General features: G+C 39.0%; 10 protein-coding genes across 15 annotated transcripts; 4 read left to right on the forward strand and 6 right to left on the reverse strand.

Moving 5' to 3' along the window:
- Positions 1–12,450: 12,450 nt before the first annotated feature.
- Positions 12,451–13,386, reverse strand: LOC117469005 (putative gustatory receptor clone PTE01). The gene has a single exon (XM_034113399.1). It carries the CDS (start codon positions 13,384–13,386, stop codon positions 12,451–12,453), a length of 936 nt encoding a protein of 311 aa, XP_033969290.1.
- Positions 13,387–17,873: 4,487 nt separating this feature from the next.
- Positions 17,874–18,809, reverse strand: LOC117468733 (putative gustatory receptor clone PTE01). Its single transcript, XM_034112976.1, has one exon. The coding sequence runs from the start codon at positions 18,807–18,809 to the stop codon at positions 17,874–17,876; it is 936 nt and encodes a 311-aa protein (XP_033968867.1).
- A 3,164-nt stretch (positions 18,810–21,973) lies between these two features.
- On the reverse strand, positions 21,974–24,398 carry LOC117469006 (putative gustatory receptor clone PTE01). Its single transcript, XM_034113400.1, has 2 exons — positions 23,678–24,398; positions 21,974–22,023 (listed from the first exon to the last, which is right to left on the reverse strand). The coding sequence occupies exons 1-2, from the start codon at positions 24,396–24,398 to the stop codon at positions 21,974–21,976; spliced, it is 771 nt and encodes a 256-aa protein (XP_033969291.1).
- A 2,792-nt stretch (positions 24,399–27,190) lies between these two features.
- On the reverse strand, positions 27,191–28,135 carry LOC117469007 (olfactory receptor 52B2-like). The gene has a single exon (XM_034113401.1). It carries the CDS (start codon positions 28,133–28,135, stop codon positions 27,191–27,193), a length of 945 nt encoding a protein of 314 aa, XP_033969292.1.
- A 7,596-nt stretch (positions 28,136–35,731) lies between these two features.
- On the reverse strand, positions 35,732–36,673 carry or116-2 (odorant receptor, family F, subfamily 116, member 2). The gene has a single exon (XM_034113402.1). The coding sequence runs from the start codon at positions 36,671–36,673 to the stop codon at positions 35,732–35,734; it is 942 nt and encodes a 313-aa protein (XP_033969293.1).
- Positions 36,674–40,413: 3,740 nt separating this feature from the next.
- On the forward strand, positions 40,414–41,343 carry LOC117468698 (olfactory receptor 52N5-like). The gene has a single exon (XM_034112922.1). It carries the CDS (start codon positions 40,414–40,416, stop codon positions 41,341–41,343), a length of 930 nt encoding a protein of 309 aa, XP_033968813.1.
- Positions 41,344–43,065: 1,722 nt separating this feature from the next.
- Positions 43,066–47,014, reverse strand: chrna10a (cholinergic receptor, nicotinic, alpha 10a). The gene is made up of 5 exons (XM_034112921.1): positions 46,954–47,014; positions 45,791–45,936; positions 44,969–45,123; positions 43,877–44,409; positions 43,066–43,797 (listed from the first exon to the last, which is right to left on the reverse strand). The coding sequence occupies exons 1-5, from the start codon at positions 47,012–47,014 to the stop codon at positions 43,097–43,099; spliced, it is 1,596 nt and encodes a 531-aa protein (XP_033968812.1). The 3' UTR covers positions 43,066–43,096.
- Positions 47,015–47,576: 562 nt separating this feature from the next.
- LOC117468700 (post-GPI attachment to proteins factor 2-like) lies at positions 47,577–50,147 on the forward strand. Its single transcript, XM_034112923.1, has 6 exons — positions 47,577–47,828; positions 48,065–48,240; positions 48,325–48,574; positions 49,177–49,283; positions 49,373–49,481; positions 49,670–50,147. Exons 2-6 carry the CDS (start codon positions 48,073–48,075, stop codon positions 49,798–49,800), a joined length of 765 nt encoding a protein of 254 aa, XP_033968814.1. The 5' UTR covers positions 47,577–47,828; positions 48,065–48,072; the 3' UTR covers positions 49,801–50,147.
- Positions 50,148–51,482: 1,335 nt separating this feature from the next.
- stim1a (stromal interaction molecule 1a) lies at positions 51,483–79,735 on the forward strand. 2 transcript variants are annotated; one of them, XM_034112925.1, is made up of 13 exons: positions 51,483–51,692; positions 54,173–54,296; positions 58,772–58,902; positions 61,292–61,406; positions 62,784–62,895; positions 63,314–63,429; positions 66,446–66,623; positions 71,187–71,364; positions 72,623–72,790; positions 72,988–73,088; positions 74,467–74,696; positions 76,268–76,331; positions 77,043–79,735. In XM_034112925.1, exons 2-13 carry the CDS (start codon positions 54,185–54,187, stop codon positions 77,551–77,553), a joined length of 2,016 nt encoding a protein of 671 aa, XP_033968816.1. In that variant the 5' UTR covers positions 51,483–51,692; positions 54,173–54,184; the 3' UTR covers positions 77,554–79,735. The 2 variants fall into 2 exon arrangements, with proteins under 2 accessions (XP_033968816.1, XP_033968815.1); XM_034112924.1 differs by lacking the exon at positions 51,483–51,692 and adding an exon at positions 53,257–53,566 and having other exon boundaries at positions 77,043–77,553.
- A 347-nt stretch (positions 79,736–80,082) lies between these two features.
- Positions 80,083–88,424, forward strand: LOC117468974 (protein sel-1 homolog 3). 5 transcript variants are annotated; one of them, XM_034113363.1, is made up of 23 exons: positions 80,083–80,201; positions 80,295–80,769; positions 81,200–81,326; positions 81,423–81,544; positions 81,646–81,761; positions 81,869–81,930; positions 82,035–82,167; positions 82,253–82,391; positions 82,495–82,632; positions 83,255–83,457; positions 83,547–83,726; positions 84,102–84,221; positions 84,436–84,576; positions 84,661–84,723; positions 86,325–86,498; positions 86,601–86,728; positions 86,817–86,900; positions 86,986–87,076; positions 87,161–87,248; positions 87,338–87,435; positions 87,549–87,676; positions 87,786–87,888; positions 88,115–88,424. In XM_034113363.1, exons 1-23 carry the CDS (start codon positions 80,151–80,153, stop codon positions 88,202–88,204), a joined length of 3,054 nt encoding a protein of 1,017 aa, XP_033969254.1. In that variant the 5' UTR covers positions 80,083–80,150; the 3' UTR covers positions 88,205–88,424. The 5 variants fall into 5 exon arrangements, 2 of the variants coding, with proteins under 2 accessions (XP_033969254.1, XP_033969255.1); XM_034113364.1 differs by having other exon boundaries at positions 82,253–82,388; XR_004554527.1 differs by lacking the exon at positions 88,115–88,424 and having other exon boundaries at positions 87,165–87,248.
- The last annotated feature ends 55,755 nt before the right edge of the window (positions 88,425–144,179 follow it).

Below are 144,179 nucleotides of genomic sequence, written 5' to 3' on the forward strand. Positions count from 1 at the left end.
ACTAGCATCAGTGGGGGAAAGGTGCTACGAAAATGAACTTTGAGGAGGGGGAACTTGTAAGAATTTCCAAGGCGAGAGGGGTCTTTGATAAAAAGATATGAACAGAGTTATACCGACGAATTATTTACGGCGTCCGAACGCATACCTCGTCAACCATCTGTTTACAAACTCAAAGATTATGATGGAGAAGAGATCAAGGGGACTTTTTTATGAGAAAGAGTTTAAAAAAGTGAAGGTAGTACTTTTTTCTGAACAGATTTTCTTTAAGACTGTGACTCTTAAAGGCATTTTCTAGTAAGACAATCCAGTTTTCTGGAAATAACTTGAATGATTTTTGTTTTTTCTCCTACAAAGATACTTATAGTTACACTTTAATGGATGCAAAACTTTATAACTTGGTAAAATATTCATTAATTTGTAATGAAATGAGTTTCTTAAAGAATCAAACTCTAAATGGAGAGTTTGTGATTTTAACACTGTTTCGATGAAACAATGCGGTTTTGATAACTTGACTTGACTAACATAACTTTTTTAAATATATGTTTTTAGATGCTTTACTTTGATTTCTTTCATGTTATTTTAACACAACATTACTTTTTTCATATTTTTCAACATACTGTGATATTTTGTTTTTCTCTCCTTTTTTCCATTATATTTTTGAAAAACTACACAGTGATTTTTATCAAAATACAACATGCAACTAATACATTATACAATATTACGACTTTTTGCGATATTTTCAACACAATATACTTGTACCTTTTTCTGTAGGGCTTCAGGATATTTGGCATGTCATGCATAAAACCGGTGTCATCTTTCCTGAAACTGACATGCTGTCCGTTTTACAAACAAGTTATCTTTCTGCTTCTTCACCCTCTGAATTTTCCTCCCCCGTCCCTCTTCCTTCAGCCATCACAACAACAATCAAGTCAGATCTGTGAAATTAAACACCTCTTCCCAAAGCGTGACTTCCCTATTGAGGGAGTGGGGCAGTAGGGCCTAACCCGATTGGCCTAATATACTAACATGCAGAACGTATGGTATGTTTGAAAAAAGACTAACCATCTATCCAGTTCAAGCTGTCTTTAAGATGCGACATCGCGCTCTGACTTTTTCCCCGTAAAATCGTGCCAAACTATTACTTTTTCTTAAATTTGACCTCTTGCTGCTTGGTTGAAAATGATAGATGAAAAAGCTACAACGCTTAAAGAACTTTCTAAAAACTATCAATTCTACAGATGAATCCCCCCACTCAACGCAATAAGTCCACCCCCCACTCAGCAAATCATCTAAAACGAAGGACCCCACTAAGACGACCGTTGAAAACTAGCCAGGGATCTGAGAAAAACCAAGTCTCCCCCCCGCGAGTTGCAGCCAGGAACAAACTCCTGTCTCCTATCATCACCACCATTGTGGACACCCACATCTTGCAGTACTACTGCTGCTGATGTTACTCCTGAGGCCAAGACGTCTCTGTTTATGAACATAGTGAAATCGGAGTTGGTTGATATTCTGGAGAGGGTGCTGCATCGGTACAGAGAAAAAATCTGCAATGGATGCCGAGTCAGTCACCCCGGCCAGAGGCAACACGAATGTCTGAATGACATTCCAGAATATTTCTTCAGAAACAATTACAACGCGTTAATGAAAAGTCTTTGGCTCGCCGACTTCATTACAGTGAATGACCAGAGTCTTAATGATAAAAAAAAAAAAACATTTACACGGCTGAATGGAGGACCCAAGGCGCTTCGGAGGCTTTTCTGTACAATCTCAAAAACTGCAGACGCCTCAAGGAGAGACTTGAAAAGATCCATGCCGAGCTGGATGGATAGGAAGAAGACTAATAACCAGCGGTTGATTGAAGCCGGGGATTTTTTTTTTTTCGATATTTTGACTTTTCTTTAAAGTAAAATAAAAATGGGTAACTACTATGGAAAACAATCTGTATATATCTATCAGAATGCAGTCAATACCTGTTTAATAAGTGTGTTGTTGATGACGATTGAAAACAGAATGAATAGTGATCCCCGTGTAAACAGAACAGCTGAAGTTTGTAAACTAGAAGACATTTTGGATATCGTTCATTCTGGCAGTACTATTCCGGGTCATTGGGAAACAATTGTAAACGAAACTTTTAAAGTGGTACTGGAATCTTCATTTTCCGAAACATTCTGTAACATTACCGAAGAAATGAAACAAACACCAAAAGTGTATCATGTGCTCGCATTGTATGCTCTGTTTGTAGATGTAATGCATCTTTGTGTCAAAAACAGCATACACACGAATACTTTGGCCGAAGTGCAAAAACTCCATTATAATATTCCCCTTCATCTGGGGGATTCTGTGTTGGAGAAGATCATGGGGATGTTGCAATCAGTATAAATGTACTACTGCTTCCTATGGGGTGAAAACAATAAATTGTAAATATGAAATTCTGCAAATAATAAAAAGTGTTTTTACATTTAAAAAAACTGTTGTCTTCAAATCATAGTATAGTATTTCCTACATATCATTTTTAAAAAAGAGTCACAGTATAGAATGTCTGAACATTTATTTTTAAAAGTACTAGTATAGTATGTTAAAAGTATCGTGAAAAAGTCCAAGTATAGTCTGTAGATAAGAATTATATTATATAGTTTGTCTGCAATGTCAGTATAGGATCTCTAAAAAAAAAAAAATGAGAGAAAGTCATAGTATAGTTTGACAAAAAGATCTTGAAAAAGTCATGACATTGTGTGTTGAAATGGTTTTGAATAAACACATCAGTATTTTTCAAAAGTAAAATTGTATCAAGTGCATCAGACAACTCAAATTACTCAATTTGAACCATATTATAAATAAGTAAAGAATGGTCATAGTATATAGCAGGGCTGTTTAATAGTTTTCTGTGTTTCAATGTTTCAATGTTTCAGTGTTTCAGTGTTTCAGTGTTCTGTGTTTCTGTGTTTCAGTGTTTCAGTGTTTGTGTGTCAGTGTGTCAGTGTGTCAGTGTTTCAGTGTGTCAGTGTTTCTGTGTTTCAGTGTTTTAGTGTTTTCAGTGTTTCAGTATTTCAGTGTTTCAGTGTTTCAGTGTTTTCAGTGTTTCAGTATTTCAGTGTTTCAGTGTTTTCAGTGTTTCAGTATTTCAGTGTTTTGTGTTTCAGTGTTTCAGGATGCTGGAAACATTTGTTTCTTCAGCACCCGTTTGTAACTTTTTAGGAATCTGACTATCTTTTAGAATTGCATCAAATGCTATAGCCACGCTATAGATACGGTTTTTTAAATGTTTTTTCTCTCATCCTGCTATATTCCTTCCAGGGGAGGATCCCTGGGGATTGATCAGAGCAAAGAAAGGCTGTAAATACTGACACACTGACACACAAAACACTGAAACACTTAAACACTGACACACAAAACACTGAAACACTGAAACACTGAAACACAAAACACTGAAATACTGAAACACTGAAAACACTGACATACAAAAACACAGAAACACAGAAACACAAAAACACTGAAACACTGAAACACAAAACACTGAAATACTGAAACACTGAAAACACTGAAACACTGACACACAAAACACTGACACACAGAAACACTGACACACAAAACACTGAAACACTGAAACACTGAAACACTGAAACACTAGCACACTGACACGCGAAACACTGAAACACTGAAACACTGAAACACTGAAACACTGACACACTGACACGCTGACACACAAACACTGAAACACTGAAACACTGAAACACTGAAATACTGCCACACTGACACACTGACACACTGACACACAAAACACTGAAACACTGAAACACAGAAACACTGAAACACTGAAATACTGAAACACTGAAAACACTGAAACACTGAAACACAGAAACACTGACACACTGAAACACTGACATACAAAACACTGAAATACTGAAACACTGACACACTGACACACAAACACTGAAACACTGAAACACTGACACACTGACACACAAACACTGAAACACTGAAACACAGAAACACAGAACACTGAAACACTGAAACACTGAAACATTGAAACATTGAAACACAGAAAACTATTAAACAGCCCTGCTATATACTATGACCATTCTTTACTTATTTATAATATGGTTCAAATTGAGTAATTTGAGTTGTCTGATGCACTTGATACAATTTTACTTTTGAAAAATACTGATGTGTTTATTCAAAACCATTTCAACACACAATGTCATGACTTTTTCAAGATCTTTTTGTCAAACTATACTATGACTTTCTCTCATTTTTTTTTTTTTAGAGATCCTATACTGACATTGCAGACAAACTATATAATATAATTCTTATCTACATACTATACTTGGACTTTTTCACGATACTTTTAACATACTATACTAGTACTTTTAAAAATAAATGTTCAGACATTCTATACTGTGACTCTTTTTTAAAAATGATATGTAGGAAATACTATACTATGATTTGAAGACAACAGTTTTTTTAAATGTAAAAACACTTTTTATTATTTGCAGAATTTCATATTTACAATTTATTGTTTTCACCCCATAGGAAGCAGTAGTACATTTATACTGATTGCAACATCCCCATGATCTTCTCCAACACAGAATCCCCCAGATGAAGGGGAATATTATAATGGAGTTTTTGCACTTCGGCCAAAGTATTCGTGTGTATGCTGTTTTTGACACAAAGATGCATTACATCTACAAACAGAGCATACAATGCGAGCACATGATACACTTTTGGTGTTTGTTTCATTTCTTCGGTAATGTTACAGAATGTTTCGGAAAATGAAGATTCCAGTACCACTTTAAAAGTTTCGTTTACAATTGTTTCCCAATGACCCGGAATAGTACTGCCAGAATGAACGATATCCAAAATGTCTTCTAGTTTACAAACTTCAGCTGTTCTGTTTACACGGGGATCACTATTCATTCTGTTTTCAATCGTCATCAACAACACACTTATTAAACAGGTATTGACTGCATTCTGATAGATATATACAGATTGTTTTCCATAGTAGTTACCCATTTTTATTTTACTTTAAAGAAAAGTCAAAATATCGGAAAAAAAAAAATCCCCGGCTTCAATCAACCGCTGGTTATTAGTCTTCTTCCTATCCATCCAGCTCGGCATGGATCTTTTCAAGTCTCTCCTTGAGGCGTCTGCAGTTTTTGAGATTGTACAGAAAAGCCTCCGAAGCGCCTTGGGTCCTCCATTCAGCCGTGTAAATGTTTTTTTTTTTTATCATTAAGACTCTGGTCATTCACTGTAATGAAGTCGGCGAGCCAAAGACTTTTCATTAACGCGTTGTAATTGTTTCTGAAGAAATATTCTGGAATGTCATTCAGACATTCGTGTTGCCTCTGGCCGGGGTGACTGACTCGGCATCCATTGCAGATTTTTTCTCTGTACCGATGCAGCACCCTCTCCAGAATATCAACCAACTCCGATTTCACTATGTTCATAAACAGAGACGTCTTGGCCTCAGGAGTAACATCAGCAGCAGTAGTACTGCAAGATGTGGGTGTCCACAATGGTGGTGATGATAGGAGACAGGAGTTTGTTCCTGGCTGCAACTCGCGGGGGGGAGACTTGGTTTTTCTCAGATCCCTGGCTAGTTTTCAACGGTCGTCTTAGTGGGGTCCTTCGTTTTAGATGATTTGCTGAGTGGGGGGTGGACTTATTGCGTTGAGTGGGGGGATTCATCTGTAGAATTGATAGTTTTTAGAAAGTTCTTTAAGCGTTGTAGCTTTTTCATCTATCATTTTCAACCAAGCAGCAAGAGGTCAAATTTAAGAAAAAGTAATAGTTTGGCACGATTTTACGGGGAAAAAGTCAGAGCGCGATGTCGCATCTTAAAGACAGCTTGAACTGGATAGATGGTTAGTCTTTTTTCAAACATACCATACGTTCTGCATGTTAGTATATTAGGCCAATCGGGTTAGGCCCTACTGCCCCACTCCCTCAATAGGGAAGTCACGCTTTGGGAAGAGGTGTTTAATTTCACAGATCTGACTTGATTGTTGTTGTGATGGCTGAAGGAAGAGGGACGGGGGAGGAAAATTCAGAGGGTGAAGAAGCAGAAAGATAACTTGTTTGTAAAACGGACAGCACGTCAGTTTCAGGAATGATGACACCGGTTTTATGCATGACATGCCAAATATCCTGAAGCCCTACAGAAAAAGGTACAAGTATATTGTGTTGAAAATATCGCAAAAAGTCGTAATATTGTATAATGTATTAGTTGCATGTTGTATTTTGATAAAAATCACTGTGTAGTTTTTCAAAAGTATAATGGAAAAAAGGAGAGAAAAACAAAATATCACAGTATGTTGAAAAATATGAAAAAAGTAATGTTGTGTTAAAATAACATGAAAGAAATCAAAGTAAAGCATCTAAAAACATATATTTAAAAAAGTTATGTTAGTCAAGTCAAGTTATCAAAACCGCATTGTTTCATCGAAACAGTGTTAAAATCACAAACTCTCCATTTAGAGTTTGATTCTTTAAGAAACTCATTTCATTACAAATTAATGAATATTTTACCAAGTTATAAAGTTTTGCATCCATTAAAGTGTAACTATAAGTATCTTTGTAGGAGAAAAAACAAAAATCATTCAAGTTATTTCCAGAAAACTGGATTGTCTTACTAGAAAATGCCTTTAAGAGTCACAGTCTTAAAGAAAATCTGTTCAGAAAAAAGTACTACCTTCACTTTTTTAAACTCTTTCTCATAAAAAAGTCCCCTTGATCTCTTCTCCATCATAATCTTTGAGTTTGTAAACAGATGGTTGACGAGGTATGCGTTCGGACGCCGTAAATAATTCGTCGGTATAACTCTGTTCATATCTTTTTATCAAAGACCCCTCTCGCCTTGGAAATTCTTACAAGTTCCCCCTCCTCAAAGTTCATTTTCGTAGCACCTTTCCCCCACTGATGCTAGTGACCCCCCTTTGTATGCTAATTACCCCTTTGTTCGAGGTGTTATCACATGTAGGTGTGTTCAGTTAAACACTGAGATTTTCAACATACTACTCTACAGAAGGATTTTTTCATATTCTTTTGACAAACTATACTTGACTTTTTTACGGAAAATCATGACAAACTTTAATGTGACTTATTCTTAAATTTGCCATACTAAAGTAAGACTTGAAAATACTATATCGTTGTTTTTTAAATTATATTTCAACATATAAAACAGAACTTTTGTTTGTGTTAACATAACATTGACTGGCTTTTCCTTGATTATTTCAACATGAAATACTATGAGTTTTTATTTAAAAAAATGTAATGATATTTTAATATAGCATATTGGCGGAGATAATATTTACGGGCCCTTTGAGTAGAATGTTAAAAGTAAGCTAGTCCCAGACTGTAGGGCCCACTCCTTAGGTTGGCTCCACTTAGGTTAAATTACTTTAGTTAAAATGAGGACATTCTAAATATGGTTAAAGTGGAGTAATTTGAGTTGTCTGATGCACACAAGCCTGTTTTTTTGTTTGTTTGCACTGCTGTGTGCACTTAAATTGATGTTGATGGTTAAATTAGTTATTGGTCCATATGTACTGAGTTCTGAACATGTCATCTAAATGTAGAAATGCCATGGGGATATGGTTCTTGTTTCAAAAACAATGCAGCATTTTATTTATTTGTTTGTCCTGCTTTTACAACATACAGTATAAGCACTCCTATGTTGTTGTTGTTGTTGTTGTTGTTGTAGTACTTTACCGTATCTGTAGCTATTAACATGATTGCTCATATTTCAAGCCATATTATTCCTGACCCCTTATTTTGGATCAGTTTTCCTCAACCAGCCACCATTCAAAACTGCATACATACATCTGTTTTTCCCCCTCACAACACGCCTTTTCAGAATTTTAAAAACCCTAAATCTAATTTAGAGAGGACAAATAAAAGTAGTAGGTGACTTTTTTATAGATCAAGGCTAGTTAGATTGACAACAAAAGGGTCTGAGAGTCTCACAGTCTTGTCCTCACAACAGTGTAAAATAAATTTGATGCAGCAGTGAGCCATTGCAGTTCATTATGTGTTTGAATATATCAAAATGTTCTAAGAAATGTTTTAAAGCACCCAGGACTCTCATTTTTGCCAAGACATGACTTAATACATGATGCAAGTTTTAAAGCTTTTGCCTGGAAGTAGCAGATTAAGTGATTTAATGGTGGAGCAGGATTGTTAAGAAACCCAATTCCTTACAAAAGTACTTTATATTCTACCAAGAAAATGAATTCCTTACAAAGTACTATTCTATCAGTTGTAAAGTGTTGCACACTTCAAAGTGTATCTAAAAGTATCCTAGTAACACAAACAAAAGCAAGGAAGAAAAAAGCAAAAATCAGTAAAGTCATCTAACAAAACATATATTTAAAAAAGTAATGTTAGTCAAGTCAAGTTATCAAAACGGCATTGTTTCATCGAAACAGTGTTAAAATCACAAACTCTCCATTTAGAGTTTGATTCTTTAAGAATCTCAATTCATTACAAATTAGTGAATATTTGACCAAGTTATAAAGTTTTGCATCCGTTAAAGTATAACTATAAGTATCTTTGTAGGAGAAAAAACGAAAATCATTTAAGTTATTTCCAGAAAACTAGATTGTCTTACTAAAATCCCAAAGTGCCTTTAAGAGTCACAGTCTTAAAGAAAAATCTGTTCGTCTTAGTGGGGGTCCTTAGTTTTGGATGATTTGCTAATTGGGGTGGGACTTATTGCGTTGAATGTCTGTATATTCAAAAATGTAATGGAAAAAGGAGAGCAAAAAACAAATATCACAGTATGTTGAAAAATATGAAAAAAGTAATGTGTTAAAATAACATGAAAGAAATCAAAAGTAAAGCATCTAAAAACATATATTTAAAAAAAGTAATGTTAGTCAAGTCAAGTTATCAAAACTGCATTGTTTCATCGAAACAGTGTTAAAATCACAAACTCTCCATTTAGAGTTTGATTCTTGAAGAAAACTCAATTCATTACAAATGAATGAATATTTGACCAAGTTATAAAGTTTTCCATACATAAACGTGTATCTTACAGTTCCTTTGTGAGAGAATTACGCACAAATCTGTCATATCAAAACATTCTATTGCAGTATTTTATCTGTTTTATGTGCACTGTTGGAGGAGCCTGTGACCTATGTTTTTCATTGACATATCTACACTGTAGCTAATGGGCATATGCCATAAAGCCTTGAAACTTGAAACTTAAAATGATCAGAAACTGCATTGTCTCACTGAAAACAGCTCTAAAGAAAACCCAATTCCATACAAAGTACTTAACTTTCTACCAGTTGTAAAGTGTTGCTCACTTCAAAAGTGTATCTAAAAAAGTATCTTAGTAACAAAAACAAAAGCATTAATGTTAACAACGCCTCAAAGGGCGGACTCCTGAGCTCCGTAATGCCCCCCTACCATGGCGCTTGGACAGGAGGGGACAGTCTCACACATCCAGACTCCATTTTTCATGAAGAGCCTCAGACGGAGGGTCTGAACCCGGCATAGATACTGCACCCGTTTCTTGACTGGCGCTCCCGATGGATGGCGGTAAGTTGTCACAGGCGTCTCGCTGATTAAACCCATATCGATGCGTCTCTTTGCCATTTTCGTTTTTGAAAGTTTAGGTGACTTTTTATCTAGTTTGCACGGATTTCTTTTTCATCTAACTCCACCCTCCACCTCTATCTTCTGACATCACAGCAAAAGGAAGGGGGGAAGAGGTGAGAGGAGGATGGGGTGCGAGACAGTCTCACACAACTTCAAAGAGACTACCTTGACAATAGTTACAAACACTGATCAAAGGACATACATCAAAGGGCTAATTCGATTGACATCAAAGGCTTATAACACACCTGTGCACACACACACACCTACATGTTATAACACCTCCCACCTTACATCAAAGGACAGACATCAAAGGGTCTAATTAGATTAGACAACAGAGGGTCAGACATCAAAGGCTAATTAGATTACACAACAAAGGATCTACTACAATGGGGAATATCACACCTACATTTGATAACACCTCGAACAAAGGGTCTCATTAGCATATCAAATGGGCTCATTAGCATAAGTAGTAGCATCGTAGTAGCAGGTGTGACCTGTCACTTTTTATGCATACTAATGTGATTGAAACAGTATTTGTATAACTACTAGTTAGCAGCTCGGTTTCTCTGCAGTTAGCTTTTTACTCTCAGCAATAGTTGTTTATACTCAAATTTGCAAAACATGGACAGAAGAGTGAAAACCAAAAATGGTGGGCAAATATTTGCATCAGATAATCTTAGTGTTTCTAATGTTCAAAGATGCATTGATGTATACAATAATTCACTCCATTATATCCTTTCATATGTGATTTAGTACATGTGCACAAAGTATATCGTTTTGTCCTTTCCTCCACATTTTAGTAAGTACAGTGTGGACCTTAGAATGACAAAAGACCTGTTGATTTGTACTTGTGCTAATAAAGACAAGTTTACACATACAGTATAGAGAAATATGCAGGGTATTCATTAAACACAAAGATGTGTGTGGCTTCAGCCTCCATTTCAGCTCCTTTTTTCTGTTCAGCTTTCATTCATATCTTCTTAGTTATATCTGTCTTTCTGTTCATTATCTTGCATTTGCACTCTTCCCGCTTTGGACTGGAAACTGATGCACAGCAAAGTCCCTCAGAATACAAAAATGGTTATCTTACAAATCTTATCTTACAATGTTTTGTAACGCCTATTGTTAACTTGCATTCCCTTCCCCAGAAACAGTCATCAATCATTCTCCATTCAGCCCACTTTTCCTATCCATACAAACAGTAGCAGCCTACGTAAAGCCCAATATAATGGTAATAAAACAAAAGTAATTATTTTATTTTATTAACAGATTTTGGAGCGCTTCAAAACTCTATAACAGATAACTTTGGACAACGTAGATTTGTTTTCAATGTGCAATTACCTTTTACAAGTTGAATGTGCTATCTAACCTATTAGGTATGTCTTTATGATGTATAATATTAATACATCATATAAAGGATGCTGTAGTTTTGTTTAGGGCGAGGGTTAACATTGTAGTTAAGGCTGTATGTCTAAAATCTACAGCCTTAGTCTAAAATATCACCAGAAACAAGAATGTTTTACAATTGTCAAGCTGTAATATAAATGTATATTATTTGGACATATTTGATCATTTAATTTACAGCCTCGTGCAGGCATTATTTTAATGGACAATATATTCAGTTTCTGCTTAGTTGTCCAATTATGTAGAAAAATTGACTTTAGTTGTTTGTGACGTACAAATATTGTCAAGACAAAGACAAATGTACATGAAGACACACTGCATACATAGCCACGAAAAGGGCAGCATGGGTGACAAAAGATAAGCTAACAAAAACAATTTATAAAGACAACAATACAAACAAGTTTATAAAGTAAGCAGCAATCTTTATTAAAATAATGGTTGATGTAATTGATAGTTGATCCAAACCTATATATATATATTTGATCAATGTGCTAGAATATAAAATATAAAGATTTCGATCTATGTATTTCAAATTATATCTGGAGTCACAAAGTACATCATTTCTGGAATACATTATCTTCCAATTCTTATAAGTAATTGCTATTTTAAGTTAACTCATAATATAGTCTTCAATGAAATACCTGGCTCCTTAAAAGCTCTACTGTATGTATATGTTGAGTGCTGCAGTAAATGCTGACCTTTAAATAGACAAGAGGGCAGCAAAATCACACAAAATGTAAAAGATCCACACAGGGCTGAACCAATACACAGTAGCTATGGCTAGGGTTTTGTGTACTTATGGCACCCTCTGCTGTATTTGTATTGTGAATACACACAGTAACATGAATACATGTGTTCCAAGAAACTGAGAAGGCTTGATTGGGATAATTAGACATTTCTTAACATTTTAATAAAATCTAAAGAATCTTGTCTTCAGTTTACCTCCTTAATATTTACAGTTTAACAAATCAAACAAATTAGTATTAACATTTATTTACATTGTCAAAGCAAACTCGGAGACACTTAATTTACAAATTTGCCTTTTACAATTACGTTTATATGCAAAAACAGTAGTGGTGTGTCACAGTATTCCTCAAGTAACAAATCCTGGTGACTTTACAAAAATTGTATTGGGGGAGAATTTCCTGGAGCAGAAAACATGACAAGGCCATAAAGGTTATTTACATTTTGTTAACAGTCAAATATGTTTCAAATGGGAAATATATTGTTTCACATTACCATGTACAATAATTAGCCAAAAGTTAAACAATTATTATTATTAAGAAAAATATCTTTAGTCAGAAACTTAAACCTTACATGAACATACAGTAAAGCCAAATTAGGTTTTGCAGTCACAAAAAGGAATTAGTAGCAAATAACGTATTTATAAGGTTGCAAGACATAAAAAACATTGTCAAGAAGTTGAACCTTGCTGCCTGCCTAAAATGGAAAGATTTTATTCCTAAAAAAGTACACTACTTTTTCTCTAATTTCTTTGGTTTTCAGTCCATAGATGATTGGATTTAATGTTGGAGGGAAAATTAAAGTTGACATTCCAATGAATCTCCTTAAATGTGGTGACATATCTTTGATCCTGTATGATATGATAGTAAAAAGACCAAGACACTCCAAAAGGAGGAAAACGGTCAAATGTGTAGCACAGGTCTGCAGAGCTCTGGCTTTTGTGTCGATTCTCTTGGATCTGAAGCATGCAACAAGGATCTGGAGATATGTGTACAAAATTGTCCCATTAGCCAACAGTTGTGTAAGAGCGAGTATAAAGAGCCCATAAATATTATTGATGGTTGTGTCGGCACAGACCAGAGTAAGCAGAGAGGGGTTATCACAGTAGGGGTTGTGCAATACAGATCGACAGTGGGGTAAACGCAAAAGCAGACCAAAAAGGACAGTTATCAAAACTAGTGAACTCATCCACACAAATGTGATTATTCTCATAATGTGAGCATTCGTCATAACTGTGTTGTATTTCAAAGGGCAACATATGGCAATATATCTATCATATGCCATTGCAGTCAGACTGAAAATTGTACCTATTGCATAGATGTGGATAAAGAAAGCTTGGACAACACAAGCCGAGTATTGCATTGTCCTGTTGTTTGTGAGTATGTCCTTAATGACCAGAGGGAAGAAAGCTGTGGATCCTATGAGATCGCTGATGTTGAGGTTCAGCAATATTAGATACATGGGCTGATGCAGAGATTTGCTCAGTACAATGGTTAGGATTAGAAGAAGGTTGCAGAAAAGTATGATCATGTAGCTCAGAGTTGCAAAAAGAAATGCAGGAAAGATGTATTCAGAGGAGATATTTAAGCGTTCTCGCACCAAAACATCGGATGTATTGTAGTGGATGTTCATTTTGATGCTCTTCCTGCCTAGAAAATGAAAAACCCTTCATTGTTAATAATGTCATTATTGTTAGTAGCATAACAACTATGTACACATTAACGATTTAGCCCGAACATGTGAGAATGAATAACACAAGAAATTCATACAGAGATAATGTTGTAAAAGTCATATTTTAGCAAATTCAATAACTTACCAAATGATATGTCCACGCAACTTCACTCCTCTATGGGCTCAGATACATTTAGTTAATCATGACACATTACCAAATACTGTGCATAAATAACAAATTATAGTGATTTGGATTTACAGCTTTGCACCAACACTTTAGAACCAAAATAGACAGAGAGGAGACAAACCAAACATTCATTCAGTCTCTGAACAAATGAGAAACATGTAGTGAGCACTATACTAGCAGTGACCAACTGGTAAGATCTTCAGAAGGATTAGCATCTTTATAGGAGTGATTTGCTTCTGAACAGAAGACAGTTCCCTGGAGTATGATTCACCATCAATTTATTGTTGCATTGTTATGGCAATGACTTAAGGACTGGCTCACATGGGGCTTTGGAAGAATAATACATGTATTTGTTGATGAACCACACATTTACATAAACTAAATAAAAAAGTGTTTACAGAAGAACTTTCTGTAAAAAAAAAAACATAATTTAATTGGATTGTAGAATATAAGTTCTTTCAATACTTTAAGTTACACAGTTTCCAACCTAGTGTGGTAAAGGCATCATCCTTACAGTCATGTTAAAGAAAAGCTGACCTTGCAGAACAACACAGTGTGGCTTTTTTGATTGGCCAGACAGCTGGACAAAGAGGCCTATAAGGGGCAAGGTTGCACAAATATATAGGGACTTTGACCACTCTTCCATTGTAAGACATAGCTGAACATGAGATTAAAATGTTTTCTGTAACAATGAAAAATATGTTGCCACATGTTATATAGGTTGCCACGAAGACAAACGTTTTAAGGAGGAGTTTTAAACTCCAGATGTAACATTCAGATTAGGGAAAGGCGATCGGACGACTATATTGGACATATCAAGTAGGTTGTCTGCAGATATTCTCCGAGTTATTTTGCTAATGGATGGATGGCTCCGAACAGCCAGTGAAAGCTGCTGCTCAGCAGGCAGATAGAGAGACTGCCGGGAGAGACAGCATGTAAACCTGGCCCATTTTTTTATCCACCTCTGTACAATAAGCATTTATTTTGATATTAGGTTGGATATTCGACAAACATCAACTCCAAATCAAGTGGCCTTTTCTTCCTTAGTTTCATAGACTGCTAGCTGTCCGAGGATGGTGAGCTACAAGGTTTCACATAGGGACCACCAATACCTTGTTCAAATGACACAAATGTTATTTATAGTACCTACTTGCTAACTTGCACATATAAGTGAAAATTAAGTGAACAAAAATATAATTATTTCTTAGTGGCACAAGTGGCACTCTGGACTTATCAGACACACCTATTTGTATTGGATTTGAGTGCTTTGTCTACTTTATATGAATGTTGTCATAAAAGGGTATATAGGATTTACACAACCATATTGCATTGTTTCAATTGTTTCTAGTTTCATCTGTTTGCTTTGTTGTTTTAACAATTACTTTTTGTTAAATCAATTCATCAAAGTCATCAAAAATGTGTGCCACATTTATAAAAATGTATAATCATTTTATTTTGCGTCATTTTCACAAATATGGGAAGGTTAGCGCAGAGATATTGAATATCCAACCTCAAAAAACTTCACTGTGGTTTTGTTCAAACAGATAGACCTTCTCAAGGCAGCTATGAGGTCTTTTGTTTGGGTCAACTTTGAATAAAGTGTGTTTTATGATGCTGATATACAGGCCATCTCCAGTTTTATTTTTTTCTTTTTTTCTTTCATTGATCCAAACCTATTTAAAACAAACATATAATCTTTTTCTTTTTTTTATCAAAAAACCTTTGTATTTTTGCATACATTACATTATTTTTCATATATTTATGTGTCTTGAATCTGCCAAAATGAGGATAGATTTAAAATGTCTAAAGAAATGTATATATTAAAAAAGGCATTAACTCTTTTGGATATCTAGTCCTGGATGACTGATGATAACAATGCACCATCAATATCATAATATTCAGTGATGTGATTTGTGTTCTCTTTCCTGAAGAATGAATGTGAGAAACACCACTGATTTTCTACAAAAAAAGACTCTAAGACTGCAGAACACAAAAGAGGATTTCAAATAACAGAGTAGCTCATTGAGGTACATCGTATTTATTCATTACATTAACTTGTGATTAATTTGCTATGAGTGCTAACATTTGCAGATCTGAATCTATTTAAAAAAACTATCATCATATTTAACACAATGACATTTGGCAGGACATTATTTTTATATTGCAAAAACACAGGGGTTTCATATAGAAAAAAATATTGTTTTATTCTTCTTATTAGTAGTTCATCTCACAGTCTAAATCACACACGTGTTATTGAGTCAGTCTTGAGATAGCACATGATGAACACATTTAGTACTAAATAAATGTCACACAAAACGTTCACAAATAGAGGAACATATTTATTTATGCATTTCAATATATTTTCACTCCATGTATATAGTCAGTTGCAAGTGCATCCCAGCAATGAGAAACTTCTGTCTTTGTAACTGTAACTTTTATTTTAATATATTTCATTGTCAATAATATGTGATTCAGTACATTGTGCACAGTCTATGTTGCTATCATTTGTATGTGCAGTGTCAACCTTAGGATGACAACAAATACATTGATAAAACTTGCCAAGATTTGTGTGCTCGTCAAAACATTTGAAATGTATTATATCTAAAATCATTATAACACAATTACATTTAAAATAATCTTTGTAAATAAAACAATTTGGAAACATGGCATAAGGTACAGTAGTCAAAGGTGAGAGAGTTCCAGTAGCAGCTCGGTTTCTCTGCAGTTAGCTTTTTACTCTCAGCAATAGTTGTTTATACTCACATTTGCAAAACATGGACAGAAGAGTGAAAACCAAAAATGGTGGGCAAATATTTGCATCAGATAATCTTAGTGTTTCTAATGTTCAAAGATGCATTGATGTATACAATAATTCACTCCATTGTATCCTTTCATATGTGATTTAGTACATGTGCACAAAGTATATCGTTTTGTCCTTTCCTCCACATTTTAGTAAGTATACAGTGTGGACCTTAGAATGACAAAAGACCTGTTGATTTGTACTTGTGCTAATAAAGACAAGCTTACACATATACAGTATAGAGAAATATACAGGGTATTCATTAAACACAAAGATGTGTGTGGCTTCAGCCTCCATTTCAGCTCCTTTTTTCTGTTCAGCTTTGATTCATATCTATCTCTTAGTTATATCTGTCTTTCTGTTCATTATCTTGCATTTGCACTCTTCCCGCTTTGGACTGGAAACTGATGCACAGCAAAGTCCCTCAGAATACAAAAAGGGTTATCTTACAAATCTTATCTTACAATGTTTTGTAACGCCTATTGTTAACTTTCATTCCCTTCCCCAGAAACAGTCATCAATCATTCTCCATTCAGCCCACTTTTCCTATCCATACAAACAGTAGCAGCCTACGTAAAGCCCAATATAATGGTAATAAAACAAAAGTAATTATTTTATTTTATTAACAGATTTCGGAGCCCTTCAAAACTCTATAACAGATAACTTTGGACAACGTAGATTTGTTTTCAATGTGCAATTACCTTTTACAAGTTGAATGTGCTATCTAACCTATTAGGTATGTCTTTATGATGTATAATATTAATACATCTTATAAACTTTAAAGGATGCTCACAATGTAGTTTTGTTTAGGGTGAGGGTTAACATTGTAGTTAAGGCTGTATGTCTAAAATCTACAGCCTTAGTCTAAAATATCACCAGAAACAAGAATGTTTTACAATTGTCAAGCTGTAATATAAATGTATATTATTTGGACATATTTGATCATTTAATTTACAGCCTCGTGCAGGCATTATTTTAATGGACAATATATTCAGTTTCTGCTTAGTTGTCCAATTATGTAGAAAAATTGACTTTGGTTGTTTGTGATGTACAAATATTGCCAAGACAAAGACACATGTACACGAAGACACACTGCATACATAGCCACGAAAAGGGCAGCATGCGTGACAAAAGATAAGCTTATGACAACAATACAAACAAGTTTATAAAGTAAGCAGCAATCTTTATTAAAATAATGGTTAATGTAATTGATAGTTGATCCAAACCTATATATATATATTTGATCAATGTGCTAGAATATAAAATATAAAGATTTCGATCTACAGTATGTAGTTTAAATTATATCTGGAGTCACAAAGTACATCATTTCTGGAACACATTATCTTCCAATTCTTATAAGTAATTGCTATTTTAAGTTAACTCATAATATAGTCTTCAATGAAATACCTGGCTTTGCAAGACATAAAAAACATTGTCAAGAAGTTGAACCTTGCTGCCTGCCTAAGATGGAAAGATTTTTTTCCTAAAAAAGTACACTACTTTTTCTCTAATTTCTTTGGTTTTCAGTCCATAGATGATTGGATTTAATGTTGGAGGGAAAATTAAAGTTGACATTCCAATGAATCTCCTTAAATGTGGTGACATATCTTTGATCCTGTATGATATGATAGTAAAAAGACCAAGACACTCCAAAAGGAGGAAAACGGTCAAATGTGTAGCACAGGTCTGCAGAGCTCTGGCTTTTGTGTCGATTCTCTTGGATCTGAAGCATGCAACAAGGATCTGGAGATATGTGTACAAAATTGTCCCATTAGCCAACAGTTGTGTAAGAGCGACTGTAAAGAGCCCATAAATATTATTGATGGTTGTGTCGGCACAGACCAGAGTAAGCAGAGAGGGGTTATCACAGTAGGGGTTGTGCAATACAGATCGACAGTGGGGTAAACGCAAAAGCAGACCAAAAAGGACAGTTATCAAAACTAGTGAACTCATCCACACAAATGTGATTATTCCCATAATGTGAGCATTCGTCATAACTGTGTTGTATTTCAAAGGGCAACATATGGCAATATATCTATCATATGCCATTGCAGTCAGACTGAAAATTGTACCTGCTGCATAGATGTGGATAAAGAAAGCTTGGACAACACAAGCCGAGTATTGCATTGTCCTGTTGTTTGTGAGTATGTCCTTAATGACCAGAGGGAAGAAAGCTGTGGATCCTATGAGATCGCTGATGTTGAGGTTCAGCAATATTAGATACATGGGCTGATGCAGAGATTTGCTCAGTACAATGGTTAGGATTAGAAGAAGGTTGCAGAAAAGTATGATCATGTAGCTCAGAGATGCAAAAAGAAATGCAGGAAAGACGTATTCAGAGGAGATATTTAAGCGTTCTAGCACCAAAACATCGGATGTATTGTAGTGGATGTTCATTTTGATGCTCTTCCTGCCTAGAAAATGAAAAAGCCTTCATTGTTAATAATATCATTATTGTTAGTAGCATAACAACTATGTACACATTAACGATTTAGCCCGAACATGTGAGAATGAATAACACAAGAAATTCATACAGAGATAATGTTGTAAAAGTCATATTTTAGCAAATTCAATAACTTACCAAATGATATGTCCACGCAACTTCACTCCTCTATGGGCTCAGATACATTTAGTTAATCATGACACATTACCAAATACTGTGCATAAATAACAAGTTATAGTGATTTGGATTTACAGCTTTGCACCAACACTTTAGAACCAAAATAGACAGAGAGGAGACAAACCAAACATTCATTCAGTCTCTGAACAAATGAGAAACATGTAGTGAGCACTATACTAGCAGTGACCAACTGGTAAGATCTTCAGAAGGATTAGCATCTTTATAGGAGTGATTTGCTTCTGAACAGAAGACAGTTCCCTGGAGTATGATTCACCATCAATTTATTGTTGCATTGTTATGGCAATGACTTAAGGACTGGCTCACATGGGGCTTTGGAAGAATAATACATGTATTTGTTGATGAACCACCATCCACACATTAACATAAACTAAATAAAAAAGTGTTTACAGAAGAACTTTCTGTTAAAAAAAAAAAACATAATTTAATTGGATTGTAGAATATAAATTATTTGAATACTTTAAGTTACACAGTTTCCAACCTAGTGTGGTAAAGGCATCATCCTTACAGTCATGTTAAAAAAAAGCTGACCTTGCAGAACAACACAGTGTGGCTTTTTTGATTGGCCAGACAGCTGGACAAAGAGGCCTATAAGGGGCAAGGTAGCACAAATATATAGGGACTTAGACCACTCTTCCATTGTAAGACATAGCTGAACATGAGATTAAAATGTTTTCTGTAACAATGAAAAATATGTTGCCACATGTTATATAGGTTGCCACGAAGACAAACGTTTTAAGGAGGAGTTTTAAACTCCAGATGTAACATTCAGATTAGGGCAAGGCGATCGGACGACTATATTGGACATATCAAGTAGGTTGTCTGCAGATATTCTCCGATTTATTTTGCTAATAGATGGATGGCTCCGAACAGCCAGTGAAAGCTGCTGCTCAGCAGGCAGATAGAGAGACTGCCGGGAGAGACAGCATGTAAACCTGGCCCATTTGTATATCCACCTCTGTACAATAAGCATTTATTTAATCAATTCATCAAAGTCATCAAAAATGTGTGCCACATTTATAAAAATGTATAATCGTTTTATTTTGCGTCATTTTCACAAATATGGGAAGGTTAGCGCAGCGATATTGAATATCCAACCTCAAAAAACTTCACTGTGGTTTTGTTCAAACAGATAGACCTTCTCAAGGCAGCTATGAGGTCTTTTGTTTGGGTCAACTTTGAATAAAGTGTGTTTTATGATGCTGATATACAGGCCATCTCCCGTTTTATTTTTTTATTTTTTTATTCCATTGATCCAAACCTATTTAAAACAAATATATAATCTTTTTCTTTTTTTTATCAAAAAACCTTTGTATTTTTGCATACATTACATTATTTTTCATATATTTATGTGTCTTGAATCTGCCAAAATGAGGATAGATTTAAAATGTCTAAAGAAATGTATATATTAAAAAAGGCATTAACTCTTTTGGATATCTAGTTCTGGATGACTGATGATAACAATGCACCATCAATATCATAATATTCAGTGATGTGATTTGTGTTCTCTTTCCTGAAGAATGAATGTGAGAAACACCACTGATTTTCTACAAAAAAAGACTCTAAGACTGCAGAACACAAAAGAGGATTTCAAATAACAGAGTAGCTCATTGAGGTACATCGTATTTATTCATTACATTAACTTGTGATTAATTTGCTATGAGTGCTAACATTTGCAGATCTGAATCTATTTAAAAAAACTATCATCATATTTAACACAATGACATTTGGCAGGACATTATTTTTATATTGCAAAAACACAGGGGTTTCATATAGAAAAAAATATTGTTTTATTCTTCTTATTAGTAGTTCATCTCACAGTCTAAATTGCACACGTGTTATTGAGTCAGTCTTGAGATAGCACATGATGAACACATTTAGTACTAAATAAATGTCACACAAAACGTTCACAAATAGAGGAACATATTTATTTATGCATTTCAATATATTTTCACTCCATGTATATAGTCAGTTGCAAGTGCATCCCAGCAATGAGAAACTTCTGTCTTTGTAACTGTAACTTTTATTTTAATATATTTCATTGTCAAGATCTCAAGAATATGTGATTCAGTACATTGTGCACAGTCTATGTTGCTGTCATTTGTATGTGCAGTGTCAACCTTAGGATGACAAAAAATACATTGATAAAACTGCAAATTGCCAAGATTTGTGTGCTCGTCAAAAAATGTGAAATGTATTATATCTAAAATCCTTATAACACAATTACATTTAAAATAATCTTTGTAAATAAAACAATTTGGAAACATGGCATAAGGTACAGTAGTCAAAGGTGAGAGAGTTAGCAGCTCGGTTTCTCTGCAGTTAGCTTTTTACTCTCAGCAATAGTTGTTTATACTCAAATTTGCAAAACATGGACAGAAGAGTGAAAACCAAAAATGGTGGGCAAATATTTGCATCAGATAATCTTAGTGTTTCTAATGTTCAAAGATGCATTGATGTATACAATAATTCACTCCATTGTATCCTTTCATATGTGATTTAGTACATGTGCACAAAGTATATCGTTTTGTCCTTTCCTTCACATTTTAGTAAGTACAGTGTGGACCTTAGAATGACAAAAGACCTGTTGATTTGTACTTGTGCTAATAAAGACAAGCTTACATATATATAGTATAGAGAAATATACAGGGTATTCATTAAACACAAAGATGTGTGTGGCTTCAGCCTCCATTTCAGCTCCTTTTTTCTGTTCAGCTTTGATATCTATCTCTTAGTTATATCTGTCTTTCTGTTCATTATCTTGCATTTGCACTCTTCCCGCTTTGGACTGGAAACTGATGCACAGCAAAGTCCCTCAGAATACAAAAAGGGTTATCTTACAAATCTTATCTTACAATGTTTTGTAACGCCTATTGTTAACTTTCATTCCCTTCCCCAGAAACAGTCATCAATCATTCTCCATTCAGCCCACTTTTCCTATCCATACAAACAGTAGCAGCCTACGTAAAGCCCAATATAATGGTAATAAAACAAAAGTAATTATTTTATTTTATTAACAGATTTCGGAGCGCTTCAAAACTCGATAACAGATAACTTTGGACAACGTAGATTTGTTTTCAATGTGCAATTACCTTTTACAAGTTGAATGTGCTATCTAACCTATTAGGTATGTCTTTATGATGTATAATATTAATACATCTTATAAACTTTAAAGGATGCTCACAATGTAGTTTTGTTTAGGGCGAGGGTTAACATTGTAGTTAAGGCTGTATGTCTAAAATCTACAGCCTTAGTCTAAAATATCACCAGAAACAAGAATGTTTTACAATTGTCAAGCTGTAATATAAATGTATATTATTTGGACATATTTGATCATTTAATTTACAGCCTCGTGCAGGCATTATTTTAATGGACAATATATTCAGTTTCTGCTTAGTTGTCCAATTATGTAGAAAAATTGACTTTAGTTGTTTGTGATGTACAAATATTGCCAAGACAAAGACACATGTACACAAAGACACACTGCATATATAGCCACGAAAAGGGCAGCATGCGTGACAAAAGATAAGCTTATGACAACAATACAAACAAGTTTATAAAGTAAGCAGCAATCTTTATTAAAATAATGGTTGATGTAATTGATAGTTGATCCAAACCTATATATATATATTTGATCAATGTGCTAAAATATAAAATATAAAGATTTCGATCTATGTAGTTCAAATTATATCTGGAGTCACAAAGTACATCATTTCTGGAACACATTATCTTCCAATTCTTATAAGTAATTGCTATTTTAAGTTAACTCATAATATAGTCTTCAATGAAATACCTGGCTCCTTAAAAGCTCTACTGTATGTATATGTTGAGTGCTGCAGTAAATGCTGACCTTTAAATAGACAAGAGGGCAGCAAAATCTCACAAAATGTAAAAGATCCATACGGGGCTGAACCAATACACAGTAGCTATGGCTAGGGTTTTGTGTACTTATGGCGCCCTCTGCTGTATTTGTATTGTGAATACACACAGTAACATGAATACATGTGTTCCAAGAAACTGAGAAGGCTTGATTGGGATAATTAGACATTTCTTAACATTTTAATAAAATCTAAAGAATCTTGTCTTCAGTTTACCTCCTTAATATTTACAGTTTAACAAATTAGTACATTTATTTACATTGTCAAAGCAAACTCGGAGACACTTAATTTACAAATTTGCCTTTTACAATTACGTTTATATGCAAAAACAGCAGTGGTGTGTCACAGTATTCCTCAAGTAACAAATCCTGGTGACTTTACAAAAATTGTATTGGGGGAGAATGTCCTGGAGCAGAAAACATGACAAGGTCATAAAGGTTATTTACATTTTATTAACAGTAAAATAATAATGCAATAATTAATTATACGTTCCAAATGGGACATGTATTGTATCACATTACCATGTACAATAATTAGGCCACGGTTAAACTATTTAAATTATCTTTTGTCAGAAACTTAAACCTTAGAGGAACATAAAGCCAAATTAGGTTTTGCAGTCACAAAAAGGAATTAGTAGCAAATAACGTATTTATAAGTTTGCAAGACATAAAAAACATTGTCAAGAAGTTGAACCTTGCTGCCTGCCTAAGATGGAAAGATTTTTTTCCTAAAAAAGTACACTACTTTTTCTCTAATTTCTTTGGTTTTCAGTCCATAGATGATTGGATTTAATGTTGGAGGGAAAATTAAAGTTGACATTCCAATGAATCTCCTTAAATGTGGTGACATATCTTTGATCCTGTATGATATGATAGTAAAAAGACCAAGACACTCCAAAAGGAGGAAAACTGTCAAATGTGTAGCACAGGTCTGCAGAGCTCTGGCTTTTGTGTCGGTTCTCTTGGATCTGAAGCATGCAACAAGGATCTGGAGATATGTGTACAAAATTGTCCCATTAGCCAACAGTTGTGTAAGAGCGACTGTAAAGAGCCCATAAATATTATTGATGGTTGTGTCGGCACAGACCAGAGTAAGCAGAGAGGGGTTATCACAGTAGGGGTTGTGCAATACAGATCGACAGTGGGGTAAACGCAAAAGCAGACCAAAAAGGACAGTTATCAAAACTAGTGAACTCATCCACACAAATGTGATTATTCTCATAATGTGAGCATTCGTCATAACTGTGTTGTATTTCAAAGGGCAACATATGGCAATATATCTATCATATGCCATTGCAGTCAGACTGAAAATTGTACCTATTGCATAGATGTGGATAAAGAAAGCTTGGACAACACAAGCCGAGTATTGCATTGTCCTGTTGTTTGTGAGTATGTCCTTAATGACCAGAGGGAAGAAAGCTGTGGATCCTATGAGATCGCTGATGTTGAGGTTCAGCAATATTAGATACATGGGCTGATGCAGAGATTTGCTCAGTACAATGGTTAGGATTAGAAGAAGGTTGCAGAAAAGTATGATCATGTAGCTCAGAGTTGCAAAAAGAAATGCAGGAAAGACGTATTCAGAGGAGATATTTAAGCGTTCTAGCACCAAAATATCGGATGTATTGTAGTGGATGTTCATTTTGATGCTCTTCCTGCCTAGAAAATGAAAAAGCCTTCATTATTAATAATGTCATTATTGTTAGTAGCATAACAACTATGTACACATTAACGATTTAGCCCGAACATGTGAGAATGAATAACACAAGAAATGCATACAGAGATAATGTTGTAAAAGTCATATTTTAGCAAATTCAATAACTTACCAAATGATATGTCCACGCAACTTCACTCCTCTATGGGCTCAGATACATTTAGTTAATCATGACACATTACCAAATACTGTGCATAAATAACAAGTTATAGTGATTTGGATTTACAGCTTTGCACCAACACTTTAGAACCAAAATAAACAGAGAGGAGACAAACCGAACATTCCTTCAGTCTCTGAACAAATAAGAAACATGTAGTGAGCACTATACTAGCAGTGACCAACTGGTAAGATCTTCAGAAGGATTAGCATCTTTATAGGAGTGATTTGCTTCTGAACAGAAGACAGTTCCCTGGAGTATGATTCACCATCAATTTATTGTTGCATTGTTATGGCAATGACTTAAGGACTGGCTCACATGGGGCTTTGGAAGAATAATAAATGTATTTGTTGATGAACCACCATCCACACATTAACATAAACTAAATAAAAAAGTGTTTACAGAAAAACTTTCTGTTAAAAAAAAAAAAACATAATTTAATTGGATTGTAGAATATAAGTTATTTGAATACTTTAAGTTACACAGTTTCCAACCTAGTGTGGTAAAGGCATCATCCTTACTGTTATGTTAAAAAAAGCTGACCTTGCAGAACAACACAGTGTGGCTTTTTTGATTGGCCAGACAGCTGGACAAAGAGGGGCAATGTAGCACAAATATATAGGGACTTAGACCACTCTTCCATTGTAAGACATAGCTGAACATGAGATTAAAATGTTTGCTAGACCTTATCAAGGCAGCTATGAGGTATTTTGTTTGGGTCAACTTTGAATAAAGTGTGTTTTATGATGCTGATATACAGGCCATCTCCCGTTTTCTTTTTTTCTTTTTTTCTTCCATTGATCCAAACCTATATTTAAAACAAACATATAATCTTTTTCTTTTTTTTTATCAAAAAACGTTTGTATTTTTGCATACATTACATTATTTTTCATATATTTATGTGTCTTGAATCTGCCAAAAGGAGGATAGATTTAAAATGTCTAAAGAAATGTATATATTAAAAAAGGCATTAACTCTTTTGGATATCTAGTTCTGGATGACTGATGATAACAATGCACCATCAATATCATAATATTCAGTGATGTGATTTGTGTTCTCTTTCCTGAAGAATGAATGTGAGAAACACCACTGATTTTCTACAAAAAAAGACTCTAAGACTGCAGAACACAAAAGAGGATTTCACATAACTGAGTAGCTCATTGGGGTACATCGTATTTATTCATTACATTAACTTGTGATTAATTTGCTATGAGGGCTAACATTTGCAGATCTGAATCTATTTAAAAAAACTATCATCATATTTAACACAATGACATTTGACAGGACATTATTTTTATATTGCAAAAACACAGGGGTTTCATATAGAAAAAAATATTCTTTTATTCTTCTTATTAGTAGTTCATCTCACAGTCTAAATCGCACATGTGTTATTGAGTCAGTCTTGAGATAGCACATGAAGAACACATTTAGTACTAAATAAATGTCACACAAAACGTTCACAAATAGAGGAACATATTTATTTATGCATTTCAATATATTTTCACTCCATGTATATAGTCAGGTGCAAGTGCATCACAGCAATGAGAAACTTCTGTCTTTGTAACTGTAACTTTTATTTTAATATATTTCATTGTCAAGATCTCAATATGTGATTCAGTACATTGTGCACAGTCTATGTTGCTGTCATTTGTATGTGCAGTGTCAACCTTAGGATGACAAAAAATACATTGATAAAACTGCAAATTGCCAAGATTTGTGTGCTCGTCAAAAAATGTGAAATGTATTATATCTGAAATCCTTATAACACAATTACATTTAAAATAATCTTTGTAAATAAAACAATTTGGAAACATGGCATAAGGTACAGTAGTCAAAGGTGAGAGAGTTAGCAGCTCGGTTTCTCTGCAGTTAGCTTTTTACTCTCAGCAATAGTTGTTTATACTCACATTTGCAAAACATGGACAGAAGAGTGAAAACCAAAAATGGTGGGCAAATATTTGCATCAGATAATCTTAGTGTTTCTAATGTTCAAAGATGCATTGATGTATACAATAATTCACTCCATTATATCCTTTCATATGTGATTTAGTACATGTGCACAAAGTATATCGTTTTGTCCTTTCCTTCACATTTTTAGTAAGTACAGTGTGGACCTTAGAATGACAAAAGACCTGTTGATTTGTACTTGTGCTAATAAAGACAAGCTTACACATATATAGTATAGAGAAATATACAGGGTATTCATTAAACACAAAGATGTGTGTGGCGTATGCACAGTACAGTAAAACATGGCATATTGTTGTTAAGTGAAACTCTCTGAGGCTTCATTTGAAGTGGATTCTGAAATCAGTATTCATTTAGGCGGTGTATAGAAAACTATGCGACTGTTCAATGAGAATAATTCCTCTTATGCAGAATATACACAATCTGGTTAAAACTTGGTTGAAAAAATATTTCTTCTCAGGAACATTAGTATGTTCTCCTTGAGTTCTGTTATTTTCAGTCCATATATAATTGGGTCCAATAAAGGGGGAAATATTAAAACGGACATACCAAGAAGTCTTCTAATACTTGGGGATGCACCTTCAATGCGATGAGCAATGAGTGTAAAGGCAGTATTAATCTGTAAGATTAGGAAAACAACTAAATGTGTACCACATGTTTGAATGGCTTTTCTCCTAGCATCCATGTTATTATTATTCATGACACATGTGCGCAAGATCTGTGCGTATGTGTATGCTATCACTAACAGTGGTCCGCCCATAAGCACAACTATAGTTGCCAATCCATAGTAATTGTTCAGCATGGTGTCCTCACAGACCAGTTTAGTTAATGATGGATTATTACAGTACAAATCCACTATGTCCGTCCTGCAAACTTGCATCCGAGCAACCAGAATAATCAACGTGACTATGAGCGAAATATTAAGGAACCATATAAAAATAATTATTCTAACTAAGTTTTGTGGGGTCATTATTGCATTATACCTCAAAGGACAACATATAGCAATATATCTGTCATATGCCATGGCACTCAAGATCAACAAGTTTCCTGTGCCATAAATATGAATCAGCAATGCCTGAATAACACATGCAGGGTGCGAGATCTGTCTGTTCTGTGTCACCATGCTGAAAAGAAGGTGAGGAAACAAAGCTGTGGCACCCACAATGTCACTAATAGGCAAGTTAATCAGCAGGATGAACATGGGCTTGTGCAGCTTTTTACTCACAGCAATAGTTGTTAATAACAACAAGTTACAAAAGACAATAATAAGATAGGTAAGAGTGCCAAATACAAACGCTGGATAGATGTGTGTAGTAGATAACCCTAATGGTACTAGCATTAGTAATTCCCTAGAAGATGTATTCGTATACATAATTATACTGTCTTTGTTATGTCCTCGCCTCACACATGGAACAAAATGTCTCTCTCAATAACCAAGCCAGCCGATGAAGGATCTTCCCCTGAAATAAATGTTTTATCAACAAACAATTTAGAATTTAGTGCTTTGCATGGTTAAAAATGTACATCTGGTGTCATACCTGTTACAGCTTGTTATCTTGCCCTCGACTGCACTGTGTTGGGGAGAGAAAGGAATAAGATTCTTTCTTTTATTGACTTGTATGCTACACCCATGAGGTTAGAAAGGATAATATGACGTGTTTGTAATTGAAGTGACCAAACTGACATCATGAGAAAAACATTTATCAGTTATTCACTAGCAAGAACCACGCCACAACAGTGTGATGTTTGTACGTTTATTGAAGTAACATGTGAAGGATATGAGGGGGGTGAAGAGGTGATCTGGGAGGACGAGCTATGGTCCGTGCAGTGGGAGACTCAGAGTGGGGGTTCCGTCTCCGGCATGAACTGCGTGGGCTGATTACGGTCCCCCAGACGATACCTGGAGTTTAATGTTAGTATACGCAGTATATAGATATGCACCGTTTAGATATAAATGGTGATGGGCGGAGGATGTTTATGGGTAGAAGGGTGAGGGAGGGTGGGTTGAAAGATGAGACAAGCGGTTGCCGGAAGCTTTTGCCGGATATAAATAGGGGTGGCCGTGGTTTGAGGCGGAGTTTTAGGCGTGGCCATGCTCCTGAACCTATGTTAACATTTTAACCTCATTTCACTAGCAAGAACCACGCCACAACAGTGTGATGTTTGTACGTTTATTGAAGTAACATGTGAAGGATATGAGGGGGGTGAAGAGGTGATATGGGAGGACGAGCTATGGTCCGTGCAGTGGGAGACTCAGAGTGGGGGTTCCGTCTCCGGCATGAACTGCGTGGGCTGATTACGGTCCCTCAAAAGAGTCGGATTAAAAGCAGCTGACTTAAGCGTGTGCATGTCAGACGTCGTTTAGATTGTTGCGGATGTAAGCGTGGTACGCTTGGGATGACGAGCGGCCGAGGGCCTAGGTGGTTGGATAAGAGATGCCTGGTCTAGCTGCTGTGGACGCTGCGCCGATGCGGGAGAAATGGCTCTAATTCTGAGAGTGCCCCCCAAAATGTGCGGGATGTTCTGAAAGTGTTTCTGGACCAGAAACATGTGGCTTGAAGATAACGTGTCTGGAACGAGTGACTACATCTTCACTTCTAAATCTGGCTAAACATTGAGAGAGAGAGACCGGAGCGTCTGCTCGCTGCGAGGGTCGGAGAGAGAGAGACCGGAGCGTCTGCTCGCTGCGAGGGTCGGAGAGAGAGAGACTGGAGCGTCTGCTCGCTGCGAGGGTCAGAGAGGGAGGGACCGGAGCGTCTGCTCACGGCGAGGGTCGGAGAGAGAGGGACCGGAGCGTCTGCTCGCTGCGAGGGTCAGAGGGCTTGCTGTGCCTGTTAACTGTTCTGGACTATGAGGAGATCTCTAGTCATCCTGAGAAGTCTACTGGATTCAGGTCTGTTCTGGACTATGTGGAGATCTCTAGTCATCCTGAGAAGTCTACTGGATTCAGTTCTGTTCTGGACTATGTGGAGATCTCTAGTCATCCTGAGAAGTCTACTGGATTCAGGTCTGTTCTGGACTATGTGGAGATCTCTAGTCATCCTGAGAAGTCTACTGGATTCAGGTCTGTTCTGGACTATGTGGAGATCTCTAGTCATCCTGAGAAGTCTACTGGATTCAGGTCTGTTCTGGACTATGTGGAGATCTCTAGTCATCCTGAGAAGTCTACTGGATTCAGGTCTGTTCTGGACTATGTGGAGATCTCTAGTCTGTTCTGGACTATGTGGAGATCTCTAGTCATCCTGAGAAGTATACTGGATTCAGGTCTGTTCTGGACTATGTGGAGATCTCTAGTCTGTTCTGGACTATGTGGAGATCTCTAGTCATCCTGAGAAGTCTACTGGATTCAGGTCTGTTCTGGACTATGTGGAGATCTCTAGTCTGTTCTGGACTATGTGGAGATCTCTAGTCACCCTGAGAAGTCTACTGGATTCAGGTCTGTTCTGGACTATGTGGAGATCTCTAGTCTGTTCTGGACTATGTGGAGATCTCTAGTCATCCTGAGAAGTCTACTGGATTCAGGTCTGTTCTGGACTATGTGGAGATCTCTAGTCATCCTGAGAAGTCTACTGGATTCAGGTCTGTTCTGGACTATGTGGAGATCTCTAGTCATCCTGAGAAGTCTACTGGATTCAGGTCTGTTCTGGACTATGTGGAGATCTCTAGTCATCCTGCGTCTGCTCACTGCCGCTGTTGCAGCTGTTGCAGCTGTTGCTGCTGTTGCCGCTGTTGCAGCTGTTGCAGCTGTTGCCGCTGTTGCAGCTGTTGCAGCTGTTGCCGCTGTTGCAGCTGTGGCAGCAAAAATCAATGCAGGTGTTGCCGCTGTTGCCGCTGTTGCTGCTGCTGCTGCTGTTGCCGCTGTGGCAGCAAAACACAATGCAGGTGTTGGGGAAGGGATGGGGAAGGGATGGGGAAGGGATGGGGTAGGGATGGGGTAGGGATGGGGGAAAAGATAGACCAGTTGGAAAGGAAGGTACTGGGTAAGAGTCGGCTGATAGGTTAGCATGTGGCATGGCCCCTGCCCCTTGGTTTACTGGGTGGGACGCTGTTGCTACGGGGTTAGCTGCTAACCTTGTTTGAACCGTGACGACGCGCAGCGTCTTTCTTTATCTTAACTGAGCATGCTAACGTCCGTGTACCTGGTTGCTACCAGGAGACACGTTTAACTGAACATGCTAACGTCCGTGTACCTGGTTGCTACCAGGAGACACGTTTAACTGAACATGCTAACGTCCGTGTACCTGGTTGCTACCAGGAGACACGTTTAACTGAACATGCTAACGTCCGTGTACCTGGTTGTTACCTGGAGACACGTTGAACTGAACATGCTAACGTCCGTGTACCTGGTTGCTACCAGGAGACACGTTTAACTGAACATGCTAACGTCCGTGTACCTGGTTGTTACCAGGAGACACGTTTAACTGAACATGCTAACGTCCGTGTACCTGGTTGTTACCTGGAGACACGTTTAACTGAACATGCTAACGTCCGTGTACCTGGTTGTTACCTGGAGACACGTTGAACTGAACATGCTAACGTCCGTGTACCTGGTTGCTACCAGGAGACACGTTTAACTGAACATGCTAACGTCCGTGTACCTGGTTGCTACCAGGAGACACGTTTAACTGAACATGCTAACGTCCGTGTACCTGGTTGCTACCAGGAGACACGTTTAACTGAACATGCTAACGTCCGTGTACCTGGTTGTTACCTGGAGACACGTTGAACTGAACATGCTAACGTCCGTGTACCTGGTTGCTACCAGGAGACACGTTTAACTGAACATGCTAACGTCCGTGTACCTGGTTGTTACCAGGAGACACGTTTAACTGAACATGCTAATGTCCGTGTACCTGGTTGTTACCTGGAGACACGTTTAACTGAACATGCTAACGTCCGTGTACCTGGTTGTTACCTGGAGACACGTTTAACTGAACATGCTAACGTCCGTGTACCTGGTTGTTACCTGGAGACACGTTGAACTGAACATGCTAACATCCGTGTACCTGGTTGCTACCAGGAGACACGTTTAACTGAACATGCTAATGTCTGTGTACCTGGTTGTTACCTGGAGACACGTTTAACTGAACATGCTAACGTCCGTGTACCTGGTTGTTACCTGGAGACACGTTTAACTGAACATGCTAACGTCCGTGTACCTGGTTGCTACCAGGAGACACGTTTAACTGAACATGCTAGCGTCCGTGTACCTGGTTGTTACCTGGAGACACGTTGAACTGAACATGCTAACATCCGTGTACCTGGTTGCTACCAGGAGACACGTTTAACTGAACATGCTAATGTCTGTGTACCTGGTTGTTACCTGGAGACACGTTTAACTGAACATGCTAACGTCCGTGTACCTGGTTGTTACCTGGAGACACGTTTAACTGAACATGCTAACGTCCGTGTACCTGGTTGCTACCAGGAGACACGTTTAACTGAACATGCTAGCGTCCGTGTACCTGGTTGTTACCAGGAGACACGTTTAACTGAACATGCTAATGTCCGTGTACCTGGTTGTTACCTGGAGACACGTTTAACTGAACATGCTAACGTCCGTGTACCTGGTTGTTACCTGGAGACACGTTGAACGGGATGGAGGGATGAAGGGATGTGTGTGCAGGGGGATTTTTGTGAAGCCTGTGAGCAGGCACAGAGGGCAATACAACCTGGCCCCCACCAGGGGGTGCTGGTGAGTCGGGCTGTGTCCGTGGAGGAGGACGGAGGCCTGTGACGTCACGACCCGTGGTGCGCGCGCGCGGTGGTTGACTCTGGAGCGGGAAGAGCTGTGCGTGTTGTTGTTCTTGCCGTTGTGCTGCTGTAGGCTTTATAGATGTTGAACAGTCTAGCCTTGTTGTCATTTCGGTGAAAGTGGATGCCGTTTTCCTTCAGGAAACGTTGGAGTTGCATGACTGTCCACCTCCGTAGTTCGGACTCCGTTTCGGAGCACGGCTCCGTCCGAGAGGCGTGTCGAGTGCGCCGCTGCGAGTGGCCGGGGGCTGCGAGTGAGGCAGGCTGCCGGTGGTGGGGAGATTGGAGCTGGCTGTACCTGTTGCGGCCCTGGCTGTTTGCCCTCGCTAGCGAAGTAGACGAAGCCTGGGACCTGTCTGGAGTTGGAGGTATCTCGTTGGGGGAGCTTGAGTGGGAGCGGTGGCGGCTGGTGTGTGGGACACTGATTGCCGAGCGCACGCAGCTCCGTTCGGATGCTTGGCTTAGATCCGTCTGCTGACCTGAGGATGGCGGGTAGCCGATGTCGAAGAGATCTTCATCTGACTCCGGCGAGTTGATCAGGATTTCGGGATCCATGGTGAGTAGCAATGTTCTTGTGGTAGCGTTTAGCTTGTATTGAACTGTGACGACGCGCAGCGTGAATCACAGTCTGCCTGTCAGTCTTTGAAAGATGAGACAAGCGGTTGCCGGAAGCTTTTGCCGGATATAAATAGGGGTGGCCGTGGTTTGAGGCGGAGTTTTAGGCGTGGCCATGCTCCTGAACCTATGTTAACATTTTAACCTCATTTGTAGTTATAAAATAGCCTTAAAAAGAACAACAACTTTAAATAGAATACTTATCTCTGTAACATTATTTATTGTGTCACTTCTTTAACCTCCTCTCCCATTGCGCTTATTTAAAAATAAATGTAGCCATAATATTACACTTATATTTTAATGCGTTTTTGCACAAAAATATAAAAATAAAAGATATGGTTTCAGGTCAGATAGGTGGCAGCTTGCATCAGATGTTTATAATGTTGTAAAAAACAGCATAAGAGATCACTTGTGAAAGTAATAGTAGAGTACAATACACTTGATGGATGCTGAATCTAACACAATTAAATGTTTAAACCGCTACCTTACTATATATTTTCCAGTTGGTTTGTTTTGTCACTTTTTGAGCCCACACACAATCAGATATGACATAATCACACTAGTTTTTTTTTTCTTTATTATTTCATTTCATGTAGCCCGCTTTTTATTAGATCAGGTTTAACCTATTGAGACCTGAGAACCAGAAACACTCAAGGCCTGCCAGACAAGCACAATGACATGTGTGTCGTATTAGAGGTGTGTCTCAGCTGATGGACATGTCTTATCTGTGTCCCCTGCAGCTGCCATCATGTCCTCAGTACAATACGGGAACAATTAATTTTGTAACTTTTTTTGTGGGTTATTTGGTACATACACAATGTTCACATCAATATAAAGTTTTTCTGAGATGATCCGGGGTCCTCACTTGAGTCCTTTAAACACAGTGAAAGCATATTGTGTTAGGTGATTTTGCCTTTCCAAACAATTCTTTGGTCTATTATATCTTTATAAACGTATTACCACTGGTACGTACTGTATTCTTTTTTTAACATTTTAATTTATATATCTGCTTTGGTTTAATGGCACTGAATTTCCCCAGTTCAAAATATTTAGCTGATTCTTAGTTTTGTAATAATCTGCTTTACTTAAAGGTGGGGTAGGTGATTTTGGAGAAAGTGCGCTAGAATTTGAAAATACACAGCTGGAAAAAATCTGCCACTTCCTTACAGAGCCCCTCCTCCAACACACACGAACGCGCACATGACCAATGAGGGCACGAGATAAGTTTGTGCACAGATGGAAGGCTGACAGGCAGGTAGGCCATCCAGTTATTTTAGCCGGGCCGGCTAAAATGATTGGTCGTGCTTTTTACAGTACTACGGCTTCCACAGATGAATTTTTTTTATGGATTTTTTGTCAAAGCACTTAAGATATTCATTGCTATCGGGATGTTAAGAGCATTCCATGGAATATAACAAAAAGTGTATCTCGAGCCGGTTTCTCAAACTTACCTACCCCACCTTTAACTTGAAGGGAAACAAAAAGGTTGATGCTATGATTTATGATTTAAGACAGTCATACAGTAATGAGGGACTTCTTTGATACTCAGTATGATGTTGTCTTTTTTTGAGGGGACAATATTCTAATGTTTTGGAGCACTTAGAATAAGGAGTTAAGAATTCAGATATGAAAAACATTACAAAATGATTTATAATATAGAATCCTTTAGATGTTTCTCGATTCAGGGTTACAATAGACACATTTCTTGAATTACCTGTAGCAGAGCCTTACTTTACTGTAAGATGTATTACACAACAGAATGATAAATCATGCAACAATTGTGATTCTTCCAGATGCAAAAAGTAGTTTGGACTGGCATAGTGAGTAAAACATTATATATACGGTACTACTTCTATTGAATAAACATTTTTACAAAATACTTTAAATAAAATGTATGCCGAATTATGTATTGAGTGTCAGACTGTGTGTAGTTTAAGACTAGTATCCCTTTTTTTAACCACACAACGTTGTAATTATACAGAACAAAGTTCTGTTCACACCAATAGAAACACATCGGGAAAGATCACAATAAAAAGTATTTTTTCCAAACCTTTAACAAGTGACATATTTATATGATTGCAGTAGGAAAAGGTACATCAGTTTCATCTTGTCTTTTTAATGCGAGGCCCCATCACAGATTGATTAAACTAAATATCTTCCCCTCCTGCACAAAACAGTTGTTGTTGTGTATTGAGGAACAATTTGACAAGTTAATACACATCCAATCCAGATTTAAACTTCTTGTACTACAAAACATCAGCATTTCTATGTCCACAACCAACAAAACTGTTGAAAGTGATTTCAGTTTGTGTTCAAGTTCATCCACTGATGAATGTTGTTTACCACAACTGAGAGACTACCAGAAAAACACAGTATTGTGAATGTCAAATGAAATGAAAGACAAATATCCTCATTACCATCACTCAGGTGCCTGTGAGCATGGCCCTTAACCCAAGCTACTCAGTGAGCAGCAGATCAGAGTGGATACACTGAGCAGCTTCCTTGTGTGGATGTGTATCTGTGTGGTTCTCTCAGTGTAGCTCCTCTGAAAATAAAAAGGTTTGAAAAAACAAAACAAAAAAGCACCTTGTGTAAAGATTCAGGTAAATAGTCTATTTTTCTTTTTCATAACTTGCAGAAGAGTGTTTCGTATTTCACTTGTATACAGCCCATAAACAATTGGATTCAAAAGTGGAGGTACAAGAAATATTAGCATGCCCATTATCTTTTGCAAGTCGGCTGAGACATTTTTGAACCTATGAGATAAAATGGTGAATGTCCCTACAATCTCAAATATAATCAATATAAGCAACTGTGCAACACAAGTGTTGACAGCTTTGGTCTTTTCCTCAGACCTCCTCGTAAACACACATGCAATCAGAATCTTCACATAGGAAAAGGCTTGAATAGACACAGATACAGCTTGCATGACAGCTGTGTTAAACAATCCTATGATATTATTGAGTGTCGTGTTTCCACATGTGAGCTTCAGTAGAGATGGGTTATCACAGAACACATTCATAATCACAGATTTGCACCTGGGAAGCCTTGTCTGTAAAGAGAACAATGATACAATCAAGACAAAGTCAAGACCCCAAACTAGAGAGATAATACATGTCACCACTCTGGGGGTCATAATAGAACTGTAGCGTAACGGCATGCAGATGGCAGCATAACGATCAAAAGACATTGCTGCAAGAATAAACAGAATTCCACCACCATACATGTGGAGTAAGAATGCTTGTAAAACACAGAGAGGGTAGTAAACCTTATTTGTCTCAGTAACAATGTCTGAAAGTACTTTTGGAAGCATGGCAGTTATGCCTATCAGATCATTGAGAGGAAGACTAAACAGGATAAAATACATGGGCTTGTGAAGATTCTTCTTGAAAATGATCAGTGTCATCAAGGTCAGGTTGCAAAAAATTACAAACAAATAAATTGCAATACCGAGAAACAATATGGGATATCTTCCTCCAGGTGGAATAACAAATGGGTCGAGGGTTAATGCAGAGCTGAACAAAAAAGAAGTGTTCTCCATTTAATCTTCACTAGTATTATTAAAACAAAAACTGTTATGAAATGAAACTAAAGCACTCAGACAACATGTCACTCTCTTAAAAGAGTTGCATGAAGGGATGACAACTGCCCTGCCCATCCTTTTTTAAGTCATGCTACTGCACCATAACTTGTTGACGTCACATTTTGCTTTTGGGATTGTCATTGGCTTTGCATAGATGAATAATATGTGGATTACTGTTAGTGAAGCAACCCTGCAAACTCCAGGTGAACAGTGAAGGCTATTAGGAAGTTCCTAAAACATTCAAATGTACTAAGATATTCTTAATAATAATAATATAAAAAAACCTCTTATAGCTCCACTGATTGCAAATAAGTCTGATTGTGTTGATGCCTATGACCCCACTTCTTACTTAATGTATTACCTCAGTAAAAGTGATCCTGATTAGTTTATGGTCTCAACAAACAATTTCAAGTGTTATTTTAAACAGCATGATGTTCATTTTGTAATGGTGCTATTTATAATAAAATCAAACAAACAAACTACACGATGTTGTGTCCTAGAGCTTTAACCCTGTTGTTTCAATTCCAGCAGTTGTTTCTGATATGAGATGTTTTCGAAAAGTTAATCTCATGACCAAATGCATTCAAACAGAGAGAGAATCAATTTAATAGAGTTCCTAAAAAGAGAAACACTTTTGCTGTTCAAGAAAGAGATTTAAAGTGACGTCAATCACGCTAGGTGCTTAGCTTTTTTCATGAGCATCTTTCACCCTTAACAGTCACAGCAACTAATATTCTGTCTGTGGGGGAAACTTCTGAAGCAATTGGAAGCAGGACTCAGAGAGAGCTGGAGCTTTGATGGCAAACACTGACTGTTTATTTGGAGCTTCGGCCGGAGAATTCACAAGACATGTCACGGGCCACGATCTGACCACACGGTTGAGATGCCAAATCAATTCTGAAGAACCCTTCTGTAGTTCGACGTTTTAACTAGTTCAGAGTGTAATAATCAACATTCTTCAATAGATAGACTAATATAAACAGCTGAGGGACACTGAATCAAATTTGTTGTCGCTTATGGCTCGGCGTCATCTACACCCCGAGAAGGATGTGTTCCAGGTGTCCCATAACAATAACTATCTCTGACCGAAGTTGCCTTGTTGTCATAAACTGGTAACAACAACAAAATGCTTGGGCAGCCCCTCCTTAAGGGAGATAGCGGCTGCCCAAGGCTGGGCATCTGCGTCAGAGGGCGAAAGATGACATGCAGGGGAAATTATTCTCTGACACTGTCCTTATAGGGAGGTTAGGGATCATCGTACCAAAATGTTAGTCTATTATTGGCCCAAAATGTTATTTGTCTTTTAAATGATATAACAACTGGACCTACTTTTCTCAATTACAAAAATGACTCATAGTATCACCGTCTCTTTGCTGCAGGACGGTAAAGCAAATGATTTTCACTGTCACTTTACCCTGTTAAATCTACAGTGTGTATGTGCCCAGTTTTGTTATCTAGATTTTGGGTTGGCAGACCCTGGTTCAGCCGAATAAAAAAACTGCATTAGTTAAAAAAACCTGCTCCTAATATATCTGAAGTCTTTTTTTAGTTTCTATTGATTTAAAAATGTTTATAGAGTATTGATACCAACACAAATAAAACATATTTATTCCAACTTTGATTTTATTAAGCTTTTCAGGCAAAGCGCTACTGTAGCATATAATGTATCTATGATACAATACAAATATCCAGAGTTACATCAGCTGGATGCCCCATTACTTTAGGCAAAACAAATGTATTAATGAGCCCCTTTGAGATATAATAAAATGATGTGTTATTAACTGTCTCACATTGTAATTAACCCCTGGATAATTAGTAAACCTCTTGTTGATAATAAGATTCCTTGTTGTTTGCTAATGAAGCATGTTGTCTAATAACACCCAAGGGAAGCTGTCACATGGGAGGCTGCATGTCACAATACATCTTGTAAACATTGTATTCCTTATCTTTAATGGCTACGAGTGTTAATATGTAAAACATTTCAAAAGAATAAGTTTAAAGTTGAGTTGAAGCATCACATGAAAAAGTATTTGCTTTGTGTGTTTGTTTTCTCCATTCAACTGCCATGTTTTATAAGCAAGTCCACACTTTTCATTAATATGTCAAATGGCTCAATTAATTAAACATGTCAACCATATTCTAAAGCATTTTCTTGTTCGTTTATGTGTCCCAGGAGAAAGATTCTCATTGAAACACAGCGTCGAAGTGGTCACATCAGGCCTTTGGGAATATGGACCTTGTGGATGCGGACAAAAGAGCTGTAAGGACATTAGGACCTCAGTAAAGACAAACCATCTCACCCAAGAGGAATGGTCATGATGGACCCTTGATAATAATTGATTTGACCCACTAATTATTTTCTCTGGTTTTTCTCCGGTTTGGCAGTTCAACAATTACGTGAATCATAATCATGATTATTGGGTTCAGAGATAATTTCGGCTTACAGCAAAGTGATTGGGCCTTTCTTTTCAAAGTTAACACTCTTTTGATTCTTCAATTTCCCTACAACACACACATCGGTTATGTGAACTTTAAACTATGTTGTCCCTGAACGTATTAATACATTGTAACATGTTAACAATTGTAGTTTACAATGTTTGTAACTGTTTTCTTCTTCTTTTATAATGTCTTATGTGAATAATAATATAAAATGTTATTGATGTAACCTTTTTTTTCAAAATAAGTTTGAAATTGCTTCAAATTTTTTATGTATAATAAAAAAGCAGGAATTCACACATCCAATATATAAAACAGGTGGAGGTTTTAAAGTGCTTTATAAATAAAGCTGTATTGTATTATTGTATTGTATTGGGGAAAGGCCTCAGGGCCCAGTGTTAAAGTTAAGTTAAAGCCTTTTATTGTCATTATCAAAAACTTGACATACATAACATTAAAAACACGGCAGTAGGACAGACAACATACGGGGGGAATAAATAGTTACAAATATTGATATAAAAATAGTTTTTAATTTTTAAAGTGCATTCAAAGTGTGTATATGTGTGAAGATGGTTACGGTTATTGCATTAAGTGTGGTGGTTAAGCAGCCTGACGGCCCAGGGGTGTGTTAGTGTGTATGTTGCTTTAGACTCAAATACAATTTAAACGTAATAGTTCCATCCGTACAAGGTGCCTACGAGTCTCTAACAATGAGGTCATGTTACTCAAGTTGAATATATAAGAGATCCAGTTTGAAGCTGCTGCTCTGATTCCCACCTCCACAGAGAAGGTACTATCATCTGTGAGAACAGATGCTGATACAACACTGGGCCTGCTTGGCTTTGCTTAGCATCATTGTGGTGTAACATTTAATGTCAATTTAATGTAATTTAATTTACATTTTATGTACTTTATTTATTAGTTTCCATTACCACAAAACACATTTTGCTAAAATGGTTAAAGTATTTTTTGCAGGAAATGGACACTGAAATCAACTCTTGAAAAAGTAAGTATTGTCTTTTAAATGCATAATGTTTTTAACTTTTCTATTGAATTAACCAACGTTATGTTTGATTTGTATTAGTGATTGTTAGTATTTAATGTTGTACTCACATTGCACCTCTTGTTTCTTTTTTCTTTGTGTGTTTAGTAACAGAATTATGCCTAATATATAACAATGCACATTATTTCGACCTATCACTATTAAAGCTTCTAACATGTTTTTTTCTCTCTCATTTAGGTCTTTCATCAATTTAAACAGAATGGAAAGCAACAAGACAAGTGATATCATAGAGATCCAAGGCTTTGACATATCTCCAGGGTTCATCTACCCTCTATTTTTCTTACTGCTGTTTGTGTACCTAAGCTTGCTTTTCTCTAACATTGGAGTCCTAGTGCTTATCATCACTGAGAAGAGTTTGCACCAGCCCATGTACATTCTCTTTTGTAACCTGTCTGTCAATGATCTAATAGGGAACACAGTGCTACTGCCTCAGCTGATGGCTCACATCATCTCAACAGAACGCTTCATCACCTACAACCAGTGTGTGGTCCAAGCCTTCTACAGCCACACGTTTGGATCAGCCTCACATATGATCCTGATTATTATGGCAATTGACAGATATGTGGCGATATGTCATCCTTTGAGGTACAGCTCAATCATGACTACCAAAACTTTGATTGCACTATCAGCCAGTGCTTGGGGGGTGTCCTTGGTGCTGGTGTCGGTTTTGATAGGTCTGACAGTGAGGCTCTCCCGTTGTAGATCCTTTATTCAAAATGCTTACTGTGACAACGCATCACTCTTCAAGCTTTCTTGTGAGGATGTGTCCATCAACAATATTTATGGACTCTTCTTCACTGTGCTGCTTTTTGGTTGCTCAATGGGAGGTATTGCTGTCACATACTTCAGAATAGCTGTCATTTGCTGGGTCAAGAAAAACAAAGAGATGAGAAGCAGAGCACTTCAGACCTGTACCAGCCACCTTGTTCTATATCTCATCATGCTCTGGTCAGGGTTTTTAACTATCATATTGCATCGTTTCCCAAATTACCCAGATTTAAGGAAAATTGCTTACATTTTATTCCATGTGGTCCCTGCTAATTTAAATCCGATTATTTATGGGATGCAAACAAGGTCATTGCGTGAAAAGATTATTCAAATTCTGCAAAGAAAAGTGACTCCAACCTAATCTGTCTTCTGTTCTGTTCATACTTGTATCTGGAACATAATAATATTTATACATGTATATGCTTGTCTATCCTTCTGCATAAACTTATTTTGTATATCTCAGCAATCATAAACAAGGAAACATCTGTTACCAAAGTTAATGGTAACATATTTGCCCCTTTTGTTTTGTTTGTTTGTTTGTTTGTTCACCATGTAAAGCGGCCTTGGGTCCCTTGAAAGGCACTATACAAATGTAATCTATTATTCATGTGGTTTATGGATGAATATTAATAACAATTGGCTTTTTTTTACAACATGGGAAATTACTTTATCCCTCATAAAGTGTGCCGACAGTAAAATGAGCGTCTACACTTGCCCAGTGACAAGCTCTTTACCAACCTCTTCTGTCTTTATGCTTGTATAGCATGCAAATACTAAAACCACAATGTCCATTCTTGTCCCTAAACTGTTCATATAATAGGGATAATTAATGAGCATAACATTTGTGTATATTCATGTTTTTGTTTTCATTGAGTTTCAGGTATAATAGCAATGTTTCATGTAATGTAGATATTGAAAGACATACATTGAAAATAAGATGTGAATACTGTGTGTTGGTGTTACAATACCTAATACTAAATACCTGTACTTATACTGGTATTTGGTATCGGGCCTTCCAAATTACAAAAAATGTTTCTTGGCCTGTTAATGCTGTATAGACAAATTATATTGATCAACTTTTTATAAACGGAATTTTACTCTTTCCATTATAACAGAAAAGGCCCAAAAGAGGTCATACCAGTTGTTCTGCTGTCCAGTGCATCTGAGTTAAATCGTGAACTTTTTTTCCAAATCCAAAATTGTTTAAAACACAGTTCTGATGATTAAGCATTTTATCTCCCTTTGGTTTGAGATTATAGAGTGTTGCCCGATCAGATTAAAACGTATCAGTTTGAAGTGCATGGTGCTGATAGGGGATTAAACAGATAATCCATATAAGCTTTATTGAGACATTGTTTTCTCCTGCTTTAATTTTATGTACAGAAGCTTTCCTGGTGATATCTCTGAACACATGTACTATTCTGTAAAGTTGGGTAATTCTCTCCGATTCATGTCATGAGAGTAAAGTCACATTTTCCCCAATGAGGGCTTAATACAATACTTATTATTTTCGACCTCCTAAAGTCTTTTACAAATGTCAATTATTCTAACCTCATACTATTTCATGTCTGGTGTGTTGTTTCGTTTCATCATTGTCATTTTGTACTGTATCAGTAAAAATATATAAATTGGTTTCAAAATTACTTTGTATCTTTTACCCTGCTTATGAGACACACTTTTCATTACCCATAATGTAAATAAATAGAACAAATATATTTTAATATCAGATGTATTTATCAGTTCATGTTGCTTTGTAAATCCCTTGGCCTATTGTTTCAGAAACAAATAAATAAATGTATGGACACAAATCAATATTTTTTAAAATCACAACATTGTGTAAATAGCGTCAGTAGAAAATGTGATTGATTTGCTACAATGGGACCTGGATTTGGGATTGCAAGTTGTCAACAACAAAACTTATTTACAAAAATGTATTTAAGATATAATTCTACTTTTTATTAATTAGGACTGCAGTAGGATGGATCACATGGTCTGAGGAAAAAGTGCAATCTGAATGTAAATTAAACTACTGCTAAGTACATTACTTAATGACTTATTATTGTGTTGGGTACACCATAAACACTTTCATTAAGTCTAGCTTCTCCAGTCTTCAGTTAGATGGCTTTGCCCATGATGAGAAGGCTCATTAAAAACACCATAATGAAAAATATCCACATGAAAAAGCGATCTAAAACTTTGGCTACTTTCTTCCACTCCCCAGTCCTTTTCTGTGTCGCCCTCTGATCCCTGTAACAGTTGGCTATGTACTCGATGTTACGCATTAGTTGCCTCTCGTTGCTTTGACTGTCGCAGGAAACCTCTCTGTCTTTTCTCTCTCCATCACTCACACCCCCCTTCCGGCATCTCCTCTGACCCTGAGAATCTCCACAGTCCATGCTCATGAAAATACCATTCTTCCAAGTGCAGTAGTTGTTGGTTGGGTTTTTCCCGATGGAGCCACCTGGGCTCATCATCTGATCCATGTCCTCCCTCTCCTCTGTGGTCATGGAGCCCACTGTCTCTTGTCCTCTGTCCAGTTTGCAGACACACTCCTCTCTGCCTGGTCCTGCCTGACCATTCATGGTGCAGTTGGTGTTCTTTACATGTGGAGGCTCCTGCTTCTCGGGCTGTGGTGACAAGCAGTTCTCCCCAACCTCATAAACAAAGCACATTCTGGCCAAGTACTGCAGAATGACCTTCTTGGCCCACTTGGGAACAGGCTTGGCATCCGGGCCACAATGGTGTATGTTCATGATGAAGATGGTCAGGGCAGTGGAGGCAGTGATCATGGTCATCGTTGCAATGTAGTACTTTCCTGTGGATGAAAAGGAGGACATCAACATAGAGTTCTAATGCATCTTAATCACACATGTTTGGATTTGTATTACCCTCACCAATAAGTGGCACATTCTCAGAGGGTGGCATGATCTCTGCCACCAACAGCTGAAAGACAGTGAGTGCCAGCATAACAGTGACACCCAAAGACACCTTCTCTCCAGAATCAGCAGGCAGGTAAAAGCCCAGTGGAGCCAGAAAAGAGATCATTACACATGGTATAAGGAGGTTAAAGACATAAAATGAAGCTCTTCTCTGTAGTTTCAGTGTGTAGGTCACATCAGGGTAAGGATCAGCACAGCAGCCATACTGAATAATGTTCTTCTTGGCCGGCATACCCAACACCTCCCATTCCACATTATCCACCAGGTCGGCCAGGTCAGCGCTCTCCATGGCGTTCAGGATGTCCACCTGGTTGCCGTTGTATGTCCAGGAGCCATATGTGAACCTGCACTGCTGAGAATCGAAGGGGAAGTAGGACACGTCCACTTTGCAGGAGCTCTTTGTGATAGCAGGGGAATCCCACATGATCTGGCCATCATGCCGGATCACTACATTGGTGTCCATGGAGCCTTTGAAATGGTCATCCGCACTGGAAAAACAAAGAAAACATTGAGTATCATACCAAGAGAAAATGTATTTGTCCATACCATGAAAACTAAATAAAAAAGGAGCAGTTGTGATGTCCTCAGTAGGTCGAGACAACTTGAAAGGTTGATCAGAATACAAAGGCACAAGTACACCAACTGAGGGAAGAGTCAACACATTTATGAGAGTTGAACTCATTGCTCAGTGTTTGTGTCTGCTTTTCATATCTTTTGATTAATGCTAAGTGTTTGTGTTTATGTGTGTCAGCATTTGATAAGTGTTCATAGTGTGAGCTGTTATCCTGAAATGTCATCAGAGGCATAGGAGTTCTTGCGCACTGGCCTCACAAATACTCAGGTGATTATTCCTTCCTCCTTCCTCTTCCTCTTTGTCAAACATGTGGTACCTCTGTCTTAATTGTAAAGTTGACATTGCCTTTGTATAAAAAGCAGACAAAGGCCTGGACACTCCTGTCAATAATGGCTTCAAGGAGTGTTCAGCTTGTGCCTTTTATACCAACCAAAACGAGCCATTCTGATTAACCCAATACCAATCCGACCTACTTGTTATATAGGACAATATCAGGTCTCCATACATAACTACCAGGTATGCGGATGGTATCGAGTCCATCGTAATCATCTTTATTCCATTGAACGTGTGAATCAACCCACACTTGCCGTATCCATAAATACGCAGTCAAAATTTGGTTTCGCTCATCCTGTAAAACATTGAAATTAATAGAAAACAATTGACAACAACAGGGGAAAGAGTGCAGGTTGAACAGAAATATGTTTTTTTTTTAAATATTTAATCATTTTGTGGGTATCTGTATAACACATTAGGGCTGCACGATATTGGAACAAACTGACATTGCGATATTTTCTTCCCCTGCGATATATATTGCGATATGAAAAAATACAGGAATTGAAGAAAAGACCGTTATTTTTGTCCGCAAACCATCCTTTCTTGAACTTTAATGCTATACAATTGGTATTCTTTTAACAATATTTAACCGGATGAAGGATTTTAGTCACAGACTTCTGGATCTTAAGTTATCAGAGCAACAAGCTGAGCTAGCTCGGTTATCCTGCTATGATCTGATCAAGAATGGTTGTGATTGGTGGTTTGCTGTGCATGCAGAGCCTGCATGTCACTCACTCAAGTACCCCTGACATGAGAGCCGCGTGAGTTTTCCTTTTGTAGCAAGCAGCAAAATAATTGTAACATGACGTGTTTGAGTTCATTTGCCTACTTAATATCGCACGTCCTGCGATGTCAATATTGCGCATGCGCATAACGCAATTATCATCACAACACGATATATCGTGCAGCCCTATATATAACACATACAATCTGGTGGAGACTTGTGCACTGTGGTGTGTTACCATGTCGATAATTTGTGACAGTGTGATCTGCAGGGTCACATTCAGTATGGTGTTAGTGTCATTCACAGGCCTCAGCGCACTAGTGTAGTTTGTGAATAAATCATTCAGGAGCTTCTGGGCGTATTTTCCCTGAGCACACCAACAGGCTAAAACAAAAAGAGAAACAATTGATGATTAGATGTATATCGCCACAAAGCACCTGTTGTATTTAATATTATTCTTCAGGTAAAAATGTGTTCTCTGACACAACATTCGGATGTGATCATTTTTTCATCATTCAATTTTATGGCCAGTGATAATCTGAATAAATGAAACGATATGGATGCTGAAGAGGGTACATGTGGAGAGAAAATGTGAATCCATGACAGATGGTGAAGGGGACAAAGAGCGATGTCAAGCTAGATCGCCCTCTCTATTAAGCTCTACAGCTCTACAGAGAGATCAGGCAAATCTGCCATTAAGCAGCAGTAAGTTGTTGTCAGTTCGAATTGTGTATATTTTGCATGTATTGATTGAACAGTAATATCTTAAACAACATATGAGTATCAAAATGAGCCTTAACAGGGAGATAAATCAAGACAAGCATGTGAAAGAGAAGCATGGTATAAGCCATCTTTAAATATATTTGTACATGTCTTATAAGAAGGTTTTCATGCCTTTTACATGAATGAAAGTCAATTTTGGAATAAGATGTTTAGTTTTAAATGAAAAAACTTGTTGACTGTATATTGTGACTGGAGCTTGTTTTGAGTGTCAACAACAGATTTGGGCAGGCCAGTTGTTAACCCTGGAACGCTGTTTTGATAAAACCTCTGAACTGGATACAAGGAGAGGAAAGGATTATGATTACAGCAAATCCCTGAACTACTGGCATCATGTTTGCAGAGTCTGGGCAACAGATTGTAAAGAGGAATGGAAATCAGAGAGGGAATATTTGATTCATAAAATATCAAAACACTGACATTAATAAAAGAGAAAAAATCATCCAAAACTAATCAAAGTTGTTACTCAATTATGTATCTGCTCATTTTCTAGCATCTCATCGCCATTTTTGCTAGAAGAGCATTGGAGGTTTTCTCTAGAATGTACTTGAGAATGCAACAATCTTAAATAATACTGTTTTAAAAAAAAAATCCTAATAGAATGAATGAGTGGGAACTTACTTGGTAAAATACTGACACACAGAAGCAAGCAGAATAACGTTTGGATTCTCCATCGTTTCATATTGCTGAAACAAACTATCCTGATCCAAAGACCATTTGAGCTGATGTGTGCCTTTCAGTTTTTCAAAGTTTCTTCACTAAAAATAATCCAAACAGAAATTAAATCAGACTGAGAGCGACTGCAGCTGTTTGTGAACTGCACTCCACCAACTGCTGCTGAGAGACAGTAGGAGAGAGGCGGGGCAGCAGCACCACATGTTAACCACAAACACCAGGACCATCGGACTCACAAACAACTCTTCACACACACGATCTGAAGCCTATGTCTCTGATATCATGTATATTAAAAAATGCATTAAAAAATATCCTTTGTTCTGCAGCACAACATAGAGCTCTCAGCCTCGCCACCTAACAACGGTCTTGCACTATTATTTTCGTATGTATGTCTATAGTCATAAGAAACACAATGTATTATTTATAACATGGTCTCTGGTCTGTGTTGTGTGCATCATTTTTTGATAGGCTGCGCCGCCCATACGTAGCCTCATCACTCTCCTCCGCTTGCTTTCTCTTCCGGGTGCGGATGTTTTTCACGCCCCTTTTTCCCCCTTCAACAAGGAGGATGTTGCATCCGTGTGACTATTATCGTCTTCTTGGGCAATGGAAATTAATCTTAGTAGATGCAAAAAATGTCACCGGGGTTTTACATGTCAGGATCATCCCCAGCTTTGATTAAGGAATTGCACCCTATTGTTGGTACCGAAAATGCAGGTCCATCCTGCAACCTGATATCATGAATGTGATGATTTGGTAATAGCGTAGTTATTTACAAGGCAATTGCTTGCAGTTATTGGTGAACAGCAAATCTGGTTGAGGTAGGTTGATTATGTTTTTTTTCAGACTGAGATGGTCAGTAAATGCATGCCGGCTTAAAACAATGCCCCCAAATAATTGAGTGATAATTCCTATAACTGTGCATACATTTTTACTTACCATCATAAATACCTAAAATGTATCTATTGTATTAATATTTGAAGAAAGTTATTATTGCCACATGTACATTCTGTGTGATTGCCTTTGCACATTTTTTTTTAAATACACTTTTTCACAGTTTCAGAAATGCTACAAGGATCCGGTATCTTGGGTCATGACAGGCCCCTGGTCATCAGGGTTTCATTCAGCACCTGCGTTGTTGGCACTGTGGGCCTACCACTGCTTGGGCTAATAACTTGTGTTTTCATATCCTCTGTTTTTCATTATGAGGACTCTACTGGTACACATTGCCAGGTAATATTCATATTTTGCAATCTGAGCCAACCATGTTTTCCTTTGATGCTACTGATATACTAAAGCATTTTTGTCTGTTTCCAGGTTCCTAATTACCTGCCATCCATCAGTGCCTCAATAAGCCTGAGTCCTGAATGCCACATATGGCGGTTCTGTATTGGACTGCACTCAGCACCAAGGCTGCTGGTGGCATTTACCTACTTCAAATTCTACAAGACACGTTTTGCCTCTAAGTTCCCTGAGAGTTTGCTCAGTTGCCTCAATCTGGCCTTTTCCCTTCTCGAAAATCTCGGCCTCTTGCTCCTCACATACGTGTCATCTAGTGAAACATACTGTGAGTACTATATTATTTGAGAGGTTTAATACAAACATATGTTTCCCCTTGAAGCATGGATCATAATGAAGCTTGAATTTGGCCAAGTAACCAAACATTTTGACTTGATTTTAGATGTATTTAAATGTTCTGAAATGTTGTTCCTTTTAGAAACAAAGTATTCTAAACTTTTCATCATCTTATCAGCAACATTAGTAAACTTTTCAGGCATACATTACATTACATTTCATTTAATTTAGCTCACGCTTTTATCCAAAGCGACTTACAATTACCAATTACAGGGACATTCTCCCTGGAGTAACTAAGGGCTAAGTGCCTTACTCAAGGGCACACTAGTGGTGGTGTTCCAGGCGGGATTTGAACTCACAACCTTCTGAACTTCAGCCCACCTCACTATCCATTAGACCACCACTACCCCACAATAAATGTAGTTTTAAAAAAGGAAGGTGGAAATGAACATAAGAGGAAGGGAACACATTTTAAAGTTGTTTACAGTACGTTATAGAGTTTTTATCCGGCTGGTTGATGCTCTTTTTATTTATTACAATGACTGTGCTTTTCTGACTAAACTTCTTCTTCTCTTTGTACATTTTGTTTCTTAGTTGTACATAAAGAAGGTTTTGTCCTCTTCCTTGTCAGTTCCACTATCCACATGTTGATAACCTGCCGTTTATGGAAGACCATTAAGAAGTATTCATTAAGTCCTGAGGTAAGGAATGCAAGATCACGCACCGCAGACTAAAATCAATCATGTCATTTGAGGCATTCCAATCAAATACATGTTTTTCTCCCTTATAGGATGCAAAGTCTCACTATTGGAAAGTGCGCTTCTTACTTCTCAACTTATCCTTCTGTGCTTTTGCCGGATTCTTTTTTTGGAAACACAACGTGTTCTGTGAATCAGGGAGTAAGTACTACTTCAGTTTGATAATTTCCATCTAATTGGGGAGGGTCGAGAACAGTGATCCATGGAGAATACACACAATTCCAAAACATATCAGTTATATGAACAGTAATGTAAAATGAAGCTAGAAAGTGCTTACTTAAAAAATGTCTATATCTACGTTCTTTTTGTTTTCCTTTTCTTTTTTACAGGTTACACATTATTCGCCCTGTTTGAGTATCTAGTGGTCTTCTCCAATATGGCCTTCCATCTCACAGCAGTTTGGGACTTTAAGAGCCGGGAGGTCATGGTCATATCATCCTCAGAAGATAAAGACTTCTGAAGAAACTCAAGGACTGAGTGCAACCACACAACCACCTGATGTGAACAGCCTTAATCCTGCCCCAGGGGAAGAGTGGGATGAAGGCCTTTTCCATATATTTCCATTATGTACTTTTGTCAATTGAGTGAACTATAAGTGAATTTTCTGCCTCAGTCTCTCATCATTCGATGCCTTGACTCACATGCAGTGACAAATACAGTACACTATTCCATGTTATGTGACATTTGAATATTTGTACACTGCAAATACAAAGTTGTCATACTGTACATGTGTTGAAATTAAGTGACAGTCCTTCAAGTACGTTTGGCCTTCTATTTGAAATACAAAAAAGGGGTAAATATCTATTAATTATGAAGTAAAGAGTGACATGGTGGAAAGCAAAGTCTCCTTGTGGTCTTTCCTTTAAGTCTCAAATAGGGTCAACACACAAAAACAATGGTTTCTGACACTATTTCCATACACCAAAAAAATCGAGTGCCACTTCATATACAGTTGTACAATTTCTGCACTTGCAACAACAATATAATTGTTAGCACTTGAACTTTATGCAACGTTTCACAAGTGTGACATTTTCTGTACTACATGTGACCTTCATGGCCTAAATCTGTGCAAGATATTATGATCACACATCAGTTACCTAACTGACACCCAAAAGTTCATGCAGCTGGATAGGCCCAGCAGCCAACTCGCCATACAAGCACACATTTCTGCAATGTTTTTAGATAGTTCTAAAAGCGCTTACATACACTTGTGTTATTTTATGTAACACTTTGCCATGTAAGAAGTTAGAGGTAAGTGTAATTTAAATATGTTGTTTGGATATAAGGGGATGATATACACCATAACAACATTTGAATGCTCCGAAGTGTTGGCCTCCTCCCTAAACCCAGAACCTGATGATGTACTGGCCAAGCACTAAAAAGACATTTCATTGTGTTAACAATACGTTGTATCATAATATTTACTGTACAGCAAAACCTGGAAAGCTGTAATGTTACTTTCTTAAGGTTGCAACCCATAGTGTACATCATGTAGGCTGTTTTTCCAAATAAAAGGTACATACGAATGTAAAGGCTAAGATGGCCGGCATAGTTCCATTATTAATAGCAATAGTTTTCTGATATCAATATGTAACAATATGTAAAATATGCAAATAATGAAGCAATCACATGTAAAGCATACGATTAAAATCAATGTCATTGCCTTTAGACAAAGACTCTTCAAATCATTCTATCAAAACCTTCAATAACTAAGTTATTTTTTCTTTGTAATGTACTTATCAAAGCAGTTCAATTTATAAAATAATATGAACACAGCAACAACACAGAAAAACCTTTGATTCAATTTAAAAATCAGGTGTTACCAATAACATTAACGATGGTTATGTTTTATTCAAGGGTAAGCGATAGGAGTGCTGTCACACTGTCATCCAACTTCTGACATGTTCAAATGTCTTCTGTGAACTAGCTATTAATCCACAGTCCTAATGACAGGTATACATGCTACATACTGTAGAAGGAAGGTTGAAAGTTTGAGTGTAAACATTTTCTTTAACATATAGGCCAAGGGTGTTGGCTCAAACAATCCACGAGATGGCACACTTAGCAATTTGTTTAAGTCAATTCGACGTGATATCCAGTAGGCCTACACCCTCCAGCCGTTAGGGGGGCAACACGTGCTGTTAATAACCACGCACCCTGTGGCGTAGAGTAAGAGTAGCCCGCTGCCTTGCCACATTCTGCGGCTTTTTCGGTCCAGTACGGTCGGGGGAAAGACCAGACCGAAATCTCTCCTACGTTGGGAGTTCGCAGTGCTTCAAGGGTGACCAGGCGTCTGCTGCGATGTTAACACAGAGCTGAAGCTACAGATCTGCTGGCTCTGATAGATGACAGGTAACTTTGTGTTTATGTTATTCAGCATTACGGTGTGTCCGTAGTTATCATATAGCCTAGCTAAAACTAACATTACAGATGCTCTCTATTAAAGACCCTGTTCTGACTTGTGTCTGCTCGTTAGCTTAACGCCGACGGCGGCTAATGTTCGTCCATTGAAAATGCAGAGTCGACACCTACCAGAAGTGAAAAACACGGAAGCGTTTTGAGAGGGCTGTGTAGTGCTACTCCTTCTTTGTTGGATATTACACATGTCCTACTTAACCGAGATGTTAAGCTAGCTAGTTATGGAATGCCATTTGGCAAACACATAGTAATTTTTTTTGCTATGAAATGAATTATTATGGCTTTTTAATAAATCATGAACAAATGGTTGTATTTAATGAAGAACACACATTTTAGGGAGTATTATTGAACAATGACATGTATTTAACATTATGTCACTGGACTTTAATTGTATAATGCCACATTTATTTATGTTCTGGGACCTTTATTTGATATTTCCCCCTTTTTTTTTTTAAAGGGACTTTTATTGCACAATGCCGTATTAATTAGATTCAGTTCACATTTGTTTTATAATTACACATGTATTTATTTCATGGGACTTCATTTCAGAATTCCAAATATATTTTGTTGTGTACAATCCTACATTTCGTTTTTTTCAGGGGTCTTGTGTTTCATAATAACACAGGTATTTATTTAAGGTAACTTTATTTTAGAACTACACTTTTAATGTGTTTATTACAAGAGACTTGTATTTGATGTCACATTGATTTATGTAAGGGGCACTTTTATTTCAGTGTAATATTAACTTAGTTATATATTTTAGGGGACCTTTTATTTGTTATCATTCCACATTTATTGACATAGCAACCTGGCAGGCAGGGTGCTATGTTGGGATTAGTTGCTGCTTCTTTAGTTTAGCCAAGTTGCTGTCCAACCCTATGACTTAGACATGCTTGTTTGTTCAAGTGTTCCTGTACGCCTTAGGTAGAATACCAGATCTAGATTTCTCTCAATCGTACGCTGCCAAAAACCAGTCACGCTCAGAACCTGCTGGGATGTGGCTGGAGATCTCAATGCCCAAACACCAAACCAACATCAAAGAACTAGTAGTTTAAGAAGCCAAATTGTATGTTCTGCTTCTTTATGTAGAAAAAATACAATGTAACGTTTGCCAATCACTTTCACTTGACTCTCGCTTACCACTACACTTTATTTCAGAGGGCCGTGCCTAGCGAAAATATCCAAGCCTTGGAATGATAAGATGAGAGGAAGTAAACAAATATAAGCTAGTCTTTGTATGCCCTCTTGACTTTTCCTTGTTTTCTTCCCTTCTGTTTCTCTTGTGCTCTCAATTGCTTATCGGAGTCATTTTCATTAAATCGCAAAAACTAAGGCGCCAGGCTCTTACCAACAGCCCGGCTGACAGTTGACTTGATGTATCAGGGCCAGTCTTGTAGACAAGATGCTATGATATTCCTGTTGGGGGATGGTTTTATCTAAAGTTACAGTTTGGAACATGTAACTCGTAATGGAAGACAAGTAACATTTGTTATGCTTCTGATGCTTGTCTTCGGTGCCACTGGGTCCGTTTTCGGGAAGTCTGTCGGCAGTGACCAGCAGAACAGGGAGGACTGTCCCCGCAGTTGTGTCTACAAAGCCAGTTTCTTTAGAGAGATCCCTACCCTGCTGTAACCTACGGGAACAAGACTCGAGCTGCGGTTTCCTACTGGCTCTGCTCCCTGCAAGTCTGGTTCATAATAGATGGCAACCGAGCTTTGGCATGGAGTTGATACGCTCCTTTGATTGGTTGTTGTGCTGTGGGACAACTGATGACTTGACAACAAATTACCAAACAACCATTGATCTGAGTATGTGGATAACTGGGAAATAAATGTGGAATTATGAAATAAAAGTTCACTGAAATGTGGCATCAGGCTTTTCTATAAGCTTGTTTATTTATAATTGAATAAAATGGCATTTCATAGCTTGTTGAAGCTTGTCAGACATCTGCACACCAGACTCACACAGACCAGGCTGCAGTTACTTCTGATAATCTTATTATTATTCTCCTTGAGGCAACATGTGTTTAAAACATGATGCCAAGAACCCTGAAGCACAGCTAAACTGTCAAAATAAGGCTTAACAAGCTGACTTCGCAAAAGCCAGGTATTAGATAACTTACAAACGACTGTGTACCTTAATTTATTTAGCAAGAACACTTTTACACTGAGAAGTGATGGCATGTTTCCGCTTTTGCTGCATGGGATATTTTTGTAATGTTAACTAACAATATTTCACGGTGTCCTCTAAACAAGCCAACGTAATGCGTTTTTCTCTCCTTTTCATACGTTCTCAGAGTCAAAGCAGTTTCTGTTCTAGGCAATGTTTAATTGATGTACCTGGATAGAAACCCTGCAAAATTGTGTTGCAAGAATGATCTGAATTGTGAATAGACTCTGTTGTCTACTTTCCAGCACACACCAGTCATGGAGTTCAACAAATTGAAGACATTGTGGATATTTTGCTTGTGTCTCGTTGGAAAAAGTTGGACTGAAAGATCTACATCAGACAATCATATTGTTGAAAATGGCGTGTCGGGTAAGTAATCAATCATTACTTGTAGCTTTTTATTTGTCTATTTTTTCCACCTGTTGATGACACACAATCGGGTGTATAAGTGTTAATGCCACGTCTTTGTGATTGTGCGGGCCCTAAAAGTAGACATGTTGAGAATAGTCTGGCATTAAATCCTCCTATTAGATCAAGACACCGTAAGCCAAAACCTTAGCCTAACTGGTCTAATGGTTAGTTGACATTTGAGCAGGGTTTTAGGTTGTTTCAGAATCAGATGGTAATAATCCATTATTATTTCCAATACATTACAATCAAAATATTGTTTGTGCCACCCTTACACTTTCTCATTTCCTTTGCTTGTATTGCAACTTAGTTTTCAACATCAAAAATGACCTCCGGTATTTAGGTGTAGAGTATGTTATGGACAAGGATTCCTTTTACAGTGTGTTAGCTGACATGGATATATGTAAGAGATTAGTGTAATCCTCTCACAGCATCCTCCCACAGTGAAATACTGCATTCCATTATAAAGCATTCATTTTTTTATATAATAAATTGATCAACATGTTTGGTGAATTTAACAACCTCCTCTCGTAAAAGAAAAATGATCCATGGTCTCCTATCACTGACAATCTCTTGCCTCAAACCATGAAGTGATTCTAAATCAATGGTAACAGTGATTGCATCTGTCGACCATATCTTGAGTCTGAGTCTGCTAGAAATAAGTATTAGCCGCTAAAGACACACCGTGACTCAGGGTTTTTGCAAATGTGCTAGTGTAATTATCATTGTCTACTCCCAAAAGGCATGACAGTTGTTCAGGATTACGTCTTTTCCCCACTCATTTTAAGCAGGAGTGAGGCAAAGATCCACACATGCAAACCTAGCTCTGTTAAGACATTATATTAGTACTTCTAAACAATTAAACCGCAACTATTGAGACATTGTTAAAGTTACATTGTTCTTACTTATGTGTGTCACATGTCCCATGAGGCCCCTCTGAGGATAAACTGTATTATTGACTGATTTTCAAAGCATGACAGTGTTTCTGAATGGCGTAGAGCCTATTACCTGCGGCACTTTTGAAGTAGCAAAGTTTGGAGTGTGCTATTCCGGCACATGCAGGCACACAGAATGAGTTGCGTAACTTGAGCTCTTAAAAAAGGCCGGCTGACTGGTATGTAAATATCTTATCTTGCGTCTCCAGAGGTTTGCAAGCCAAATGAGAAAGAAGGCCAGGTTCGGTGTATGAGAGTGTTGCAGGTGGTAGGTTTTCACTAAGCTAACTGTCACTCTTTGTTTAACATGGTGAGTGTGAATGAGGGAGAATGCAGAAGAGTAATTTCCTTTTTGGTATGTGGCTAACCTTTTGCTACGCTGAGGTGCAGCATGTGCGTCAAGCCGTCCTTGTTCATCTAGCAGAAATATAAGTCTCTATTTGCCAATTAAAAACCCTTAAATAGACGCTTTTATGGACACTGTACCGTTGCAGGGATTAATCTGACAATGTTTAGCCTACTTTCTGTTTTATCTCTAACTGCAGAGCCAGCCTGTCATAACAGATGGTTCTGGGAATTAAAAAAACATGGGTGGGTAATGATAAGGTGATTCTTGGGAGGGGGGCATTACGCTGTAAATGCCAGCCTGGTGCAAACCAAACGCCTGCATTGGATACACTATTGTGTTGGTGACATTAATTAATGATAAAGCAGTATCAATTAATATATGGACTTGAGCTCGGCCATGTATAAAAGGGGAAGTGAATTTGGTTATGCAAACTGTTACACCCTATTGTTGTGAGAATGATGCAGACGATTCTATAAATGACTTTTATCCAAGTGTTTATCCAATTAATGCCCCTACCCTGCAAACCAGAATAAACTACAAGAATCAAGCATTTTATTCATAGGTCTGTATGATATTATTAGAAAAGTTCATAGAGGTACATTGTTGTTGGTACAAAACCAAGCCCAGGAAATGCAAGCCACTTATTCATGTTGGTGAACAAGGCAGCTTCCCCCTTAACCCTCATGGCCTCTTCCTCTTTTTGTGGTTGTAATGCAATGAAATACTAAATAAAGCATATTGTTTGGACATATGCTTCTCCCTTAACTTAATTTAACCAGGAAAAGACCTCTCTGAGATTGGTAGTCACAAATTAACTGGAATGTCCAGGATCAGATAGCTGCAGAAGCAGCACATTGAGGTTATATAAGACCGTCTCAAATTGAATTCCATAATATATATATATATATATATATATACATGTCTGAAGGTTTCAGGGGCAGGATTCTTCTGAATTCACTTAAACCATGGATAACATTGAAATGAAATGTACTGTTACTACAGGCACTTTCCCACAGCTCCTGCATCTCTGCAGAACAGGCCAAACAAGGTTTCCTCTCAGGGAGTGGTGGCGTTATCTTTGATCTAGCGCAGAGGATCTCTAATCCCTCAGGAAGCAGAGGGCTGATGAGCTTCACTAGATGCTTTTCAGATGGCTAAATATCATGATATGTAGCCATTGATATATGCATTTCTAATTTATTTACAAATGATTGTGGAGCCCTTCACACTGAAAACCTAACAAGTTACAGAGGCCTGACCGTCAAAAAGACAATTGAAAGTAAACAAATGTTAACCAAAACATAATTTTGATCAAACTTTAAAGTCTAAACTGTGAAAAATGTAGAGCACACAATTATGAAAAGCTGCTTTGCCTTAGGACGAGGCCAGTTTTTGGTCTGACAGTCATGCTGTCTTAGGCCTAGGCTCCACGGGAACGAAAACGGGTTGAATCCGCATATTTCTCATGCGTATAGCCCTTTAAGCTCGACGACGCCGTAACGGAAACTTAGAAACAGACCCTGCAAACGACAACGGGTCCAAAGGTGGATAGATCTGGGAACGGAGCGCTCTGGGGGGTCCAACGGGGCCGTGTGGTCGCCTATACGGTCATCCGTTTCTGATAATGACGACGCAATAGCCCCGCCTCTCCCCGCCTCTGCTGCTCACCCCCGCAAAAGTACACTGCACACTGAATTCAGATTATTTATCTTTATCTCGATATGGACATAAACGCGAGTGAAGTCTAATCTGACAGGACGGAGACACGCAGCTCCTCCCGCTGTGATGCAGCGGGAGCAAAACACACACTTCAAGTCAGATCATCACCCTTAGCTATTTTAATTACCTCTCAAACTACCTAAACTAGTTATAAATATGTTCATTTTTACTGTCGGGTCACTCATTACAGGATCAGCTGCTGCATGAGACAGACACTGACGCTGTGAGAAGAGAGGAAAAAGAGACAGGCTCTGTGTATTTTATGATTATATATCATTATATCGTCGTTATTCATTTGTTTTAAAGCTCAATAAATAACAATGAAGACCTTTGACCGGCACTTTTATAATTTTGTCCGAAAGATTTAAACTTTAACACACGTTGACCGGCGAAAAACTCTGCCCGGTTCCGTCGGCCCCCACCGCGGAGAATACACAGAAGTGCAGCCATGACAACCATTCTTCTTCGCTGCTTTTGTGGAGGAAGTTGCTGCTTTTGTGGAGGAAGTTACAGCGCCACGTACAGGTTCGGCATATGTACTGCTGCTTTTCCAGCGGTTGGATGTAAACGGAGCCGTCTCGTGTAGCTTGACACAATCCGGTGTATATTGCGTGTGGGCGGAAGGTTTTTTGCGGTTGCGTTTGCGTTACTCCGATGCGTTTTGCCGTATGCGTTCCCGTGGAGCCGGGGCCTTAGCGTCTTGGTTACATCCCCTCATTGAGTTTTAGGCTTTACATAAATAAGTCTTTGTCTTGAAGAAATTTTAAAGTTGGTTATATTTGCGAGAAAGAAAGGAGGAGTGAGGTCTTCTGAAAAACACAAAAGGTTAAAAGTCATGAACTTTTTTTTCGCCGTCACAGGATTATTTGAATTCAAAAGAGCTATCGTAGGTATGATGTTGAATCAGTACTTGAGTAAATTATTATTTAACTATTCAAATTGTATCTTTTTGTATTGGTCTGTCTTGATCTGCCTGGTTGTTTCTATTTATTGTTTAAAAAACGTGTTATTGTATAATCTTGACATTGCTAATATAGCAGTTTTCTGAAATATCACAGCTGGAAGGATGAAGGATAATGTCTGGGATGTAATCCCTACCTACTTTGAAAAGTATTCTTTTACACTTTGGGGACTGTTCTGTGTGTAACTATATTGGTTGTTTTGGAGACTCCTTATGATGGAGCAAGAACAACAGAGAAATTGCCTACAAAAAATCTCACGGATTTAGGATTATGTCAAATATTAGCTGTTTCTCAAAAATGAAGGTAACAAAAATAAACCAAAATGATCTGTTAATACCTATTGTAAAAAGAGATGTTTAATTATCTTGAGCAGACAATAAAGACATTTGATTAATGTTTTCTAATCTTCATTTTGTTGTTGTAGTAGTACCCAGTTAACACTATCTTCATATGACTTTGATTCTCCAATAGATTTTTGTCGCATCGATGAGAAGCTTTGCAACGATGAGAATGAAGTTCTCAGCTACGAGGCGATCCGTAGTATTCACAAGCAGATGGATGATGACGCAAACGGCAATGTAGACGTGTCCGAGACAGACGGCGTAAGTATCAACCTCAGAATTCATCTTCAACAGGAGCTGATGCTCTGTTGAAGGGGGCACTCTGGTTTGTAAAGTCACAGAGGTGGTCTTCCTTCAGGTTAAAGAGGGTTACAGGTATCATTACTGTAATCCTCTGTAAACTGATCATCGGATTGGCTGCTAACATGGTCAGTTAATCATACCCCTGTAATGTTCTTAACTTACACTGAGTAACAAGAGGATTTGTTCTGTTTCTGCTCCAGTGCCCTTTTTACTGAAGTGTTTGTCAATAATTAACCTAATTCACTGGCGTACATGCTGCCACATTAGTACATACACATGGTAACACGGAAGGTTAGTGAACCTTTCATCAGACTGTAGTTTGTAGGTAGAAATGCATGACAAATAGTGTTAGCTACTTTTCTCTTAAGTACAGTGAAGCATAATGAAAGCACAGTATAGAGGGTAGCAGGCGCTCACAGCTGGATAATGATCATTGGAAGTCAAGTCTGTTGCTTATCAGGCAACACTGCGCCGTAAAGACACTGCCTGTCATCCATTAAGCTTACATCCTGGGCTCTTGTCTAAACTACATGTTGCGTGTGATTTTCAGGAGGCCTCTTCTGGAGCCTCATTTAATTTTTGTTCAGTCTGTTGCTGTAGAGGCCACACCAATGGCCTCTCTGCTTTAAGAAGAGGCACTGAGCATCAAAAACAAGCAATAAATCAAGTACTACTCAGGGCTCGACATTATAAATGGCCCGCTGGCCCAGAAGCACTATTTAGACACCCCGGGCCAGCATAACGTACTTTCCACTTGCCCGCTCGGGCCACTAAAAATATTGCTTTAAAAAAGGAATTGTCCTTTGGTATAGGTATTTTGACAAGCAATTTTGTTAAATTTTTTCGTTTATTAACGCTACAACATAGCGTTTCATGAAGTGGTTGTCGTTGTTGGGTGAAAAGCAGACAGCTGTTTGCTGCGGAGTAGAGTACAGCGCGAGCAGGCTCCAGTGCGCGGGAGTGCGCTCCTTCCCTACAGACTTTAGCGCCACCTAACCATTTGCCAAAATGTTTTTAATACCAGCGGTAACCGGCCAAGCGCCGGGCAAAAAACAATCTTAAAATAAAAGAATGTCAGCGGAGGAGTTAAAGGAGAGTGACAGGGAGTATGAGAAGAAGAGGGAGAGAACGTTTCAGCCATACTGGCTTGATCGATGGAGTTTGCTTCAAAATGATGCCAATATAAACAAGGTCTTTTGTCGGCTCTGTACATCAATGCCGACCTAGTGACAAGTAAGTGAAGAGTAGAACAAATATAAAGGTATTCGCTATAGGGAAATGTCCCAGCAGTTTAGGAGAATGAAGGCTCTAATCTAGGCTATTACATAGCAGTCTAACTCCTAATGACAGGAAGGCAGAAAGCGCATTATACTAATAATATACTCATAATAGCAGAATTCTTTTAACAATGACCACAATATAATTATTTTAATAAACCAAATTTGAACAATTGAGGAAAACGAGGAAGAACTGATTCAAATGTTGTAGTAATGTAGTTTGTGCATAAATGACTATTGCAACAAATGTGTTCATTTTCTTCATTATTAGTCTATTTTTTGGACGAATGCTCTTGGGCCAGTGGAATTTTACCCTTAATGTCTACCCCTGTCTGTACAGTGAGCACGCACATCTGTAGTGGCTCAGAGCCAGGAAATAGAAAGCTTAAAACGATTAAGAGCACTTAAAGACAATAATCCGACTTCCTGTTATCATACAGTAAATAAATAGAGGATAGCTGAATTCTTCATGACACAGTTCAAAGTCTGCATCTGGCTTTAAAGAATAAGCAATAGGCCTTAGCCACAATGATGCACATTTTCCAAAGACAATACTTTGAGGAGCGTGATACTTCACCTGCAGTACAGACTATCTCTGTAGTGAAATCCTCCCACACAGATATAGCAAGAAAGAAAGGCATCATGACTTATTACTGGTTTCCACCGATGTTGCATGAGTTGGCTTTTGTAGGAGTGCAAGATGTTATGTTTGTGACTAAGTAAGCCTACGATATAGTGGGCAACCACCTGTGTGGTTCCATTTCTTGTAGTGGACCACTACCACTCGTGCCCTAAATGTGGGTTTTGGTGCCATGGTGTCAACATGCCATTTTAAAACAGAGATACAAAAAGAAATCCAGAGACCTCTGTTGTTCAGGTTTAGGGGATTACAATTATGTTCATGTAGATTATCACCAGTTCTAAATGGTTCAAGATCAATACATAATAATTGTGTGCTTTAAAAAAAAATGATACATTTAGACATGATTGCAGAATTGCTCAAACTTCAGAGACTCGATACTTTCACTGTATTCTCTGTAACCATTACAAACATCCTTGTCATTCTGCAGTTCCTGAGAGAAGATCTTAACTACCATGACCCCAAGGCCAAGCACAACACCTTCCATGGTGACGACCAGTTCATCAGTGTGGAGGACCTGTGGAAGGCCTGGAAGGGCTCTGAAGGTATTGCTTTGATACATGTTCCTACTAAAACCAGCAGTGACTGCAAACAAAGGCCAATCTCTCCGTTTGTGTTGTGCTTGTTTGAGTTTAAAGACTGTAAACTTTGTTTCTGCAAACTGTGTACCGCATTGACACGCTCTGCTAATATTTACTGTTTGATATTTGACTGTTTATTGAAACACTCCTTGTGACTTTGAGTGTCTGTTAGTAGCTTGTAAATTAGAGTTAGTTTTTTCTTCTGACTGAAAGGGTGGGTCTCACATTCCCCTGCTTGACACTCACTTGCGCAACAGTCAATCAGATGTCATGTCAAGCAAAGTGCAGTCTAGTTATCAGCACCAGCAAGTGTGTCACTCTTATTGACTCTTGTCAGCACGAAAAATTCACATGTTCACTATCACCTCCTTCTGCCTATCTGTTTGACTGGGCTATCGTATACTCTTTGAGAGCACTTTTCATGTGCCGTATCTGGCACTTATGTCTATTCACACCCTTTGCTCTGGCTGCCTTTCCCCCCTTTTTTGCTCATAGCACTGACTTATCCTGCAATGCAGTTTTTTGACAAGGCTCTGGAGATTTGGAGCCAGGAAACTGGGTTTTTGTCCAAGAAAATAAGACTAACACAGACAGCCCACACTGTTGTCTCTGCTGGTTATCACTATGGGCAGGTCACTGTATGCTACGCTACAGGATACAGGCGACCATTCCGGATACAGCTGTCCATGTTTGTTTGATATGTCTCATGTATCAAGTTGTATTTACAGTGCAGTTTGATAGTGTTATGGTAGTTGCATATGGTGGTTGTTTTGGCTCTGTTCACTGGGTTTAAAATCAAACAATATCCACCAGGTCAGTGCTGACTCTCTTGATATTCATTTCAGAGCAGCAGTGTAGGTAGAAAGGGGGCATTAAGGGACAGCCATTATTGGACAAGTTAGTAGATACCGACTGTAGCAAAGGTTGTGCTATGTGATGCTCTGCTGGGCCTGTACTGCAGTCATCTTTATTGCTGGGTCATTTTTTCGTAGCATCTTTACCGTAAGCCTGTTTTTTAAATAAGCAAAACGCATGATCATTTGGAATGAGTTTTAAAGATGCTGTGGAGGGTCACTGTTCTCAAATGAGGTGCTAAAAGTCTATAAGTACATTGTCCATTCAATAAGAAGACCCTCAAACATCATATGATACAAGTCAGCTTTTTATCACATAGCCATTGTTTTATTCATTTGAAAGAGAGCAACAATAAAGAACATATTAGTTGTACTTCCTAACTGCACCTGCACCTTAGAGCCTTATCAATACTGGACGTCTGCAGGAATTGGATGAATAAGTATCTGTGAGCACTATAACTAAATGTGTTTTTATTTTTCCCCACAGTGTATAATTGGACATTGGATGAGGTGGTGGAATGGCTCATCACTTATGTGGAACTGCCACAATATGTCGAGGCCTTTCGCAAGATGAATTTTAATGGAAGCGTCATGCCAAGGTAAAATATGTCAAGACTTTTATAACTTCTCCAAAGTGAAATGTACCACAAATAAGTTGTGGTTTATATAAAACTGTTAAACTCACAAATGTACAACAGTGATGCCACTGTGGACATGACCCCAACACATAACATGGATTTGATGCATCTTCTTACTGCCAGCTATTAAATCCCATTTAAATGACTTTCTTTATAAGTTATTACATTCCCTATTCTGATCAGTCAGTGTCAGTTTTAGAACATTCATTTCATTTTCCGCAGCTAGTGTATCGAGTGACCGTTTGTGATTTTTAATCTGAATGATAGATAATAAAGATTTGTTAAGGGGTCACGTTACACATGGCTCAGAATGGATTACACCCTTTGCTCTTCCTTCCTTGTTCCTGCATAATGACTTTGTGTGTCTGTTCTCTCTCAGGCTGGCTGTTAAGAACACCTCCCTGACGCTCTCTATTCTGAAGATCCTGGATCGCAGCCACGTGCAAAAGTTGCAGCTCAAATCTTTGGACACCGTGCTGTTTGGAGCACCCCTGAGTATGTGACGTTATTCCTTTTTGTTAATGTTGCAGCTCCTATTCATACACACTCATACAACCAATCATACAACATGAGTTGGTTGGTACTTCACACCCCTAAGCAGAGTTGAGAGGAAAGTTCAGTTCTTGTTACCTCTTTATTGATGTTACCTCTTCATTGATGTTACCTCTTCTATAGAAAAGCAGGAAAACTCAAAACATTGTCAGCAAAATTCTGTAAAACATAGTGGGAAGATTTAAAATGAAAAGCTTACCTGGATACACATTTTTTGTTGTTGCATATTGTAGTTTTCAGTTATTATTTTTGTTTAGATATTGATCCAGATGCAGATAAAAAAATGTATAAAAACATGTTGGGGATCCTGCGTCCTGGACATTTATGTACTTCTAGAATGCCTCATTATTTCTAAATAAGGCTTTCATACTATGTCAATATGTTGGAACCGGTTTCGTCACAGAAAACCGCTTATCAGAGAGCTAGAAATCATCTTCAACTTTCAAGTCAACACTTGTTCACATATGTCACTCCCTCATGAGAAAACTTGACTTGATTCTCTTGCATTGGAAGACTATTACTGTGAGACATCACTAGGAAGATTTTTAGTTTGTTTCAACAGCAAACCACCATTTCCTATATCCTGACCACAGTTCTTTTACTGACTCATTTTTAATCAGTACCTTGTCCCTGTAATATGCGAGTCACTAAATCATCTACTCACTGATTTACTGACTTCAGTCGTCCCAACTTTGATATGTTGGGGTAGTCCTGTCACCACCTGTGTCGGTTTCAGGGAGTGAGGAAGTGAGACGTAGTTAGACCCCACTTGATAATACGCTTTTCACTGCGTAGTAAGATTAACATGCTCTCATCCTCTCCTCTCTTTCTCCAGTTATACTGCTCCATATATGTAACTACTATTTGTTTTCTTCTCTTAAGGGTTTCATTGCCTCACAATGGATAGGGTGTGTCTCTTCTTTCATTCCTCTTGGCAGCACATTACATTTTTTTTTACGAAATCTGTGTTAACATATTGTTCCCAGAACGTCTGACCAACTCCTTGTTGATTTCTAGAAAAACAGGGTTGGTTCCTTCAAGCTTAGTTACAGCCTGGCAGATGAAACATTTGCCATACTAAGCTGAAAACAATATGGATTTTTAGAGTTTACACACATATTTATGTTGTGCAGGGACTCCCTGCTGAAGAGAATTGATTCTGAGGGGCAGATATGTGTGATCATCATAGAAAATGTAATGAACCTTCAAAGAAAGGAGTCTTCTTCATTAGAAAGAGATTGCACAGGGCGACAGTGTGTAGTCGTCTGTGTCTGGCATGTGTCATTGTGAATGTGTTTTGTTAGAATCACACCCGAAGGAAGACATTTGTGAGCACCGTCTGGCTTTGACAGCCTCTCAAAGCCAGGGGGTCCCACTAATAGTCAGTGTGACACACTGTGTAGAGCAGCAGCATTTTAAGACACATCTCACAATGGGTTGATCTTAATCAAGTGGACTGTTGTGTACAAAATAATCAACCAAAGGACATTTCCAGTTTTGTTGTTAATTAAATGTCACTTAATGCTCTCTGGGTGGTAATTCTGTAAGGCAGTCAATGTAGTATTTGCTAGAACTTGAGTGATGACAGGAAGCAAACTGTGTTTCCTGCTGAGGTCTGATAGTAGCAGTACATAGAGAACAGTCTAGCATTTGGAAATGGTTTTATATTATCTCAGAGATAATGCACAGTATTTCCTTTTTTTAAGCATCTGTTCCCAGTCACTATGCAGACCAAAGACACATTTAGCACACATGCATTTCAGTTAAATACCATGACCTCATCTTTGGGATTTTCCTCTCGTGGCTTAAAGGTAATGGCCTGCATCTACCGGCCAAAGAAGACATGGGAGCAGTAGTTTACAGCTGTCCTGTATATTTTCTATTTCTCACTTCTAGTTTTTGCTTTGACACAATAGCAGGCACAGCTGACTCTGATGAACCAGTGTTTATGGACTTTCTAATTCCACAGGAATATACACAGCCTTCCTGAAAGATCATTTATCACAAGCTAGAAATGTTGTGTGCCTTTGAGCATACAGAGGGTTCATGTGAAGTTTCATGTGAAGTTTGATCCACATGATGATTTCACTTTGATCTATGTCATTATCAGCCAGTAGTGCAGGAACATGTTTGTAGAGAACTTTGTTTTTAAGGGAAATGTACTCCTGATCATATCTTAAGAGAAACAAGCTTGTGTAGTGACATGTTATCCTAATTTTACTTCCTTTTTCTCTCACTCCAGGAAGTAGAAGTCATAGTTTTGACATCACTTTCCCACACACCCCTTTTCAGGTTTTGCAAGAAAAACTTGCCTCCCTGTGTGGCTTTCTAGGCTGAAATGCAAGCTGTGTGTCAAGCTGCTGCATGACAACTACAAATGACAAATAAAAGCAAACCTTTTTTTGGGTCAGATTTTAAGATTATAGAAGTTCGCCTCATGAAAGTTGAAATGAAACAAAGATTTCTCACAGATGATAGCTGCTTTTTAGCTGCTGTGAATTGTAATAGCTATGAATCCCTTACAATGACAACATGACAGCATACCCACACTTTGTAAATATAAGGATTCCATTTCAAGCTCCTTATGTTTACCAGAATGTTATAGTTGCCATTGTTTGGTTTTCTCTGCATGTTTATCAGCATTGGTTACCAGACTGGAATAGGAAGTGTTAAGCTGGCTTTATCGTGGTCTTTTGCACTAGGCCTTCTCACCGCAACCTGAACCTGTGCTACTGACTCTTCTATTTGTGTCACTCTGCAGCGGGTGTATAACTTGGCTATATCAAACACAAGCCTCACCACATCCTGGTGAAACTTGCTCATTGTTAGACAACTGTATGATCTACATAGATGTTGCCTGGCTGAAATATAGATCCTTTACTGTCAGCACTTGAGATGTTTTGTGTTTATTAAAATGCTAAAATGTAACTTCTCTAATTGATTTTTCTCTTTCTATCAGTGAATAGACATAGCCACTTGAAGGACTTCATGCTGGTTGTGTCAATAGTCATTGGCATGGGTGGCTGCTGGTTTGCCTTCATCCAGAATCGCTACTCTAAGGATCACATGAAGAAGATGATGAAGGACCTGGACGGCCTGCAGAGAGCTGAGCAGAGCCTGCATGATCTGCAACAGAAGTGAGGGTTTTTCCACACCTCCCACACAAGCAATATGTTAAACGCTGTGCACACACCCCAGTAGTTTCCTCATAAAGCACGGAAATTAATGCACATCCTGTTTTAGTCCTCATATTATAACTACATTTATTCGCACCATCTTTTCTAAAGTATAGTTCAACTGCATGGCACAAGTCATCACTTTCACAGGATTGCATGATCAGAGCCACATTGTTCTAAAATGGGAGGTGCAACACAGTTAGAGGTGCACTATGCTTCAGTGGACATACATTTAGACCAATAAGTGATTCAATTGGCCTAAGTGGCACATTTTAAATTAAAGTGGACCCCAGAACCCCAGAACCCCCTCCATTAACCACATCACTCCTGAAGAACAGGAGTGATGTGGTTAATGGAGGGGGTTCTGGTGATGATGCGGGCGGCAGAGTTCTGAACCAGTTGAAGTCTGTGGATGGATTTGAGAGGGAGACCAAAGAGAAGGGAGTTGCAGTAGTCGATGCGGGAAGTGACCAGGGTGTGAACAAGAATGGCGGTGGTCTTAGGGTTAAAGGTAGGGTAGGTAAGTTTGAGAAACCGGCTCGAGATACACTTTTTGTTATATTCCATGGAATGCTCTTAACATCCCGATGGCAATGAATATCTTAAGTGCTATTTCAAATTCTAACGATCTCGAGCCGGTTTCTCAAACTTACCTACCCCACCTTTTAAGGGACAGGCGGAGGCGGTTGATGTTGCGTAGATGGAAATAGGCAGACCGATGATAAATTATATGACAAGATACTTCTAATATAAATGTGTTAATGGTTCAAGGACACATCAGTACACTCTTTGTTTAGGTGTGTCGTTTGGACAGTTGGAATGTTATTAAATCTGGTTTTACAACTCTGTACATGTCACCAATCAGGAAGTGTCCTCTAAGTTACCATTCGCCTGCAACACAGCATTGCATTCACAAGCTGATGCAACACTCTAGTGCAGTGTTCTCCACATTTTTCCCCGGCATTTCTGCTCAGACTTTTGAAAGGCCAAAGAACAGGTGTGTCAAGACCATCAGGGTTAAGCCCGCATACTTTTGATTGTGACAGTGAGTATTTTTGGTAGCACTGGCTGGAGTAATTCTAACTCTGTATCAGACTATGGTGAAGAGATTCTCAGTTTAGCAGCCCAGTGTCTTTCCAGCCCTCACCCGTAATCATGCTTTTAACTTTGAGGAGGAATTAAAAGTAACCTAGCAGTTAAGCCATACAAATAGGGCTGCTCGATTATGGCAAAAATCATAATCTCGATTATTTGGGTCAATACTTGATATCACGATTATTAAAAACGATTATCCATTTACTTTGAAAACATCAATTTATTGGAGAATTTTTTTTTGAACAGTATGTTTTTAACAGTTGATTACCCTGAACTTTAAGTATAATTCAACTGAAAAAAAAAAAAAATTAATTTGAAAAAAAAAAGTAATAATAAAAAAATAATCGTTTTATTTCGATTACGTTGTTTTCGTAATCGTTGCAAGCCATAATCGTAATTGCGATTAAAATACGATTAATTGAGCAGCCCTACATACAAAGCTTGTGTCTGCATTATCACAGAATACTACATACTGACACCTGGTGTATTCCAGCCTTAGAAGCATCAGGCAATGTCTGCCTTAATGATGTAATGTTTTAAGAGGATATGTTTTAAAATAAATGCAGTGTCATGATGAATGATTGAGTGTTTCAAGCCAAATCTAACTATTTTGGTCCTGTTAATGCTTCAAGGTATGCTCGGAATGTGCTTGAAGCGTGCACTGTTTCCTTTTATTCCTTTAAAGGATACTCAAAGATTGCTTCTTCTTTAACACAGAGCAGGGTTTTTTTTTTTTTTACTTTTAATAGGATTAGGTGCACAGGGGGTGGGGGAAAACCTTACATGAAAAGCAACTTTTCATAGGTGACTTCCTTCCCTGTAGTGGTATTAAACCCCGTCATAGAGGAACTTGCTCGTTAAGGAAGGAACAAATATATCATTTTGTATAGTTTGATAGTTGGTGGTCGGCTTGTTTTATTACTTAAAACTGAAGGATTCATCTTCGTGGACCAATGACTTTTCTGCAGGATATTTACATAAAATATATTTATTTGTTTTTGAAATTGTGTACAAAGTTGAATTTGACCTCAGGTTGTTTGTAATAGAAAGGTCAATGAGTGTCCAGCTTGGAAACAGATTGACCTCTGGGGAGCAGCGACATGTGTTGCCACATGACTGCATAACGTCTCTGGTCCAATGCTTGGGGATATTGAACCAGGGGGGGATGAGCTGTTATGTGTACCCTTATTACCCAAATGAGTTGTGTCAGCTGGATGTTTAGGGGATGCAGATTGTTGAAATGTGATCTGATGTACAGCAAATAGACTGTTAAGACAAGACTTAGGTTTCACTGACTGAAATGAGGCCTGGACCTTCTGAAGTAACACCGCCTCCTACTTTACTGTAGCAAGTCAGTCATGGCTCCCATGTATTCATATTTTATACTGTATAATATAAGGTGCATTGCTTTTTTTGGGGCAGTGCACTACAGGAGAAGAGGGTTTTTTTGTAGTTGTATTTGCCTACTGAAGAGCCATTGACTGCTCTATTTGGGTCAGACAATTGAGGTCCAGCTTTTTCCCTTTGGTTGCCTGCCAGCTATGTTTTCCCTCTGTGGCTTTATACTTCAATCGCTTTTCAAAACACACCTGCCACTCCCAACATTGAAGTTGGCTTTGACATTTCTTTTTTGCTCAGCTAATTGTTCATACTTAATTCTAGCCTGCAGATCAAAACAAGATAACTTTTAATACATCGTAAAGGTGCACTTGTGCAGATTTTATTCAGCATTTTCTGTACATACCATAACAAAAATAATGTTGTGCAACCACATTTAAATCCATTCTGTGTTGAAATAGCAGACAAGCAAATCAATTGTCTTGTGAAAAGAAAAAAGTCTCATGAAGCATAAACATTTTAAAATGCCTTTTAATTACACTGGGTTTTGCACTGGCTTATGTATTAATAATCAAAAGACAATCTTTAGCAGTCAAGTTAACCTGTGTATCTACTCTAACAACAATGAAGATTCTCAGACATTGCGCACTTGGTTTGAAGTGTTAAAGTGTTATAAAAGGACAGCCAAGGACTCTGGGATGTTATATTATATTAAATTGTAGGTCAGTATGACTCGCAAGATGACACCTTCAAGACAGGTCATGTTTTTGGAGCTGATGGAGAGAGAGAGAGAGAAATGTCCTCTGTCTGTAGCGTGCTTTGCTTCCTGATCCCTGCTGCCAGCTGCTGTCTTTCCATGCATTCAAGCAGATCCTGTGGTGGTATCAAGTAGCCTGGCCTAGCCGTGACTGCACTGTTGGGAGGCAGCGGGAGGGGCTTTGGCTGTAGCTGGATTTCCTGCTTGCCTATTAAAGCCCTGTTTGACCTAACCCCTGCCTCACTGGTGGGAGATGTGTTAAGCATGACTGCCCTACTGCTAATTCACCACACAGACATCCTTGAAAAGGACTGGCAACAAGGAAAAAAACACTGCATGTGATAAGCATTCAAATGCTTATTTTCTTCCACATATCATTTTATCTGTTCATAAAGTTGTGTTGGGGGTAAGGGAAGTAAGATAAATAATATAGTATCAGCATATAAGATATGGGTTATGTTTTACCTTGTGTTTGCAGAGACTTTCTGTCTGCAGTCTGTAATCCCTGCAATGCAGGTCAGGGGAAACAGCATTTGGCGTGTTCTCTTAGCTAGAGAATGGCAGGGGTCAGGGTCAAAAGCATTAGCAGGACCGCCCACCACCCACATTTTCCATGGCCAGCTCTCTGAATCACCTTTAATTTCTGTGCTCACTCTGTTGTTGTGTGTGGCCAGACACAAGAAGAGTTCTTCTACTTCTCCCTAGAGACTGAAAAATAATACTGCTTCCTGCCCTTAAGTGTCTTAAGACTATGAAAAAGCAACATTTCATGGCAAGTGTTATCACACTAGATCACCAACATTAGCTTGGTTAATAGTCTATTTCTTGGTTTAAATGGTGTAGATTCCCAATCTATCTTAATCACAATGGATGTGCTGAGAGGTCTTTTTACAGATTACAGCTACTGCATATATGATATGTTTAAAAATAATTATGTCATGGCTCACAAGCCCTGATATTTAAAAGTAGACTTTCTTTTAAGAGGCTATCCTAAAAATAACCCCCGTACAAAGCAACACACATGACACTCCAGGAGCATCGGGTACCACACTGTACTGTTCTAGAGTTACACTGTGCAGCTGTTCCTATTCTTCGCTGTGTCCCTCTGATGTCAGTTTATTGTGAGCATGCCAGCAGCTGACCACGGCTCTGTGCTTTCTTCATGTTAGCCATTGTTTCCGGTTTTACATAGCTGATGCAAGTCTTGCATTCTGCACATACATGGCACTCACATGCTATCACGTCACGCCTGCCCGCAAAAATGCCCACAGACACTGGCAACTACTACGCTATGTGAAAATAATTGTTTCTCTTTGTCCCTCTCTTTGTCTCAGGCTGCAGATCGCCCAAGAGGAGCACCGTACGGTAGAAGTGGAGAAGGTGAACCTGGAGCAGAAGATGAGGGATGAGATTGACTCAGCCAAGCAGGAGGCCCAACGTCTGAGGGAGCTGCGCGAGGGCACAGTGAACGAACTGAGTCGCCAAAAGTATGCAGAGGAAGAGCTGGATCAGGTACTTTTGAATAAATAGTTGTGATTCAATCATGGTCCTTCAACACAGAGTGACTAGAATGAACTTCCAGGGTGGCAACTGCACAGTATGTTTTAGTTTTATCAGATTCACACTGACTATCGCATAAATACGCCCACTGAAGTCTTTGTCCATTAGGACTTTGGCAGGAACAACACAGCACATCCCACACAATTAAGAAAACATGAATACTAGCTTTAAGGACTATCACAGTGATCCACACTTTTGTCACAGTATGTTTTTTATTCAGAAACATTGGAAACATGCTAGGCCTTCAGATGTTGCGTAGTTTCCCAGTCCCATATTCAGGAGGCAGGTGTCCATCATTCCTCAACTCTTGCTTCTTTAAACATGTTGGTTTTAATTGCCTTTGAGGTTAGGAGAAGAGTTAGATGTAAGTCTTTTGAATGTGTGTGTTAGAAAACATGGTGACTGTTTTCAGATGTTGGATAGATTTTTCTATAAATTGTGTGTTGATTAATATCAAATTACAGGCCCACACAACTGTACACATTTCATTATGTGTAGTATGTTACCTACCCTATGCTAGGACATTTTGAGGGGAAGGAAACACCCCCCATGGCAAATTAGGTAGCCTACAATGTGTAAGGAGAGATGTGATGGCTTCTACAGTTTCAACATCACATTTATATTCAGCTTGTTTCTTTACGAGGTCACCATACCATTAGGTATTTCCACATATAATTAGAACAGTGATGTTAACCAGCTTAAAAATATGTATTTCACCATTGCCACAACCTAGTCTGTTTAAACTGGATTTACAAATATATTGTTATCATCTTTACAAATGAACTGAAAATCCTTTTTTAAAGTTTCATTATTATGAGGTTTAAACTAAAGTATTTAAATTCGTTGTCCATGTAATAATTATTTTTGCTATGCTTAGGCAGATGGACAAACACAGACAAAAGCTATCAATGTTTTATGTGAATGTATTCTTTGCATCAATAACTTCTTTCATCAGACGTTCACCAATTTGTTTTTGTTGTCCCTTTTATGATCCAACTGCATGTAGGCAAATGATGTGCTGTGGTTCATATAAATGCAAATGCTTTACAGTAACTCAGTCAATGTGCATCTGACGCATCTAGTTGGTCAAAGTGGTCCTTTTAAGAAGCAGTCAACAAACTAATCTTGCATTTTGGTTGCATTGAAATGATCAATTTATGGTTGTGTCATTGTATGTGTTAATGCATCTAATGGTTGTCATGTGTCAAAGGTGCGCATGGCGTTGAGGAAAGCAGAGAAGGAGCTGGAGTCCCGGAGCAGCTGGTCCCCTCCAGAGTCTCTGCAGAAGTGGCTGCAGCTCACCCATGAGGTGGAAGTGCAGTACTACAACATCAAGAAGCAAAATGCTGAACGGCAGCTCCTGGTGGCCAAAGAAGGGGTAAGCATGTCGAAACCTGAAGGGGAAAGCCATACTGTTTTAGTTCATAATATCGCTTTAATGATTGGGTTTCAATTCCTGAATCCTATTCCAAAGCTGCTATTTACAACTTCACTGTCACACTTAAATGTGGCACTATCTGTGTGTGGATAACGTCCATGAGGCAGAGATAAATGTTTGTTCATTTGTTTTCTCAGGCAGAGAAGATAAAGAAGAAGAGGAACACTCTCTTTGGGACTTTCCACGTGGCTCACAGCTCCTCTCTGGATGATGTGGACCACAAAATACTGTCTGCAAAGTAAGTTGCAGAATGTAATGGTGGAATACTTTTCCTACACTTTTAGAAAATAAGCAGCATTTTAATTAGCAAAATAACATGTGACTTTAGAACCCATTTGGACAGCATTAACATTACAGAGGGCGGGTCAAAAGCATTCACTGCACTCCTCTGTATTTTACTCTTTGTTCTGAACAGCATATTAACCATCAGAGTTACAGGATGTGGTCTATAATGGAAAACAAAATGGTGTAGGACTACCCAAACTGTAGCTCACTCAACAGCACATTTAATGATTTCTTGCTCTTTGGATAGTTTTCTTTTTCATTTTGGTTCTCTAAACCAGTGATTCTCAAACTTTTTTCATTAATGTACCCCCTTTGGAAAGAAAATTCAGCCAAGTACCCCCTGATCAGCGCAAAAACTATTTGTTAGGGGAAAAAAGCCTATATAAAGAGGTACAGTACAGCGCTGCACCATCAGTGTCTGATTTATTAAAACAACCTTGTAACTGAGAAACACTTAAATGCTACATTTCAAATGTTTACAATCCATCACTAAATTCATGGCAAACCAATTTTAATATCATGCAATAACACTAAGACGACATTAGTTGCATTGAACTGATCTTTTTAATAAGTTGTACTTACAATTTGGTGAGAAACATGGGCTTGTGCTTCACTGAGGATCTTTGTCATTCTGACAGGGAGGCAACTGCAGTTATTAGACTTCGTGTTTTGAAATATGTGTAACTCTGTTAATATAAACTCTTTCATTAAAGGGGACCTATCATGCAAAATGCACTTTTGTACGTCTTTTAAACATGAATATGTGTCCCCGGTGTTCCAGGGAACTCACCAAGTGTCAGAAAACACAACCCTCTCTATTTTCCTCCATACCCAAATCTCTAAAAAAGAGATCTGACGGATCTGATAAAAACTGATCCAGATTTGAACACTGTCCTGACGTCAGGACAGTGGCGCTACGGCTATTGGGCCAACTCCACCAATCAGGCAAAAACAAGGCTAAAAAAAGTGCAAATTGAGCAAAATGAGGCATGGCTAAAATGCATGATCTGTTTGGTATTTTGAAGAAAAAAAAAGTATAAATATGCCTTATATAGGTATGGTCCTACACTATATTATTAAAATATAGCATGATAGGTCCACTTTAACATAAAATAAATCTCACTTACCCCCTGCAGTACTCCAACGTACCCCTAGGGGTCCGCGTACCCCCATTTGAGAACCACTGCTCTAAACTATAAAATTGGTTAACAGGTAACTTACTTGTTCCAGTTTTGGATATTTTGTCTCCTAATAAAGTCATATAATAATAATAATCTCCTTTTTCCTCTGAACTTATTTCCCCTCTCCTTTTTTCTCCTCCTCTTCCATAGACAAGCCCTGGGTGAGGTGACGGCTGCTCTGCGTGAGAGGCTTCACCGTTGGCAGCAGATCGAGATCCTCACCGGCTTCACCATCGTCAACAACCCCGGCCTCCCTTCTCTGGCCTCGTCCCTCAACCTTGATGGCAGCCACTCGAGCGGCAGAGCGACGCCTCAGCACTTCATGATGTCTGAGGACATGGACGACATGGACGAGGATTTCGTGCCTGGAACTCTGCAATGTAAGAGTTCCTCCGAATCTCTTGTCCAGTCTATGGGGAGTAGCAAACGAACCCCTAAACATTCCATGGGCCTGCTGGGAAAATCCAGATATCAGCCCACATGAGAATTTGGACCTTTTATTCCATAACACAAACTGAAATTGTGTTTGTGGCCTTCCTGGTGATGGAGATAGTGAGCGTCACACATGTCTACGATTGAATGAGTGTTGTTTTACAGTTGTGTAAGATGTACCTTGTAAATCCACATAATTGTCTTGATCTTTTTTCACACAATTCCAGTTGAATGCTTTTTGTTGAATGTTCTCATTTTTGGATAAAAGTGTTCACTTGACTTAGTCGATAATGGAGACTGAACTTACTCCTGTGACTTTCCTCTGGAAATTGAAATGTCAAGAAAAATACACCTCTTAATGAGAACACCTTTTTGTGCAAACTTATTTGTAGTGGTTGTGTCCTAATGTGTGCTACAAACCTTTTAGTATTAGATTGAAGTCAAATGGGTAAAACTAATGGAAGTGTATTAAATGCAGCCAGTGCCTAACTTAATTTCTTATTAAGGTTACATATGAGACAAAAAAATGCACTAAAACTGCCTCATCTTTTACAAAATCCTAATGTACAAAACTCATTATTATTGAATTTTAGAATTCTTAGGTAAACACATCAACCACACCCATCTCATTAAGAACACTTCATGTCTTTCCACCTCGTTATGAGCTCAATATTTGACTTATTATTATGACCGACCTTGACACGCTTAGTATGGGTTTGACTAACTGCAGGCGAAACTTGTTCTGCAGAGTCCTTTTCCCGCCGCAATAGTGAGTAAATCTTTTTATCAACATTAACTGCACTCCCTATCTCACTCCCCTCTCTTCCTCCACCACTTCTCTTGGCATTTGGCTGCACTGCTGTCTCATTGGGCTAACTACAGATGGCCCCCGACTGTTGGAGCGGCGAGCCAGCGACTTGTGGTCTGTCGGTTCAGACTGTCGGCACATGAGGAAAATTCGTGGTTGGCCATTTATTCATGCCCTAGTCCAACCCTCAGTTTGACACCCCTGCCTCTTCCCCTGACTCAAAACCCCACGGAGCCTTTACATTTATTTAACTGGACAATAAGCAACGACTCCATGCTGCGTTCATCTTACCTTTCCTTAGTTGCTTGCTTTCCACCTCTCCTCTAAATCTTGTCTTCCCAGTGCACTCCTGCTCTCCTCCCAATGTGATTTGTCTATTACTTTTATTGTAAATGGGCAAAATATTACTGAATTATGTTTTTATTTATTAATTCAAACAAGCAGTTCAAGTTGGTTTGATTTCTCCTTTTGATTTTTATATTTTTCCTTGTGAGGACAAGAACATAAAACAGTGGTGTAGGGATTTTATATTATTAAATGAGGTTTTTCTTGGCGTCTTAATCATATTACAAGCTTTAAATCTGTTTTAAGTCAGGATAAATGTTTCCCTGCACCTGAGTATCTTTCCACTAATCCCAGGCAGTCTCCCTGTGTCCGTCAGTCTTTATTTACCAAGTGGTTGTTGATAATGCTGTTGTTTTGTGCCCACAGCTCCCAGTATGATGTCTCTGCGCCAACGCCACATTGACCCCCAGTTGGCCATGGGCTCCCAGAGGTTGGTAGACAGTTGCCTGTTGGCTGGGCATCAGGGAGAGGGTGCCCTGTATGCATCCAGGTCCAGGGCTGCCTTCTCAAACTCACGCAGCCAGTCGTTCGGGCAGCTCGACTCTCTCCCTCTGCCTCCTCTGTCCTCGGCTGTGTCTCACCCCTCCATCATCTGTGCTTCCAACTTCAATCACCATCCCCATCCCCAGTCCTCTTTGTCCTCCTCTTCCTACTGCTTGCCCAGCTCTGTGTCCGGTGTTGCAGCGCATCATTCCTCCCATATATATCATGGTTCTTCTTTCCAGCCCATGGACCCCATTCCTGATTTCACTTTCTCCGAGGTCTCCAATGCAGAGCGCAGCGCCAGCTTCGGGTATCCATCTCTTTTCCAGTTCTTTTACACACATCGCATGTGCGTTGATGTATTAAAAAGGGAAAGCAAGTGGTTAAAAAAAAAACACATTTGATTTTGTCCTGCTTTCTTTCGTTTCTTTTCCACGTCATGAAGCATCTCATAATCTACACATTTACTCTTTTTAACCTCTCAGTGTTCTTGTTCTCTGTCTGCACAACTAACAAGTGTGGAGTTCCAGTGTCCAGGCTGTGCCCAGCGTGTGTCCGTGGCTTTGCAGGCATTGTGTAGACAAACCCCAGCATGCAAGTCTTTACCTTTTCTTTTAACTTAATCTTGCTCTAACTTGTGTGTTCTGTCCCCCCACAGAGACCTAAATCGCTCGGACTCTGACTCCTCCCTGTCTCTCTCCCAAGTTGGTGATCGGCTATCTGCCTACAGCTCCAAAGGCCACCTTATCAAGCCCGTCTCTCTCATGCACAGCATATCTGGTCGGGCAGATGACACCGTGTCTCTGCATGCGTACACCCCCAACGGAGGGAACCGCATTCTTGAGGTCAGTCCCGTAGAGCTTGGCCATGACAGCCCAATACTCATGAAGAAGATGTACGGCTTGGAGCAGAGTCCCACCCTGGCAGAGATCCAAAGTATGTCCGAGTCGTCCCGCTCCCTCAGCCCCAACTCCACTGAACCTGACACTCCGTCACCTACTGGGGGTCAACCAGGGGCCGTGGGGGCAAAGGCCAACACTCGCATCCCGCAGCTGTCCTCCAAGAAGAGCCCGCTGGAGGAGGACAGCGGCTCTACTGGAGAAGACACAGATTCCACTGCCAGCCGCAAGAAACACACCTTCAAGATCTTCAAGAAACAGAGGAAATAAGGGCTACATGAACTACAGGGCTATCAATGCTGTGTGACTGTATTCCTCTGGTCTGTTTTTGAGAAAAGTTTTATGGGTTCTTTAATGGTGAAAAGATGGTACAATTTGTTGCCGTTGCATCTTTTGGTAGGTACGACACCTACTCTAAGAAACTGTGGGAGCAACCAGATGTTCAGTTTTATCTGCTTTTTGGTCAATGTTCAATATGTGGGGAATGGGTAAGTTTGTATATTGGAATGTAAAGTATTATTTATTCTGCAGGAAGTTGTGCCAGTCCCAAAGGCAAATGTTTTGTCACCAGTTTTCTTTCTTGTTCCTAAATATTTAACATGTTGCATGTCTTCACTTTTGTTTGACTGGTAGGCTACTTGAATGCTCTTAGTGTTTGCTTGGTTATGTTGTTAACCTGCTTAGACAACACTTGATGTTTCTTTTATTACTACCTAACCAACTAGCCTACACGTTCAAAGTGAATGTGCACCTCTTTGTTTCACTCAATACTTAGTTTTTTATCGAAGGTTACCATTTTCCCTGTCTCTTCTGGCAGAGTAAATGACACAATCAAGAGATCCTCAAACTGAAGAGTAGTCAATACAATCTCAAGAGTGGTACAACAGTGACATAAAGATCATTTTGGGAACAGCAATTTCAGCTATTGGTTGATTTAGAAATAATATAGATATTAATAATGTGTAACATTGGATCTCAAGATGTTTACAATAAAGTCAATTTCACTTTAACAAGTTACAAAAGGACCATCAAATTCCAGCATTAGATATTTTGCTTTACTTTTAGTATTTAGGTGTCGAGTGCATGAGAGTGAGAGAAATGCTTTGCTTTAAGTGTCTAGCTTTTAAAACATGCCAACAAGTTTAACCACTGATTCATATTTGGAATATCACGTTTCCTCAATGGAGTAGGTAGTGATCAACGTTTGTAGTTTCTCCGTCGATTACCAAGAACATCATGACTTATGAGACTGCGTGTTATTGTGCTTTTATTTATCTTTGTATTGAATTTAAAAGTTACATCAGAGAAAAAAGTACATTATATACCGAGACAACATATATATCAAAGATTTTAACACAAAATACTAAAGCACATGTTTACTGAACTATTTGACAAAGAGTAATCTTTTGTGTTTTAAGATTTGGTTCAAGTTTACCGTTCCTTTTGGCTCCTGCTTTCCCCAGTCCTATTGATTTTGTTTAAATAACTATTTAGCTGAGAATGAAAACTTCTCAGCAGTTTGTCGGTTTAAGATGGGTGCTGGTAAGGGCTATAGTTACCAGGCAAATTAATTTGCTCTGTTTGATATAAATGTTTAAGTTCTAACTCCTTTACAATTCACCTTTTATGGAAGATTTAGCTTAACGAGTCATGTCAAAGTGCCAAATCTATCCAAACTGTCAGAAGCCTTTGTATATGTAGTGTGTGCGCCCCCTTTACAAAGAACACATGCTTTATATGAACAGTGTGTAATGTATCTCCTGAGCTTCAATGCTGAATGTCAGAGGGTAATGTTCCTGTAACAGTATCATCAGTACAATATGTTTACATTTGTTACAGATAATTACTACTCTCAGATTATCGCAGCAAAAAACATTGTGCCAGTTTTAATATTGACAGCTTCATATGAGCACAGAACTATGCATCAGTAGTTGTAGGTGATTGCTAAAGTAGTAAGGACGCCAGTACACTTAGGGTGTTCCTGACCAATGAACAACCAAAAAGTGCTGCAGACGACACAGTGGGCCTCGACGGCCTCATAATGTAACAGGTGGTCTAAATGTATACGACTTGTTTGAATGCTTTATTTTAGAAACCAGCAACAACAAAAAAATGGATTTCCTACTGGTACTTTTTTTTTTTTTAAAGTGTCATTTGTACCTCTTTGCACGACAGAGCTGTTAATGTTTTTGCCATCTGAATGTGTGCGTGTGTCTGTCTGCTCCGAGTATAATGCACTGTATTGTTGATGCATGTCAAATGCTGTAACAAACCTATATTGGGTCAAAAAGAGTTACCCACCCTACTTCTTCTTTCTCTTCATTTTCAGCTTCTATTTATGAATTCACACAGTATATTTGTACAGAGAAAATGACAATTTTGCATCTTCTGTGATGGTCTAGACTTTTACGGCACTCCTGCATGATAGCAATAAACTATTTTGAATGAAAAATGAGTTGATTTCGTATGAACATTACACCACATTCTGCACAACACTACACAACACCTCAGATCAGTAGAAATCAACAAAGGTTGGCTTCTCTTAAATATTATTTTTCAGGAGTGGCAGTGCACTCAACAAGTTTGCCCCGAAACATAATTGTAATTTACATTTAAATGCTGATGTAGCATAACAGGTGAATTATTGCAGTTTCCCTGTGGTTGTATGTTAAGTATTGGCATGCAACCCTATCAACAACGCTCCACCCAAACTGCACTGTGTATATAGCAATGAGGGTGGGGCTATGTGCTGTTAAATATTGACCTATGGTTCAATATAAGTAAGGTGGAGCAGGATGAATGCCGGATCTTAAGGCTCCGTGTTTCTTTTCAGCTTGAAACTCTTTAATGGGGTGTTTAATGAAAACATGGATTTCCAAATACTATACAAATACATCTGTCAGTTTTGTCTCGTGCAGGTAGGAGCTGGTTTTAACTTCATTATCTGTGGTACCCGTGTTATTTGATTTAAACATATTATATAATGTGTTAATTCCCCCTCCCTCAAACAGATCGTCTGGGGTTTAGACTCGGTGAAACTCCTGAATCCTCCAGACGAGCCTCTGTCAGATCATCTTTTGAAAATACTTTACTCTTGTGATGCTCCTGCCACAGTACAGCTGGACTGTATTGTATCTTTCGAAACTGGCATCACTTCCACACTCCAGCTGAAGAAATGGAGCTGTGTCCCCGGTGACCCTGAAATAAAGACCCTGGTGGTGAACTTTCCGGATTGGCTGGTGTATCAACCTGATGGGATTATCCCTGACTCCCAGTGGGTGCTGAGTTGCATCCTTCTGGCGTCAGTCAGATACAGTGGACTTGATGACAGCGAGGGGTCTGTCACTGCTCAGAATTTGGCAACTTTGCAGCCTAAAGCTTTCTTTAGTCGACCTGTAAAGCAGCATCAACTGTGCTTCTCCTGGAGTACACAAATGCTGAAGTTAACTCAACGGTCTGCAAAGAAACAATGCCCGTTGGAGCAAGGTAAGGTTGGAAAACTGGCTTCAAACTATGTGGAAAAAGGCAACTAACATGTAACATTTAACAACAGAGAACACACTCTTCAGATATACAAATTAATTATCTTAGGGTATGTAAAACATTTTAAGGGGGAGATTCATTCAGGTACCTAATTGTATTTCATAAGAACATGCTTCTCAAACCATCTGTCTGAATATGACAGATTCTGACCCATAGCACACAAAAAGCTGACTGGGTGGTCCTAATTGACAGTGTTTGGGTGGGTAGGCTCCCCAAAAACCCATATGTATATGCACAAGCGATACAAAAAAGTCAGTTTTTCATAATATGTCCACTTTACTGTCATGCTTTACTTGTCTTGAAAGGATGGTGGTGTTTTTAGATTTTACAAATATATTTAAAATCCCAATCAAAACGCTTTATTTTCATTCAGAAACAGTGCATTTCCTGCCTTCGATGTTTGCTTCAACTGGAGGAAGCTTCGGTATCACGAAGACACTGGACTCTTACAGCAGTGAGTTTCTGGAGTACTTGCGTGTTAAAGCCATCTCTCTTCCATGGTAAGACATCAAAAGTCACACCAAATATAGCTTAATTTCTGTTATTCAGATATTATGTAGGGATGGTTAACTTAATGTGCTTTGTATTTTTGTCAGGTGTATGTTTTCCATCTGGGTATTTGTGACCAGTAACTGCCAGGACAGATTGTGTGGTGTGTTTTATCACATAGACTCCCATCTAAACTATGTTACACCAACACTGTTCCTCAAAGAATCAGGTATAATTTGGATTGTTCTATTACCTCTCAGATATTCTCTATGTAATAACTATTAGATGTTATTATCTGGACGTACATGAGTCATTTCCTCATGTGTACAGGACAGCTACACGTCCAGATGGATGGAGAGGCAGAGGAATCCTCTGCATTTGTTTCTCAATTCAAGGTGCCTTTGAATGAGTGGTGCCAAATCAGTGTGATGTTGATTGGTAGAACGGTGAGTAGTCTCCTGTTGGCAAAGGATTGTCCTTAGACTCTTTAAAGTATGTGAATAATTGTAGAAATGACAAATAAGTAGTTCATAATCATGTGTTTGTATCTCAGGTTACTCTGTCCATGGTGTGCATGGATAAAGAGCAGAGGACAGTTTATTCACAAGAATATGTGTAAGTGTACTTCTGACAATACAAATAGATTCATTACATGATTCAGTTATACCGAAAATGAAAATGCACTTCAAGGGTCAACATGTTCACGATGTGTCTTGCAGGATGGGTCATGCTGTCGTGCTCGATGATACAGAGGGATATTTTGTGATTGGTGGAGGGAAATACATAAGAGGTGTGGACGGTTATTTTGGGCCAGTGGTTTACCACCGCAACAGAATACCACCGTACAGCATGGTAATATAATGCACCTGCTCACAGTTATTTCCCATTTCAACCTTTAACTACATTTGTGACTGATCTTTTTTGTTATCTTCTCCAGTCTGAAGTTGTTATTCCAGATGTTATCAGGGCCTTGAACCTGACTGGATGGCTGCAGACCTGTCAACGATTTCGTCTCGAGATGGATGTTAAAATCAGTGGCTATTCTTTCAGGGCTGAACAGGAGAAAGAGTCTGGAAGTAGGCTTATATAACCACCAGATGGTGCTAAAGTTACTGTATCTGAAATATTCTCTGCAGTGCTACTGAATGTGCAAATGAACTATCCATGATTTCTTTTCAGACACCTGTTTTGATGCTTTCCATGAGTGGATGGGAAAGGACAGATTACCATCGTACTCACAGTGCGAGCTGTGGGAGGCAGCTGTCCCTCATAGAAGACAGGCTGCAGACCTGGCCAAGTTTCTGGCTTTCAAACATGGTAAGAGATAACCTGCGTAAAAGTGAGTAACCTTGCACTGGTACAATATATTTATGGGTAGGCTAAGTAACAACAAATATGAAGGTATACGTTTTTGAACTTGAGCTTCTGAACACCAAAAAACGTGTGTTTTCCGTTAACCTGTTATTGATTAAAAATCTGTATGAATCTTATATTAACTTTTTCGTTTGTAAGGGTGGAACAATTACACTTTTACAATTCTTATTGGTAGATGAAGATTTTTGACCGAAATAAATTCTGTCAAACCTCGAGCCCATTTTTAGATGCTTTACATTTATACAACTTTTTCTGCGTGCAATAAATTATTTGCGGATTTATCATGTCATATTCAAACCTAAAATAATTTAAGCATTGACGACACTGAAATAGATAACCAATTGCTTTTTCACGATGAACACTGTTCATCCAGAGTTTAGGGATTGCATCAACTTTAGGATATCCACTTAAATATTAAGGGTGATCTAAACAAAGTGTTGCTGAAAATGTTTAATGAATGACACATTTCTCTAATGTGAGTAAACAATCAGAATTTGTATTCCTAATGTTTTTCCCTGATGATATCACATGAAGCACTGAAATCAGTTCACTTGCTGACTTGCAGGAGAAGGAGCCAGCCTGCCAGCTTTGGGCAGAGCACTGTACTCCTTATCACTTCATAAGCTGAGCAGAGCGAGCAGCACTGGAGTGGTCAGCAGAATATTACCACTGCTGCTCCAAGCTGGCTGCTTAGCTGATAACCGAGCTCTGCACATGTCCTCTGTGCTCTACAGCGCTGGCCTGGGAGTGAAGGAGCAGCCCAATAAGGTGTGTGCTACTGTGTCAGCTATAGAAGAATATTCTGCCTGTGGTGAACATTTCTGCCATATTATCTCTTCCCCTTGTGTTTGGTATAGGCTTGGCTCCTGGCCCTGATGGCAGCCCAGAAGGATGATCGGTTAGCTCTTCTGCATCTTGGGCACATGCACCATCAGGGTGTCCATGGCCTCCCCACAGACCCCGACCTGGCCTATGCATATTATGCAAACATTGCTAAACAGACAACTTTAGACCGTCACAATCACACACCAGAGCAGGTAATGTATGTGGATGTGACGGTGTGCATGCTCATTTTGAATGTGATTTCTAAATTAAAGTATGCAGTCCAATTTCTTTAGAACTTAATATTTTGATCAATATGAACTTTCTCTTGCATAAATAAATTCATGGTAATTAATGGCATGATATAAATTGTTTTATACATATTATATAAGAAAAAGTCTCTCCTTATGGTGGCTATAATTCTTAGATTTCCATACATTTGTTTACCTTTGTTGCTGTTTTATCAAGATAGATAGCAGTATTATACACCTTTGATAATATTACAATGCTCAAAAGGGCTACATGTTGTATTCAATGCACCAAGGTTTTTGATTTTACATTTGTCTTCCCTTTTTTCTTAATTTTTTCAGACATATGTTGAGGCCGTTTACTTAAACAATGATGAGGTGTTGAGTCTCCAGACCAATACACATCATCATATCTTCCAATGGCTGAAGCTGCAGGCACGCAGGGGAGCAGCTGAAGCAGAGGTACCTGTTTTGGCAGCTTGTCTTTTTAAGTTGAACCTAGAACCAGAACAGAAAGTCGGATAAAAACAAGTGGGATAAAAAATAAAACAAATAATCTTAAGATTCATATACTTTACGTTTTTTAAGGGTACACATTTTAGAGTAAAAGAATGGCTACAGACAATTGAACAAGGAGAGGATTTATTTTATTATAATTCAGCAACTGTTTTTTCAGCAAGCAGTTGCCCGCATGCTGTACTGGGGTCAGCAGGGAGTGACTCCAGATATCCAGACTGCTGCGAGGCACTACGAACGGGGAGCTGTCCAGTGGGAGGACCCTGTGTCAATGTATGACTATGGCATAGTCCTAATGCATGTGAGAACTACAGCTCATATACATAAGAAACATGACAATCCACTGAAAGATCATTTATTATTGATTAAAACTGTGTCTCTGCAGGGGCATGGAGTTAAAAAGGACATTCCAAAAGCTCTGACTTTCCTGAAGAAAGCAATGGAAAAGGTTTTTAATGATTCATTAATTATCATTAACACTAATTACTGTATTATTTATTTATTTGGGGGTTTTCACTCCATGTATCTGATTCTATAATTTAGGGTACATTTCACATCAACAAAACAGTACAACAAAAGTGTTCTTTCTCAATAGAACAATCAGTGGTTCAAGTTAGTATATTCCTTAGTGTAACATATCCACTAGTTGCAAAGCTTAAACATTTTTTTTTTTAATTTTATTTTAAGGGAAAGGATGTTTTCACTACTCAGTTTGTCAACTATGTTACGGACAAACTTGATGTCATTACAATCATTTGATTAAGTCCTGCACTTCAAGTAAAATCCAATTTGAAAGGCTCTTGAGTCTATTCTACCATACCATATATCCAATGATTTTTAAAAGTTTCAAAAATAATTGTATTAAAGTTTTGTTTTTTCATGTGATATGTTCAGCACTGTCATTAAGGATAGGGATATTTTTTATTATAAAACTACCATACAGGTGATTTTGATAGTTTTAAGAGATGTCATGTAAAACTCCAACCTGTGTAGATTACAATATCCTTTACATTATAATATAAAGGATATCAGAAGCACTATTTTAGATATTTTAAATTTGAAAAAATGAGGTGCAACATAGTTGACAATGAAAGTCAAACATTTGACGCAAATAACATAGTTGACTGGACACATTATTAACCATCAGCACTATGTTTATTTCAAGGCAGAATTGCAAAATTCAATTGATAATGATGTGTAATGATGTCTACATGTCATACAAATTGTCAACTAGGTTACCTGTCAACTAAGTTACTACAGTTATTACAGTACTGGGTAACTTAGTTGACAGGTAACCCTATTTTGACCCATCATTTCAATGGTAGGCCTTGCCTGGATGACCACATGTCATTTTCTTGACAGGTTAACATCACATTTGAACATATAATTTAATTAAAATCATTAAACAATTGTAAACCATAACAATGTACGTAACATTGTTGATGGTCATTAATATACTCATTGACAATGTGCTATTATACATAAAATATTGTAAAAAATGTGAGGACAATCACCACAGTGTGTTCAAAATGTCTGCCAAAGAGGAACATGGCATCATGTGAGGCTGGTGACATGGTATTGGGACAAACCATTTTTGAGTTACAGGGGGGAGTTCTGTTATTAACATAGTTGACAGAACTTTTGCGGATATTCATATATTAAGATATACAAATTATTTAAAGGAGGAAATCAATTAAAAAAATATTATTTTTCTTTAGTATTTAGACTTTTGAAATAAATGAATAATAGTTGTTATTTACTTTAATGGTTTTTATTCATTATTTTGAAACCAAGACACCCTCAACTGAAAAAACGAACATAGCAAAAACTGTGAATTTAAGAACATCATGACACATTTCAAGCTAAATGAAGCATAGGATGCACATCATGTTTGTGTGATATTATAACATGCTTTCAAATAATAAGCAAAATATGATATTTTTGAAGAAAATAGTTAGAATAAATATAATTATCATCAATGGACATCAATGGACATGGAATGTACCCCAAATTGTAGATGACTGGTTGTTTCATTACTCCATCCCACAGAATTTTGTGCCTGCAATCAATGCCCTGGCCTGGTATTACGAGAAATTTAACCAGGACTACAAGCAGGCAGTGAAGCTGTGGGAGCAGGCGGATGAGCTCGGGAGTCCGGACGCTGCTCTGAATCTCGCTGTCATGCACTCACAGGGTCTGTACCCAGGAAAAGCTGCAAACCAGGTTAGCTTAAGTATGCTTTTTGTTATTGTCTAGTTGTGTGTTTATAGACTTGTATTGAGTTCTTATACTGTATCAACAGGTAAATAATTTGTTTTTTGACAGTTTATGGCCTATCAGTACTATCTGAAGTCTGCAGAGAGAGGGCACATCCGGGGAGCAGTTCAACTCGCTAGCTACTGGACCACTGGGATACCAGGCCAAGTCAACAGACGTCCATCAGATGCTGTTTTGTTAGCTACTTACTTTAAAAAAATGTTAAATTCCCATATATTATTTGTCATTATGCCGTGACTGATGTGTCCTTTTAACTGACTGCAGGTGGGCAAAGTGGGCCGCTGAGCACAATGGGTACCTGGGCAGCATCTTACGGAAGGCCTTGGATTCAAATCTCAAGAGTGACATGTAATCTGTTTCTCTATTCACACTTGCCATGATCCTGATTACTTCAAAGCAGTTGGAGAACATTAATATGCCAGCTTTTCAACAGGTTCAGCTCGCTGTTATATTACATGATGGCTGCTGAGTCCGGGTACCCTCCTGCACAATTCAATGCAGCATATCTTTGTGATCAGAATATGGTGAGATATCTCTATTAGCTGTAGTATCATGGTTTGATTTGTTCATTGTTAAATATATTTTAAACATATATTTTTGTACTCTAGTTAGGTTTTCTGGATCCTTCTTTTGCATCAAACTGTATGTGGAGATATTATAACCTTACAATCCAAAGTCAAAATCCTGACCCTCATGGTAACTAACATTTATTTTTTTCCAGTTTTTGGAAACATAACTACCTTAAACAATAAAAGAAAAAAACTTGAAATCTACTTCCCCTCCAGCCTTTATTAGGATGGGTGACCTGTTGTATGAGGGGCAGACAGATCTGTGTTCTGCAGCAGAGATGTACACGCGTGCAGCACTAAGGGATGAACCACAGGTCTGCTTCTTTTAAATTGATTTTCTTGCTGTAAATATTTGTTCAATGTTATTTTATATTCATTATTGAGAGTGCACATATGTGTTTGTGAAAGCCATACTGTTCTTCCACAGGGATGGTACAACCTTGGCCTTCTCACTGCGGAGGGTTACAGGCTGCCGCTGTCAGTATTGATCCAACTTGGCCTTTCAGAGCTCTACATGGCAGACAACAGTTTGCTTCTAAGCACTTTGTACGAAAGGTGTGTTCAAACTGTATATGTTTATACATCGGTAATGTCCAGTAAATGCATTGCAGTACACTATTTTCTATTCTAAATTCTATATCTGTTCCATATTTTCTTCCAAAAGATGCAGAGACTCAGAAGATACAGATTCATACTTGCCTTGCAGCCTCGCCCTCTTCAAAGTGCATCTTCAATCTTTCCAAAAAGACTACAGCACTGCTATCACGGTAAGTTTGATATTCTTAAGTAAAGGTTAACAATTTTAAAATGAAGGTACAGAAGTATAATTAGCAATGCATTAATTACCAAAAGTCATTTCAAGTACCTTGCTGATTATAACTATTATAATAATAATAATTATTATTACAATAATAATAACTGGCCAAAGTAAACAGGCATTATTGTGATATTGTGAACATTTTGTTGACATCTTGGTCATATTATGTCCCACAGTTCTCCACTACTGTTGCAGCAGTTGCAGCTCCAACGATATTCTTAATCATCCTTGGTATGCTCCGGAGACATGTCCCCTCTCCCACCTAGAGCCAAAATTCTCCATAGGATGGTCTGCACAAAAAAATCTTGAATAAAACAGCAAACTCAACCTGCACGGCAACGGCATCAACACATTCTGTGTTAGTTTACATATGTTTACTATCGAATCACTGTAAAGAACAAATGTAAATGTTATTAAAAATATATATAGTTTTTACCATTTGTCCGGCACGTTTTTGAGTTTGTAAATATGCTACTGTTGAATAAAAGCGTTCCCAAAAAAAAATCTGTCTTTTATTATTCATAATTTGCATATAACACAACTGCTGCTCACCAAGTATGGAAAACAAGTATTCCAGATAATTTCAAGCAACTTATATTCTATGAACCAAAGTCAAGCAAGCAATTACAGACACTTCTCATGAGACCAAATCCATTCAACCCTCAACATCTCATTAACACCAGCAGACAAGTTTAATTGCTTTGTTTCTGCTTGTTGGAATGATTATGAATTTGTTGGGGCTAATGATGGAGTGAGACAAATAAAGAATTGTGTACTTTTAATCAGTTTTTAAGAAAGAAAAACACATGGAATGTAGTTTAGTATGCATATCTATTCTGACCATATTGTTGTTCCTGACGACGAACAATCATTTCCCAAATATGCTCCACCTGGCATAACATGAATGTTGCCCCAATGTAGGTTTGTTTTGTGTACATTTGGAGGGTTGTAGCAATAGAGGGCAGGGCAGTTTATATTCTACAATTAAATACATACAACAAGTGTTCTTGTGATATTGCGACTATTGCGGAAAGTAAGACAATAACATTATATTATTATTTTTCTTTTTTAAAGAGATAGTAACTGCATAGGAAATGTCAGGAAGCATGCACATACATCTGATCAAGTATACTCAGTGAGTTGTTTCATTTATTATTGCAACTTTATCTTAATATTGCAACAAGCTTGTATTTGTCTGACTTTATTCTTATAAGATTGTAACTCTGTATCCCAAATATTTTTAGTTGAGTTTTTCACCTAGAAGTGTCCCTTAAACTCTGACATATTTTCCAGTTTTTTAAGACTCATTTTAGGAGAAAACATAAACTAATTCATGGTTTAGCATTCTCCTACACACATTCGTTTCTTGACATTATAAAATAGTTTTCAAACTTTATTGTTGATGTCTGGTCAACATTTCTGAGGAGAGGCTAGGCCAGGGGTCTGCAACCTTTTTGACCAAAAGAGCCATTTTGCCCCCTTATCCACCAATTTGTTTTGTCTGGAGCCGCAAAACATATTTGATAGCTTGATAGCTTATACAGTTGTATATATTGTTATATCATAGACAAAAACTACAGTTTTTTTGCATTTATTATTTATTACATTATAGACAACTGTTTACCTCTAATAATAAACAAATAACTCTTATAAGGAGAATTAAAAGAAAATACACAGGCCTACTTTAAAATGAATTAAACAGCACTTGGGGAGTCCTCTGCACATTTGAATACAATTAAAATGGGCCCACTTTAAAATAAATAAAACATATAGCTGCACCCTAAAAAAGAGTTAACGGATTGAATTATGACTGAAGATCGTTAGCTGTCTTCCTCTTCCGTGTTTTTCCTCCAATACGTAAAGGCTGCAGCACCTTTGACAACTTCTCTTCACATATCAAACATACCGGTAAACCAGCATCGTTTGCTTGAAAGCATAACTCTGTCCACGCAGAATTAAACCCTCTGTGTTCCTCCGATACTTTTATTTTCTTTGATTTATCCATAGTTCGCTCATCGAGCCGGGGGTCAGGTTATTCACCTGCAAGAAAAGGCGCTGGTGCGGGACCATAGCAGGATGTGACGCATATTTTAGTTGACCTTACACTAACAGTCACAGTATCACCTCAAAATACAAGATACCAAACATTTTCAACCATGCAATTAAATATAAATAGTCCTACTTTTTATTTTATTTCCTTCTTATTTTTGTCTAAGCTCAAGGGAGCCAGAGCAAAGGGCTTAAAGAGCCGCATGCGGCTCCGGAGCCGCGGGTTGCAGACCCCTGGGTTATGGGTTGATGGGAAATAACGGGAAATAACGTATGACGTCAGTATATATACACTGCGCATGACGTGCCCAATTAAAAGACCGCGAGGTAGGTGCTTACTTTTCTTTAAGCTTTGCTTAAATTGTTCTTTAAGCTAATTTAACAGAAAATACAAACGTAGCCCGACAATAATTACATTTCTACCTGCAGGAAGAAACTTTGACAAGTAAGTGAGTACACTCTAATGTACGTATTCATTTTGCCTGACAGGTGTGGATGCTTTGCAAGAGGAAAAGCACGTTAAGCTAGCGTCATTAATGATTTGATGAAAGCAAGTGTGCTGGTTGTTATCGTTCGTGTCATTGCTGATATCAAAGTTTAGTCTATTAAGGACATATCGACATACTATGTGCTACAGTTCGTAATATGGCATGGATATCCTTTATTTAGTTCTGTTTTTTTTAGCCTTACAAAACAATAAAAAATACTAGTAAGGATATGGAACACAACCACAGTAGGCCTCCAGGTCATTTTATGATGTCTATGGATGTGAGCCTTTATGTTTGGTCCAGTTAAATACTCGTCTTTTGCTCGTTCTACTAAATAGGTTACCTGTAATTGAATTTGTTCATTGTCTATCGACTAGCATTTATGTGTATGAGGCAGAAAATACTATCACTGGACCACTGGAATACTCAACCTCAATATGACTCAGTTTCTTCTGTGCCACCTTGAATTCTTGAAGAAAACTTTATTACAATAAATGTAAAAGAACAAGAAAAACTGAGTTTCCTATAAGAATTCAAGGCAACGCGGGTTAAGTAGTAAATAATTGGTAAGTTTGTTTTAAACTTATTAAAACAAGTAATGGCGTTGCATAATGAACTGTGCCTGGTTTCCAGTAGTCTGTTAGATTGCAGTTGAATAATTCACTTTTCATTATATCATACATCAATCATTTTTCTCATGTTATTGACATTTCACCTGCCAATTTAGCTAATTCACGTTCAGAATGAAATGTGTACATTGTGCATCTTTTATAAAAGTACAAAATAGTTTCTATCTATGATTGACCCAATTTATTGTCTACAGCCACCTTCGGGATATTGCAAATTCTGAATCAAAACAACACAGAAAGACAAGCCAAAATGCCTAGCCAGGTACAATAGTTAGCCAACAAAAGGCAAAACCAGTTAATGTTGCCAACAATATTTAGTTTTATTTCATATTTCATGTATTTGAAATGATATGAAGATTTGACACGGCAAGTAAGCATTAAAGGTAGGGTAGGTAAGAATGGAGAAACTAGCTCGAGTGCGCTAGAATTTGAAAGTACGCAGCCGAAAAAAATCTGCCCCTTCCTTCAGACTTCCTTACAGAGCCCCTCCTCCAACACACACGAACGCGCACATGACCAATGAGGGCACGAGATAAGTTTGTGCACGAGATGGAAGGCTGACAGGCAGGTAGGCCATCCAGTTATTTTAGCCGGGTCGGCTCAGATGATTGGTCGTGCTTTTTACAGCGCTACGGCTTCTACAGATGACATTTTTTTATGTATTTATTGTCAAAGCATTTAATTTATTAATTGCTATCGGGATGTTAAGAGCATTCCATGGAATATAACAAAAAGTGTTTCTGAAGTGAATCACCTACCCTACCTTTAAGGGACCTGTCTATAAGCACAATGATTCTTTGTGCAATATACAACTTTTTATACAAACACAAATCCATGTGAGCAGCAATGATAGAGGTCACATTATGGGGTGCCTAATGTCACTCAGCACTATTTTGATATGGATTAAATCTGGCTTGGATGTACAGACTATAATTAGGACTAGTGGTGTTGAAATGTTGGCACATGGTGTTGGTGTTTTCTATTTTAAGGAAAGGATCCGTGTATTCAAAGGTGATGTTGGGATGTGACTAATGTACCTTTTGGACAGCAGGGTGTATAGTCAGCAGGGAGAGTGTCCTTCAGCGGTAGATGCAGGTTCAAGTCCCTGTGTCAGCACATTTTTTGTGGAAGTTGCTAAATTCTTAAACCTCGAGGGTATCGAGCTGACTTCTCCTCAGCTCTGACCTTCCTGTTGTCAAGTACAGAAACGGAGAGGGTTGCTGAAATAATGTCAACACCTCATTAATATGAACTTAGCTGATTTTTAAAGGTGATTATATGACATTGCAAACGGAAGCTTAAGTGGTTGTTGAAATGATGTTACCTATCAAAATGTATCAGCATTGATCAAGTCCAGAGATATTTGAACGTTTTAAAAACCTGCAAACGATACATTGCACGTTATTCCGTTTTTCAAGACATGTAATGGTTGCAGACACTGTTTTTAAATTACTTTATATATCTTTGGCATTTCTGTACTGAGATACTAAAGCTGACAGTTGCAAGTATATCAGGCCCACTTGGTCTAGCTTTAGACTTTTGCCGTCTTTGTTTTAATAATTTAAGTCAGCGTTGTTTGACATCTATCCAACTCTCATCTATTGAAGTATTCCATGATTCTTTTGTTTTCCTGCATCTTATTGGAAACTTCAAATGTTTTGTGTCTGTCTAGTGCTTCAATGAGATCCTACATGCATTGTGTTGTAAGTGCACAGCAGCCTGGCTCGTATTTTGGAGCTCAAAAGCTGAATTGCGAACAAATGAATAGAAAAGGAAATGGCAGCACTGAGGGAATGTGAAATCAAATGAGTTTAACTCTGCACTTTTTACTCGGTGAACAATGGCTTAGGAAGAATGCAGCTCCTGACAAACTACATTATCAAAGCAATCGGTCTCTCTTTTCCTTTTCTTCTCGTTCCCATGCATTGGTTGTATTCTCCTCTCTTTTTTTTGTTTCCCCCTCATTTTCCCTCCCTCTGTCCTTGCAGATGGGCTGTTTGGCCGATGAAACGGAAGAGAGCTGTGCCAGTTGTGAGTGCACAGCGGAGGCAAAGAGAAGAAACTCAGTCAGGCAGCAGTGAGAGCGGGACTCGTTCGGGGGATATACAAACGCAACAAGGAGGTGAAGATACAGTACAGGTATATGAGTGTGTGCGTGAGTGCGTGTTTTGGGAATGGTGGTCTAAAGTATTTATCTGTCGAACTAGGTTGTGGTTTGTTTAATGATTTGTTTATATAAATAAATGTAAGCCTGTCATTGCAGCATTGGAGACTTGCAGAATAATTACGTATGTACTTTCTGAGAGTTGTTATTTATCTTAATATATTTCAAAGGTTTGTTTGTCTTTGTTAGCTGAACGATGCAATGATTTTCAGCTGTGTTCACTGTATAAAGTGGAATATGGAGCAAACATTTAAAAAAACAAAAACATTATAAACATCAGATGGTGAGTCCTCAATTCAATGTTTATGGCAGTTGTACATGAGTTTATCAAATGTGATCGTTGTGCCCTACAGTAGGTTTAACAAAACAAACAATTAACCCTAGCTGAAAGGTAACAACGTGTCAACACAGGTGGTGAAGTGTGAACAGCACGTTAACAGAGCAGCATATTTTTTAACCTTTTCACCGGGGTAACTACAGTAATTGTCTGCAGGACTTTGATCGTATCAGAAGTTGTATAACTGTGGAAGCAATTGCCAACAAACACAACACGATGTTGTTCAAATAACAGAGATCACTTTACAGGTTGTAATGTTAAATACCTTTTGTATTCACTGTTGAATGGTGGCCGTATGTTTCAAGACTGTAGAATTTGTGGAAGAGTTGTGATGGATTGTGTTCAAACATAAATCCAATTGTTTGAATATTTTGTATTGAGAGGCATATCAAATTGATAATTTTATGAAACCTTTCTGGGTTGTCAGATGTGAATATAAATGAGTGCATACAAAGTGTAGGCTTATTGATTTTATTCTTCTTTTGGAAGCCTGTTGTGAAATGTCATGCTTTTCCGGTTATTACCCGTCCCCTTGTGTGTTATGAAGGTTTTTATGCATGTAAACGGTCTGCAGAGTCAAAAACCCTCAAAGTACAACCTGTAGCGAGTAAAACTCTAACACAGAAAAGATCTGTCTATGCTGCCCCAAAACGCCTCGTTGGAGATTTCTCATTTTCCATTGTTTACTTCCTGGGTACTGTGACGTGTGAACACCCAGAGGCCACACCCTCTGCCAGCAGAACATATATACTATTGGAAGCTCAGTTCAAAACTGTATCCCAGTCATGCCAACGAGGGTCTGTGTCCTGTATTGTGGGAAATCTTCAATGCATGCCTTACCGAGGGCAGAACCACGACGAAGTCAGTGGTTGAAATGTATTTTTAACACTGTTCCTTCAGATGTTCGAGCCGGTATTTTACTGTGTGCGCGGCATTTCACGGACCAAAGCTTCACAAACCTTTCAGCGATTCATGGCGGATATGTACAGCGTAGGGCACTGAAGAACTACTTTGTTTGGACCAGCGGGAGATTCGGGTACACAACCTGTAAGTATTCATTGTTGTTTGTGTATTTATGATGTTTAAAACAAACAAGGTATCTACCACGACTGTTTAAATGGGTAAACGTTTTTCGGGCTGCTAAGCCATTGACACAGTGCTAACTGGGCTAACTAAGTTGCTAGCGTTTCCATATATCAACTCCAATACATGAATCTCATAGCAGGAGAATGTCTGCATTCACACACGAAATACTCATAGACAGTATTCTCCGGGTGATTTACCATACGATCAGTCGCAAAACTTAATTACATTATAGTTGGCGTTCCTAGCGTGTATGCTACCGAGCTAAAAAAGAAGGCTACCAAGAGCCAGCTACAATGAATGACCGAACGTAGCAGACTACCCGTATAAGATTGCAATTGTAAACATGTTCTTGCTAGCCTAATATGAACCACTAGCTGTTGTTCATAGTAGGTTGGCATATTACACTGAACAACTAGCAAACGTAGGTTAGCATATTAATCTAGCTGGCAAGCTAACGAACCTAAAGCAACTAAGTTTCTCTAATATTTTGTGATTTGCATTTGATTTAGTTAGGAATGTGTCCCAGAAAGTGTTGCTTTTATGAAATTGACTGTTTTCATCGGATACAAAATTAATTTTATGAATGTTATGTTTATCTTTGTTAGTGTTAGAGTACATCTCAGCAGTCAGCAGTCACTACCGCTCCAGTACAGTCGGACCCAACACCCTTTGTGGAGGAGATGAATACAATCCCCATCCCAAAGGACCTGTCCACTCAATTTGACAAGCCCTCAAAGGAGGAACTGGTTGCCGCCATGTCTACCGTTTCAGTCAAGGGGAGGTCGGAAGCCAACATACTGTCCAGCCAGATCAGGACACTCCTGGCGTATCCGGCGGACAACACATGACGGGATGACCACTCTGATGCCTCGTCCTAAAAAGTCCCAGCACCAGCTTATAAAGCTGCGATAGGCAAGATGCCGAAAACGCCTATAAGGGGAGGAATGGATGATATACAGTGTATATATGTTCATTTTGTACATTTCTAAAAATAAAGTTTGATGGAAATACTTAGTAGCCTTTCTTCCCTGAATTATTTGCTCCTATAACATATCATTCATATGGAGCTCCAACAAGCCGTTTAGGACAGAGAGTGAATACCGGTGAATACACATACTTTACAGAGATGCTGTATGAGAAACCAATGTGAGTTTGGAAAATTGCACAATATAAATCTATTTTAGTATACCTCAACAATGGAATTATGATCAGTAGAGATGGCCATGACATGGGCCCTTTAAGTTATATCTTACACAGGCTCCGCCCTCTACTGGACTCTATGGGTACTACCTCTTAACCATACTATGCAGCATTCACCTACTGAGACATCTATAAACGTAGCCGGCCCCTCGGGGCAGGCCTACCTGAATGCATGCGCAATCCCACCGTATAAAAGGCGGCCACGCCTCCTGACTGTCATCCTTTTCTCTTCAGCGAGCGAGCAACAACTGAAGCAGAGAAAGTAAAACGTTTGAAAGAAGAAGAAAGAGTTATCATACCATCATGGAGTCGTCAATTCTAGAGACCCAGGCCTGTCCTTCGTGCCCTGGCTTAATAGCGGGCGCCGATCACCTCTGCTTCGAGTGTTTGGGGGACCAGGATATGGCCGAGGCGGTGCCATTCACGTTCGCCATTCCAGCGGGGAGGATGGCTCCGTTTGCCGGGGAGGAGGATGACGAGGACTTCTCGTTGTCGGGCACTTCCGGGTCCGGCGTCCATGGAAGTCCATCGCCCAGGTCTGTACTTCCCCCTAGGTCAGGGGTCGGAAACCCGCGGCTCTCAAGCCGCATGCGGCTCTTTGAGCCCTCTGCTCTGGCTCCCTTGAGCTTAGACAAAAATAAGAAGGAAATAAAATAAAAGTATTTGTAGGACTATTTAAATTGTGTTGCACGGTTGAAAATGTTTCGTATTTTGAGGTGATACTGTGACACATAAATAAAAAACAAAACGGTTTTAATTAAGTAAACTAAAAGATGCGTCACATCCTGCTACGGTCCCGCGCCAGCGCCTTTTCTTGCAGGTGAATAACCTGACCCCCGGCTCGATGAGCGAACTATGGATAAATCAAAGAAAATAAAAGTATCGGAGGAACACAGAGGGTTTATTTCTGCATGGTTAGAGTTATATGCTTTCACAGCAAACGATTCGAGTTGTCAAAGGTGCTGCAGCCTTTACGTATTGGAGGGAAAACACGGAAGAGGAAGACAGCTGACGATCTTCAGTCATAATTCAATCGGTTAACTCTTTTTAAGGTGCAGCTATATGTTTTATTTATTTCAAAGTGGGTCAATTTTAATTGTATTTATTTTCTTCAAATTTGCAGAGGACTCCCTCTGTGTTGACTTATTTTAAAGTAGGCCTGTGTATATATATTTTTATTCTCCTTATAAGAGTTCTTTGTTTATTATTAGAGGTAAACAGTTTTATATAATGTAATAAATAATAAATGCAAAAAAACTGTAGTTTTTGTCTATGATATAACAATATATACAACTTTATAAGCTATCAAGCTATCAAATATGTTTTGCGGCTCCAGACAAAAATGGGGAAAAATGGCTCTTTTGGTCAAAAAGGTTGCAGACCCCTGCCTAGGTGATGACCATGGCAGCGGAGCGCCCATCTGCTCCGAGCAGGCAGCAGGCTGGGCAGAGAGCCTCTGCCCCGCTGCCGCGTGACAGGGCAGCTGCGGTGTGGCCGCCGCTGCTTGCTGTGTGATGTCCCTGGGGGATCATGCCGCATGGCACTTTCCATAAAGACCGTGATGATCTCCTGGGAGCCCCCGTGTTTACGGAAGGGCTCTTTGGATCGATTTCCTTGGTCACGTGGATGAGGAGTAGTCGCAGCTTGGCGTATGCTGCTTCTTGCTCATCCTCAGAGGACCGAACACTGTCCCACACTCCCCGCCCCGCTGTAAACTCCAGTAAAGGAGCCAGCAGGTGGGCGCGCGCACGTGAGTGGAATAAACCGCAGAAAGTGCTGTCAAAGCACTGTGCGGGTTCAAGAGACGCTATTGCCGGCGTGCTGTTGTCAGAAAACACACCTTGCCTGGTATAATAGCTCCGATTAATGCGTTTCACCGTTGAATGTGAAACACAGCATTAATACGAGGGCGCGCGGCCCCCGGGAGAGTGGCCGTGGTGCGTTCAGGGACCTCCGCAGAAGAACGGTGGGTTACGTATTGTAACCCTAGTTCTAGAGTGATGTGTGTGTGAAAAATGCATTCAGTAAAAACGATTGCATGTATCCCAGAGTAAGAGTCATCTCTCTCCACAATTCCACATTTCCCCATAATGTCCGTTTCAAAGAAACGGCATTATGACAGCCGCGGCCCCACGAGAGCGTGCCGCGGTGCGTTCAAGGACCTCAGTAGAAAATCGGCCCTTTCTGTGTAAGCCCCCCATGAGCCAATCTTCCTTTTATGGAAGGTTTTGGCGGCGGAGTGGGTAGAAATTCAGGCCCTGTTGCAAGAACGGTGGGTTACGTATTGTAACCCTAGTTCAAGAGGGGGATGGGGGGCGATGTCTCAGGAAGCAGGTGCAATAGGGGCGTTACCCTCTCTGAGCCAACCTCTCCAGGCTTGGCTCCTGAGAGGGACAGGCTAAGACAGGGGGGATTGTCTGACAAAGTTATTCAGACTATTCAGGCAGCAAGAGCCGGATCCACCACAGCCTGTTACAGGCCAAAGTGATTGGGATTCCAGCGGTGGTGTGAGGAGCGGAGTCTTGAGCCCCTATCTTGTACGTTGGGCTCTATTCTGTCCTACTTACAGTTACTGATGGACAGGGGGCTTGCTCATTCCACAGTTAAAGTGTATGCAGCAGCCATTCCGTCGTGCCATGAGGAATTTGGCGGCAGGTCAGCCTTCAGTCAGCCACTTATGTTGCGGTTTTTGCAGGGGGTCAGGAGGCAGCGCCCAGTAGTGCACGCCTCCTCCCCGCAATGGGACCTGCCGTTGGTGCTCGAGGCTCTGGTCACAGAACCATTTGAGCCTCTGGAGCTCTCCTCCCTGAAAGCACTGTCATGGAAGACAGCGTTGCTACTTGTCTTGACTTCAGCCAAGAGAGTGTCCGAGCTGACCGCTCTGTCGGTGCACCCAAGTTGCTTGTTGATCCGGGGTGGCCGTAGCGGGGCGACACTCAGACCGAACCCCTCCTTTGTTCCCAAGAGCCTAAGGAGTTCGTTCAGGTCAAGGGCTATTCAGTTAGGTGGCTTTAATCTTCCATCCCATATTGGGGCCAGGGAGACTAAATTGCACCTCCTCTGCCCGGTGCGTGCGCTAGCATGTTATGTGGAGTGCACGGCTGGCTTTAGGCGCACTGAACAGCTGTTTGTGTGCTTTGGGGGTGGTGTGGCCGGTAAAGCTCTGTCCAAGAAACGCCTGGCAGGATGGCTCTGCGAGTGCATTTCACATGCCTACGGACAGGCGGGGGGAGCCTTCCCCACTGGGGTCCGTGCACACTCTACACGGGTATGGCTGTGTCAACAGCCTTATTCAACGGCGTGAGTGTGGAGGACATATGCACGGCGGCGTCTTGGTCCACGCCAGGCCCCTTCATAAGGTTTTATCTCTTGGACATGTCTGACTCCTTCTCATCGTCTGTGCTTGCTGGGGCAACACAGGACTGGTGATGGGGGGGGCTGTGGGTCAGTAGGTATCTGAACCCCCCTGGACATAATGCACTTACGTTCTCCCCATGCTCCTTAGGGACCCGGGAAACATGGTGCACGGTAAGCCCCATGCGGGGCTGGAGGACTCTCCCCGCCTGCCCATAGGCAGGAGAGCCTTCCTCACTATTTTCCATGCACACTCTTCACGAGGTAAGCATGTCTGAGTGTGCTCTACCAGCCAAGTAAACTGCGGCCCCGACTTCTCCACGGTCACAGCCGGAGGAGAAGAGGTTGCGGTGCAGTGACCAAAATCCGGTCAGGGGCAGTGTGATGGGTCGATATTGTTGGACGACAGGGCGTTTATGCATCAGGGCTCCACCCACTGTACCCATAGAGTCCAGTAGAGGGCGGAGCCTGTGTAAGATATAACGGTAGGTTACATATTGTAACCCTAGTTATATAAGCACAGGCGGAGCCCTCTACTTGGGGCCCTGCTGTCCTATGCCGCTCGCTGAAGAGGGTGTAGGATGACAGTCAGGAGGCATGGCCACCTTTTATATGGTGGGATTGCGCACGCATTCAGGTAGGCCTGCCCCGAGGGGCTGGCTACGTTTATAGATATCTCAGTAGGTGAATGCTCGCATAGTATGGTTAAGAGGTAGTACCCATAGAGTCCAGTAGAGGGCTCCGCCTGTGCTTATATAACTAGGGTTACAATACGTAACCCCCCGTTTTAACCAAACTACTCACTTAAGATGACCTTGTAATATCCAAGTATTGTAGTTTTGTGTAAAAGCTTATATTCTTCTCAGAAAGAGGAACAGTCCATGTAGAACTGTGGCTGGATACTACTATTTAGTGGCATGATTTGATTTGAATTATATCTCTGACACATGATTTTTCTTCCCTACTGGGCTTCACAAGCCTTCATACTTTCTTATTTTTCAATCCCATGTGTTTAACGAGCCTTCTCCCCAATATCGAAAAACAAGAATGTGAAGGAAATGTTTGGCTATATCTTAATAGCTTGTTTCTCACACGTTTTTCTCCAGTATCCAATGGTGCCATGGCCTCGAGGAGCCAGATCAGTGTGGGATTCAGAGCACTACCAGTTGGAGTGCCTTCTTTCACCCTCCAGTTCCTTCTAATTTTCTGTGGTTGCTTACTGGATGCCCAGGGTCAAGGTAAGAATCAATCTTTTCCTACTGTATTTCTTTTTTGCCTGGTATATAGACAGAAACCTAGATAGGGAGTGTGTTAATCCCTCTAGCTAAACACTTAAAGGACATAGTATTCAATACTGCTCTCACGCTACTAGCAACCTGAAAACAACATGCAATGCTTTTGAATAATGTGTGTAACACAGAACAAAGCAACAACAGTATGATACAGAATGAGACTATTTTACAACCAGGACTAACTAAAATAGTTGCATCAATGTGTTTAATGTGTAAAAGTATTGTATATTAGGTATGCTAATGAGCTATCAGTTTGTAGAGCAGATTGAATCCTCATATCCTACGGAGACAAGGCCATTATGCCCTCTGCTGTCAAAGTACTCCACTGGCTTCCATCCCTCTCTGTGACTGGTTTTATTTATAGCATGGCAGGAATTGCTGCACTAACAAGTGACAAGTTCTCAAAATATATACTCATACACACACGCACACGCACACACCCACACCCACAAGACCACACACGCAGCACATCGGTGCCAACTTTCAGGGGTGGTGAGGGGCAACAACAAGGTTAATGCGGGAGAATTGGGAGCAGTGTTTTCAGCTCTTATAAAATAAGCTCTGATTAATGGGCCTCGGCTGTGGCATATGCCAGGGCCAAACGTGTGGGAGGATGGGAGAGGACATATGCCAGACCAGAAGTCTAATATGGTCATATTCTATATATTTCTTTTATTACTATTAAGAACTACTCTCACTAGTGCTATAAATTACAGTTACATCTCTGAAACAGAAAATAAAAGCTGATGCAAAACTTCCTTCTAGCAAGTGTCACAGGCGTACTGCCAACCAAAATAGAATAAATATATGTAGATTATATATTTATATTTAAAATACAAGTATTTGTTAGTTGATGTATTGATGTACAGAAGAGTGAAGACATGGATATGATCATTTTGGGTAACAAAGACTCGACAGTGATAATCCCCTTTCCACTGTCGCAATGAAAATGCTAGGATTGGCACGTCAATCGTTTTATGTATCTCAAGCTCTGAGATGATTATTTTATAATTTTTTCTTCACCGAATTACCTATCAGTTCCAGCACACTCCACATGTTATTTTTTACGATTAGGTCAACTGCTGACCCTTAAACTACTCCGTGTACAGCTGGGCAGAGATTCATGTGGCCAGTTAAAACACAGATTGGCACGTTACTTCATTTCCTATGTATGGAAAGTTCCTTTTTAGTGATCCTGCAGAGAAGGGAAGACAAATACAGTGTAATAACAGGAAGCAGGCTAATTGCAAAGTACAACTTGTAAAGAGAGAGTGAGCTGTTCCTATGCTTACAGCTTGCTTTGCCTGATGTGAATAATGACAGGTCCCATTAGTGGCAGAGGTGAATAGATTTTATCTACAGTAGTTGCCATGGCAATATGAGCTTGAATTCTTTTGTCAATAACAAAACTGTTACATTTTCAGAATGTTATTTAAGGCTTTTATTTTTGATATAAACAAAAATATATATATATTTTTAATTATAATTTTGTATGATTTGTGGGTAGCAAAAACGAAATGACTGTCTAAGCACTAACACATTTGGCCCTCCTCATTGTTTTTTGTTAATCAATTGGTGGTCAGTTAAAATGACAGAGTTGAACTGCTGAGTAATCACCAGTGAACATGCAAGACCCTCGTCCAACAGACATTAAGAATCAGGATTTCCCAAGATTAAGGTTGAACATTTTTCAAAGGGTTTTTCCCACAGGGCTTTAGACTACATTACCAGGAAGCTGCTTTTCTTTTAAGTGAATAAAGATGAGACTGTACTGTATGACAGTGATAAACAACATTTACAGTAACAACATCAATGAGTGATTATTCTTGTACAACATGTATTGACAAAAAAATCTAATTGATTCATCTTTTACTGTGAATATTTTACGTCAACTGCACATAATGCATGTGAAGGTATTTATTAAACATCTCCAGCAGCTCTGACTATATTAGGCATGTCCGCAATCTATCACTAATGACACTGGAAATCCTTAGTCCTAGCACAATTAGTGATATGCACATTATCTGTGAAGTTTCTCCCCACCATATCATGATTATTCATGTCTGGACCTATGTCTAAACCGTCATACCACTTTATATCTATTTATGGTATATATGACAAGTCAGAATCTCTTGTTAAACAAAGTGAAGGATATGCAAGTAGATTCTCCCTTACACTGGACATCCCTGGGTACAGCACTCTACACACTTCAGCTGCTTGTAATGCGCCAAAAGACAACTCAGCCTTATCAGCAGACGTGGACGCCTGCCAACCACCTTGCAGATTGATTTTTTTATTAGCAGGAATAAATGGATATTGAATCTATGAGTAACGGAGTGACCCGGCAATGAAGACACTAATGTATTTAAGTCTGGTGTGGGAAAGTACAGTTTGACAGCTAAGCGCATTTTATTAGGTGTAGTGTTTTACATTTACACAATGAAAAGGGCCCAAACTGGCAGTAGGAACATTGACAGACACAGTACACAATTTCTGATTTGTGCTGTATTTAATATAATTCAACAGTAAACTATATCACTTTAAAGAAAGCCCACATCTCTTATGCATACCCCATCTAAATAAAGCTTAATAAGAGCTGCTACATACATCCTTTTCTGTATGTACACTGATGTTGTATAACAGTCGCAGTACCCATTCTGCATTAAAAGTGTCATTAAAATTACTGTTGGAGTGTGGTGATGGTTTTCAAGTAAAGTAAAGATATGCTGCCATCCAGCCTACGCACTGTAGTGCTCAGACAGAGGCAGCATACATCTTCGAATGACATGCCGTCTGTCACTACAGGCATTTATTTGATCCTGACTCTGAGCTAAAGTTCAAACCCTTCATAGACCATGGCAGGCATTCAAAAAGGAAATTTACTGCAGCCTTGCAGAAAGAACATCTGTAAAAAGTGAATGGGAGACCTTGCTCATTTGACCTTAAGGCAACATATTCTGGGTTGGATCATAAAAAATAAATAAAAAAGAGTCTTAGAAACGTGCATACCTTTTTATATCCACCATTATCTCAATGCTTCGAAGATGAATTGCTGTGTTAAATTTGGCCTTTTTCATTATTAGGGATGCACAAATCCATCTTCTTATCTCTAACACCTGATTCTAAAACCCAAATTCCTGATATCTGACAATACAGAAAACTAAGTGGGTTTCTGGCATACAGTGATAAACAAGGCAATGTTAGGCACCAGAAACTACATGAATGTAAATAAGTGGGGAAAACACCGCATTTTATAATGACATCTATGAAAACATTTTGTATGATTCGCAATCTATTTAATGGGAACAGTGTCAGTTGCCAGTGGGTTAGATTGGTGCATCTTTAGTTATTATATACATAGTGAAAATCTCCAATAGAAAGTGTTATATGCTTTTCTTAACTTAAGGAAACATTATGCCTAAAACATTTGTATTCCTGCTTATGCTTATTATTAATGTAACTTTAAGCCAGAGATCTGTTATCAAGCCAGTTTAACCAGACACATACTATATCATACTATTTCACATGACAAACCTTTATTTATTTTCAAACAATATATAAAAGCATTTGATAAGATTGCAACTTCTGGGAATATGCTGACCCTGAGAGGAAATGTCCACATTTCTCGTCACACTAGATGGCAGTATTGCTTTGTTCAGAAGCAGTACATCCACCTTACTTTAATAGGTGGGACAGGTTTAGGATTTAAGGACAAAAGCTTTAATTACTAAGCACCCTTAAATTACTATAATATCCTTTCATTGAAATCTGTTCCTCTCCTCATACCTTGATTTTTCATTCACTGATTATTAAATTGTTATTATCATAAAATGGCTTTTAAATGTGACTATTAAAATACTTTGTATCTCACATTGGTAGGATGGTATATCTAGACCTGTTGGAAAGCATGGATTTTAATGAAATCGCAGAGTCAAAGTCATCTAAGACTCATTAGCCCAAACATGGTTGATGTTTTCAATTGAAACCAAAATGCAACACAGCAGGGTGCAGCTCCATTACAACACAAATGACTTAAAAAAGCCATGGTTAGAAAATCACCATTTGGGAAGCTCATTTAGGATGCCTGGCTTATTTTGATGACCTTAATGTCACTGAGCCAAAAGCCATCACGCTGGAAGAGTTTTTGTGGCAGGGTTAATTTTATACGACTAAGGCTGTTGCTGCTGTGCTTTTTGATCTGCTTCACTCTGATTTGAATGTATATGGTCATGAAATATTACAGAGGGCCATAAAAGCCGTGGTGCATCTACCGTCCAGTACAGAAAAAGGGGAGTGAGGACCCAGTGGACTATGTCACAGTCACAGCCTCTGACTCCCCCCACACAGCAAGGCCCATTAAGTCTTAACTATCTGGCTTTACGCTCCCCAGCATAAGCAGCAGCAGCGGCAGCAGCTCTTTTCCCAAGTAAAATCACCTTGACGATGAAGTATATTCAATTTTAAAAGGGAAAATTATATAAATGTGAGACACCGTTTGTGTTATGAGCATTTTTCTCGATTAAATTAACTTCCTTTAGAACTGTAGAGTAGCAAAGAAAATGCATTTGAATACATTTGAATACAATAGCTTCCCTTCAGGGATTACAAAAAGTTGATCTTATTTTACATTCTTAGCAAGAGCAACTTGCAGGGAGTACAACAATAAAAAGCTGCAGTTACTAGATCATTAACTTCACTGGTAAACAGTTTTCAAAAGTTCAAGGGAGGAGAGATAAACAACATTTAGTTTTAATTGCTTATTAGGCACTGTAAGAGTTAGTCTAAATTATCGCTACTAAATCTGAAATGAGGAAATTAGTAGAGGAAATAATCAAATGTCCATGTCTGTTGAGTAGATGTTCTCTAGCTTTTAATTGTATTACACAATCGGTCTTCCCATGTGTATTGGTACTGTACATACATTTCTGAGTACTACACACTTTGTGGAAATGTTAAAGTTCTTCTATGGCTTAAACATGACTTTTCTGAAAGTAAATGGAAGGCTGTGGCTCAGTGGAAGTGCGCTGAACTTCAAATCAGGGGATAGCAAGTTCGAGTCCCACTGCAGTCAGCATGTCGTTGTGTCCCTGGGCAAGACACTTCACCCCAAATTGCTCCTGTGGGGATTGCCCACAGTATAGAATGTATGTAAGTCGCTTTGGATAAAAGCATCTAACAAGTAACATGTAGTAATAATAATAATTATCTATAATTAAATATCCATGATGTAAATATCATCGTTATCTCAGCTTGGTCTTTTAGACTAAAATCATTAGCATAAAGCCTGTGTTACAATCTGCCGCATGAGGTTTGAAAGACCTGGTGCAGTAAAAGTTGAATTAAATTGAATTATGGGAAATCTTGCATTTTTAGAGCTTGACTAATACTAAGGAATACAAGTCGAGATCACTTGCTGGCTGTTCCTTTTCGTTTTTACCATTCCTTTTTGTACATTTTAGATGTATCTTGCAATCCACCCAGCTTTTGTTGAAGTGTGATGCACAGACTTCTTGTCCATAATGGCCTACGTTTTCCGTCGGTAGTTCAGTCTTATAATCTCACCACAAGGTCTTCATAAGAGCTGCAGTTCACTTTATCTTCGTCAGCAGATAAGATGTCAATTCTATTGACCAAATGATTTTATTTTTTTGTTGCATTTGGATTTATTGTTCACACATATTGTCATCCACCGCCTTGTAATAAAGGTCAGCAACATAAGGAAAACTTGATGATTGCAGCAGAGATTTCATTAGACTACCTGAAATATACACTTACAGTTATAATAGAACATGCTACTGTGGGTTGACCTGCCTTGAGGGAAGAGTTAAAGCTGCAGAGGAAAAGGTCCAGTGCACCTTGTCATCCTGCACGATGACCCCTGCATTGTGTACTCTTGTGTAATGCCCTTTCTCCCTTGTGAGTAGCCCAGACCACATTTGATTCTATCCTGTTGCCATAATAGCTGTGGATTCAGGATTTAGGTGTATGCCTGCATGCCCTTGGAGTTACAGTCATTAAGGAGATTTGTTAGATTTTTTAAACGAGACCCAGTGTCTGTGCTTGCACCAGGTGATGCTGACTTTGAGGGATTTTTCTCTTGCTCATCATTGTGATTATAAATGTAGCTGTGCTGCCAGAGTGGGAAGAATCCAGATGTCCTCTGAGCGTGCTGGTGTTGTGGTGAGGGGTGTGGCTGCATGACTGGGCTTTTGATTTGGCGGTAGCATTGACACTGTTCTTCAAAATGACATCTGTGGGAGGGACCTCTCACCAAATGCATCACAGTCTCATCAAGTGTTGCAGTCTGCCCAGATTAATGGGGCTGAGAGCTGATTATGCAGGACTGTACATCATGTCTGTCTAACTGCCTGCTGCTCTCCCTGCCTGTCAATGATCCAGTGATCCACCCTCCTGCAGACTATCCTTCTATGAGAAAAAGCAATTGTAGCTTTCAGCAAGACAGACCCCCATATACACCTGACTTAAACAATATGATGTGGTTGAGCATGTTTGTCATTTATCTCTGGATAAAGAACAGGTTTGGTAAAACATCACTGCTATCCTGGATATTGTAGTCACTTGTAAATCCATCGGCCTCCTCGTCATTATTTATACACATGCTGTACAAACAAGCAGACACACAAACACATATAAACAAACACATAACTTGTATGCATGTTTAGTAACAGTGTATAAAAAGAGCAAGTTTTAAAGGTGGGGTAGGTAAGTTTGAGAAACCGGCTCGAGATACACTTTTTGTTATATTCCATGGAATGCTCTTAACATCCCGATAGCAATGAATATCTTAAGTGCTTTGACAAAAAATCCATAAAAAAATGTAATCTGTGGAAGCCGTAGTACTGTAAAAAGCACGACCAATCATTTTAGCCGGCCCGGCTAAAATAACTGGATGGCCTACCTGCCTGTCAGCCTTCCATCTGTGCACAAACTTATCTCGTGCCCTCATTGGTCATGTGCGTGTTCGTGTGTGTTGGAGGAGGGGCTCTGTAAGGAAGTGGCAGATTTGTTCCGGCTGTGTATTTTCAAATTCTAGCGCACTTGAGCTGGTTTCTCCAAAATTACCTACCCCACCTTTAACTGTCAAAATAATATTTAAAGATGTGCAATAAGTCACTTTGTAAGTGTGGCACACTTGCTTGTAGTTGTCATTTACGATGTCAGATTGTTTAGATCAAAGTGTATGAATTGATTGGAAATGCTAATAAGCAGGTATTTACAACTCCAAAGTCCTTAACTGCTGAGTTGTGCTACCTGCATGTGTAAATTACCCCTGTCGCCCCACCCTGTGAGCCCAGCCCCGTGTGGAGGATGGATTAATCTTCCCAGCACATTATTGAATGTGTTCCCTTGCTTGGGAGCAGCCGATAAATTGTACTTGTCACAATGGCCCTGCACCTGCTCTCCATAGCCTTGGAATTTCTAACAAAGCATCACCTTTCTGAACACAGCACTCTGGGCTATAAAAATATAGAGTCACAACAACGATAGCTTGGAAGCGTGAGGGTGGGGACAGACTGGGAGGAGGAGGGGTGGAGATAGAAACACAGGAAAGAGAGATATAGCGTCCTAGTTGTTGATTTACCTTGCATACCATATCTCATGAACCTGTCGTTCAAAAAATGATTGGAATTACATTATTTTGAGATTACAGTTTGTGTACAGACTCCAACAGAGTTCACTGGGCATTGCACCTAATGGTGTCACAGTGTTCATGTGGAAATGAAATATTTGGCTATTAACAGCTGTGAACAGTCCACTGAACATAATTAACCAGCCAGTTCGATCTGAAACGCTTAACTATACATCTACTATGAATATTTCACCTTTGAAAAAAACAAATGTGCTCCTTTTACATCCTTTGCACTGCTCAATGATTGAGACAGCTCTCACACCTTATTTATTTATTTCAACCAGTCTCCCTGTCACCTTTTCCATGCAATTATTGTCAATGATTGTACACTCCATTGAAATCACTAAAGACTATTCAGCTCGTGAACATCCTGGACATTTCTCTTTTTCTGGTTGCTTTTTAAGGTGTGTATGTGTTGCTTGATGCAGAAACATTCTTCAAATACTACGAATACCTTAAGTAGTTTCACAAAATGGATGTTTGATTCTAAAATGCCTCAGAATGTCCATATACATTTATGACTTATACTGAGGTGTGGTTGGAAAAAAAGCTTTTTTAGTTTCACCAATAGGGGGAGCTTGCACACTTGCCATCACCTGTGTTCTGTAAAAGCTCTTTTCAGTCTTTATTCATGCCCCACCGTATCGCCCTTTTTTACAACCTTTGTTTTACTATTCACCTTAAAAGGTCATAAGCTGTATATTTTAATTGATTGTGTTTGCTATGTCACATAAGTTGTAAATGCTTTGCAGGGTTCACACAGCAGTGATTAGTTGCTTCATTGTAGATCACTGAAAATATTGTTTTCCTGAACAAGACCACTGACATCAGTTAAATGAATTTCACTACATCTACTCCTCCATCTTCACCCTCGTCATTCCTGTCTCTTTGTTTTCACTCACTTCTCACTCTGTCTTTTCTTCCTTCGCCCCCCACCCCCACTCCCCACCCTGGCTGCGCTCATGCAGTTTCATCCCCAGAGGTGAAGAGCAGACTCCTATAATTACCCAAGTGTCTGTGAAATGAATCATTGGGCGGCTGATTGAGCTGCATGATGGGAAACATCCATCCTGAGTAGTACGACTGAGTGTTCTCAGCCCTCCACCCCATCTCTCTGCTGATGCCCAGGGCTGGCACGTGTGCATACTTACTGCCACTGCTGAGAGAGACTGGGTGTGGTCTGCAACCACTGCATGCTGTTAGCAGAAACCAATACAGCTGACAGAGAAATGTAGTAATCATGAACACTGTTACATAAACAACACTTCCAACACCTGGATTACTGGTCTTGCACAGTGGTAGCACTTAAAAACGTCCCACCCAACCGTGAGAGTCGCGCACATTGGCCGAGGTTGCATCGTAGTCAGAAAAAAAAAAGGTGCGCAACGTCAGTAGGAGGCGCTCAGCTTACACACAGTTTTGCACAGGAAACAGCTACAGCTCTGAGGCTTGAGATGTGATGTCACATTACACTGCATAGAGATTGTACATAACACCGCTAGTGTCATCAACTAGCACTAGCCTTTTCTTAACCAATATTTTTATATATAAAAATACTGTACTGCTTTCAAAAGGATTGTTGAGGTCGCCTCTCCTTCCTGCAGTGGCTAAGAGTTTCTTTATTTTCGGTCTTGAACAATTACCAGTATAATCTTTTGGAGATAGAAAGCACAACCTGTTAAAATGTGTAAGCTACGTGCAATAAATAAACTCATCTCATGGTAACCGCTAGCTTTGCTCACAGCCAATTTGGTTTTGCATATAGGCCTACAGGTTTGTATATATATGCTGTTAATGTCTTGGCTATGCTTTGCATCCAGGAACTGAAGATCAAGCGCTGCATTATTAAACTGATCATTTGATCATTCCAAACTGTAAACAGCCAAAGTCAGCATATTTAATTTAAATCAGTAGAAAAAATTGTCAATGTCTCTTGCCTAACCAGCATACATGTCAAGCTGCTAGGAACTGCAAAACGTTTTGAATCTTATAAATCTTTGTTTCACTAGCAAGTACGTAACCTTATCTACATACCTCTCGCCATTACGCACTTTATAAAGCTGGACTTCCAAGCTGGACTTAATAAAACATTTCCTCTGGGTGACATTGGTATTGAATAGTTATGGAATAGTTCACTTTTCTGTGTATAAGATCTTGTGTATCCTTGTACCCTGTTATAAGTAAGTGCTGTGTCAAATGGTTGGTTTCTTTAATCCACTAGATCAATAGAAAGTCATTTAAAGACACTTTCAGAGATGCAAGTCCGCAATACAACTTCAGTTATTTTTGCGCTCAGCAGTTTAGTTTAAACTCAACACTCTAAGCTTTAGTTTGCTCTCTCAGAGCTCAGTACGCCGGCTGCTTTGATGCTGACTCGGCGCACAGAGACGAAGAGAGATAGGGGGACAAACAGTGTGTGACAACAGCCCTTCTCCCTGGCTGGCATTAGACATGGGAGTTTATACTGGGGAGAGGATGAGTGCTGTGACAAAGTCAATAGGACAGAGGGGGAGAGGGACTGCATGGGCTTGATTGTTTAATTAGACTTTACTTCATGAAATGCCAAGCCAAATGAAAAAAGAGGAAAAAAAGGATTGAGGAAAACAAGGCAGACATTCGTTGCCAGAACTCATTGTCACAGATTGTGATGGACTCTTGAGATTCTGGTGAGTTGCTGATAGTGATGTCATTGTAGAGTTAGCACTTCTGTTCAAAGCTAAGACACTGGACAGAAAACAATGATGTCATTTTTATTATTTCTTTATTTCAAGCATGCAAATTATGCTTTGTGAAACTGAGCATTTCGTTGGCCATGGCTCTTTATGTCTTTCGACAACCCAAAAAATGTCACTGGTTGGTATCACCCTACTCTCTCAAAGCCTTTTTCAGATCTTAGAACTCCACTGATGACATTTTGCAATAAGATGGCCCAGATTATCCAATGCCACGTGTTGATCTAAGTTCTCAGTGAGCGCCGTCTGTTTAGTTTTTTAAGAGTTTCAAAGCTACACTATTTATTTTACCTCCAGTGGTAACAGTTTTTCACACAAGTGAAGGGTGCTTTTTCAATTTGATTCCAATGGGTTTGAAGATGTAGCACAATTTGTTGTGTTCTGGATATATTGCGTTTACCACCTAGAATGCCTTGTGTTTTTGCCTTTTAGAGCGGCAAGATATTCGTGTTGTCATATCATGCAAGAATCGCAATATTGCACGAAAATCCCTCTTATCAGGCTTTAGGTAATGGATGCTGTGGAGCAGCTACAGCTGCAGGTGCGGTTTATGTGTGTCCAACCACCAAAGGCACAGAAAAGCTATTGTTAGTTCAAAACAACAATTGCCTGGTAAGCACTGCGCTGGACTTTGATAGCTTTTTTAATGGAACATTGCTTGTCAGCAATTAATTTTATGGTAACTTGGGGGACAATTTGGCCTTGTATACTCTGATTAATTTGGCATGCAATTAACACCACTCATTATTTTGTTTTAATAAAAACTCATGTTTGAAAACGTTCTAGTTGTAACAGTTGAACCAGCTTTAAGTGACATATTTTCTTATATAAATGCTGTGCAGGGGATTTAACTGAGGGGTTCATGTGGATTTGGAATAAGTAAACTGATTATTATTTGACGAATTCGCGTCTGTCCGCGTCTCTGCATTGACTTTACATGTAATCGCGCCGCCCCCAAACATCGCATCGCGTCCGATGTGAACGCAGCATAAACATTACAGTATGAAAAGACAGTAGATATTCCCAGCAGACTTAATAAGCTTTAGTTCACTAGCTCACCTGATATACAGTATCCAAGATTGAAGAGCGATTCCCACCTGTCTTGAGAAATTGACAGTTTGGTGTTCTGTGACATCTGTTAGCTGCTGTTGGGAACCCTGGGTAATCCAGTGCATTTGTATGGAGCACCATACTGACAGCTGCAGTGTCTCCCCAGCAGCCAGACAGGGATTATGACTGTGCAGTTGATATACCTGACTATTGACAGAGCCCGCACCTCAACCCACGCACATTTCAACACAATGTCACCCAGCCGTCACAAGCTGAAGAAGAGTGATTGAACAAAAAAATGTAAAATCCTTCTTTTGTCCTTGCCTTTCCAAGGCTTTATCATCTATAGCCTTTTTTATTTAATCTCTTTACACAGTCTCTGAGTGTGCCTTTAATGAAGATACTTCTTTTCGAAAGGAGAGGGAAAAATATGATAGAAAATGTTACCAGCTTTCATTTTGATTAATTTCTGCTTTTGTTGACTGGTATACGCAATATTTCAAACCTCAAGGAAGGCCATATATTACATTTTTCTTATGGATTCTGGTCTGAAACAAACAAAATATATTACTTCTTGCTTTTCATGTTTAATGCATTATTTCTTGAATATAAGTGCTTATGAGGCCTGATAAGGTCTGTGATATGTGACAGAGTGTAATATCACTGCTGTAGCCATTACTTGACTAGCCAGTGTCTGAGATTGGGACACTATGCCTGCAAGGATAAGCAGCACTAGGCAGTTTGAGTGTGACGGCGTGAGAGAATAGCTACAGATTTATTGCATTTTCAATAGGAAGAGGAAAAAAACACTAAAACTAATAAAGCACTACTGAATATTTTCCTATAGGCCAATATTTATGACTTTTTGCCTTTTGTGGAATTGGACCCTCCATAAGAACTGAGTGGCACAGGTTTCTGCATTTGTCTGGAGGCCATGTTGTCATTACAAACCCCCCCTGCCCCGATAAGAAGGGGCTAAGAGAGGGCCAGTCACTGCATCCAAAATGACTTTGGTGCTGCCTTTATTCTCCTGTCATGCTGACACAGTCATTTTCAGTCTTTCTTTCCCTTTATTGCAGTACAATTTACATAATGCTGCACTTCATAAAGAAAACACTGAAGTAAATACAATTCCTTTGGTGCACATAATATGTGTGTTGTATTACATGTGTAGGGGTGGGAGTACTTTATGAGAGTAAAACAATATGCAAATATCTGCACATATTTTGTACTGGAGTTGCGCTCATTCCTGTAGCCGCATTACTTTGTTAGGATAACAAAAACAAAGTTTGACTTTTACCAGAAGTCTGTTTTTTTTCACTATGTCTCAAAGCAAAAGGAATAAGCATGAGTCAAATGCACTGACAAACAATTCAACAAATGAAATACTTTTACAGTCGTCATCCTGCATCAATTATAGCACTACATGGACATTTGAAGAAATACAAAACTCTCTCACTCTCTGCCAGCGCTGCACGTATCCAGATATGTTTTCACCTACAACAATTTGACTTCATTCTTTCGATACCCTTAGAATACTGAGTTTGGTACCCAACTCTACGGACCAGGATCCTCCCTTTCATACAGACCAGCAAAACCACAACATTCGATCCATAGACCCTCGACTCGGATGAGGAGCAACTCCTCGGCTTTGATCTTGTCCTTTATTCTTTCTCTCAGCGAGCTGTCTATTTTCCACAGCTGGTAGAAAACATTAGAAGGGCTAGTATCCAAGATGACCACCACCTGATTACCTTGCACTGCCTACTATTGAGTCTAAGAAAGATATTATCTCATAATTCATATGTTCTGACTTTATCATGTGTAATGTAAGGCACACTTTCACAAGTTAGCATGAAATACCTGCTGGCACACATTTACCTTCCTCACTACCTTTAAAAAAATCAAGGTCGCAGGACATCCTGCTCCTCCGGTAGAGCTCAATGGTTTTGCTCAATATAATTGCAACTCTCACTTTAAACATTTTAGTTACATTTGTTAAGTCTTCATTACCTTAAAGTTTTGTAATTGATTGGCTTACATTTAGTCAATGTAACACATAAACAAATTGTTTCAGTGGCCAACCAATTTCCTGATCTAGACCTTTTTATAGACAAAGACATTTCAATTGGAAAACAATATCCCTCTTCTCCATTTCTTATTTCAGACAATGACATTTTTAATCATCGTAGGTTGAGATAAATACATATATCTAAAGTATGAACAAATGTGTTAAATAACGGCTTTGATCTAATTCATATCATTATGGTCTCTCGTGGAAGCTATTACATTCCTGTGATTGACATATTCCTCATGTCTAGAGGCTAAAATGAGAAACAAGCCATATTTTTGTTAAGCATAATATGAAAACATTAATTTCCCCCCACAGCCCTGACAGAAAAGGGCTCCTAGGGGCGAGTTAATACAAAATGATCGCATTTTCACGCATAATCAATATTGGTCAGTGACAGTGGGCGCCTATTTTTCATCCCGCCAGTTGTCTGGCGAGAATGATATGTGGCTCTTTCCTGGTAAAGGGCCCTCTCAGCGAGTTGGAGATGGAAATGGCATTTTTAACAAGTGGCCTGGGAAGCTATTGATTATAGTGCCATTTCTTGGGCTGCAGTTTCTATGCCCCCGAGAGCCTCTCCAACCATCTACGCATGCTGGTTCTTAACGGAGTGAAAGCAGGGATATTGAAAATCTGTTTTTGTTTGGAACATTTACTGTTCATTTGTCATTATGTCACTTTGTTGTCTTTGTTGAATTTGTCATCCCTCTGTATTTTAGCTGGTTGCTTGATTATAGCTAAAATACAAACAGCTGGAGCAGCTTGTTGTACACTTTGTTGTGATAGTGTTGTTTCTTCTCTGCTTTAAAAAAAACATTTGAAAAGGTGGCTGTAAACATACTGTAAATACTGGCCTTCAGACTTATTTTGTATTATTGAACACTGGCAAGCTTTCACATTATTTCTTTACCTGGCTGGTGAAATTAGAAATCATTATTCGATGGTTAGTTTAGAATAAATAATTGTGTACTGTTTGTTGGCCCTTTTTCTTCAAGGATATTCCATCGTAAAATTGTGTGACCTTGAAAACTGGTAGGCTTCTAGTTGTCTTACAAAACAAGGTATTTGTCCTGATAGGACATCAATTTGAATGAGTAAGTATCTTCTGATGCACCTGCTGAGTACATTCAGAGTCAACAGAAAGAAGGCCAAAAATCATTTCCTAAACAAGGCAATGTAAGAAATACTAGTATCTGACGAAAAGGTCACTTTTTAAGCTAAATGTCTTTGTCACAAAAACATCAGAGGAAACTGTTCACTTAATTTGATCCGGATATGTGTGTTGTTCCACATCTTTAAAAATATTGGAATTTTAACTACAAAACTGCTGTCAAGGTCTACTCTGAACAAGCCTGTCTGCTTTGCTCATACATTGGTAGGAAGCAAATGCTGTACAGCTCCTTAAGTCGACTTCAGGCATAGCTCACTCTTGCAGCTTATTTCCCCTATGACACCTTTCTTTCATTGCTCCCAAGCCTACTATATAATCTTGTAGCATTGAGAGCAGAATCGGTCTAGGATCTCAGCAGCATCAGCAGCTCAGAATGTTTTTGCAACCTCGTAGGTCGTATCCTAATTGAAACCATGGATGTCCAGCACTCATCCAGAGAACTGGGATCTGGCTGATCATTCATAGTGGCCTTTAAGACAATCACTTATATTAGACTAAAGAATAAAGCTGTGATCATTTTGTATTTTTACAATTGTCAACAAATTCCATGAACAAAAACACAACGTGTGAGTCAGTCTCTCAGTACCTTCTGACTTCCCTACTCATTTCTCTGGCTGTCAGCCCATATCAAAGGTAACCGGAATTAAATATACTACACATACTTTAATATGTCAATAGATTATATATCTTTTGTTGCAGTATGGATAACTGATGTGCCTTTAATGGTTTGTGAGAATAAGGAAACTCCATGGTACGGCTGCCCTTGAGTAAAGATCAACCAATAGTCTTCAATTCCTGCGATTAGTCGACTGATCGTCGCACATATATGATATATTATGATTATTAATATTATTTATTATTATTTTCTGAATATAACAACCCACTAAATACTACACAGGAAACAGAAACACCGACAAATATGCGCGTCGGCCAAAATACCTCCGCACATCATCAAATGAAAGCTTGAATTTATCATTTTCGGAGGTCAGAATGATTATATATTATAGGTATATATGTTAATATAAGGCTACTGCCTGACTCACTGCTGCTGTTTTCCTCCGATTATGAGAAAGGAACACTTTCCTGCTTGACAACATTAACTCAATGACCAGGCAAAGCTCTGGTTGAAGTCTGAGGGGTTTTCCAGCTGACGCGTAAAGCACACGCAGATGGAGTTTATTATTTCATTTTTTTGAAGAATTAGTCGACAAATACTTTTTTCGTCGACTTTCGTTTAGATGACTAATTGGGGGAGCCGTAGTCCATGGCAAAGAAAAGCCAGCTAAAGCAGGCCTGACTAACGGCTGAAGCAGAATGACTGAGAAAAGGCATTGTTATAATCAATAATGTTCTGTGGAGATGCAGTGTTTGCAATATCTCAAGCATTTGTGTTTGCATTAGGCCTATGGACTTGGCCTGGCAACCAGCCTCTGAAATCCTTGCAGCACTTCCATTGCTGACCATTAAAGTCTTCACAAAACTCACACTTGAAATAAACTGGCTTGATACACTTACCCGTCTTTCATTTAATTGATTGTGTAATGCAAGGCAGAAGTTAACAAGTTACTCTGAACTACCTGCTGGGACCGATCTATTTGCCAGATGGTGGATTCACCTGGGTAAACAGATTTGCTGAGTCTGATTGTGTTATCCTCGTGTGAAAGCCCACTGAGGCACAGCTGGCAGAAAAGAAAATTGTGTATTTGATATGTGGCATGGCTGTTAACCTGCAATAAAAAGGAGGGGTTCGTAATGATATTAAAGCTACACACAAATATATGGGATAAGGTGTTCAAAGCAGTTATAACATCAATAAAGAGTATAATTGGTATATGACTACCAATAATTGCAATAAATGAAGAAGATCTAAGCAGAACATTAGCAGAGAGGCAATTTCAGGTCTCCTCCTGTTTCTACACAAGATGCCTTACACATGGTATTGAGTGTAGTCACCCTCGTTTGAAGCACTTAATCTGTGTTTTTTAAATAGAATCGTATCTGTTCTGTCAGACCAGACGTGTGAGACAGAGGACTGAGAAACCCGTCTGTTACGCTCTCCATGCAGACACGCCATAAGGAGCCAGGTTGAACTATATAGCCATTATTCAGTTTTAAGGTAGTTTTAAAATGTCAGATTCTTCAGCCAACACGGTTTTGTTGTTTTGCAGTAAGTGGTGTAAGTGATAATAGCTTTGGATATCTGCTGCGCAATTTGAACTCATCTTTGATGGCTGTGTGCATCAAGAGTTTTATGGAGGCCAGGAATATGAAGAAAAAGTTAACACAGAAAATGACAAGAAACAATGTCTGTTGAGTGCTTTCTGTTGTTTTGATCTGGCAAAGTACACAAACATTGTCCGTCATTCATTCAGTGAGAGCAGAGACAGTCTCTGAAGAAGTATGTCCTATCTTAAAAAGGTTTATATAAATATTTGTATACTTTTTTTTGATCATTGGAATGCATTTGTCAGGGCCAAATCCAAGCTGAGAGTACACTGTCCCCACTGTGTTTTAGCTCAACACTTTGTATTGCTGGTGTGACGGCCTGTTGAGCGACAGCAGAACAAGATTAGTGTGAACCGTGTGAACTTAAAATTCTGAACACAATCTTTCAGATCCCTCCCTTGAAAAATCCAACCAATAACGACAAATAAAACAACATATCTGAAGTATCCTAAACGTTTTTATATGTTTTTCCTGAGACTGACATTTTGAAATGATCTCATTACTGGATGTATAGAGATAAACCATAAATATACAACAAAACTTGTAGAGATATTGTTTTTACAGCAGGTTTAATAAATAGTTTATTGTAGATTTCATAGATTCCTACACAGAGCCAACAAGTCTCTCCGATGTAGGTGGACAACAAAAAAGTAAATGTTGCCTGTCAAGCTTTTTAACAGCATTCTTTGTGACCTTAAAATACCTTAACATTGCATAAATGATTACAGAGGCATCCATTGTCATTGCTCATTACTTGCCTAATTACTGCCCAACTGTCGTTGTTTCAAATGATGGCTCGCTGACCAAGAGGGCAAGTCCCCCAGCTGGTGTCTGAGAACAACCTATTAATCCTTTGTCCCAGCAATGTGATGAACTTTGTTTTTCATAATGCACATTTTACAGTGTATGATTCAGCCTGTTATTTCACATTAAGTACAATATAACTGCACAATAAACTACAGCCTCACAAATGTCCATAAACAATAATACACAGTCTTATCTTGAGAAGTTCCTGTGAATATTTATAGTGTCAATTGCATTTAACCTGGCAGAATGTAAGCTAACTATACACTGTCCACATTGATAAAGGGTTATGCAGTCACCCTACTGTGTTTAAAATAAATAAATAAATACCATAAATCTGATTGGTACAAAGAAAATAACTTGGTAGCCAGTTTCATTTCAAAAGACCAGTGTCTGTACAGTGGCACGACTGAGCCCAATTATACTATTATACTTGCTCCCCAGGTTTCACCTGAGAAAGCTGTGACTCAGTCTGCAGGGAAACAGAGACACATCAGGGAATTCTTAAGGAAAGCCACCAGTCACCTGCAATGTGTGGATATCATAAGAAAGTCAGTCACGTTCACTTAACAGATTTTTGGAAGCTCAAAATCTATTTTAATAAACCAAACGCTCACAAATAATAACGTAAAGTAAGTTGATTAACCTTGTTGCACAAGAGTCCCAGCTTACTACCACATAATTCAGTTATTGTCTATGATGTTGTTGCTGACATGCTAGAGGCTACATAGCTGGACAGCTTTACACAAATGAAGTGTTTCACATGTGTTCTCAAACTAGCTGCTCACCCAGTTCTGCAGCCACCCTCTGTGTCACGACTGCTCGGAAGGATTAGGTGAATCACTGTGGCTTATTATGCCCCCGAGGAGAATCAAAGGCTACTGCCACCTCTCACGTTGAAGACTAATGTGGCTACCAGATCAAAAGGCGCCTTTCTATAGGTGGACAGATTCCCTGAACGACAACCTTCCATTTTCGCTGCTCTCCTGCTCCTCAGGTGAGGAGTATTGCAGTCAACATTTGCAACCTAACCAAAATGAGTTAGCGAAGAGAAATATCAGTGTGCATTAGATGACTTTCTCCACACAGCATATTTCCTTAACGAAAGATTTTAGGCAGTGATTATCTTCTCCCAAGATGAACAATTGAAAACACACTCCAGTGGGATTGCTGAAGCTGTAGCACTTGATGTAATTTCATACATTGACAACAAAAGTACTTGACAATTTATGCATGTATTGTTCATAATTGTAGTTATTACAAGGCTTTGTGGAATACTTGATTCCGATTGTTCCATTACTGTGTTCTAGGGTCTGCTATTTCGTTATAGCATACTGCTTTAATGAAAAACAGAGCGTTGCTATAGACACACTTCGCTCACTGAAAACTGGAAGAGAACTATTTGTTTGGGATTCGAACCTGGGCTGCTGTGGGAAGGATTCAGCCTCTGCCTTATCTACTGCTGAGGGATGCAACTGAGGACAATGCAGACAAATCGAATCACTTTCATCAAGTTTATGGTAAAATGAAGTAGAGCTGCACCCATTGGTTGGCTACCAGTCAGACTCATTTATTTATTTGTGGTCAAATTTACACGTGCATTTTGTCTTGTTGCGTGAAGCAGTTATTGAGGTGAGAGTAACCCCTAGATTCCACCGGGTCCGTCTGTGGCGCATTACGGGCGCGTTACGGCTGCGCCGCGGTGCTCACGGCGAACGTGGCCACTCTAGTCAATGGGTGCTATTCCACCACACGCGGCGCGTTACGGCTCAGAAGCGTCCCAGAAGCGGCTCGGCGCAGGGCTCCTCTAAAATTAGGATCGAATCCTATTTTTGTCGCGGCGCAGCCGTAACGCAAGGTCGGGCAGGCAGGAAGTGGAACGTTCAGAGCATATATAGCATATATATATATATATATATATATATATATATATATACACACACACAAACTCATTTTGCAGACCCTATCCCTCCGTAGTCTTTCAAGTAGGAGGAGAAATGCCAGTGTTCTCCTCCGGTTTACAGGCACTATGTAAATTATATATATAGAATAATTATGATGATGAATGCATTTTTTTACCACTAAAATACAGCAACACATCTTTGATTCATGTCGTTTATAACTGGAATATTACAGTTATTATTAACTTTGTCTGTACAAAGTAGCCTGTCCAGGAAATATGCCCAAATCAACAAAAACTGCGAGCCGGCAGGCAAGACGCTCCGCTTCTGAAATGCTTCTGAAATGCTTCTGAAACGCGCCCGGTAGGGTATGACGCCGGAGGAGGCCAGACCAAAACCGCGGCGCAGCCGTAACGCGGCGCAGACGGACCCGGTGGAATCTAGGGGTTAAACCTGAATCTTGCATCCAGTCAGGATCTAAAGACCTTGATAAAGCTCTTTCAACTTCCACTCTAAGGCAACTCCCCCCTGCTTGCTGAGGTCCCTCGAGGCAGTCTTTCTATGCTTGTCAAGTTATCCATCCATCCATCTTCTCCCGCTTATCCGTGGTCGGGTCGCGGAGGTAGAAGTTCCAGCAGAGAGCCCCAAACTTTCCTTTCCCTGGCCACATCAACCAGCTCTGACTGGGGGATCCCAACGCGCTCCCAGGCCAGCGAAGAGATATAATCCCGCCACCTGGTCCTAGGTCTACCCCTCGGTCTCTTCCCAGCTGGACGTGCCTGGAACACCTCCCTAGGGAGGCGCCCAGGTGGCATCCTTACTAGGTGCCCGAACCACCTCAACTGGCTCCATTCGACGCGAAGGAGGAGCGGTTCAACTCCGAGTCCCTCCCAGATGACTGAACTTCTCACCTTATCCCTAAGGGAGATGCCAGCCACCCTGCGGAGAAAATCCATCTCGGCCGCTTGTATCCGCGATCTCATGACCATAGGTGAGGGTAGGAACGAAAATGGCCCGGTAGACAGAGAGCTTTGCCTTCTGGCTCAGCTCTCTTTTCGTCACAACGGTGCGGTAAAGCGACTGCAGTACCGCTGCCGCTGCTCCGATTCTCCGGCCCATCTCACGCTCCATTGTTCCCTCACTCGAGAACAAGACCCCGAGATACTTGAACTCCTTCACTTGGGGTAAGGACTCATTCCCTACTTGGAGTGGACAGTCCATCGGTTTCCTGCTGAGAACCATGGCCTCACATTTGGAGGTGCTGATCCTCATCCCAGCCGCTTCACACTCGGTTGTGAACCGATCCAGTGAGAGCTGAAGGTCGCAGACTGATGAAGCCATTAGAACCACATCATCTGCAAAAAGCAGTGGTGCAATCCTTAGTCCACCGAACTGCAGACCCCCTCCCCCACAACTACGCCTCAAAATCCTATCCATGTATATTACAAACAGGATTGGTGACAAAGCGCAGCCCTGGCGGAGGCCAATCCTCACCTGAAATAGGTCCGACTTACTGCCGAGGACCCGGACACAGCTCTCGCTTTGGGAGTACAGAGATTGGATGGCCCTGAGTAGAGACCCCCTCACCCCATACTACTGCAGCACCTCCCACAGTAACTCCCTGGGAACCCGGTCATACGCCTTCTCCAAGTCTACAAAACACATGTAGACCGGATAAGCGTACTCCCAGGCCCCCTCCAGGATCCTTGCGAGAGTAAAAAGCTGATCCGTCCACGACCAGGACGGAATCCGCATTGTTCCTCCTCAATCTGAGGTTCGACAATCGGCCTGACCCTCCTTTCGAGTACCTTAGAGTACACTTTCCCGTGGAGGCTAAGTAGTGTGATGCCTCTGTAATTGGCACAGAGGGTGTGTTGCTTGTCAAGTTAGCCAAGTAGTATTTGTGGTTTCCTTCTCGGATTGTAGAATATTACCAGTAAAGTAAAATGTTATACATTGTCGCATTAGTCGGCACCTCATTTTACAATCAGAAAGATGTAGTCACACACTCTTAAATAGAAATATCAGCGGAATCAATAATATTTTTATAACCATCTTCCAAATGTCTCAATGCCTTTTTAAACTTTAGATCCTGTTAAGTGGAATTGCATTCAGATTTTAACCAGTGCTGTGTCAAAAAGGATTTACTGTGGAGGCATAGCAACCACTTGAACACCACCATGTGAGATGATAATCACTCTCATGTCCTTGTGTCCTCTGCTGTTGTTACATGCTGCTCATTAAAGCTGCTTAGTGTGGGGCCGGGCCACAGCTGTACATGTGCGGCCGTATGCAGGGATCCTCCTGTCCTTTCTCATGTTTGACACATAAGCTCTGCTGGTGCCAGATGAGCTCTCACTGACAGCTGGATGTAGGCCGGTCAATCCTCACGGGTTCACCTGTCAGCCTGTGTTTCTCTTTGCCTTCTAAAGTAATGCTGACACTTCCTCTGTCCCTATCCCCTACTCCTCTGCTGTCACTCTTTCTCCACTCCTTCACCTTCTCAATGACTCAGTCACTTCTATCACCAGTATGGGGTTAATCATGTAGCTGCTTGGCTTGTGCACTTGTCTCTAACATACTAGACACTTCTAGTCTCCTCTGTATCCTTGGCTCGCGTCATTCCTGGATGCTTTCCTCGTACTGTATGACTGCTGTTTAAAAGATTTATATTCATTCATAGTTTACAGAAGATGCGATGTGGGCGAGAACATTTTTTGATACAATTGGACGTCACCAAGGGCGTGGCCATTTATGTAATTTCTTAAAATCCTTGGCTCATAGCTCAAATAGTTGTGAACACTTCTTCAGTGTGCTTCAAGGGCCGGCCTGTTCGATATTCTTTCATCTTGGACAACAGCATACATTTGAGATCAGATTTGTAATTACCCATGCCTGGCTGCCATGCTGACAATCCGTCTTTTGAAATCACATCCGACCATCTAAAAAGAATTATTTGGTTAGCGGTTTTACCCCCCAGCGCTGTATTGTGTTTGATGTTAAGGTTCTCATTTCTTGGAACACTTTATATTAAGGTACACAAATTAACCATCAACTAGTTGTTAATTAACATGCATATTAGCAGTATATTGGCTCTTTATTAGTCATTATAAAACACTTATTAATGCCTTATTCTGCATGACCATATTCTACAAGTAGTAAGCCATTAGTTGAGAGTTTTTCCTCAATAACCCTCTAATTAGTGCTTATTTATTGCAACTAAGGAAGTTGTTGTACATGAGTTTTGGTCTTAATATGCTCTGCTCAATATGGGCCTAATAAGGCAGTAGTAGCCTACCACAAGAATAGTAATTCTACCATAATAACACTTAACAAATATGATCTATTCTTATGTAACAAGACATGAAACTATAAGTGTTAATTGTGTCTAAATCATTCAAAATTAGGTATTTATATCTAAGAATATGTTTTGGGGTATTGACAGTTCAGCTACCAATAGCAAGGTGATATTGACCTGTATGTTTCATATTTGCACATTTATATATTTGTACAATTTGTACTGAAGGTTAGACAGGAAACCGGGTAGGCCTACAGGAAGTAGGAGAAAAAATGTTTGTCAATCTTAAAAAATCATTTCCATGTCAAAAAGGTCACAGTTTGTCGTAAAACTGTTGAAATATAAGACTATGAAAAATACGCAACTAGAAAGACTACAAATCCCAGAGTCGCGTAAGTGATGTGACTCATAACTGATGTCACAATTGTTTTCCTCCACTAAAATAGAGATAGCTAAGATAAGATAACTTTAACAAGATGGCTGTGTGCTTAGTACCAGGTTGTTATCATACCAGCAATGGGTCTTGCTCGTTCTTTCGCTTCCCGTCTGATGAAAGGACCAGGAGTGGCTGGATCAAGTTAGCTACCTAGCTAGTAGCAAGCACGTTAGTTAGCATTACAGCCGGCTTAGCCTTGTCATTTTTATTAGCCTTAACATGAAGTAACATTAAGTAACCCAAAATGTTAAACAGTAAGAGTAGTAGTCATATTTCGTGAACCCTTTGAAGAGTACTGTCACACCGGTGTGATAATTCTATAATACACCATTTAAGCCCGAAATGCTAATGCTAACGCTACATTAGCATCGGCGATCTTTTCTACTTCATGCTATCTGCACAAATGGTTGACATTAAACCAACCTGGTCTCACCAGAATGCGTGACTCCACCACGACTCCTTAACACTGCAGTGCGTGGTGGAGTCACGAACTTTGCTACATTTACGTGTCTGCACCACGCAAACAACCCCAATGTAAAGTGAATGAGGCTCCTTTGTCGTGGTGCACACACGCATTTCTACAACGTCCCGCAGTGAGCTTTTATTCTATAAAACGTTTTTAAAATCTACTTTATAGCTTGTAGTAACTCACGGGAGGCTTCTTTTATTTTATTTGTATTCATAATCATTTTTATTTTTCGTCAGAATGTATTATGGTGCATTAGTTACGAATTTTTGTTCTCAAAAAACAGTGCATTGTGTGTAATACAACTGTGATTTTTATTAAATTAGTTCGTTTTTAAGGAAGGCCAGAGCTTCAGCTGTGTCAAATAGATTGTTCCCTTTAGTTAACGTTATTTAAAAGATAATTATATTCCTATTTGATCATGTCCCCTTTATTGTATTACGGACACAGAGAGCAATGTGAGCGTCCATTCCCATTCATTTTACACCCGGAAGTAAGTATTCTCCTTACTGTCGATTGATTTTACAGTGATATCTGCACTACTCATCGACTCAAAAACACCAGATTATCCTTGTTAATTACACAACATTGATTGGTTTAAATTGTGTGCAATGCTTTTGTAATTTTCCCCTTCGATTCGGAGAAACAAATATGTGTTCAGAGTTTAGGATGGCCGAAGACACTACACTACCCAGAATCCTCAGCTATTGTTCCGCTTTGCCTCAAGCTCTGTAATTGGTTGACCTCCAACTGCATTCCATATGGAAAAAAAACGTTTCGTAAAAGATAAAATCATACTTTATTCAGCAGTGCTTGCTTTACTCTTTTAAAGTCATCACATGAATGCATTGTAATGAATGGTTTGGCTGCATTAAACATTACACATCTGTCGTAGTTCTTTATTTATCTACAGAGATCGGGCCTCAGAATAGACCGGAAACTATTCTTTTACCGTTCGGTTTTAATTTCACAATAAAGTTAGTAGTAATAATTTGTTTTGATATTATTGTTTTTTATTAACTACTAGACCGCTGGGTCATGTTAAGACCATCTTTTCTGTGTTGCTGTGGGTTTTTTACATCGCTTTTGTGTTACAAATATCAAAACAATAACAGAATATATCCGTCGTAAACTAAACCAGAAACAGCAGTATATTTTATTTTGTTAACACTGTAAACTTGACAGCTTTTTAACCCGCACCTCCTACTGGTTAAAGCACGTTATTACACGTTTAGAGTAATTGCAATGCAGGTAGATTGTGTTGCTTTTTAATGACTGTTTTAAAATGCCTTTTTCTTAATGTCTTTCATTTTTGTAAAGCACTTTTGAATGTGTTATATTTGATGAAAACATTCAAATATTAAGAGTACATACTCTTAATATAGTGGGAAAGTGGAAGGTCAATGATATAAATAATATAGAATAGAAAATATCAAGAAGATACTGTAAGTGATCTCTACAATAAAACAGTTTAGTGCCTGATAGGAGGATGTGCAAAACAGACAAACTAATAAGGCTTTATTTAAACATTAAAGAATACTTTAGGTTAAGGTCTTCTTTTAAATAAGAAAAAAGCTTTGGGGGTATCTACAGATACTAAGCCTGACAAAGTACTTAACGTCTAATATATTGCATGGTTTGTTTTGGAACTTGACAATCAACTTTCCTGCAATGTTAACTATGTTGAAGCACTTATTTTAACTGATATTATACATATTAATTATACTCTTATAAGATGTATGTAGATAGTATAAGAAATGTGCAGAATATGTTTAATGGTGGAGGTACACAGATATCGATAGATGTCTTGTAATGCACTGTTGAGGAACCTGTGACCCAAGTTTTTCATTCATTGCATAACTACACCGTAGTTGTGTATATGATATGTCAATGAACCTTAGAAAATCTTGAAATCTTGAAAGGGTCCCAACGACTACCGCCCAGTAGCACTCACCTCCACCATAATGAAGTGCTTTGAGCGGTTAGTCAAATCATTCATCACCTCCTCCCTCCCTGAATCTCTGGACCCCCTGCAGTTTGCCTACAGAGCAAACAGGTCCACAGACGACGCCATAGCCCTCACCCTCCACACTGCCCTCTCACACCTGGACCCGAAGAACAGGAACACATATGTGAGAATGCTGTTCATTGACTACAGTTCAGCATTCAATACCATTGTGCCCTCCATGCTGGCCATCAAGCTCAGAGACCTCGGGCTCAACAGCGCCCTCTGTGACTGGATCCTGAACTTCTTGACGGGCAGACCCCAGGCAGTGCGGGTGGGAAACATCACATCCTCCACCCTGATTCTCAACACCGGAGCCCCTCAAGGCTGCGTGCTCAGCCCTCTCCTCTACTCCCTGTTCACCCACGACTGCGTGGCCACACACAGCTCCAACACCATCGTGAAGTTTGCTGATGACACGACCGTCATCGGCCAGATCACAGACGATGACGAGACGGCGTACAGAGAGGAGGTCGAAAACCTGACATCTTGGTGCCAGGATAACAACCTCCATCTCAACATCAGCAAAACAAAGGAGCTGATTGTGGATTACAGGAAGCAGCAGGGAGAGGGACATGCCCCCATCGCCATAAATGGGACTACGGTGGAGAGAGTCAAAAGCTTCAGGTTCCTTGGGGTCCACATCACTGAGGACCTGACATGGTCTCTTCACACCACCACCATCACCAAGAAAGCTCGACAGCGGCTCTTCTTCCTCCGCAGGTTGAGGAGGTTCAAAATGGATTCCAGGATACTCTGCAACTTCTACAGGTGCACGATAGAGAGTATCCTGACTGGCAGCATGACGGCCTGGTACGGCAGCTGCACCGACCTCGATCGTAAGGCTTTACAGAGGGTGGTGAAAACTGCACAGCACATCACCAGGACGGAGCTGCCATCCATGGAGGACCTTTACTCCCAGCGGCTCAGGAAGAAATCACTACGGATTATCAAAGACCCCCATCACCCCAGCCACAAACTGTTCTTTCTAGAGATGTCCCGATCCGATCACGTGATCGGGGATCGGAGCCGACCACGTGATTTTCAAAAGATCGGAATCGGGAGAGAAAAAATCGGGGATCGGGAATTATTATTTTTTTTTTTATAAAATATTTTTATTTTATTTAATGTTACAAAACAAAAATGACCATGTTCACGTCTTAAAGTCATCCTGAGGCCTTAGTTTTGGTTTAAAATTACACAACATCATGTATGTGTTTCTTCTTTTGGGCTTGTTTTCATAGGCCTGGTTGCTTATTTCTCTCAAATCTGGCAACAGAGTGGGCAGGGCGCAGTGTCTAATAGTAGCAGTAAGCTAACGAGAGGCTACGTTCAGCTGGTGACTCGGGAGTCGGGACAGAGAAAATGTCAGGAGTTTGGAAGTATTATAAAATTGAAAGCGAAGGCAGTGTAACAGCCAGATGCAATGTTTGCAAGGCGGAGGTTCCGCGTAGTGGAAAGAACGGAGCTACGTTCAACACGACCAATCTAATACGCCACCTGAGAAACAAACACCAACAACAACACGACGAGTACACAGCGGCCACTCAGGTAACGGCACTGAAACAACTGACACTTTCAGAGACTTTTAAAAGGAAAGAGAAACTGCCCCAGAACAGTGAAAAGGCCAAAAAAAAAAACAGCCAAGATAGCTGAATTCATCGCGTTGGATGACCAGCCGTTATCTGTTACCTTTTTTTTCTCTTAATGCATTGCATAAAGATCGGATCGGGAAAAATCGGTATCGGCAGATTGTCAAAATCAAATGATCGGAATCGGATCGGGAGCAAAAAAAGGTGATAGGGACATCCCTAGTTCTTTCTGTTGCCGTCTGGCAGACGTTACCGCAGCATCCTGGCAAGGACAAGAAGATTCGGAGACAGTTTCTTTCCGCGGGCAGTGAGACTGTTAAAAAATTGAACTGTTGAAACAACTTCAAAACATTCATCTGCTACTCAGTATTATGTATCTAATACCTAATATATATATATATATATCATTCCAATAACTTGTATATAGACTTGTACTACACTATTCCACATCATCACTTTATTTTATAACTATTTTTCTTTTTGTATTGCTCTTGCTCTTATTGTTATTATGTTATTATGTTGCATTGTTGGAGAAGCCTGTGACATAAGATTTTCAACTACATAATTACTCTGTAGCTATGTCAGATTGACAATAAAGAACCTTGAACCTTGAAGGGATGTGCAAAATAGCCATTATATACAGTTTTTAATTAACTATTAGTAGAGAATAACGAGTAATGAATATACTTTATAGCAGGGGTGGGCATTTTACGGCCCGCGGGCCACATCCGGCCCGTTGGCCGGCCTTGGCCGGCCCGTGTGAGGTTGATCATAAATTATAACATAATGAAAAAAACAGCAACCTTTTCAAAATAAAAGCGTAAATACTTTTCTAACTGTGTTGCTTTTATTTTGAAAAGGGCGCTGCTGTTTTTTTTATTTATTTACGTAAACGCGCATGCCGTGAACAGCTACGAGTGATGCTGGCCGGCTAGTCCTCGAAATGTCCGCTAAGGGCAAAAAAAGAAAGATCGATACTGAATGCCGCATTTTCAACAAGAGATGGACCGCTAAGTATTTATTTACAGAAGTGAAAGGTAAAGCTGTGTGTTTAGTTTGTGGTGCGCAGGTCGCTGTGTTCAAGGAGTACAATTTGAGTCGCCACTATGCTACCAAACATGCAGATAAATACAAGAACCTGTCTGAGGAAGAGCGGGCAAAGGGGTCGGATGCTTTGCTAGCTAAGCTGCAAAGCCAACAACACATTTTCACAAAACATTCCACATCCAGAGATGCAACTGTCAAGACGAGTTATGTCTTAAAAGTAAACCGTTTTCGGACGGAGAGTTCATTAAGGAGTGTTTGTTGGACTCTGCCGCACTAATATGCCCGGAGAAAAAGGAGGCATTTGAGAAAGTGCCGCTCTCCCGACGCACTGTTACGAGGAGAATTGAGGACATCGCGGGAAATCTGGAGCTTCAGCTGCAGAACAGAGCGGTCAACTTTGACTTTTTTTCCTTGGCTTTGGATGAGAGCTGCGATGTACGTGACACTGCCCAGCTACTCATCTTCCTACGTGGGATAACTACAGACTTCAAAATCACGGAGGAGCTGGCAGCCATGCAGTCAATGAAAGGTACAACAACAGGGAGTGATTTGTTCACGGAGGTAAATGCATGTGTGGAAAAGTTGGGACTGAAATGGGACAAGCTGACAGGCGTGACAACGGATGGTTGTCCAAATCTGACAGGGAAAAATGTTGGACTATTGAAGAGAAATGCAGGATAAAGTGACAGAAATTAACCCTGATTAGAAATTGGTATTTTTGCATTGTATTATACATCAGGAAGTGTTGTGTAAGTCAGTGTTAAAAATTAACCATGTTGTTGATGTTGTAACTAATATAGTTAACTTCATCAGGGCAAGAGCATTGAATCACAGACAGTTTGTTGCACTTTTGGAGGAAAGTGAGACTGAACATCGTGACATACCCTACCATGCAGCTGAAAAGAGTATGGGACCTGAGAGAAGAGATTCAAGACTTCTGTGTGAAGAAAGGAAACGACAGCACAGCTTTCAGATGCAGACTGGATGGCAGACCTTGGTTTTGCTGTAGATGTGACTGAACTAATGAGTGAACTAAATGTCAAACTGCAAGGCAAGGGCCTTTTTGTGCATGACATGTACAGTGCAGTGAAGGCTTTCATGAGAAAGCTGCAGCTTCTCTCAAGCCAAATGGAGGACAACATTCTCATGCACTTGCCAACACTGAAGGAAGCCACACCATCAGCTGATCACCTCCAGAGGTACTCATCCATGTTAGAAGCACTGCATGGTGAGTTTTCAAGGCGATTTAAAGACTTCAAAACAGTTGAGAATAAAATGAACATCTTTTCCCCATTTACATGCCATGTGGATGATGCACCCAGTGACGTTCAGCTTGAACTCATTGACCTGCAGTCTGACACACTTCTGTCAGAGCACTTTAGGTCAGTCTCACTGCCTGAGTTTTACGCTTCCCTGAAAGAGGAGAACTTTCCACACATCAGGAGACGTGCTCAGAAGATGATGGTCCTCTTTGGATCTACCTACATATGTGAACAGACATTCTCAGTGATGAAGTTCAACAAATCCAGATACAGATCCTCTATCACTGATGATCACCTCTCAGCTGTCCTTCGCATATCCACCTCAGACATTGAACCAGATTTCCGTGCACTTGTTCAAGCCCAAGACAGACTGGATTTTTCTCAATGAACAAGTAAAATGAACTAAAAAACAAAAATCAAAAGCACTCATTTCTTTTTGTATAAAGCTGATTCATTTCTTATCTTTAACATACTGTAAAACACCTTTTCAGTATTGGTATATTGAGCAGAATTAAGTTCAACTTATTTTTGATTCGGCCCCCCAACACAGCTCGAGTTTCTGAAGTGGCCCCTTGTAAAAAATAATTGCCCACCCCTGCTTTATAGGGATCTGCAGATACATATTTAGCCTTCTCAAGCACCCACTACCAAATATCTCGCCTGATTGTTGGCACTTGACAATCACCTTCACTGAATTTTACTCAGGTGTAACTAAAGTCTGATTTAAGGGTTGTTTATATTTCACATCATTAATCCAAATCTGTAAAGTAACTAAAATAAATGTAGTGGAGTAAAAATACCAGGTTAACCTTAAAGAAAGCCTTCAGGATTATAAAAGACCCCCATCACCCCAGCCACAAACTGTTCTGTCTGCTGCCATCTGGCAGGCGGTACCACAGCATCCGGACTAAAACCACCAGACTCAGGGACAGCTTCATCCCACAGGCCATAAGACTATTAAACACCTGAACTTTGAAACAACATCCATAACATTCATCTGGCTGCTACTTAGAAATTATTTATCTAATATATCATATTCAATCACTTGTATATAGACTCGTATTGCACTATTTCACTTTTTACTATTTTACTATTTTTATTTTTGTATTTACTGCACTATTTTGTCTGTGTATCTGTTTTATTGTGTTGCACTGTTGGAGGAGCCTGTGACCTAAGGGGGGGGGGGGGGGGGGGGGGGGGGGTGGGGTAGGACACTCTAAGCACATGGTGTAGTCCCATAGCTGAGGATTCTGGGTAGTGTAGTGTCTTCTGCCATTCACACACTACGAACAAATATTTGTTTCTCCGAATCGAAAGGGGAAAATACAAAAGCATTGTACACAATTTAAACCAATTAATGTTGTGTAATTAACAAGGATAATCTGGTGTTTTTGAGTCGATGAGTAGTGCAGATATCACTGTAAATTATTTTTTTTTTTTTTTTTTTATTTAACCTTTATTTAACCAGATAAAAACATTGAGATAAAATCTCATTTTCAATGCTGACCTGGCCAAGAAGGCAGCAACGTTACACATAACACATAACACAAACATATAAAATACAGAGAACATAACTAAGAAAACAAAAGACGAAAAAGCAGTCACTACATTGTGCACATTAGGACAAATAAAAAAAGTACACTACTTGTTACTGCAAGAGCAGCTGGTGGTGAGGACTTCAGACAACTTCAATTTAAAACATGATATAGAGACAAGTGCCCTCAGTTTAAGGCGTGATTGAAGGTCATTCCAAGACCAAGGACCATAATAAGAAAGACTCCTTTTTCCAGCCTCAGTCCGTACAGTAGGTACCTGGAATCGTATCCAGGCACTGGATCTGAGGTTGTAAGAGTCGCAAACTGGGGCAAATCTGACACATATGTAGAGTGGATTGAAAATCAATCGACAGTAAGGAGAATACTTACTTCCGGGTGTAAAATCCTCCGTTATCCAATGGGAATGGACGCTCATCGCTCTTTGGGTCCGTAATACAATAAAGGGGACATGATCAAATAGGAATATAATTATCTTTTAAATAACGTTAACTAAAGGGAACAATCTATTTGACACAGCTGAAGCTCTGGCCTTCCTTAAAAACTAACTAATTTAATAAAAATCACAGTTGTATTACACACAATGCACTGTTTTTTGAGAACAAAAATTGGTAAATAATGCACCATAATACATTCTGACGAAAAATAAAATGATTATGAATACAAATAAAATAAAATAAGCCTCCCGTGAGTTACTACAAGCTATAAAGTAGATTTTAAAAACGTTTTATAGAATAAAAGCTCACTGCGGGACGTTGTAGAAATGCGTGTGTGCACCACGACAAAGGAGCCTCATTCACTTTACATTGGGGTTGTTTGCGTGGTGCAGACACGTAAATGTAGCAAAGTTCGTGACTCCACCACGCACTGCGGTGTTAAGGAGTCGTGGTGGAGTCACGCATTCTTGTGAGACCAGGTTGCATTAAACATTAAAAAGATCAGGCAGTTCAGAGAGAATCAAAGGAAGGCAGGCAGGCAGGCAGGCAGCTTTGCATGACATTCTTCTGGACGTGTTTCATTGTGGTGATAGTGAGTGTAGTCAATCCCTTTTTTGACAAGACAGTCAAAAAAAAAGACAGAGTAAAGGGTCAAGTCCGTCAGAAAGCAATGACTGTAAAATGAGTCCTTAGTACACTGTAAGGATTAGTAACATGTATTGTGTTTATGTGATGACATTTGGAGATGTTTAAACGGTTTAAACACAATTAGAAAATGCGTTAGCATTCGCGCTAGCATTTGCGTTAGCATTCGCGCTAGCGTTAGCATACACGGTAGCGTTAGTATACATGCTAGTGTTAGCCATACTAGCCTGTACACATGCTTATTGCACAGCTAGCATTAGCTATATTTACCTTGTTTACACTTAGCGGTCCTATATGTGTTAATCTGTGTATGTTACACTTGCATGTATGATATCATTAAGTGCCTGTGCCTTGTAACTTCTTTTTGAATAGTTTCACTCCGTTTGAATGTCAGTAGACTGCAAATAAGTCAATACAGGAGCATGGCTGCTCATTCCCTGGCTCTCAAAAGAGTTTGGCTGGCTGTTTAATCTATGTTCACACTGAGACAGGACAACACATAGAGAGAACAGTAGGCTACACCTATTGTGTAAGTACAAGCAGGTACCACAGTATGATCACAAATACATAAAATCTGTTTAAAAAAAATCAGTTTTTATTAAAAAGTACAGGCTGCATTATGTGTTCTCAGCCTTGGTGAAACTTGACATGTTTTGGTATGTGTCTGAACCTCTCTTTAGAGGTTCATTAATAAAACAGATATTTCAACGTGAGCCTACTTTGTTCATGTACTGTTGAGGTTAATTTCAGTAGTTGTGTGCTATAATGTATTTACAAAGTGTGAAGAGGAGGCAACTTTAGAATAGGGAACCTGTTCAGGTCAATTAGAGTCAAACTACTAGCTTATTGGTTATGAACAAGACTTCACTTTAAAATAGGGAACATATTCTTAGATATATTCTTAGCACTTTGAATTGCCTTGTGTTGAAAGGTGCTATATAAATAAACTTGCCTTGCCTTGCCTTGCCTTGCCTTAGATATAAATACCTAATTTTGAGTTATTTAGACACAATTAACACTTATATTTTCATGTCTTGTTACATAAGAAGAGATCATTATTTGTTAAGTGTTATTATGGGAGAATAACTATTCTTGTGGTACTACTGCCTTATTAGGCCCTTATTGAGCAGAGCATATTAAGACCAAAACTCATTTACAACAACTTCCTTACTTGCAATAAATAAGCACTAATTAGAGGGTTATTGAGGAAAAACTCTCAACTAATGGCTTATTTTGTAGAATATGGTCATGCAGAATAAGGCATTAATAAGTGTTTTATAATGACTAATAAAGAGCCAATATACTGCTAATATACATGTTAATTAACAACTAGTTGATGGTTAATTTGTGTACCTTAATATAAAGTGTTACCCATTTCTTTATTACCTTTATAACATTATGCCACATGTGTTAAGTATGACTACTTACATGATCTTTTTCAAAATGTAATTTGGTAATGTTTCATAACGATCATATCTGCTATATCGTAGTGTTTTTCATCAGATTTTAAAATAATGTCATAATGAATTAACATAACTTTTTCAGCCTCATTTGATTAATGGCTCTTCTGCAGACTTTGTATGTGAAAAAACAAAATGTAGACATGTCATTCATCAACAAAATCTGCAGCGGGTATTAAAGTTCAAATAACAACAGCATGAGGATAATTAATGCCAACATGGTGTAATAAGTCACACAAATACAAAAAAAACAAAGCAGAAAACTACTCGTTTATACAACACACCCTGTAACCATTCTACCTAGCACATGTCTGCAAAACAGTTGATGAATGTCCTTTGTACAACAATCTAGTTATTGTGTTGCATCTCAATACATTAAACATTCAAACATTGTATTTTTGTGTTGTACTTGTGAATTGCAAAATATTTACATGATAAGATTTTTCAAACAATCACCCACCTTTATAGATTTTAGGGGTACACAAAATAAACCACGAGGTGGAATTCATCAGCCAGTGTTTACTCTGGCCACACATCTGCATGAGAAAGAAAATTGACCGACCTGTCAGTGCCCATTCATTCTGGAATAATTATTTGTGAAGCTTGCCCTCTCAACCACGGCAGAATGCAATATTTCATAGTCTCACAGCGCATTAAGGAAACAGATAACATTTGTCATACATTTTTGTAGATATTATCTGTGTTGGTTTATTTGATCTATCTGTTGGGATGTTGTGTTACTTTGTGATAGTCTTAGTGCATCAGTTGTCTAACAAGAATTTAAATACATTTAGTTTCAATTTTGTTACTTGGCAAGAAATAACTTGAGAAGTACAAATCCTATGTGGAATAGTAAATAAGTCTGATGCAGCAAGAAATATCCAAAGTGTATGTTTGTAAAGTGAAATACATAGACTAATAGAAAATAGAAAATTCTCCTTAATGTTATTTGTTACACTGAGATGCACTTGGTAAATACATTGTTCCACCCCTTTCATCACGGCATCTCAAGCACATCTTCCATTTCTCGGCTTGTACTCTGGTGTTAATGCTAATGGCGTGCTGTTTCAGTGCAGACAGTTAAGGTGATGGCTAGCCTGAGTGGACTTCTGTCCTGTATAAAACCCTATCTCAAGATGGGCCAAGGAAGATTTAGTGATGAGCGAAGGGCTCTTTTAAATGAGTGAGTGCTGGAAATGTGGAGACACATCTCCACACCCACCCATTTGGACTGGAATGGCAGAGAGGGGAGCACTGAGGTCCTGTCCATTTGGAAGACTGACAGCACAATCAGAGACGTGTTAATCACATCTGGTTGTCTCATTAATCAAAGGAAGTACTATTGTTAAATGTTATGCCTCTGTCCATCAATGCACAAGTACATTTCCGTTAATAATTTGGCTAACCTTCAAGAAAAGTTCTTTCATCGAACACATCGAAGGAAAAGCTTGCGTTTGCTTTTTATCAATCTTTTTTTTGGGTTGCAAATCTATAAGAACAATGTTGATGAAAACAGTTTTATTACCTGGTTTAAACCTTTTAAATATAACATTTAGATGACATTTGTATACATACATTTTGCTTCTGAAAGACGGTTGTTGCTTAAAACTTTTAACCCTAAAAATCTTAGGCATCATGATAGAATTAGAATTTTGTGCATTATTTTCAAAGATACTTGTTTGCATTTGATAGAAGTGTTTTTATTTAGTTTTCTTCAGCTTAGTTTTAGTGTCAATATTAGGTCTCCTATATTTTGTTCCTAGTAAGAAGTAAATATCTCTCTTTTACTATGCAAGTCTCTTCCTATATGGTATAAACTTCTTTGACAATTACAGTCAAAATAGTCAAATGTGTCCTGTGGAGTTTTCTTGTAAACAAACAAATCTGTTTCCATTCAGCGGCTAATTCACAATGAATTGAGGCATGAATTGCTGCCATTGATAGTACCACACATTGGGCAAACTTTTGCAACAGCTATCTGCTGCGTCTCAAGGTCATATTCACAAAATATACTGCGCTGTAGATATTACGGCACAACATGCTCATAAAGTGCTGCTGTTGAGTTCCATTTGACCTTTTTTGCGTCTGATTGTAATTATACATGTGGCAAAGTATAAATGTGCTTGAGGCCAATGCGTCAGATGTGAGGGGTGACGGTCAGCCTGAGCCAGAGGTCTTGTCAGGAGGGGGTTGCCAGAGTGGCACATCCATCCCAACCTTCTGAAGGCAAATAAGAGCGGAAAGAGAAACAACAGAAGCCCAGGATTTGCGAAAGAAGGAAAAAACTCATGTTTTTATTTTATAATAATCTTGTTCCCATAAATGTTTCTCCTATCTGGTATTTTGAAAAATGACATGTAGGGGAGTTTCATTCATTTGTTTTGTATGACACAGTTCTCATTGGATCCTGTCACTGCATACCAAAATAAATGAGTTTGAGCAGATACCCCTTAAACTGTAAATATGATTCAGTTACCACCAATTCTCTGAAAACACTATAATTTTACTGTAACAACAGTGGGGTTGCTTCCTGAAAGCTGATGAGTCAAATCATTTGAGCCCTCAGTTAATGTGAAATGTAAGTAAGTCAGTGTGCATTGGACAACCTGGTCTCACCAGAATGCGTGACTCCACCACGACTCCTTAACACCGCATTGCGTGGTGGAGTCACGAACTTTGCTACATTTACGTGTCTGCACCACGCAAACAACCCCAATGTAAAGTGAATGAGGCTCCTTTGTCGTGGTGCACACACGCATTTCTACAACGTCCAGCAGTGAGCTTTTATTCTATAAAACGTTTTTAAAATCTACTTTATAGCTTGTAGTAACTCACGGGAGGCTTCTTTTATTTTATTTGTATTCATAATAATTTTTATTTTTCGTCAGAATGTATTATGGTGCATTATTTGCCAATGTTTGTTCTCAAAAAACAGTGCATTGTGTGTAATACAACTGTGATTTTTATTAAATTAGTTCGTTTGTAAGGAAGGCCAGAGCTTCAGCTGTGTCAAATAGATTGTTCCCTTTAGTTAACATTATTTAACAGATAATTATATTCCTATTTGATCAAGTCCCCTTTATTGTATTACGGACCCAAAGAGCTGAGCGTCCATTCCCATTGGATAACGGAGGATTTTACACCCGGAAGTAAGTATTCTCCTTACTGTCGATTGATTTTACAGTGATATCTGCACTACTCATCAACTCAAAAACACCAGATTATCCTTGTTAATTACACAACATTGATTGGTTTAAATGCTTTTGTATTTTCCCCTTTCGATTCGGAGAAACAAATATTTTTTCGGAGTGTGTGGATGGCAGAAGACACTACACTACCCAGAATCCTCAGCTATGGGACTACACCATGTGCTTTGAACGTGTCCGAACACCCCCCCCCCCCCTTAGGTCACAGGCTCCTCCAACAGTGCAACACAATAAAACAGATAGGCTACACAGAACAAATAGTGCAAGTAAATACAAAAAGAAAAATAGTAAAATAGTAAAAAGTGAAATAGTGCAATACGAGTCTATATACAAGTGATTGGAATATGATATATTAGATAAATAATTTCTAAGTAGCAGCCAGATGAATGTTATGGATGTTGTTTCTAAGTTCAGGTGTTTAATAGTCTTATGGCCTGTGGGATGAAACTGTCCCTGAGTCTGGTGGTTTTAGTCCGGATGCTGCGGTACCGCCTGCCAGACGGCAGCAGACAGAACAGTTTGTGGCTGGGGTGATGGGGGTCTTTTATAATCCTGAGGGCTTTCTTTAAGGTTAACCTGGTATTTTTACTCCACTACATTTAGTTACTTTACAGATTTGGATTAATGATGTGAAATATAAACAACCCTTAAATCAGACTTTAGTTACACCTGAGTAAAATTCAGTGAATTCAGCCAACAATCAGGCGAGATATTTGGTAGTGGGTGCTTGAGAAGACTAAATATTTATCTGCAGATCCCTATAAAGCATATTCATTACTCGTTATTCTCTACTAATAGTTAATTAAAAACTGTATATAATGGCTATTTTGCACATCCCTTTCAAGATTTCAAGATTTTCTAAGGTTTATTGACATATCATATACACAACTACGGTGTAGTTATGCAATGAATGAAAAACTTGGGTCACAGGTTCCTCAACAGTGCATTACAAGACATCTATCGATATCTGTGTACCTCCACCATTAAACATATTCTGCACATTTCTTATACTATCTACATACATCTTATAAGAGTATAATTAATATGTATAATATCAGTTAAAATAAGTGCTTCAACATAGTTAACATTGCAGGAAAGTTGATTGTCAAGTTCCAAAACAAACCATGCAATATATTAGACGTTAAGTACTTTGTCAGGCTTAGTATCTGTAGATACCCCCAAAGCTTTTTTCTTATTTAAAAGAAGACCTTAACCTAAAGTATTCTTTAATGTTTAAATAAAGCCTTATTAGTTTGTCTGTTTTGCACATCCTCCTATCAGGCACTAAACTGTTTTATTGTAGAAATCACTTACAGTATCTTCTTGATATTTTCTATTCTATATTATTTATATCATTGACCTTCCACTTTCCCACTATATTAAGAGTATGTACTCTTAATATTTGAATGTTTTCATCAAATATAACACATTCAAAAGTGCTTTACAAAAATGAAAGACATTAAGAAAAAGGCATTTTAAAACAGTCATTAAAAAGCAACACAATCTACCTGCATTGCAATTACTCTAAACGTGTAATAACGTGCTTTAACCAGTAGGAGGTGCGGGTTAAAAAGCTGTCAAGTTTACAGTGTTAACAAAATAAAATATACTGCTGTTTCTGGTTTAGTTTACGACGGATATATTCTGTTATTGTTTTGATATTTGTAACACAAAAGCGATGTAAAAAACCCACAGCAACACAGAAAAGATGGTTTTAACATGACCCAGCAGTCTAGTAGTTAATAAAAAACAATAATATCAAAACAAATTATTACTACTAACTTTATTGTGAAATTAAAATAGAACGGTAAAAGAATAGTTTCCGGTCTATTCTGAGGCCCGATCTCTGTAGATAAATAAAGAACTACGACAGATGTGTAATGTTTAATGCAGCCAAACCATTCATTACAATGCATTCATGTGATGACTTTAAAAGAGTAAATCAAGCACTGCTGAATAAAGTATGATTTGATCTTTTACGAAACGTTTTTTCCATATGGAATGCAGTTGGAGGTCAACCAATCACAGAGCTTGAGGCAAAGCGGAACAATAGCTGAGGATTCTGTGTAGTGTAGTGTCTTCGGCCATCCTAAACTCTGAACAAATATTTGTTTCTCCGAATCGAAGGGGAAAATTACAAAAGCATTATACACAATTTAAACCAATCAATGTTGTGTAATTAACAAGGGTAATCTGGTGTTTTTGAGTTGATGAGTAGTGCAGATATCACTGTAAAATCAATCGACAGTAAGGAGAATACTTACTTCCGGGTGTAAAATCCTCCGTTATCCAATGGGAATGGACGCTCAGCTCTTTGGGTCCGTAATACAATAAAGGGGACTTGATCAAATAGGAATATAATTATCTTTTAAATAACGTTAACTAAAGGGAACAATCTATTTGACACAGCTGAAGCTCTGGCCTTCCTTAAAAACGAACTAATTTAATAAAAATCACAGTTGTATTACACACAATGCACTGTTTTTTGAGAACAAACATTGGTAAATAATGCACCATAATACATTCTGACGAAAAATAAAAATTATTATGAATACAAATAAAATAAAAGAAGCCTCTCGTGAGTTACTACAAGCTATAAAGTAGATTTTAAAAACGTTTTATAGAATAAAAGCTCACTGCTGGACGTTGTAGAAATGCGTGTGTGCACCACGACAAAGGAGCCTCATTCACTTTACATTGGGGTTGTTTGCGTGGTGCAGACACGTAAATGTAGCAAAGTTTGTGACTCCACGCTCCAATGCGGTGTTAAGGAGTCGTGGTGGAGTCACGCATTCTGGTGAGACCAGGTTGGCATTGGAGTTTATTTAAATATTCTTGAAAGACTAATATATTAAAATAATATTTAGTACAGTAACGGTGTGTATATATATCACAATATAGTGCTTAAAGGTGGGGTAGGTAATTTTGGAGAAACCAGCTCGAGTGCGCTAGAATTTGAAAATACACAGCCGTAACAAATCTGCCACTTCCTTATAGAGCCCCTCCTCCAACACACACAAACGCGCACATGACCAATGAGGGCACGAGATAAGTTTGTGCACAGATGGAAGGCTGACAGGCAGGTAGGCCATCCAGTTATTTTAGCCGGGCCGGCTAAAATGATTGGTCGTGCTTTTTACAGTATTACGGCTTCCACAGATGAATTTTTTTAATGGATTTTTTGTCAAAGCACTTAAGATATTCATTGCTATCGGGATGTTAAGAGCATTCCATGGAATATAACAAAAAGTGTATCTCGAGCCGGTTTCTCAAACTTACCTACCCCACCTTTAACTATAAATTATATTAAGCAATTTTTTTAATTAACCATACTTTACATCACATTTCTTTTGTATTACTCTGAACAGACAAAAACAACTGCCCTAAACATCTAAATTAAAAAGTCCATTAATATAATAATGATAATGCCATGTAATTCAACCTACACTCATTATTGATGTTTGAATGCTGTTTGTTTGTACTGTAGGAAGATTTACTGGTCATAACACCCTCTCCCATATTATATTTATATTGCTATGAAACCATCTCCCTCCCGCTGCTCTCCTTTGTAAAGTTCCAATTTTATTCAATACCTTTCATGCTGTGTGACCCAGTGGCTTCAAATCCCTTCCAGATAACATTACATTGGATACAATTGACACACAATTCCATTTGAATGTTTTGTGGAGTTTTGTTCTGTGGTGCTCTGTATAGCACCAGGAAACAGTCTCGACACTCAGCAGTTAGTTAATGGGGATTTGCTTGCATGGTTGGACTCATCTTTCTATTTCACTGTAATGATCTTTCCATCCTGTTACAGTGTACTCATTTCAAACACGTTACATTAATCTGTCTAACGGCTCTGACCTCTTAACTCTGGACAAGGCTGGGGTCCTGAACACCTGTCCACTTCCTAACCCACTACCCACAAATGTAGCACTTGAAGTCCCCTTGTGAATACCTCCCCGTTATGGTGTAGTTCAATCATTGCAGTTAATAGAGAGATGTTTGTGTCCGCAGGGCCTGGTACCACATGAGCACATCAATTCTTAATACAAAATTGATTCACAGAATCAATCATCCCGAATCGATACATTCCTTGGATTTAGATATGTATTATATCAGACCACAGCCCCCACCCCGTCGGTTTCACTCCTTCTTCCTTGATCCAACTCTCTGTAGCCTAATGCTTTGATATTTTGCTTTTGGAGAAAGTCAAACAAAAGGTTTTCTTTAAGTCTTAGTGTCTCCCTAGAAACATGTTGACATCTCTTTATAGCAAGTTGAGGTTGAGCCAGCGACAAACACACAACACAGTCTCCTGATGAGCGCCGGCTGGCAGCCAGCTATGACCAGGTGACAAGCAATTTATCTCATAAACATTCATATTCAGTCTTGCATCTTCACTGCAGTAAATGTGATAAATGCACTGTGGTCAGCTTAGTGTCTGGCATTTTCTTATTGCGTTTGTTTAGAATCAAGTTTGTATTTCTAATTAAAAATAAAACATTGAAAAATAAAAGCTAAACAATCATCAATGTAAAATGCAAATGCAATGTGAAAACACATACTGTATCAGGCTATGCAGGTGAGTTTCATTCGAAAAAATGTGCAACCTTCAAGTCAGACTCATAAAAGCTGGCTAACTGTCAGCCCTGTCAGCACAGTCTGAGTGGTGGACGAGACATGTCATCTCGACAACATTTAAAATGTGTTTTCAGGCCCCCTAGCTGAGTGGCTGCCACTCTTTCTCATTGCCAGGCAGATTTAATGCCCAACACTACTCCCAAAAGCAATGGCCCACCCCAGCAAAGAAAGGGGTGTATTTCTCTCCATCTCTCTCACTCTCTCTCTCGCTCTCTCTCTATCTGTCTGTGTGAAGGGACCCAGGTGGGGATATTGTGGAGCTTGACCTTGAATTCCCTACAAACTGTTTCTATAGGTCAGCAATTTGACCTCTCTGCCTCCTGTTGGAGGGACCTGAATAGAAATGATGTGTTTGCCACTGCTAAACAGGGACCAACACAAGGTCATAATAGACAGCCCGATAGCATAAATTCATATCTTACATAACTGAACTTTGTGAAAGGTATCTATTTTTTGCATTTCAAATAGTTTTCTTGAAGTAATGAATCACTTATGCCAAGAATTTAAGCAGCAGGAGATATTTTGCTGGCAAACTCCACTCCTCTACTCTAACAAGCCCAAACTTTTTACGAGCCTAACATTTTAGTGAAGGTAAAAATAAAGCTGAGCTGCAGCTGGTAATGGGGTTGGCCTGAGGGTGTATGCAGAGTAGGCAGCAAGTGCCAAGTTATAAAGACCACCATGTCCACCTGTTTAAGTATGATTGCATGTTACTATTGTGCTGGTCCCCAAACAGCTTATTGATGAAGGAATGATGAATCAAGTTTAGGAAAATAATGCTAAAAGGCAATTCTAAATGCTGGCATTTCTATTTTCATTGTGCAAATCAATATTGTGGCTAAAATATTTAATTAACGCAAAGATGATTTAGATTGAAGTGAAGATCTTGAGACGTCAGTGTCCGCGTGAAAGCCTGCTGTTTACACTGCACCACTGCAAAACGTATGCGTAGCTAACACCACTGGGTTTATACTGTTGATTTAGACACAGGGCAAAACAGGCACGGTTTGAAATGCATCACTGCCAGTTTACTGGCTCGCAGTATTCAGAATTGGCAGAATTGTCAATCTGGACATGAACTACCCGACAGTCAGTCAACATTTTTCAATAGCAGAATATGGATATACATCTATCAGTGAGGCATAAACATTCATTTCAAACCGATGTGGTAAATGCAGACACATTTTCAACATTTCTTCGCTATATGAAAAGTGATCCTATTATCTGGAAGGGAGCAAAAGAGTGCAGGGGAGAAAAAGAATATCATTATGGAAACTCCTGACTTCAGTCTGAGTGCTTTTCTCTCCTGCTGTTATTTCTACGAAGTCATATTTTGAACTGGATATAAGAGGGTAGGTTTCATATTGACTGGCTTATTATGCTCATTGAATTTGCAGTGATCAAAAGTGTTTCTGAAATGGAAGGATGAGCTGTAGCGGTAGCTTGGGTGACTGTATGGATGCTGGGCTGGCAGCTCCAATAAAGCCTGAGGGGGCTCAGGTCTACCTGGAAGTGTCTGGGAGATGATGTAATTGTTGCTGATGATATGGGGTAATGGATGTGTATAGCTTTCAATGTATCAGCAGTCTTCTACTCCTCTGCCTGTAGCTTGGGATCTCATTTTGTAAACACCTCCAGAAAGTTACTCCAAGACACTGTGTCTCACTCCATTTATCTGACTAAATAGCAGTCACACAATGCTTTTGGTGTGTGTTTTATAATGAGAACTTCCTTTGCTGATCCATAGCCACCTTTTGGCATTTCTACCACAGTTATTTTATGTTTGTTAATAAATAACCCCACAGGAATTACTTTATATTCTTACAGCAAACAAGCCCCCAGACTGTATACAGCTGATGATCGATTGACCAACAGTCTAGTACAGGGGTGTCAAACTCAATTTCATCGCGGGCCACATTCGCATAAAGGATGCACTCAAAGGGCCGGTTGTAACTATATAAATATAATATATATATAAAATA

This window comes from Trematomus bernacchii, unplaced genomic scaffold (assembly GCF_902827165.1).
Source record: "Trematomus bernacchii unplaced genomic scaffold, fTreBer1.1, whole genome shotgun sequence".
Classification (NCBI taxonomy): Eukaryota; Metazoa; Chordata; class Actinopteri; order Perciformes; family Nototheniidae; genus Trematomus; species Trematomus bernacchii.

What these genes read in the sequence shown, in the direction of transcription:
- LOC117469005 (XM_034113399.1), bottom strand. Translation starts at nt 13,386, where the DNA reads ATGAACATCCACTACAATACATCCGATGTTTTGGTGCGAGAACGCTTA.
- LOC117468733 (XM_034112976.1), bottom strand. Translation starts at nt 18,809, where the DNA reads ATGAACATCCACTACAATACATCCGATGTTTTGGTGCTAGAACGCTTA.
- LOC117469006 (XM_034113400.1), bottom strand. Translation starts at nt 24,398, where the DNA reads ATGTATCTAATATTGCTGAACCTCAACATCAGCGATCTCATAGGATCC. An exon ending in GAAAACCAAAGAAATTAGAG is followed by an intron (nt 22,024 to 23,677) that starts AAAAAGTAGTGT and finishes TACCATTATATT; the next exon opens with GGGCTTTACGTAGGCTGCTA.
- LOC117469007 (XM_034113401.1), bottom strand. Translation starts at nt 28,135, where the DNA reads ATGTATACGAATACATCTTCTAGGGAATTACTAATGCTAGTACCATTA.
- or116-2 (XM_034113402.1), bottom strand. Translation starts at nt 36,673, where the DNA reads ATGGAGAACACTTCTTTTTTGTTCAGCTCTGCATTAACCCTCGACCCA.
- LOC117468698 (XM_034112922.1), top strand. Translation starts at nt 40,414, where the DNA reads ATGGAAAGCAACAAGACAAGTGATATCATAGAGATCCAAGGCTTTGAC.
- chrna10a (XM_034112921.1), bottom strand. Translation starts at nt 47,014, where the DNA reads ATGAAACGATGGAGAATCCAAACGTTATTCTGCTTGCTTCTGTGTGTC. An exon ending in GTGTGTCAGTATTTTACCAA is followed by an intron (nt 45,937 to 46,953) that starts GTAAGTTCCCAC and finishes TTTTTGTTTTAG; the next exon opens with CCTGTTGGTGTGCTCAGGGA. An exon ending in TGAGAATGTGCCACTTATTG is followed by an intron (nt 43,798 to 43,876) that starts GTGAGGGTAATA and finishes TTTCATCCACAG; the next exon opens with GAAAGTACTACATTGCAACG.
- LOC117468700 (XM_034112923.1), top strand. Translation starts at nt 48,073, where the DNA reads ATGCTACAAGGATCCGGTATCTTGGGTCATGACAGGCCCCTGGTCATC. An exon ending in GTCATCTAGTGAAACATACT is followed by an intron (nt 48,575 to 49,176) that starts GTGAGTACTATA and finishes TTTGTTTCTTAG; the next exon opens with TTGTACATAAAGAAGGTTTT. An exon ending in AGTATTCATTAAGTCCTGAG is followed by an intron (nt 49,284 to 49,372) that starts GTAAGGAATGCA and finishes TCTCCCTTATAG; the next exon opens with GATGCAAAGTCTCACTATTG.
- stim1a (XM_034112925.1), top strand. Translation starts at nt 54,185, where the DNA reads ATGGAGTTCAACAAATTGAAGACATTGTGGATATTTTGCTTGTGTCTC. An exon ending in GGCCTGGAAGGGCTCTGAAG is followed by an intron (nt 61,407 to 62,783) that starts GTATTGCTTTGA and finishes TTTTCCCCACAG; the next exon opens with TGTATAATTGGACATTGGAT. An exon ending in AATGGAAGCGTCATGCCAAG is followed by an intron (nt 62,896 to 63,313) that starts GTAAAATATGTC and finishes GTTCTCTCTCAG; the next exon opens with GCTGGCTGTTAAGAACACCT.
- LOC117468974 (XM_034113363.1), top strand. Translation starts at nt 80,151, where the DNA reads ATGGATTTCCAAATACTATACAAATACATCTGTCAGTTTTGTCTCGTG. An exon ending in TGAAGGAGCAGCCCAATAAG is followed by an intron (nt 83,458 to 83,546) that starts GTGTGTGCTACT and finishes TGTTTGGTATAG; the next exon opens with GCTTGGCTCCTGGCCCTGAT. An exon ending in TCAAAATCCTGACCCTCATG is followed by an intron (nt 87,249 to 87,337) that starts GTAACTAACATT and finishes CTTCCCCTCCAG; the next exon opens with CCTTTATTAGGATGGGTGAC.